At 52.2% G+C, this 136,827-nt stretch overlaps 2 protein-coding genes across 5 annotated transcripts in view; one reads left to right on the top strand and one right to left on the bottom strand.

Moving 5' to 3' along the window:
* The first annotated feature begins 26,477 nt into the window (after positions 1-26,477).
* Positions 26,478-105,381, top strand: SCML2 (Scm polycomb group protein like 2). 4 transcript variants are annotated; one of them, XM_054166032.1, is made up of 14 exons: positions 26,478-26,574; positions 42,259-42,366; positions 52,654-52,724; positions 61,186-61,420; positions 64,339-64,427; positions 68,108-68,351; positions 85,215-85,465; positions 87,267-87,402; positions 88,965-89,168; positions 91,515-91,697; positions 93,768-93,881; positions 99,621-99,902; positions 102,180-102,343; positions 105,100-105,381. In XM_054166032.1, the coding sequence occupies exons 2-14, from the start codon at positions 42,345-42,347 to the stop codon at positions 105,223-105,225; spliced, it is 2,121 nt and encodes a 706-aa protein (XP_054022007.1). In that variant the 5' UTR covers positions 26,478-26,574; positions 42,259-42,344; the 3' UTR covers positions 105,226-105,381. The 4 variants fall into 4 exon arrangements, with proteins under 4 accessions (XP_054022007.1, XP_054022009.1, XP_054022010.1 ...); XM_054166033.1 differs by lacking the exon at positions 26,478-26,574 and adding an exon at positions 27,390-27,485; XM_054166034.1 differs by lacking the exon at positions 93,768-93,881.
* A 13,929-nt stretch (positions 105,382-119,310) lies between these two features.
* The window catches only part of RAI2 (retinoic acid induced 2), a 59,188-nt gene continuing 41,671 nt past the window's right edge, over positions 119,311-136,827 (bottom strand). Inside the window, exon 2 of the mRNA XM_054166028.1 lies at positions 119,311-121,136. Coding sequence (XP_054022003.1) covers positions 119,357-121,027 — 1,671 coding nt within the window. The 5' untranslated portion in view covers positions 121,028-121,136 and the 3' untranslated portion in view covers positions 119,311-119,356. The remainder of the gene's footprint in view (positions 121,137-136,827) is intronic.

Below are 136,827 nucleotides of genomic sequence, written 5' to 3'. Positions count from 1 at the left end.
ACAGTGCTGGGTGTTCAGTACAGGGAATAAAAGCCAGCAAGTCACAGCTCTGTGGTGGTGGAATTGGCTCTAGCTGCCTTGACAGAGCCTTTTTACAAAGCCTTTCTTAAAACTTCCATTTTAAAATGTGCCATTTCCAAGTATTGCTCTTGAGTGGCAGGCTCTCATTTTGAAGATTGGGCTCATGCTCACACAGTTGTGGCTTTATTCCTCCCTGTGCACTCATTCCCATGCAAAGGCTACACACCAGTGTTTCCCTCCTCCATTTGGTGAGTGTTGCAAATGTTCCACACTGAATGCAGCTGGATCAGGCCAATCCCAGGCACAAATCCAGGCTGGGTGCAGAGTAGGTTGAGAGCAGCTCTGAAGAAAGAGCCTTGGGGGTGTTGGGTGCTGAGCAGCTCCCCAGGAGCCAGCAGTGCCCTCCTGCAGCCCGGCAGGCAGCTGTGTGCCAAGCTGCAGCCAGAGGAGTGTGGGCAGCAGGGCAGCAGAGGGGATTCTGCCCCTGGGCTCTGCTCTGCTCAGACCTCACCTCCAATCCTGCCTCCAGCTCTGGTGTCCCCAGCAGGAGAAGGACACAGAACTGCTGGAGGGAGGCCACAGAGATGCTGCAAGGGCTGGAGCAGCTCTGCTGTGAGCACAGGCTGAGGGAGCTGGGGCTGTGCAGCCTGCAGAAGAGAAGGCTCCAGGGGCACCTCAGAGCTGCCTTCCAATAGCTGAGTTGATCCTGCAGGAAGGCTGCAGAGAGACTTTGGCTGAGGGGGGCTGGAGCCAGGCCAAGGGGGAATGGGTTGGAGCTGAGGCAGAGCAGGGTCAGAGTGGAGCTGAGGAAGAAGTTGTTGAGTGTTAGGGTGGTGAGAGTGTGGCACAGGCTGCCCAGGGAGGCTGTGGCTGCCTCCTGCCTGGGGGTGTTGAAGGCCAGGCTGGATGAGGCCTTGGAGCAGCTGAGTGTAGCTGAGAGGCGTCCCTGGGCATGGTAGAGGGTTGGAGTAGATGAGCTCTGAGCTCCCTTCCAACCTGAGCCATTCTGTGACTCTGAAATGGGAAGTGGTTCACATTTTCTTGTACAGATGTCTGTGGGAATACATCAAGGATGAGAGTTCTGTGCACATCCCCACCCCAGAGCAGCAGCTGGACTGCCCAGCACTTGTAAGGCAAACAGAGCCCTTTCAGGAGGGGTGGAGTGCCAGTGCTGTGTCTGGAAGCCATAGTTATTCTGTCTTCCTTAACAAGACTTGTTTAGGCTATGAAAAGTGCCAGTGAGCTGGAGCTTACCTACTCTCTTGCCTCTTGCTTTAAAAATAGGCTTTCTGTGCTGCTTAGCCACCTGCTGTATTCTCCTCCTAGGCACTGCCACTGCCTTTTCTTCTGGCTTCCTAAACATATGTGGGTAGCTTGCTAGATACTCATTCTGCTTTTGCAGAGCCAAGACTCAGCCTAATTATAACCTGCAAGATCAGAATGTGACTGTTTTGACTTGCAGAAGTGAAGATGAATAATTAAGTTGTTGACATTCAGTTTGTTTAGATATGCTGAGCTCAGGCCACTTTTCACTGTGTTTGTGGTAACTGTGGTACCTGATGAGGACAACCTACCTGTGCAAGCCATCATTGGCTTTGTGTTTTCTTACCAAGCCAACTGACTTGCAGCAAAGGAAAGCCACTTCTGTTGTTCTTTTATGCTCCTGAAGTCAGGGTGTTTACATAACTTCTCCCTGACAAGAAGACAGCTCACAGGGTAAAGTTAAATCAGATTTCTTTCCAGAGTGCTGTAATTCAGGCATTTCAAAGCAGTATACATCTGCCTCACACTGAACTGTACCCTCATCAATGACCTGGGTGAGGGGAGTGAGTGGACCCTCTGCAAGTTTGTTGATGATACCAGACTGGTTGGGGTGGCTGACACCTGTCAGGCTGTGCAGCCATCCAACCAGATCTGCACAGGCTGAGAGCTGGATGAAGGGGAACTTCATGAAGGTCAATAAGGACAGGTGCAGGGTCCTGCATCTGGGCACCAGTACAGACTAGGGGTTGTCCTGCTGGAAAGAGCTCCATAGAAGAAAGGCCTTGGAGGGCTGGTGGACAGCAGGTTTTGCATGAGACAGCAATGTACTCTGGTGGGCAAGAGAGCCAAGGGCATCCTGGGGTGCATTAAGAAAAGTGTGGCCAGCAGGGCTAGGGAGAATGGCTCAGGTTGGAAGGGACCTCTGATCGACTCCAACCTCTCCTCAAACCCACCCACGCCTCTCAAGTATACTCAGCTGCTCAAGGCCTCATCCAACCTGGCCTTGAAGACCCCCAGGGAGGAGGCATCCACAGGCTCCCTGGGCAGCCTGTTCCAGAGTCTCACCATACAATGCTGTATGTCAGTACCATTTTCCGAGGTGAGCTGAGGACTGCAGCGCAGATGGCTCTAGATGCTTAGGAATTGCCTTCAGAGCTGAAGACACAGATTGCTGCAGCAGAAAGGCACCCTGCAATCATGCCACCTTGCCCCCTGGCTTGTTGAGGTGTCACAATTTAGCCTATTGTATTTTAAAATAAACTATGAGAATAAATCTATAGGCAGCTGGCTTAAAGTATACAACAATATGTTTAGTCTTGAGAAGGCTGAGAGGGGAGCTGATCAATGTCTATCAATAGCTGAGGGCTGGGGGTCAAGTGGAGGGGGCCAAGCTGTTTTGGGTGGTGCACATCAATAAGCCAAGGAACAATGGAGACAAACTTGAACAGAGAAGGTTTCAGTTCAACAGGAGGAGAAACTTCTTTGCAGTGAGGGTGGCAGAGCCCTGGAGCAGGCTGCCCAGAGAGGTTGTGGAGTCTCCTTCTCTGGAGACTTTGCAAACCCACCTGGATGCATTCCTGTGTGGACTACCCTGGGTGCTCCTGCTTTGGCAGGGGGGTTGGACTGGATGATCTCTGGAGGTCCCTCCCAACCTCTAACGTTCTGTGATACTATGATACTGTGTTATCATCACTGCTGTCATAGAAGCATTGAATCATTCAGGTTGGAAAAGACCCTTGAGACCACCAAGTCCAACCATTACCCTGACTCTACCAAGGTCACCACTAAACCACAGCCTCAAGCACCACATCTAAACCACCTTTAAACACACCCAGGGGTGCTGATTCCACCATCTCCCTGGGCAGCCTGTTCCAACCCCTCACCACTTTCTCACCAAAGAAGACAAATTCCTCTTAGACTGAGAGCTACAAAACATGGCACGGTGGGGAGTGGCCAGGGGCTTTGCAAAAGGCAATTGTGGAAAGGCTCTTGAAGGAAAAAAAAGACTATTCCACCATGAGCAACCAGATTTCTCACAACCTTTCTTAACTTCTGGGCAGTCAGAAGCTTCCTGGGGAAAGAAGGGAAAATAATGGCATTAGTACTTTGCTGTGTTTCAGTAAGGGAGAGCATTGGTGTGGATATGACACCAGCGTTGTCTAACAGTTTGTAACTGATTCAGTTACAATCTCAGTGATTCAGAGGACCACTGAGGCTGGAAAAGACCTTTAAGATCATTGAACCCAACCCTAACCCAACTACCAAGACCACTAAACCATATCCTGGAGCACCACAGCTACAGCTTCTCAAACACCTCCAGGCATGGGGACTCCACCACCTGCCTGGGCAGCCTGTTCCAACCCCTCACCACTCTCTCAGTCAAGAAGTTTTTCCTCATGTCCAACCTAACCCTCCCCTGGCACAGCTTCACCTCATTGCCTCTCATCCTGTTACTGGTTACTTAGGAGGCGAGAGCAGCCCCAGCCTCACTCCAACCTCCTTTCAGGGAGTTCTAGAGAGTGGTGAGGTCTTCCCTCAGCCTCCTCTTCTGCAGACTAAAAGATCTGGTGGGGCTGGGCTGCAAATGGAAAATGAAGGCAGTGTATACTGCTGCTGGTAAAGATGGGGAGAACAAAGAGGCTGTAACAAGAGGGAGACTTAGAACTTAGCATCTCCCTGGATGATGATGATGAATTATTAAGGTAGTGCATGGCAAGGGTAAGGAAACAGATGTTGCAGCAATCAGTGTGTGGCAGAAGGAAAATTGGGCTAAGTTTTTAATATGCAGATAAATGCAAAAAGCCTTCTACTAGAAGTGCTAGGGAAGGGGAAAAAAAAAGTCTTGTCAGGATGAGAGCATAATTTAGCCATGGGAAAGAAGATGGAGGTGGAAAGCGTAGTGAAGTGGAAGGCTGGAGATTATTTGTCATGGTGACTGCAAAGAAGGTGCAAGTGGAAATGTTGTTTTAAACCCAACTGTTTTGGGGTCATGTCCCTGCAGAACAAATCTGGGCCAGATTTGATGAGACTTTCCTCAGAATAAACAGGCAGAGCTGGAGGGAAGAGATGAATGTTCAAACAATAAGGCGATCCTCATCACAAACGCTGGAGGTGGGTCTTGAAGGACCTCCAAATGGCACAAAGTGGTAATGGATGGATGCACAGGGGGATAAGAACCACCACAAAGACAGGCAGGGAAACTTTAGGAGAAGGTTTCAGTGATGTGCTATTATTTTTTCAGCTTTGCTTCAGTTCAGAACCAAGCAGAGACACAGGTGAGAGCAGATGGTGTTGTGTCTAAAGGGAGAAGGCTGGTTGACAGAGGTTCTGGGATGAAAGTGGAGGAGAGAGATGCTTCCTGAGCCTGGAGTTGGGAAAGAGGAGCAGATCTGTCTGTAGCTGGTGAGAAAAGGGGACCAGAAAAAGGTGGGGTTGGTGGGAGCGTGAGGAAGGGAGGAGGAGTGAACAGTTTGCTCAGGATGGAAGAACTGAAGCAAACAGAGTTGGGAAAGAGAAGTTCTTCATACATGACATGGAAGAAGGAGAGGAGTTACAGAAAGGGAAGTGATGGAAAGCATATGTCTTCATGTGGATGGCACTGGTGAGATCCCAATGTGAAAAGTGGAGGAGATGCAGAAGCAGGATAAGAGGGAGGATGATTCAGGGTACTTGAGATGACAGATGTTCTCCAACTGGAAAGTGGAGAATTACTTAACTAGGAAACTGGAAGGACTGGAGGGGGATGAACCAAACTTGCTCTTAGGTGAAAAGTGAAACAGGTAGAGGATGAAGAACAATCTTTGAGGCAGAAGGAGAAAGGAAAGAAGAAATGTGGGGAAAGAGAAGGGACACAAATACTGCTAACTACCAATGGTCTGGGAATTGTGGAAAGACTGAGTGACCAAGCATGAGAGGGAAGAAGGCCTTAAGTATGCAGCTGAAAGAGGTATGATCATTGTTTAAAAGGGAGGAACACAGCTTCAGAGATCTGAGCATATGGCTGAAGACCATCAGTGCAAGACAGCAAGCTTTGGAACGGGGTGAGCTGAAGGAGGAATGCCAACTGAACACAGAAAGGAGAGGTGGGACTCTTGCAGCAAAGGCATTGGATGCGTCAGCAGAGACTTACATGGGGTACAGTGAAAATAAAGTAATGCCTGGAGTTGAAATCAAAAGACAAAGCTGAAGACAAACAGCTGCATGGAGAGCAGACAGCAAGAAAATGCTAGGGGGAAGTGAAGTTTCATGCTGCTCAAAATGGAGGAAGAGTTTAAGTGGTGTAGCCAGGGAGGTGCACAGCCAGGGAGAGGGCAGGAGTCCAGTGTGACTGCCATGAAATGAAGCTGGGTGGAGAAATTCATGGAAGAGAGAAAGCTCTGAAAGAGAAGGAAGAGAACCAGGAGGATCCAGGAGTCAGTGAGGCTGGAGGGAGTGACATAAGAAGAAGTCCTGGCTGACAGGGTTGTTTTACAGAGACAAAGAAAGTGGGAGGCAAGAAGGGTGTGGGTGTGAAATCTGAAGCTGTGAAAGGAGGCAGGTAGAAGCAGCAAGAAAGGAAGATGCAGCATAAAGCAAGAGAAGATTTTCAACCTTGGGTGGTCCTAAATTCTGGTTAGCCATGGCAGTAGCAAGTGGCTTTAGCACACAGTCTCTTAACAAACATTCTCTTCTCCTTATGGAGATCATCTTCAAATAGGTGCTCGGATGTGTGGGCTTTGCTCTGGGGAGAGCAGAGGGAAATGAACCTCTGATTCCTACTCTCTCCTGCTCCATGTGGTCATCAGGCTGGTAGAAAGGCTCCCAGGAATCACATTTCAGAAGGTAGCAGGTCATTGATTGAGCTGAGGAAAGGCTTGGTTGTTAACAGCATCATTCCTAAACAAATGGAGGTCTTCCTGTTTCATCACTTGGCAGCTCTGGCTGGCTGATGTCTGTACTGATGCTTCATGTCAACTTGAGCCTGCATGCATCCTGGCCAAGACCAGGTTTATTTCAGCAGTCTGCACAGCAGGGCTCCAGTGCATGATAATAGTGTTGGGTTGCATCTTAGGGACTTCCCTGTGTCTCCAAATTAGCAGCAGCCATGCAAACTGCTATCTGTGAGCTTTCCTTGCAAGTGATAGCTCCTTTTCCTGGCTGTGAGCAATGCTGCTTCTCCATGCTCCTGCCACCTGGAGTTTGGGGTTGTGCAGGGAGTGCTCCATAAAACCACACCCAGAGATCAAAAGGGAGCTTCCTCCCCACCCACTGGCTCAGTGAGTTACTTGTAATGTCCCCAGCACGCAGCCTTGGCTTCTGTGGAATCCAAAGTGTGTGTTTCTGCATGCACTGCAGAGCTTTGGGCTGGGATCCATCTGTGCACAGCTCACTCCTTGCAATAATGCAGCAAACTCAGCTGCCTTCAGAGAAGGGCCATGAGGGTGAGCAGAGGGCTGGAGCTGCTCTGCTGTGAGGACAGACTGAGAGAGTTGGGGTTGTGCAGTCTGGAGAGGAGAAGGCTCCCAGGAGACCTTCTGGTGGCCTTCCAGGATCTGAAAGGGGCTTCAAGAAAGCTGGAGAGGGACTTTGGAGGGGGTCAGGGAGTGATAGGACTGGGGGGGATGGAGCAGAACTAGAAGTGGAGAGATTGAGATTGGATGTGAGGAAGAAGTTGTTGCCCATGAGGGTGGTGAGAGCCTCCTGCCTGGAGGTGTTTGCAGCCAGGCTGGCTGTGGCTGTGAGCAACCTGCTGTTGTAGTGTGAGGTGTCCCTGGCCATGGCAGCGGGGTTGGAACTGGATGAGCCTTGAGGTCCCTTCCAACCCTGACAGTTCTATGATTCTTCAGGTGAAGGCTTCTGCACTCTCCCATGCCAGGGAAGGGTCTGTTAATCTCATCTCTTTCATGCTCACCAAGGTGCCTTCAGCCAGCATTAGTATTTCAGTCGCTGTGCCTATAAAAGATCCCAGAAGCACACAGCCTGTTTCCAGGGGAAGCCTTCTCCTGCCTCTTTCTGAGCAGGGATTTGGTTGTTAGGCTCGGGAGCCAGGGCAGGCTGCAGTTCTGCTCTGTTTTCTAGGAATGACTAAGAGAGGAGGAGTTTGTAGGCTCTGACTAAATTCTGAGGACTTTGTCAGCCACTGCATTTCCCTAACTGCACCTCAGCTTGCTGAAATGATGGTTTTTAATCTTGTGAAAGCCTCTTCAGTTCCTGATGCTGCTTCTCACACACATCCTGTTGTTTTCCCTTTTCAGCTCCAGCCCTTCCTTGTTTGACAGGCAGGCACTTCCAGGAATGTTTTTAAATGGAGGTTTTTTTCAACTCACTAAACATTTTTACCACCCCCACCCCCAATTCATTGTTGGCTACCATCTGATGATTTCTTATTTTAAGTCAAACCCCTTGACCCTGGTGAAAAACCCAAGAGTTGGTTTTAGTGCATAAACAGCCAAGCCACCACAAGAGCAAAATACAGAATAGAATAGAAAGGAATAGAATAGAATAGAAAGGAATAGAATAGAACAGAACAGGATAGGATAGGATAGGATAGGATAGGATAGGATAGGATAGGATAGGATAGGATAGGATAGGATAGGATAGGATAGAATTAACCAGGTTGGAAAAGACCTTCAAGATCATCAAGTCCAATCCATCACCCAACACCATCTAATCAACTAAACCATGGCACCAAGTGCCTAATCCAGGCTCTTCCTAAACACCTCCAGGGATGGTGACTCCACCACCTCCCTGGGCAACACATACCAATGGCCAATTTCTCTTGCTGGGAAGAACTTCTTCCTAACATTCAGCCTGAACCTCCCCTGGCACAGCTTGAGACTGTGTCCTCTTGTTCTGGTGCTGGTTGCCTGGGAGAAGAGACCAACCCCCACCTGGCTACAACCTCCCTACATAGCAATAAGGTCTCCTCTGAGCCTCCTCTTCTCAAGTCAGAAACTAATCTGGTAGGCATTTTGCCTTCAAGCTACAACAAGAAATGAAGAGAGAAGAGTTTAGATCTTGATCAGATGATGCCTGTAAAGGCCTGCACTGTGCAGCTTTGCTCACACCAACTGCAAACACAGTTCACAGCTGAGGCCATTTTCATCTGCCACTTCCAGGCAGTTGGAGGCATCATGGAAAAAATGCAGTTCCACAGTTTATGGATGCTCACATTCCAGGTACAAATCCAGGCTGGGTGCAGAGTGGGTTGAGAGCAGCTCTGAAGGAAGGAGACTTGGGGGTGTTGGGTGCATGAGCCAGCAGTGCCCTCATGCAGGCAGCTGTGTGCAGCCAGAGTAGTGTGGGCAGAGGGCAAGAGAAGGGATTCTGACCCTCTGCTTTGCTGAGACCTCACCGCCAATCCTGCCTCCAGTTCTGGTGTTCCCAGCAGGAGAAGGACACAGAGCTGTGGAGTTGGCCCAGAGGAGGCCACAAAGATGCTCCAAGGGCTGGAGCAGCTCTGCTGTGAGCACAGGCTGAGGGAGCTGGGGCTGTGCAGCCTGCAGAAGAGAAGGCTCCAGGGGCACCTCAGAGCTGCCTGCCAGGAGCTGAAGGCATCCTGCAGGAAGGCTGCACAGAGACTTTGGCTGAGGGGGGCTGGAGCCAGGCCAAGGGGGAATGGTTGGGAGCTGAGGCAGAGCAGGGGCAGAGTGGAGCTGAGGAAGAAGTTGTGGAGGGTGAGGCTGGTGAGAGTGTGGCACAGGCTGCCCAGGGAGGCTGTGGCTGCCTCCTGCCAGGGAGTGTTCAAGGCCAGGCTGGCTGAGGCCTTGAGTAGCTGAGTCTAATTGAGAGGTTGGAGTAGATGATCTCTGAGGTCCCTTCCAACCTGAGCCATTCTCTGAATTCATCTCCCATTTTCTTGGTATGCTTCAATGAATTCATTTTGTTTTCTAGGTGTGGGATTATGAATTTGATTGGAGGCTACATCAGAGAGCAGGTTCTGATTCGAGTCCTCAGAAGCAGGATGACTGAAGGGCATGAAGGCTGCTTTTGGTTTCAAATGATGGTTGTCCTGGATAAGCTTCTCTGATGTGCTTGCAGCTGCATCCAACCCTAACAACAGTGAATAGTTTCTCATGCTTGATTCCAGCCAAGAAACAAAAGCAAAAGAAAAAACAAATGGATGTAAGGATTGATGCTCAGTGCTGCTGAAAATCTGAAAGCAGAAGGTTTCTGTTCTGCATTGTGGACCACTCCCTGGTGAAACTAATGTCATCCTTTTCCCCAAAGCTGCCTGGGAACTGGTTAGGCTGTGCTGCAGTGACATCTACTGAAGGAAAGCAAAAAGAGCCTGAGGAAAGCAGCAGTGGCCTCTCTTGAATATGCAACCATCCAGGCTTGAAGGTACTTCTAAATCACAGAATCACAGAATCACCAAGGTTGGAAGAGACCTCAAAGATCATCAAGTCCAACCTGTCACCACAGACCTCATGACTAAACCATGGCACCAAGTGCCACGTCCAATCCCCTCTTGAACACCTCCAGGGATGGGGACTCCACCACCTCCCTGGGTAGCACATTCCCATGGCTAACAACTCTCTCTGGGAAGAATTTTCTCCTCACCTCCAGCCTAAACCTCCCCTGGCACAGCTTGAGACTGTGTCCTCTTGTTCTGGTGCTGGGTGCCTGGGAGAAGAGACCAACCCCCACCTGGCAACAACCTCCCTTCAGGGAGTTGGAGAGAGCAAGAAGGTCTCCCCTGAGCCTCCTCTTCTCCAGGCTAATCAACCCCAGCTCCCTCAGCCTCTCCTCACAGGGCTGTGCTCCAGACCCCTCCCCAGCCTTGTTGCCCTTCTCTGGACACCTTCAAGTGTCTCAATGTCCTTCTTAAACTGAGTGGCCCAGAACTGGACACAGGACTCAAGGTGTAGCCTAACCAGTGCTGAGTACAGGGGCAGAATGACCTTCCTGTTCCTGCTGGCCACACTATTCTTGATGCAGGCCAGGATGCCCTTGGCCTTCTTGGCCCCCTGGGCACACTGCTGGCTCGTGTTCAGCCAGCTGTCAATCTGCACCCTCAGGTTCTCACTTGCTGTTCTTCTCTGCCTGGAACCCAGCACCACAATGACTAAACAACCCCACACCTCACTGATGGATTCCTGTGCTTCTTTAGTATGCAGATATTTAGTTCCTGAAAGGCTGTGCTTTACTTTGTTCTCCATTTGAAAATGGAAGGGAAGGGATATTTTTTTTTCCTCACTGAAGGAAGGGAATTATTAGAATTCAGGGGGCTAGCAGGGGTCCACAGTGTTCAGACAGAGCTCTGTGCCTTAGTGGGTGGGAAGAGGTGGAAAGCACAATGACAGTTGTCACTTCTGCTGCTAAGGTGAACTGCTTGCATTTGTATTACTTCTAGGTAGAGGCTATCTGGGGGTGTCAGTTGATGATAAACTCAACATGAGCTGCTTGAAGCCCAGAAGGTCAACCATGTGCTGGGCTGCATCCAAAGCAGTGTGACCAGCAGGATGAGATTTGCATAGAATCATAGAACCATGGGATGGTCTGGGTGGGAAGGGACCTCCAAAGGTCATTTAGTCCAACCCCCTCTGTAGATTTTACCCCCTGCTCTGCTCTCCTGCAGCACTGCCTCCAGTTCTGGTGCCTGCTGGCATAAGAGGGACATGGAGCTGCTGGAGGAGGTCCAGAGGAGGTCACAAAGATCATCAGAGGGCTGGAGAGCCTCCCCTTGTGGGGACAGGCTGAGAGTTGTTCAGCCTGGAGAAGAGAAAGCTCCAGGGAGACCTCAGAGCAGCCTCCCAGTACCAGAAGGAGGCTACAAGAAATCTGGGAAGGGACTTTTGCCAAGAGCTGGGAGCAATAGGATGAGAGGGAATGGATTGAAGCTTGAGGAGGGCAGATTGAGACTGGAGAGGAGGAAGAAGTTCTTTCTAGTGAGGCTGGGGAGACACTGGAACAGGTTGCCCAGGGAGGCTGTGGATGTCCCCTCCCTGGAGGTGTTCAAGGCCAGGCTGGATGAGGCCTTGAGCAAGCTGGGCTGGTGGGAGGTGTCCCTGCCCATGGCTTGGTGGTTGGAACTGGATGATCTTTGGGGTGCCTTCCAACCTAGAGCAGTCTATGAGTCTATGATGATGTGTTATTTTATGCTCTCCTCTTACCAGCAAGCACTATTTTATCCTGGAAATCAACCTGAAGCCCTGTTTTGATTAACTGATGACTTGTGTTACATGCACCCACTTGTTTACTGGGGAAGGTTTGTGGTCTGTATCTGCTCCATCTGGATACTTCCTCTCTTTCTTCCAGGGGACTGGAATATGGGATCTAATCATCCTCCCACTGACAGCAGTGGTTGCAGCTCTGTGGTTGAGGAGGAAATTTGGATTCCTGCCTGCACTTCCACCCTTCTGAAGCTGATAGCATTTTGCCCCTTGAGTTGCAAGGCCCTCCTGGAAGGGATCTCTCCAAGCAGAAGAAATCCCACGACAAACTATCAACGAGCCAGGGAAGAAAAGGTATGATGGAGCTGCAGCATGTGGCTTGATTGAGATGACTCTTTGAAACAGACCTGCAAACACTGAAGGCAAGGCTTTATGCCTCTGCTTTCCCCCCCTACATCTCTTTCAAGTCTCCCAGCATGCAACACCTCCAGCCTATAATTAAACCAGCTTGCTGCTATTTGCATTTTCATGAAAGGAGCCTCTTCTAACACACCACTCTTAAACCTCCTATCTGATATTGAGTGAAATTTAATGTCAAGGCTCTCATCTGGGCAGATCATTTAACTCTTGCTGGCTCTTTAGCCTAAATCTCTCTGCTTCTGTCTGAGCGTGTGGGTCTCACTCCCCCTTCTCTCTCTGGGTTCCCTTTCCTCATTATTTTTCACCTCTAAGCCATTCCAAAAGCTATTGCAAAGCCAGATTGCAAAGCCAGAAGCCTGATTTATGGGGTTTGTTGTTTTTTTTGCTGTTATGCTTAACAACCCTGGCACAAGTTCCTACACATTACTCTAACAAATGTGTCTGGGGCTGAAAACCCAGGGAGGGAAAATTGGGCTTCAAGCTGCTTCTTAGGCAGAGAGTTCTGTGTGGCACTATCTGCACATGGGAGTAATATTTATGGATTGAGGTGAGCAGTGGAAGAACAGTGCTTGGCATGACAGCCTTGGAAGTGTTGAATTTCAGGGCATACATAAAATTCAAATCCTGGGCATGGGCTAAGTGCAAGGTGCTTGGTGCAGTACAGCTGAGCCAGGCATCCTATGGGAAAGTACTAGCTAGCAGCAAAGGCTGTCTAGCAAGTGGAATTTTCTGTTGGTTCTCTCATTCCCTTCCATATCTTTCCTTTTCCTGACAGAAGCAGATGGAATTTTATTTTCCTCACAATTGCTCTGAACTGAGACTAACAGCTCCTAAATTGGCAGTGAGCAGGCGTGAAGGTGTGGAAAGAAATAACAACATGCAGCCTCCCCCCGCCCCCCGCCTGGAGCAGCCTGAAGGGTGAGATGTGGAAATAGACCTTGGCATGGGAGTTAACCATTGCTGGCCTGGGGCTTGGGGATTGCAACCAATGGAATCACAGAAGCAGAGAAGCACTCAGGTTGGAAAAGACCTGGGGGGCCTAACGGGCAAGCAGCTGAAGAGGAGCCAGCAGTGTGCCCAGGGGGCCAAGAAAGCCAAAGGCATCCTGGCTGGGATCAGCAATGCTGTGTCCAGCAGGGGCAGGGAGGGGATTGTGCCCTGATAGCTCTGGGGAGGCCACACCTCGAGTGCTGTGTCCAGTTTTGGGCTCCTCAATGCAAGAGAGATGTGGAGGTGCTGGAGCCAGGGCAGAGGAGGGCAAGGAAGCTGTGAAGGGCCTGGAGAATAAATCTGATGGAGAGAGACTGAAGGAGCTGGGGATGGTCAGTGTGAAACAGAGGAGGCTGAGGGGAGAGAGACCTCATTGCTGTCTACAGCTACCTGAAACGAGGTTGTGGAGAGCTTGGTGCTGGTCCCTTCTCACATGTCATTAGTGAAGGAACAGGAAGGAATGGCCTCAAGCTGTGACTGGGTAGGGTTAGACTGGACAGTAGGAAGAATTTTTTCCCTGCATGAGTGGTCAGGCACTGGAATGTGCTGCCCAGGGAGGTGGTGGAGTCCCCAAGCCTGGCTGTGTTTCAAGGTGGTTGGGATGTGGTGCTTGGGGCTATGGTTTAGGGGAGAACCTTGCAGAGTAGGTTTCTGGGTTGGACTTGGTGATCCTGAGGGTCTGTTCCAGCCTGAATGTTTCTGTGATTCTGTGAGCCTTGAGATCATCAGGTCCAACCATTAACCCTGCTCTATTCCTAGCCCTCTCTAGAACTGATTATCAATGCCAAGTGATGAGGGTTGCTGCCTCTGCTCTGTCATATGTGGATCCCTTCCTCTTTGCACCCACACATGCATGATTCAGGCTATCTAACACTTAACTTAGCCTGCAATGTTAAGTAATAGCCTCAGAGGCTGTCAGTGACTCCTTCTCATCACTGAGCAAGCTGAAAGATGGAGGTTGCTGCTGCTGCCACACCTTGAGCTCCTGGGAAGATGACTGCAAAGCATGGAGCAAGAGCTGTGGAGTACACTAAAATTATTCAGCTCCATATTTTCTGCCAAGCAGACCCTGAAAAGTTCTGGGAGGAATGCCAGAGAGATGCTGGTGGATGAATACTTCTGAGCCATCTTGTCCTTGACTGCAGGAAAACAGAAGTGTTGTTTGATGAGGATATTTTTGATCAAGGTTACCCTCTCTTTGTTTTCCTTTTCTTCCTATGGAGTCATGTTCATTACTGGGTCATGAAGTCTCTTTTGATGGCACCCCTCTGATGGAAAGCAATGGGTTGGACTTGATATCAATAGAGGCTGGGGGGTGATGAAATTGAGAGCAGCCCTGCAGAAAAGGACTTGGGGGAGCTGGTTGATGAGAAGCCAACAGTCCACACTTACAGCCTAGAAGGCAAACAGCAGCCTGGGCTGCATTGAACTTGAGTCCTGTGTCCAGTGCTGGGCACCTCAATTTAAGAAGGACATTGAGACTCTTGAACATGTCCAGAGAAGGGCAACAAAGCTGGGGAGGGGTCTGGAGCACAGCCCTGTGAGGAGAGGCTGAGGGAGCTGGGGTTGCTTAGCCTGCAGAAGAGGAGGCTCAGGGGAGACCTTCTTGCTCTCTCCAACTCCCTGAAGGGAGGTTGTAGCCACGTGGGTGTTGGTCTCTTCTCCCAGGCACCCAGCACCAGAACAAGAGGACACAGTCTCAAGCTGTGCCAGGGGAGGTTTAGGCTGGAGGTGAGGACATAGAAACATTCTTCATAGAAAGAGAGATTGGCCATTGGAATGTGCTGCCCAGGGAGGTGGTGGAGTCACCATCCCTGGAGGTGTTTAGGAAGGGCCTGGCTGAGGCACTTGGTGCCATGGTTTAGTTGATCAGATGGTGCTGGGTGATAGGTTGGACTCGATGATCTCTCAGGTCTTTTCCAACCTGGTTAATTCTGTATGCTGTATAAAGGACTGCATTGAAAATCAGACACTGAATTAGATCCCAAAGATGTATGTATCCACAGGGAGGATAATTGGATCCAGCCCAAACCCATTTTCTCTCTCTTATAAAGCAGGACTGGGGTAATGTGGTCTCAAATAGCACAACCAGCCCCAGAACCAGAGGACACAGTTTCAAGCTGTGCCAGGGGAAGTTTAGGCTGAAGGTCAGGAGAAAGTTCTTCACAGAGAGAGTTGTTAGCCATTGGAATATGCTGCCCAGGGAGGTGGTGGAGTCACCATCCCTGGAGGTGTTCAAGAGGGGATTGGATGTGGCACTTGGTGCCATGGTTTAGTAGTCATGAGGTGTTGGGTGACAGGTTGGACTTGATGATCTTTGAGGTCTTTTCCAACCTTATTGATTCTATGCTTCTATGAAAGCAGGGAGGAAGGGGATTCTGCCCCTCTGCTCTGGTGGACCTCACCTGGAGTACTGCATCCAGCTCTAGGGCTCTCAACATAAGAGAGACAAGGACCTGCTGGACTGGGTTCAGAAGAGGGCTGCCAAGATGCTCAGAGGGCTGGAGAGCCTCTTCTATGAGGACAGGCTGAAAGAATTTGAGCTGTATTCAGTGTAGAGCTGCTAGTAACTGAGCTTGTAGATAGTGCTGTTTGTCACAGAAAACATGCAGCCACAGTGCCTCTGAGCTCCTCTCTGACAGCCACTACATGCTGCTGGATTGCAGCAAAAGCTGCATTTCAGTATCTGAAGGAGACCTACAGGAAGGCTGGGGAGGGACTGTGTAGAAGGGCTTGGAGTGATAGGACAAGGGGCAATGCTTTGAAACTGGAGCAGGGCAGAGTTAGGTTGGACATCAGGAGGAAGTTCTGCACAATGAGAGTGGTGAGACACTGGAACAGGCTGCCCAGGGATGTGGTTGAGGTCCTGTTCCTGGAGACATTCAGGATCATGCTGGATGTGTCCCTGGGCACCCTCATCCCATTGGAGGTGTCCCTGCTGACTGCAGGGGGTTGGACAAGATGACCTTTGAGGGTCCCTTCCAACCCAGTCATAGAATGGCTTAGGCTGGAAGAGACCTTAGAGATCATCTAATCCAACCTCCCCACCATGCCCAGGGACACCTCTCAACTAGAACAGGTTACTCAAGGCCTCATCCAACCTGGCCTTGAACATCTCCAGGGAGGACACATCCATAGCCTCCCTGGGCAACTTGTTCCAGTGTCTCACCAGCCTCATAGTGAAGAATGTCTTCCTAAAATCCAGTCTAAACCTCTTCTTCAGTTTAAATCCATTTCCTCTTATCCTATCAGTGGACACTCTTGTTAGAAGTCCCTCTGCAGCCTTCCTGCAGGATGCCTTCAGCTCCTGGCAGGCAGCTCTGAGGTGCCCCTGGAGCCTTCTCTTCTGCAGGCTGCACAGCCCCAGCTCCCTCAGCCTGTGCTCACAGCAGAGCTGCTCCAGCCCTTGGATCACCTTTGTAGCCTCCTCTGGGCTTGTTCTAACAGATCTATGTCCCTCTTGTCATGGGGACACCAGAACTGCATGCAGCAAAAAATACCCAGAAATAAAATGGTTGATATAAATTAAACTCTACTGTGGCACATCCATTTCAGATACAGCTACAGTTACAAACCCCTTCCTTGTAGAAATCTCTTTTTTTCAGGGGTGCACTTAGACTGAAGGTGAGGTCACCAGGACCTGTACCATGCTTGTCAGGGCTGAGATTCTGTGGGAGTTGTTCAGAGCAATGTGATTCAGAGTCAGTATTATTTGAGACCACATTACCCCAGTCCTGCTTTATAAGAGAGAGAAAATGGGTTTGGGCTGGATCCAATTATCCTCCCTGTGGATACACACATCTCAGGGATCTAATTCAGTGTCTGATTTTCAATGCAGTCCTTTATACAGCATACAGAATTAACCAGGTTGGAAAAGACCTGAGAGATCATCAAGTCCAACCTATCACCCAGCACCATCTAATCAACTAAACCATGGCACCCAGGGCCTCAGCCAGGCTCTTCCTAAACACCTCCAGGGATGGGGACTCCACCACCTCCCTGGGCAGCACATTCCTGGCCAATCTCTCTTCCTGGTAAGAATTTCTTCCTCACCTCCAGCGTAAACTTCCCCTGGCACAGCTTGAGACTGTGTCCTCTTGTTCTGGTGCTGGGTGCCTGGGAGAAGAGACCAACTCCCACCTGGCTACATCCTCCCTTCAGGGAGTTGGAGAGGGCAATGAGGTCTCCCCTGAGCCTCCTCTTCTCCAGGCTAAGCAACCCCAGCTCCCTCAGCCTCTCCTCCCAGGGCTGTGCATCTAGGAGTGCATGAATCTATGAATCCATGAATTTGCTCATTTACAAGAGCAGTCTGGTAGAAAGTACTTGAGTATTTGAGGTCTGTGTCCAGTTCTGGGCTCCTCAAGTTAAGAAGGACATTGAGACACTTGAATGTGTCCAGAGAAGGGCAACAAGGCTGGGGAGAGGCCTTGAGCACAGCCCTGTGAGGAGAGGCTGAGGGAGCTGGGGTTGTTTAGCCTGGAGAAGAGAAGGCTCAGGGGAGACCTTCTTGCTCTCTGCAACTCCCTGAAGGGAGGTTGTAGGCAGGTGGGGGTTGGTCTCTTCTCCCAGGCACCCAGCACCAGAACAAGAGGACACAGTCTCAAGCTGTGCCAGGGGAGGTTTAGGCTGGAGGTGAGGAGAAAGTTCTTCACAGAGAGGTTGGCCATTGGGATGTGCTGCCCAGGGAGGTGGTGGAGTCCCCATCCCTGGAGGTGTTCAAAAAGGGATTGGATGTGGCACTTGGAGCCATGGTTTAGCTGTCATGAGGTCTTGGGTGGCAGGTTGGACCTGATGATCTTTGAGGTCTTTTCCAACCTTATTGATTCTGTGATTCTATGAAAGATAATTTTTTTTTAGCCCAGCAAAGAGAGAAAAACCCCCAAAGTCTCCACCCCAGTGTGCCCAGGCAGGGGTCTGCCACTCACTGAGCAATCCATGTCTTGTCAGAGCGTTACCCAACCTTGTTCTCCACTTGTCACAGTGAAAAAAAGTCTTTGTCTTGTGCAAATGAAAAGACATTTGAGTATTTCTAAGTACAGCTTGGGGGGGGTGGAGGAGGGAAGTAGGGGGAAGACCTGTTTGCTTGAGACAAACAACTGTTTTGTAACAGAACTATGTGAGGTGGAAAGAATGTAAGAATCCAAGCAATGTGTCTCTGGTGTCCAAATAAAGGCCCTGCAACTGTCTTTGCTACAAGTGGAGGTAATGGTGTTGGAACAATGGGGTGCATTGAAAAATGAAATCCTGTAAAGTGATAAATGTCTAAGGTCAGCTGAACTCTTTGAAGGCAAACCATTTTTCTTCCCTTAGCCAGTGGCTAAGGTCAATCTGAGAGTGGAGACCTCCAGAAGTTAACTCCTTGCGTTCCACAGAGGTAGGGAAAGACCTTCAACAGGTATAGGATCACACCTACTGCTTGACTTAGGGGGAACCCCTTTAGTGCACTGCCTCTTGAGTGGAACAGACTATTCCTAGCACAAAAAAATGTCCAAACTGTGTCCAGGCATGCTCAGCTCCCTCTCAGACTGTTTCACACAGATGGCTGGCAAGAGTGATGAGACCAATGCATTTCTGACCAGCTCATGGCCAAGGGGCTAATACTTCACATTCCTTCCAAGAGGTTGGGGTCCTGTAAACAGGTAAGGAGCAAAACTCCTCTGCTATACACAAAGAAATGCCTCCTCAGTGGGTCCAAATCCCAGCTGGAGCTCCTGTCTGGAGGAGAGAATGCTGACCAGTAGGTAGTTAGAGTCTGGGGGTGCTTTGCTCACAGATACTGCCATGAGAGGCAGAGGTGGCTGGCAGGCTCCAACAGGCTGCACACACCAGGTAATGCTACCAGGGCTGGGTGCAGATTTAGCACTGCACAACCATTCTGCATCTTATTTCATGTCAGGTGGTGTACTCATGCCACACTTGCTCCATTTCTTAGTTTCCATTTCACCTCCCAGCCATTCCCAACTCCAATCTCTCCTAGCTCCCTCTAATTTTAAGTGTGATTTACACAGCTAAGCCACCAAATGTGCTATGCTGTGCATGCATACATCTGATATCTACATCCCTATATAGCACTGCTGCTGTTCCTCTTGTAAAAATTCTCCACCCATGCATGCAAGTCAGTAGCAGAGCTCAGAGATCCTTACTGCACATACAGAAACTCTGTGATGGGAATATCACCAAGCACAGAGATCCTTATTGCATCTGTAGAAACTCTGCTTGTGATGGGAACATCAACCTTTGGACCAATAACCAGATGCCAGCACAGAGGGCTTCATCTGGAAAGGTTTTTTCTCTCTTTCTGTGCTCATGTCCTTCTTTACTCTGAATCCATGATCATTTTTCCATTTTAGAATCATACAATCAGAGAACTGTCAGGGTTGGAAGGGACCTCAAGGAGCAGCCAGTGCCAACCCCCCCTGCCATGGCCAGGGACACCTCACACTGCAGCAGGTTGCTCACAGCCACAGCCAGCCTGGCTGCAAACACCTCCAGGCAGGAGGCTTCCACCACCTCCCTGGGCAACCTCTGCCAGGCTCTCACCACCCTCATGGGCAACAACTTCTTCCTCACAGCCAAGCTCAATCTCCCCACTTCTAGTTCTGCTCCATCACCCCCAGTCCTATCACTCCCTGACCCCCTCAAAGGTCCCTCCCCAGCTTTCTTGGAGCCCCCTTAAGATCCTGAAAGGCCACCAGAAGGTCTCCTGGGAGTCTTCTCCTCTCCAGACTGCACAACCTCAACTCTCTCAGTCTGTCCTCACAGCAGAGCAGCTCCAGCCCTCTGCTCACCCTCGTGGCCCTTCTCTGGACACCTTCCAGCACCTCCAGATCCTTCCTGGCACAGAGGCTCCAGAACTGGACACAGTGCTCCAGCTGTGGTCTCACCAGAGTGGAGCAGAAGGGGAGAATCACCTCCTTTGCCCTGCTGGCTATGCTTCTCTTGGAAAAGCACATTAGGTTTCTATCTCTGTAGGAACACCTCCATGCCCTCCAGCAGCAATGTTACACCCTGGGGTCTTCTGTGCCTGGCAGGGCTTCATCCCCAGAAAGCTGAGACAGGCTGTAGCCTGGCAGAGCCCCCTGCACACCACCAGCACCCACACTGAGCACCCTCCTGGGCAGAAGCAGCTATTGCTAACAGAGCCAAATAAACTAAACAGTAAATAAATGAATAAATAAATGCTTGGGAAGCTGAAGCAATTACCCAGCACCTCCTGCATCCTGTTTCACCCAAGCTCTTGTGTTCCCAAAGAGCAGTGTTGGAAGGACAGCAGCTGCCACTGGCGTTTGTGAGCTTGCAAGCAGGGGGACATTTGAGAGTCTAAAGCAGCAGCTGGTGGCAGGATTCTGGATGCCTGGATTCCTCCTCTGCTCAGTAACTCTCTTCCCTTTTCCATGAGGCATTTGAAGAGTGAATTTGGGTTGTTCCTGGAATGACCTGAGATTAGGAGTGTCAGTGGGGATTTGGATGGAAGTTCTCCTGGTAGGAGTGGCTATGAATAACTGCATTCAGGTCATCTTCCTACCTTTCCCCCCCTGCCTACAAGAATATGGTAATGAGAATGATGGAGTGGAGCACTGCCCTGTGAGGAGAGGCTGAGAGCCCTGGGGGTGGTTAGTCTGAAGAGGAGAAGGCTGAGAGGGGATCTGATCAATGTCTATCAATAGCTGAGGGCTGGGGGGCAGGAGGGAGGGGACAGGGACAGGCTCTGCTCAGCTGCACCCTGGGATAGGCCAAGGGGCAATGGCTACAAACTCCAGCACAGGAGGTTCCAGCTCAACAAGAGGAGGAACTTCTTCCCTGTGAGGCTCCCAGAGCCCTGGAGCAGGCTGCCCAGAGAGGTTGTGGAGTCTCCTTCTCTGGAGCCTTTCCAGCCCTGTCTGGATGTGTTGCTGTGTGACCTGTGCTGGATTCTATGGTCCTTGCTCTGGCAGGGGGGGGTTGGACTCAATGATCTCCTTGGGTCCCTTCCAACCCCTAACATCCTGTGAGCCTGCGAGCTGCAAGCAAACTGCTTCTGTCATCATCTGAAAACACCACACTGACAGATCTCTGCCTGTCTGGTAACACAGAATAGGATTAAGCACTCTGGCATCTCAGGTTTCACTGCATTGAGGTGTCAGCGAGCATTGTTTGCACAAAGAATGGCATCTGCCAGATTCTCCATGCCTGCAGTGGCCTTGCAGGATGTCCATGGTTGGTCACATCATGCCCAACAATTGATGGCCTGAAACTCGACTTGCCAGGCTGCTTTCACAGTGCTGCTAGCAGTTAATTCCTCTTCTGATCTTAGGGAACTCATTGAAAGTGAGAACAGTCTGGCTCAATGAAATTCAACAAGTGTCTTGCACCTGGGAAAGAACAATCCCATGGAGCAGGATAGGCTGGGGACTGACCTGCTGGAGAGCAGCACAGGGGAAAGGGACCTGGGGATCCTGGTGGATGGGAGGTTGACCATGAGCCAGCAATGTGCCCTTGGCATCCTGGGGTGGATTAGAAGGGCTGTGGTGAGTAGGTTGAGAAAGGTTCTCCTGCCCCTCTGCTCTGGTGAAGCTGCATCTGGAATCTTGTGTCCAGTTCTGGGCCCCTCAGCTCAAGAAGGACCTCAGGGAACTGCTTGAGAGAGTCTAGGACAGAGCCACAGAGATGATTAAGGGAGTGGAACATCTTCCTTATGAGGACAGACTGAAGGAGCTGAGGGCTATTTAGCCTGGAGAGGAGGAGCCTGAAGGGTGACCTCATTGCTGTTGATAAAGATGTGCAGGGTGAGTGCCCAGAGGCTGGAGCCAGGCTCTGCAGGGTGATGCCCAATGCCAGCACAAGGGGCAATGGTGGAAGTTGAGGCATAGGAAGTGCCATGGAAATATGAGGAAAAATTTTTTCACTGTGAGGGTTGCAGAGCCCTGGAGCAGGCTGCCCAGGGGGGTTGTGGAGTCTCCCTCCCTGGAGACATTTAAGACCTGTCTGGATGTGTTCCTGTGTGACCTGCCCTGGGTGCTCCTGCTCTGTCAGGGAAGGTATTGGACCAGATGATCTTTGGAGGTTCCTTCCAACCCCTAACATTCTGTGACTCTGATTCAAACACCCTGAAATGCCCAGCCTCAAGAAAAGGCCAAGTTTTGGTTTCATGTGTAGGCAGCACATTTGTTTAGCAGTCAGCCCCTCGCCCACCCATGGCATTCCCTAGCGCCTGCATTTCATCTGGGGCGTGGGGTACAGCAGAGTCAGGACTCACAGAGCCATAATTCAGAGGCCTGACTGATGGCAAATTCGGGATCCTGTTGCCAACAGGAGCTGCTCCTTTCCCTGGCTCTTCCAGGTCACAGCTGCCACCCTGCCCCGAAGGCAGCCCAGGCGGTGCCAGCTTCTGCTTCTGGCTCACTCCCCTCCCCGCTCAGCAGCTGGGCTCCCCCTCACTACCTCATGCACTCAGTGCCTTGGCTCCCTTCTGCCTCCCCCCAGCACCAGCAGGGCTGAGGGGCCAGGAGGAGCTGCCAGCAGGTGCCAGCAGGGCAAGGAGACAAAAGAAAACGTCAGGATATCAACCTGGCAAATGCCATGGCAGAAGTGCTTGGCTCAGTGGCATCACAGAAACAGTGCTGGACTTGGAAGCTGTGGGATCACCAGGTCCACGGGCTGTGTATGAGAGAAACTGAAGCCACACAGGTGTCTGTGTGACTGTGACAGTGCATAAAACACTGAGACACAACAGTGCATTGCCTTCAAGCAGTGCATTTGCTCAAGGCTATCCCACAGCTGGAAAAGCTGGATTGGTAAACACCCCAAGAGCTGTCAAGCCTTGCCAGATGGCCATCCCCAACATATGCCTGGGACTGTGCTGGCCAGTGACGCCCTGGGACAGCTGGATGAGCCCCAGCAGCATTAGCACCATCCACTGAATTCAAAAGCAGGGATTATGAGCATTCAATCTTGTTTGCTCTCTCTCTCAGGGCAGAGGGTGCTTCCATTTCCTTCTGTTTGACAGAGCATCCAAAGGAGAAATGTCACTAAGTCAAAGGAGATTTTGCTTTTCTTTGTCAAAATGTGAACCTGGAGCCAGAATGCTTCCTCTGTGGTAGAATCATAGAATCAGCACAGAATGGCCTGGGTTGGAAGGGACCTCCAAAGGTCATCCAGTCCAACCCCCTCTGCAGTCAGCAGGGACATCACGGTCAGGTGTTGGCAGAGGCTGCCCAGGGAGGTGGTGGAGTCACCAAGCCTGGCTGTGTTTCAAGGTGGTTTGGATGTGGTGCTTGGGGATATGGTTTAAAAGAGAACCTTGTGGAGTAGGGTTCATGGTTGGACTTGGTGATCCTGAGGGTCTGTTCCAACCTGAATGTTTCTGTGACACTCCACTAGATCAGGTTGCTCACAGCCTTGGCCAGCCTGAGCCTGAAAATCTCCAGACATGGGGCCTCAATCACCTCCCTGGGCAACCTGTTGGAATATTGCAGCAGCCTCCTGGTGCAGAACTTGATCCTCACATCTGATCTAACTCTGCTCTGCTCTAGTTTGAGGTCGCTGCCCCTCACCCTATCACCACATTTGTTACCCTCCTGTTGGATGATGCCTGCAACACCCCTTGAGGAGATTCATTCTTGCCTAAACATGCAGAGATAACAGAAGGGGGGAAATGATGCCACCTGCCATTCTCTGGTGTGGAGCACCTCAAGTGAATGACAACAATGAAGGATTTGAACTGTTGCAAAATGAGTAAGAATTTGAGTCAAGTGCATTGCTAAAATATTTGTCAGTGCCTAGGGCTGGGTGCCTCAGGGGGTGCACTGCAGCTTTTGCATTTGCCCCCTCCCCCCCAGTACAAATCACTGAGCTGGATGATTGTGACCCAGAGGTAGAAGTTTTGTTTCCTGATGCTGTTGCTTTCTTTCAAACCCCATGTTTACTTGCAGTCCCTAAAACGTTTGGGGCTTTCCTTCCCATTGTATTCATGTGTTTTAGTTGGAAAGCTTCCTACTGTACTCACACAAGTAGTTCTGCTTCTATGAAAAAAGTCTCCAGTAGAGGGGTAGATTTTCTGCCATTCCTAGACCTAGATAGAAAACAAAACAAAGCATCCTCAAAGGGTGGATATTTTAACTCTCAAAATCACAGAATGTTAGGGGTCAGAAGGCACCTCTAGAGCTCATAGATATGTGAAGCCTTGTCCTTCCTAAGATCCAGTCTGCACCTACTCTCCCTCAGCTTCAAACCATTCCCCCTTGTCCTACTGCTAGTCACCCTCATAAAAAGTCCCTCTGCAGCCTTCCTCTAGGACCCCTTCAGGTATTGGAAGGCAGCTCTAAGGTGCCCCCAGAGTCTCTTCTCCCCTTCCCTCCTTTCTCTTCCCCTCTTCTCCAGGCTGAACACCCCCAACTCCCTCAGCCTGCCCTCATAGCAGAAGTTCTTCACATAACCATATAGCATTTTTTGCCCCTTTCCCCCCCTGTTTCACATCATTACAGCATCACACAGTATTGCAGCTCTTTTCCTTGCAGGGACAGGGCCTCAGCCACGTCCCTGAGCAGCCTGTTCCAGTATTTCACCACTCTCACTGTGCAGAACTTCTTCCTTATGTCCAACCTAAATCTGCCCTGCTCCGGTTTCAAGCCATCGCCCCTTGTCCTATCACTCCAAGCCTTTCTACACAGTCCCTCCCCAGCCTTCCTGTAGGTCCCCTTCAGATACTAAAATGTAGCTCTGAGATCTCCCTGGAGCCTTCTCTTCTCCAGGCTGAACAACCCCAATTCTTTGAACCTGTGTTCACAGCAGAGCTAATCCTACATCTGTCCTGCTAAAACCTCCCAGCCTGCTATAATCTGCAGTTATGTAAACATCTTTTCTGAACCATCCCTGAGTTCATTTACATCCCTCTGACAAGGAGCTGCTCCTACTAGGCTCCCTAAATATCTTCATCTACATTGTTTCCCTTGTTTGCTTCAAGAAGAGCACAAGAAAGAATGTCAAAAACCTTCCTAAAGTGACATCCAACATTTCTCCTCCTCTGGTGCTTGTAGCAGAAGAGATTAGATTTGTTTGACAGCTTTTGTGTCTTGACAGAGCTGTGTTGGCTCTTGCTGGTTTTGAGTGCTTAAAAATAGTTTACTTGCTCCGATACCTTGTCTGGGCACTGAAACTGAAGAGACTGGGATGCAGCTTCCTATTGTTTCTGCTCCTTTCAACAGTGCTGTCTGTCCCTTTTCACTGGGATTTCAGCAGCCAGGCCTTTCATGTCCAGCTGATAAGAAAGCAGTAAATTTTGACTGAATAATTTCCCACTTTGTCCTTTGAGAGGCAAATCTGAAATCCATTCTGCTTTCCAAGTATCAATAATGGCTGATAGCCAATCTGAAATCCATTCTGTTTTCCAAGTGTCAATAATGGCTGATAGTAAAAAAAGAATAATATTTAAATATCAAAATTAGATGCAAAAATATTAAGACGCTTTGCTCTCAGCATTAGCTGTCAAAAACCTTCCAGTTCTGCTTAATACAGGAGCAATGATTTGCTTGATGCTTCAGAGTTATTGTGGCCTTCTAGTATCTGAAGGGGGCCTACAAGAAAGCTGGGGAGGGACCTTTTAGGGTAGTCCTACCACTACCTGATAGGACTGGGGGGGATGGAGCAAAACTAGAAGTGGGAAGATTCAGACTGGATGTTAGGACGAAGTTGTTGCCCATGAGGGTGGTGAGAGCCTGGCACAGGTTGCCCAGGAAGGTGGTGGAAACCTCATCCCTGGAGGTGTTTGCAGCCAGGCTGGCTGTGGCTATGAGCAACCTGCTGTAGTGTGAGGTGTCCCTGGCCATGGCAGGGGGTTGGAACTGGCTGCTCCTTGAGGTCCCTTCCAACCCTGACAATTTTGTGATTCTATGGATATACGCTGCGATCAGTCGTGGGGGTCCAGCGCTGCTGCAGGCAGTTGGCTGGGTCCTTACAGCGCTGCCTTCGCACGGCCGCCAGCCGCCGGGGGACCGCCGGCAGCGGCAGGTGTGGCTGCGGCGGCTGCCGTGACGCTTCCCAGGGGAGACCTTCAGTTCCTAGCGCATTTTCCAGGCAGCTCACACCGGCGCCCCCCACATCTACCGCCGGGTGATCCTTCTCCCGCATATGGCGGTCCCGCTTGCGGGGCGCAGGACAGCGTAGCGCCCGCCGACACCACTCCTTCCCGACTCTCGCTTCTTCCCACCGCAGCAAGGGGATGACGACCGACGCGGTGACTGCTCTCACTTCCACCGAAGCCCCCGCAGCCCCGGGCGTCCCTCTGCCCTGGGGTGGGCGAGGCAAAGGGCAGTGCAGCTGGACCCGGGCAGCCGCACCCGGGCGGGCTACGTCCCGCCCCGCCGCAAGATGGCTCCGGAGCAGCGGGGAGTCCCCGGCCAGCCTCTCTCCCCGCGAGGGGACGGCGCCAGGTTTGAATTCGCTACCTTCTCTGGGGAGGCAGCGGAAGCCAACGGGCCGCACTGTACTCGGACCCTATAGCGCCCGCTCGGGCGAGGCTGCCCCCCGCTGGCATGGCCGAGGTGCGGAGGATACCGACAGCCCCGGACCCGTGCAGCGTGGGCTACTCTGACGAGAAGCGCAGGACCTCGGGCCGCGCCTCCGCTTCTCCCCGCGGCGGGCGGAAGGGGTCGGCGGGGGGAGGCCGGCGCCCCCGGTGCCGCTGCCGGGCATGCGCGTTGCCCCCAGAACATGGCGGCGTCGTGAGGCGGGCGACGGCAGGAGTCGCTTGACAGGCGCGGGAGCCTCCGCAGGACGCTGAGAATCCGCTTCCCGCCCGCCCCTTTCTCCGGTGAGTGGCGGCGGTGCTTCCCACGGCGGAGGGAGAAGCGGGGAAGCAGAGGGAGGCGAGACGGGGGTTGCGCCCCCTCTCCGAGCTCCCACCGTGACCTCTGCCCACCGTGGCCTCTGCCCACCGTGGCCGGACCGGCCGCCACGGTGTAAGGAGAGCGGCAGCCGCCCTGTCCCCTCATCCTTGTCCTTTTCCTTCTTTTCTGGGGTGCCTCCGGATGCTTCCCCTCGCCAGCTCTGCCTCGCTGTAGGCTGCAGCGGCTCTGGACGGGGCTGCCCCGGGCTCCTTGGAGCTGCCCGCTTCTCTCCCCGGCGGGCTGCGCTCCCAGCGCGCTGCATCTCGCCAGAGCCCGCCAGCCACTGGGGCAGGGGGAGCAGCTGGGAGGGCGGCGCGACGAGAGCCGGTCCCCAGGCGGCTCCTGGCATCAACAAAGCTCTTCTCCGGGGAGGGGGCGGGGAGGAAGGGTCGCAGCGCCCAAGCAGCGGAACCTCCGGTGAGCAAGGGCGGCAGGAGAAGACCCCGAGCGGCCCAGAGCAGCCCTGCCGGAGGGCGCTGACCCCTGAGCCGCTGGCTTCCCGCCATGCCAGCGCCTCTGTAGCGGGACTGCACCCGGCAGAGGCCCCGCTCCCTGCCGGGGCCACAGCGGCGTTTGACAGGAGCGCGGAGAGGACACGCCTCCCCTGCCCGCCGCTGCCACCCGGCTGCCTCCCCGGTGGCGGCGGCGGCGGCTCCGCGCCCTGCCCGCCCTGCTGGCCGGGGCGGGGGGCAGTGCGCCAGCCGCTGCCCCGCTCCTCGCTGCCGCGCCGCCTGAGGAGCGCTGAGGCTGGCGAGGTGCTTGGTAGCGATGCTTAACTTGGCGAACCGGATACGCGTTAAAAATTAAAACGCTTTGGAGCGTGCCCTTGTGCTCGGTAAGGTGGAGGTAGGGGTCCTGCTGTGGAAGGCTGCGCGGTGGAGGGAGCGGCTGGCTGGGGGGCACTTGCCGGCTTGCGATGCGCAGCGGCACCGGTCCCGTTTTCTTTACAGCCAAACGGGGAATCGTTTTCTCCGCCTTTAGTGTCATGGTTCGAAGAAAGTAGTTAAACGTGGTATGAGAAGTTCCGTGCTTACAGTAGCACTCATCATCGCTGCCTTTAGCTGCTGGGACAAACTGCAAAAGCAGATTGTAATGCTGTAGTTATTAAATGAATACCCAAGTTGAATTTTTATGCTCGGTTTTAGCAATAGATGCTTCAAATGTGTTTGGTTTGGTTTTGTTGGTTTTATTTCTAAGTGGCTACTTAAGTGCAATTTGAAGTTGATAAGTTGATGGCTTTCCCTACAGCTGTTTTTCAATTTCTCGCTGATTAATTAGGCTACAGGAGATAGCCAAAAATAATCCTAAAGCCTGAAAGGTTTAATGAGGAGGTGAAATACTGGCCTCTTAGTTCGAACGCTGTAAACCTCACTTGTGACTCTAAGTCATAGAACCGTAGAATTGTTAGGGTTGGAAGGGACCTCAAGAATCGTCCAGTTCCAACTCCCCTGCCATGGGCAGGGACAAGTGATGTAGGCTTGGTGATTAAAGCTTTAAAAGCGTAGACTTTGTAGACTTGATGGTGGTGGCTTTTCAGAGGAACCTGTGTCCGACTTGCAAACAGCATTTCGGGTCTGGCCGGCTGTGAATTTGTTGCTATTCAGAGTAGCAGCCATAAACCTTTGGGGGTTTTAAAGCTTTCACGCTGCGCTCTCGGGAAGCGGCGGAGAAAAGCGGTCGGCGAGGCAGGGGCGCGGTAACAACCGCGGTGGGGCAGAGCAGCGGCAGGAAGGCATTCGCGGGGCTAGGGATATGTTTGAAGCTGTCACGTTAACATCAGGGCGTAAAGAAGGGGAGTGGATGGATGGCAGTGCGCCAGTTCTCCGCGGGCCACCGTGGAGCCCGCGGCAAGGCGCGCACCCCCTGCAAGCGGAGGGTTCGCTGGCGGCGCGTCCGCGGAAATCACTCCCGCAAGCAGGCTGCCTGCTTGGGGGGCAGGGGGAGCTGGGTTTCCTCCCTTAGGGGGTCGTAAAATGCGAGTCCCGTTTAAGGATGGTGCTACGTGAAGTGGTGTAAAGAAAAAGCACATCGGGACTTTATTTATGGGGGGAGGTTTCTCAGCAACGCGAGCGGGGGGGCAGCGGGAAAGCAAATGGTAAAACTGAAGCTGAGATGTGGATGCACTTGGGCGGCCTTTAAGTTTAACACAATCTCATCGTGAGTATCGTAGCGGAGTTTGCTGGCTTTGAGACTCAGCTGATGGGGTTGATGCCTTTAGTGTTCTATTTGGTGTCAATCTCTAGGAATACTTGTGCAGTAAGGTAGTAACATTTGTGTAGCGTCTTTGGGGTTACTCGGTGTTGTGTGTTTTTTAGGGTAGCTTTCGGGCTGAGCAAAAGCAAACGCTGACGTTTGATTATGGGTTGTAGCTGCAAGTCCAAACTGCATTCACACTGATCAGAAGTCACGTAGTAAGCAAACTGATCTAGTGTGAGGTGTCCCTGCCCATGGTGGTGGTGGGGGTTGGAACCAGACGATCCTTGAGGTCCCTTCCAACCCTGACAATTCTCTGATTCTAAACATAACTCCCTAATTTGTTCTCAAAATTCACTCATATGTGAAGTGTTGATCTTGATGAGCAAGGCTGGCAGTCCTCTAAAGGATGTTTCCTCAGACTTTGCAGTCCTGCTTTCAACGTGCAGAAGCCTTTTTTTTTTCGCCTTTGCTGTGTCCAAACTCTGGTAAGGGAGAGACGTTGTTTTCTGAAGTAGCTGTTTGTGTTCAGAAGAGGCACTGGAGAGTGTTTCCTTCACAAACCAAGCGCAACTTTGTTTGCTCTGGCATGAAATTCACAGTTACTGAGGAAGCATTAATTCCAATACCCATCTAGAAGTTGTGCATGTAAACCCGGTGACGTTTCTTTGCTTAAGGAGAACGTTTGCCTGGAGCAAATGCCTGGCTCCTTCTGCCCTCAGTGCTTGAGTGTCTTCCTCGGGATTTTGCCTCATTGTTTCTTACCATTCTGATGGGATGAGCCCTGTTCACTCCCTTTACTGTTGCAGTCGATCCATAATGGGAATGAATGGGGGGGGAAATGAAGTCCTGGGTAACTGTCACTTGATACTCAATAGCATCCTTAGCAGGAAATGACATTTGTCATCAAGTGCCCAGGAGCTGCGGCTGGCTTTCGTATTTGCTTGGCTGCAGCTACCTCAGATAAAGATGGGTGAAGCCCACAGTTTGAAAATGCCATTTGACAGTCTACTGTAATACTTCCTTAAATGTAAGCATAGAGCAAATTGCAGGCAGGGAACAAGACACAGCTTCAAGAAGCCTACACAAGGCAGGCTGTTAACAACTTCTTGACCTCCGCCTCTGTAGGGCTTTTAAACTTCTGTTTATTCCTGTTTGAAAGAAATAGCCTTAGGCACTCAGCCTTAGTGCTGATTGCTCTTTCCAGAGATTAAAATCTTCAACGTGAAGGACTTCCCCGTTTGTGTTCTCTGTAGTGCAAGACATGCAGCATAAATGGCACAAAACCTTGGGGTTTTTTTCTAGGCTGCGTGAAAGAAGAGCCAGAGAAATCCAACAGAAAGTGGCTGAGGCTTAATAGAACAGCAGAAGAGATGTGAAATGGAAAAGTATTAGTGCTGAGGTGTTCCAGGTGTTTTCATTTCAGTCCTGGTGGTTTTGCAAACACTTTTGTTTGCACTTTGACTCCAGGCAATTTGAAGTCCCAGAAGTAGTTGTTAGCATTTTGATACAATTGGGTGAATGATTCTTCTCCTTTTTTTCCTACTGTGGCTTGCATGTTGGTATGCAAAATCTTTTTTTACTAATAAAATAATTGGTTTTACTAATAATATTTGCCTGGACTCTTTGAAGACTTCTTTGAAGGTCCCAGTGTGTTATACTTGCAGTGATATCTGGATGCAACCCCAGCTCTCTCAGCCTCTCCTCATAGGGTTTGTGCTCAAGACCTCTCCCCAGCCTCGTTGCCCTTCTCTGCACATGTTCAAGTGTCTCAATGTCCTCCTTAAATTGTAGGGCCCAGAACTGGACACAGGACTCAAGGTGTGGCCTAACCAGTGCTGAGTATAGGGCAGAATGACTTCCCTGCTCCTGCTGGCCACACTGCTCCTGATGCAGGCCAGGATGCCCTTGGCCTTCCTGGCCACCTGGGCACACTGCTGGCTCATGTTCAGCCAGCTGTCAACCAGTCCCCCCAGGTCCCTTTCTGCCTGGCTGCTCAGCTGGTGAGAGGTCTGGAGCACAACCCTATGAGGAGAGGCTGAGGGAGCTGGGGGTGTTTAGCCTGGAGAAGAGGAGGCTCAGGAGAGACCTTATTGCTGTCTACAACTCCCTGAAGGGAGGTTGTAGCCAGGTGCGGGTTGGTCTCTTCTCCCAGACACCCAGCACCAGAACAAGAGGACACAGTCTCAAACTGCACCAGAGGAAGTTTAGGCTGGAGGTGAGGAGAAAGTTCTTCCCAGAAAGAGGAATTGGCCATTGGGATGTGCTGCATGGGGAGGTGGTGGAGTCACTGTCCCTGGAGGTGTTCAAGGAAGGCTTGGATGTGGCACTTGGAGGCATGGTTGAGTTGTCAGGAGGTGTTAGGTATTAGGTAATAGGGTGGACTTGATGATCTCCAAGGTCTTTTCCACCCAGGTTGATTCTATGATTCTATGCAGTGGTAGCAAGCTTGAATATTATATGCAGTCAAGTTTATTTTTGCTTTGTGGTGATGACTGATAATGGTGAAACATATGTGGTGTGTGTAAACAGCTTCACTGATGGAGAGGTGAATCATTTCTTTGAGCTAAAGGCTCGAAAAACTGCAGCAGTTACGTCCTTAAGTGAGTTGTAGCTTATTTCAAGTGTACATTTCTGTGTGAGTGCCATTTTTGTGCCTTCAGCACCTGCCAGCTGGGCTGACCTGCATGGGCAATGAGGGCTAAGGGTGTGTGCCCAGCTCTTGCCCACTCTAGCGGTGCTTGCCATGGATCAGCAATGCTGCCTCTTGCTCCTGGGAGTAGCAAGAGGTGATGTGGTGAGTGGCCAGCCCACAGGTGAGTGTCTGTCAGCTCCTCACATTGCCTACAACCTGTATTTTGTGTCTGTGATCTCCTCAAATCTTGTCTAGCTGTTGACTTTTGGGATGGGTGAAGGGGGCCTGCAGGGGTGGAGGAATGGCTTCAGGTACCTGAGCCAACACCTACCTAAGGTCTTCCCTTTTTGGCACAGCAGGTGCACAGACAAAGAGTGAACAATGCAAAAATGGTGGTGATGACTCTCAGACACATTTGTGTCTCTTTCCTTGGTCAAGGAAGACATAGGTGTGGGGGCAAGGAGGGAGTTGTGTCACAGCCATTCAGAAAGCAGCAGCTGTGTCCTTTTCTTTCTTATTTGGGCTTGCTTTGATGCCTGCTCTTGTAGGCAGTGGTTGTTAAGCACAGGTATATACTAGATACAGCATCTGCTGCCTCCTACCCTTAGCAACTGTCCCTGTCACAAAGAGTCAGAGCTTTAATTTCTGTGTCCTTGGAAGAGGACCAAAAATGGAGTATTTGCTTATCTTAGGTCCAAATGAACTGCAGCAGTGTGCACTACTTCTTCATGGTGGCAAGTTGCATGGCTCTCATTTCAGCAGGGGAGATACAAGACTGATTGATGGTTCTGGACTTCCACAAACATGCCTTCTGTATGGGTAGTAGTTGATCATTTTGGATCCAAATGATTGCAGTACTATGTGTGTGCTCTCTTCCTGCCTTTCTGAATCAGCTCAGAGCCTTGTATCAAAGTATTTCTGAAATACAAAACCCTTGAACAGAATTTTGGTGCTTAGAATCATAGAATGGTTTGGGTTGGAAGGGACCTCCAAAGGGCATCCAGTCCACCTCCCCTGCACTCAGCAGGGTCATCCTCCACCAGAGCAGGCTGCTCACAGCCTTCTCCAGCCTCACCTTGAACAGTTTCAGCCATGGAGCCTCAGCTCCCTCCCTGGGCAACCTGTTGCAGTGTAGCAGTAGCCTCCTGGGGCAGAACTTGTTCCTCACAGCCAATCTCCATCTGCTCTGCTCTCCTTTCAAACCCTTGCCCCTGCTGCTGTCCCTGCAGGCCTTTGGGCACAGTCCCTCTGCAGCCTTCTTGGACCCTTTGGGGACTGGAAGTCTGCTGTGAGGTCTGCCTGGAGCCTTCTCTTCTGCAGGCTGAACACCCCCAGCTCCCTCAGCCTGACTTTGTAGCAGAGCTGCTCCTATCCCCCTCATGGCTCTCCTCTGGACCTGCTCCATGAGGTCCATGTCCTTCCTGTACTGAGGACTCCAGACCTGTACACAGTACTCCAGATGGGGTCTCCACAAAGCAGAGGAAAGTGTCAGAATCACCTCTCTGTATCTGCTGGCAATGCTGCTTTAGATGCAGCCCAGGCTGTGCTTCTCTGCTTCTCCATTTGCATCAGCAGGGGGTTGGCTTTTCTGCTCAACGGGTAAGATACTGCCTAGATGCCTTGTGTCCAAACTCATCCTGAAGTACTTTTGCTGCTTTGGATTTGTTAGAGCAGTGCTGTGTGCAACTTCAGTATGAAGAGTCTTTTGGACTGTGGGGTTCTTTTTTCCTCCTAAGCTATAAATGAAATATTTTTCTGTGTAGCTCCCCAGCTGCAGGTTGTCATCTAAAGCCATTTCATGAACCTTAGACCTCCTGGTGATTTGATTCTAGGCTTTCAGCTTCACAAATCAGCTCCCATTCTGTTCAAGATACCAAGGGAGGGAATTCAGTCTGCATGAAAGGGATGAACTTCCTTGAGGGAAGTGTGAAATCTGTTGTCTTCTCAAGGGCTGGAGCTCCTCTGCTCTCAGATTAGATTAGAGAGGGCAGGACACTGGTAGGCAGTATTTTGCTTCATGCTAATGACTTCATCAGGAGTGAGCAGGGCACTCCTGGTGACTTGCTGAGGAGCTTTGACAAGCACAGAAAGGGCCACCAGGATGAGCAGAGGGCTGGAGCACCTCTCCTGTGAGGACAGGCTGAGGGAGCTGGGGCTGTTCAGCCTGGAGAAGAGGAGGCTCTCAGGAGACCTAATAGCAGCCTGCCAGTACATGAAGGTGGCTACAAGAAGGATGGGGAGAGGCTGTTTGCAAAGGCCTGCAGGGACAGGACCTGGGGCAATGGTTTGAAAGGAGAGCAGAGCAGATGGAGATTGGCTGTGAGGAACAAGTTCTGCTCTAGGAGGCTGCTGCCACACTGCCACAGGTTGCCCAGGGAGGGAGCTGAGGCTCCATGGCTGGAGCTGTTGAAGGTGAGGCTGGAGAAGGCTGTGAGCAAGCTGCTGTGGTGGAGGATGTCCCTGCTGGGTGCAGGGGGTTGGACTGGATAGGCTTTGGAGGTCCTTTCCAACTCAACCCATTCTGTGATTCCATGTTTGATGACACTTGTCATACCAAAACTGTGTGTGTGTACCCCTCACTGGAGACCTCTGAAGAGGCAGACTGATGTTCTGGGAAGGTCAGAAGATGGGAACCACTTTTAGAAAGGATATAAGCAGAGTTGTAAGTAGCTGGGAAACTTTGTATGTAATGCCTCATTTGTTTATTTTTCAGCTTGTAAGAAAATGATACCTAGGTCCTTGTCCTCAGTGGTGTGAGCAGTGGTTGAAAGAGGGGAAATAGAATAGAATAAACCAGGTTGGAAGAGACCTTGAAGATCATCATGTCCAACCTATCATCCAGCACCATCTGATCAACTAAACCATGGCACCAAGCACCCTATCAAGTCTCCTCCTGAACACCTCCAGGGATGGTGACTTCACCACCTCCCTGGGCAGCACATTCCAATGGCCAGTTCCTCTTTCTGGGGAGAGGTTTCTCCTCACCTCCAGCCTAAACCTTCCCTGGTGCAGCTTGAGACTGTGTCCTCTTGTTCTGGTGCTGGGTGCCTGGGAGAAGAGGCCAAGCCCTACCTGACTACAACCTCCCTTCAGGAAGTTGTTGAGATCAAGAAGGTCTCCCCTGAGCCTCCTCTTCTCCAGGCTAAGCAACCCCAGCTCCCTCAGCCTCTCCTCACAGGGCTGTGCTCCAGACCCCTCCCCAGCTTTGTTGCCCTTCTCTGGACACCTTCCAGCAGCTCAACATCTTTCCTAAACTGAGGAGCCCAGAACTGGACACAGGACTCAAGGTGTGGCCTAGCAGAATGACTTCCCTGCTCCTGCTGGCCACACTGTTCTTGATGCAGGCCAGGATGCCACTGGCTCTCCTCACTGCCTGGGCACACTGCTGCTTCATGTTCAGCCTACTCTCAACCAGTACCCCCAGGTTCCTTTCTGCCTGGCTGCTCTCAGCCACTCTGACCCCAGCCTGTAGCACTGCCTGGGGTTGTTGTGGCCAATGTGCAGCACCTGGCACTTGGATGTGTTCAATCTCCTGCCCTTGGCCTCTGCCCATCTGTCCAGCCTGTTGAGGTCCCTCTGCAGAGTGTCTCTACCCTCCAGGAGATCAACTCCTGCCCCCAGCTTGGTGTCATCTGCAAATTTACTGATGATGGACTCAATGCCCTCATCCAGAGAAGGCATCAGCTCCAGGAAGGTGATCTCCAGAAGCAGCAGAGTGGGTGCTGCTCTGCCTCTGTCCTGGGCTGGAGCCACGCACCCTTTTCTGAGGGAGAGGTGCAGGAGGTTGCTCCATTGCAGCCTGCTTCACCTCTTGTGGTTTATCTTTCATTATTGGAAAGTTGGCCTGGGAAGGGGGAGAGAGAAATGGATTTGCTGTGGATAGTATTGGGGAGGAAGAATAAACTGCAGCACAGGTTGGGAGGGGATCTGCTGGAGAGCAGCCCTGTGGAGAAGGACCTGGGAGTGCTGGTGGGCAGCAAGCTCTGCATGGGACAGCAATGTGCCCTGGGGCCAAGAAGGCCAGCGGGGTCCTGGGGTGTATTAAGAGTGTGTCCAGCTGATCTAGGGAGGTTCTCCTTCCCCTCTACTCTGCCCTGGTGAGACCTAATCTTGAGTATTGCGTTCAGTTTTGGGCTCCCCAGTTTAAGTAGGACAGGAATCCGCTGGAGAGAGTCCAAGGGAGGGCAACAAGGATGATTAGGGGACTGGAGACTGCCTGGTGAGAAGAGGCTGAGGGACCTGGGGCTTTTTACTCTGGAGAGGAGAAGACTTAGAGGGGATTTAATAAATGTTTATCTGAGAGCTGGGTGTCAGGAGGGAGGGGACAGGCTCTGCTCAATTGCACCCTGTGACAGGACAAGGGGCAATGGATGTAAGCTGCAGCACAGGAGCTTCCACCTCAACACAAGGAGGAACTTCTTTACTGTAAGGGTCACAGAGCACTGGAGCAGGCTGCCCAGAGAGGTTGTGGAGTCTCCTTCTCTGGAGACTTTCAAGACCTATCTGCATGCATTCCTCTGTGACCTGAGCTGGATTGTATGGTCCTGCTCTGGCAGGGGGGTTGGACTGGATGATCTCTTTGGGTCCCTTCCAACCCCTGACATCCTGTGATCCTGTGATTCCTGATGCTTTGGGTCTGTCTTCTTGGCTTTTGGAAGAGTGCAGCAAATACCACAGCTGTGTATTTGCAGATGTCCTTTGAGCACTTAAGAGCTGTTTTGGCTTTTCTGACCTGGCAGCACTTGGCTGGCTGCAGAAATGTCTAGCAGCGCTCAACGGTGCTTGTGAATGTTTGTCCAAAGAGGTGGACAAATATTTTTGGTGGCATCTGTGTGGAGGATGAATGCCTTCCCTTGTGTGAGGGGATAAAAGAAGGATTTTCTCTCTCAGCTAGAAAAATAAGAAACTGGGCAAACAGCACAGCCACCAATGTCAGCAGTGCAGGTTGAGCCCAGCGCAGGGATGGGGCTGTGCCTGGAGAGAGACTGCAAGCAGCTCCCTCGAGTTTTCTCCCTGCAGCAACATCCCCTGGGAGGGGGAGCTCTCAGGGAATTGCTTCAGGGTTTGTTCAGTTGTGGGTGGTTTGTTTTTGTGCCCTGATTAGACACGAGCAGGTAGGACCAGTGTAGTTGTACAGGCCAGGGTACAGGATGGAGTGTTGCAGCAGCAGAGGGGCAGTGAGGCAAGTTCTGGCTTGGTTAATGCCGAGTGGCAGGGAGTCCCAGCCAGCAGCCTGGTGTTCAGATTCTCAGGAGTTCACAGAATCACAGTAACATTCAGGTTGGAAAAGACCCTCAGGATCACCAAGTCCAACCGTGAGCCCTACTCTACTTGGTTCAGCCCTAAACCATATCCCCAAGCACCACATCCCAACCACCTTTAAACACATCCAGGGTTGGTGACTCAGCCACCTCCCTGGGCAGCACATTCCAATTCCTGGCCACTCATGGAGGAAAAAATGCTTCCTTATGTCCAGTCTAACCCTACCCAGTCACAGCTTGAGGCCATTCCCTCTTGTTCTGTCACTAATCACCTGTGAGAAGAGACTAGCACCAACCTCTCCACAACCTGCTTTCAGCTCCCCAGCTCCTTCAGTCTCTCTCCATCAGATTTATTCTCCAGGCCCTTCACAGCTTCCTTGCCCTGCTCTGCCCTGGCTCCAGCACTTCCACATCTCTCTTGTGCTGAGGTGCCCAAAAATGGACACAGCACTTGAGGTGTGGCCTCCCCAGAGCTGAGTCCCAGGGGACAATCCCCTCCCTGCTCCTGCTGGACACAACATTTCTGATGCCAGCCAGGATGCCTTTGGCTTTCTTGCCCCCCTGGGCACACTGCTGGCTCCTCTTCAGCTGCTTGTCCATTAGCACCCCCAGGTCCCTCTCTGCCAGCAGCTTTCCAGCCACACTGCCCCAAGCCTGTAGCCTTGCTTGGGGTTGTTGTGCCCCAAGTGCAGGCCCTGGCATTTGGCTTTGTTGAAGCTCATCTTGGTAACGTTGGCCATGGATCCAGTCTATCCAAATCCCTCTGTAGAGCCCCCCTGCCCTCATGAAGATCAAAACTGCCCCCCATCTTGGTGTCATTTGCAAACTGACTACTGGCACACTGTGTGTCTTCATCAAGGCCATCAATAAAGATGTTCAACAGAAGTGGTCCCAGTTGAAACAGATGCTTGAAGCACTGACAGGAGGATGGCAGCAGAAGTGTGTTGCTGCTGGCACTGAGTGCAAGTCAGGGGAGGCAAAGTGCATTGGTCTGGAACAAGCTAACTCCAGCTGAGGTGCTGGCAGCAAGCTGATCCTGTGCAGAAATGCCCCAAGTCTGTTCTCTGTGCCTTCCATGAAGAAAAGAAAGAAATTGTGCACTCTCTTTGATTTCATGATCAGACTAAAGGTGTTTGCCTTTCTCTGGCTGCTGTGTTGGCTGAATAAAACCCCCAGACCTCAGGGATATGTGGAGAGGGCTTTGTTAGATCCTATCTGAACTGAGCTTCCATAGCCCTTTTCAAGTCTGAAGGCAAAGTAGATGAGAGGGAGCCAAGGATCCCTAAGAGATTGTAAAACCCTTTCCCCACCATCTCTTTTCTGCTTGTCCTCCTCTCCCTTGTCCACACTTACGCTCTCTGCTGCTTTTAAAGCTGGTGATGCTGCTTGTTGCCTGCCAGAGGCAAGCACAGAAAAGCTCTGCAGGGATCTCTAGCATCTGGGCACCGCTTTCTTTTCTCCCTTACCTGCTGTATTTACACTGTGCTAAAAGTATGCTTTGGTGCCTCACAGAACAAACAGTTTGGGAGCTCTCTTCTGTGTCAAGGCAGGCTGAGCTGAAGGCAGAGGAGAGAGAGATTTGGGTGTAGAGAGAATTTCTTGCAAAGCTCTTAGGGCTCTCCAAGAATCTTTGGAGGGTTTTTTTTGTGTGCATCATTGAAGGAGTTTAGTTAGTGCTGAAGGAAGTTCGAGTTAGGCATTTGAATAAAGCCAGGCTGATGAATGGCGATGAATGTTTGCAGGAAGAGTCCTCCAGCCTTGAAGGGGGAAGTGGGAAAGAGCACAGAGGGTTTTGTGAGCTTAAGCTCACCAGAGTGCCTCACCAATTTGTCATGCTCTTGTGCCACTGTAAATATGTACTGAGAAACCACTAAAGCTGGCACTTTGAGGGTAGCAATGGAAGTGCTGCGAGCTCGGGCCTTTTATTTGTTTGAATGTCACATTAAGATCCCCTTTCATGTGGGGCAGGCTGGCATCTTCAGCAGACTGAGAGCTGTTAATGGCCAGCCCTCTTTGCTTTGCTGAACTGCTGACTTCACACATCCCCATTTCCTTTTTCAGGTTTTTACAACCTCACATCTTCTGACTTTGAAAGCAGGATGGAGAGGGAGGGAAAGGGGAGAGAAGCTATTTTTATTTTCTGCTGGTAGCCAGGGAGCAGCTCTGGAGTTCAGTTTTTAACCTTACTGTCAAGTCAGTAAAAATGTTGAAGCTCCATGCCAGGAATTGTTTGTGGTGTGTGTTGATGCTGTTTAATTCAGCTGCTTTTCCCTGTTTGTTTACAGGAATTCTGGGGACAGATCTTTGCTCTCAACCTAGCCAGTGTGGCTTTTTAAAACACACAGTGCCTAGCTCTGGACCTAATAATAATAATAATCCACTTAGTGTGTGGTTTTGAGAGTTTAGGGAGCTTTCTGTAGCCTTGAAATGCCTGACTGGCTGTAATTACAGCTGCTCACAGTGCAGAGCAGGTTGTAAACTCACCTGGAGAGAGGGCAGGACCCTGGCAGGCAGTATTTTGCTTCATGCTAATGAGCAGTGCACTCCTGGTGACTTGCTGAGGAGCTTTGACAAGCACAGAAAGGGCCAGCAGGATGAGCAGAGGGCTGGAGCTGCTCTGCTGTGAGGACAGACTGAGGGAGTTGGGGTTGTTCAGGCTGGAGAGGAGGCTTCCAGGAGACCTTCTTGTGGCCTTCCAGGGTCTGAAGGGGGCTCCAAGAAAGCTGGGGAGGGACTTTTGAGGGGGTCAGGGAGGGATAGGACTGGGGGGGATGGAGCAGAACTAGAAGTGGGGAGATTGAGCTTGGATGTGAGGAAGAAGTTGTTGCCCATGAGGGTGGTGAGAGCCTGGCAGAGGTTGCCCAGGGAGGTGGTGGAAGCCTCCTGCCTGGAGGTGTTTGCAGCCAGGCTGGCTGTGGCTGTGAGCAACCTGCTGCAGTGTGAGCTGTCCCTGGCCATGGCAGGGGGGTTAGGACTGGATGAGCCTTGAGGTCCCTTCCAACCCTGACAGTTTTGTGATTCTGTGATTCATAAAGGCTGAGGACCTGCCTCTCTTCCTTCAACAACTGCAGAAATGCTCAGACTTAACTAGTTGTAGTATTTTAACTAATATTTGCTCTTTTGAAAGCCCAGGCATTGGATGAAACCTCTCAGCTTTGTGTTTATCAGCTGGAAGAGAAAGGGGTTCAGCTAGCAGCTCATTAAAAGTTCTGCTGGATGAAAACGTGGAAGCTGAAGTTGCTTTCCTTGAAAGAATCTTGCCTTTTCTTCTTGTAATTGCTCTTTTGGTGGGTTGGGCTTTGCTGGGGTTGTGCTTTGGTTTCTTTTTAGTTTGGTTTGTTTTATTTGTTGGTGGTTTCTGTTTGAGTTTCTTTATTTGTTTGGCTTTTTTTTTTTTCTTTCTTTCTTGTTTGGGTGGAGTAATTTTTGTGTGTGTTTGGGTTTTGTTTTGTTACAAGAAAGTGAACTAAAAGGGAGTCCAACTTGGATCAAATCTCTGTTGGAGCGAGTCCAGAGGAGGCCACAAGGATGCTCCAAGGGCTGGAGCAGCTCTGCTGTGAGCACAGGCTGAGGGAGCTGGGGCTGTGCAGCCTGCAGGAGAGAAGGCTCCAGGGGCAGCTCAGAGCTGCCTGCCAGGAGCTGAAGGCATCCTGCAGGAAGGCTGCAGAGAGACTTTGGCTGAGGGGGGCTGGAGCCAGGCCAAGAGGGAATGGTTTGGAGCTGAGGCAGAGCAGGGGCAGAGTGGAGCTGAGGCAGAAGTTGTTGAGGGTGAGGCTGGTGAGAGTGTGGCACAGGCTGCCCAGGGAGGCTGTGGCTGCCTCCTTGCTGGGGGTGTTGAAGGCCAGGCTGGCTGAGGCCTTGAGCAGCTGAGTGTAGCTGAGAGGTGTCCCTGGGCATGGTGGGGAGCTTGGGGGAGCTGAGCTCTGAGCTCCCTTCCAACCTGAGCCATTCTGTGATAATTCTATGCTGTGTATTTTCATAAGTAGATGTGCTGTCAAGATAAACTTGCACTGGGAAGTCCTAAATGTACCCTAAATGGTTTTTTCAGGACATTTGGCTTGCTTGAATGCCTTGCTTACACTGAGAAGGATAATGGAGATGTGTAGGAGGCAAAACAGTGCTCCTGTATTCAGCCCTGGTGAGGCCACAACTTGAGCACTGGGTTCAGTTCTGGGTGCCACAGCACAGGAAAGACACTGAAGGGCTGGAGAATGTCCAGAGAAGAGCAACCAGGCTGGTTTGGAGGCATTATATGAGGAGCAGCTGAGGGAGCTGGGGGTGTTTAGTGTGCAGAAGAGAAGGCTGAGGGGAGAGCTTGTTGCTCTCTACAGCTACCTGGGCAGCCTGTCCCAGTATTTCACCACACTCATTGTGCAGAACTTCCTCCTGATGTCCAACCTAGCTCTGCCCTGCTCCAGTTTCAAACCATTGTCCTTGGTCCTGTCACTCCATGCCCTTCTAGCAGTCTCTCTCCAGCCTTCCTATAGGTCTCCTTCACATATTGAAATGCAGCTTTTGCTGCAATCCAGCAGCATGTAGTGGCTGTCAGACAGGAGCTCAGAGGCACATGTTTTCTGTGACAAACAGCACCATCTACAAGCTCAGTTACCAGCAGCAGCATTGAGGAGTAACTGAGTTGGAAGCAGCACCTCTTCACCACAGGGACACATTGTGCTCCTGCAGCTGGCCTTGCCCCTTTTCAACCAGCACCTTGGGAGAACTTTTCAGCTGCCTTCTATCTTTCAGACAGTGGCTGGGCATGCTATAAAATAGCCTCTGTGGTAGAACACAGGCTCATGAAAAGCTGGAATCCTTTTCATGTCCTGACAGACGCTCCTCTTGTGCTAAACTTGATGACTATCACCGCGGGGTTGGAATCTTTATTGCGGCACCAAGTGCAATCTGGTCCTTGGAACATAAAAAACCCCCCCCAAAAGGTAAAGAAAAAGTGATTTGTATAAACAGTTTATTCTTTCACAGTTTATTACTTGCAGCAGAAAAGCTTGGAATGTATTATTTTGTTTTATTAGGGTGTTTTATTTATTTGCATGCAGGAATCTATGAAATAAAGTAGCAGGGATTGCAAAGTGATTTGGTGGCTTAAAAGGGGAATTTCTGGTCTTACTCCTGCTCCCACTGATGCTAGCAATGCTGCTGTGGAGTCAAAACCCACCTGATTTTCATGGAAGGGACCTACTGGCTTAGGTTCTCTCTTCCAACCCAATGGCTTAGGTAGGAGGAGATCATCCTAAGGCATTTGACAGTCGTGAACTGTCTTAAAGCAATGAAGTAAAGGTTTGGGTTCTTTACCCTTGCTGCTTGGATGTATCTGTTGTTCACACGCTGTTTAGGTGCTTCTTCAACACAGAGCTTGTCAAACATTTGCCACTGGAACCAGCAAGACAATGATGCAGCAATGCCCAAAAAAACCCCAATCCTCCTTTCCAACAAAACCCAACCAAACTCAAAGCCTGACAACAGCCTCCCCCCCTAACTGTTGTTGTATTGCTACTCCACAGGAAACAGTCGTGCTGAAAGGAAGAATTAAGTGGGCTTTCAACTTCAGCCTTTGTATTGGGAGAGAGAAGATCACAGAAGTGTTACCATGGGGAGAACAGCGACTAAAGGTAAGGCCTGGTAGCTTTTATCTAAGAGGCAAGAAAATAGAGAACCTGCTGCATTTGCTTTTAGAAGGTAGTGGGATATACCTTGACTGTGCTGTTAGATTAAAGAAGACAGCTTGTGATATGCACTGAGTACAGGTAAGACCAAACTTCACATTGGGTTGGAGTGAGCAGGCTGAATTTGGCTTATCTTGGGAGTTCTACAAGTTCAGCCAAAGCAATTTTGTCCTGTGCCAGCCTTGAAGCCACTGCAGTGCTCTAAAATGGCAGTGTGTGTCCAGGTGTGATGTGAAATCGACTGGAACTGCATACGGCAGGACAATAACTGAAGTAGCATGAGGAGTCAGATTTCATCACTGCCAATGGCACTGGCAGCTGCCTTCCTGAAGAGAAAATGAACATTTCTTAAGGAAACACATCCACCAGAGCACAGCTGAGAAGTCACAGCTGAGAAGTTAACTGTTGAAATAAAGAGTGAGCCTTCAGAAGAAACAAGGATGGTTGGGTTGGTGAAGCAAAAAGAACGTGAAGAGGCAAAGGCCATCCCTCTGAAACCGGGTTGCCGCTTTTCAGAGCTTTCAGATGGGTAGCCCCCACCTCAAGAAAAGGCTGCTGGCACTTCTGTGCTTTCCTTGAGCCTTCCACCTTCAGCCTAAGCTGCTTTATGAGCTTGAGCACTCCCTTGGTAAATGATTGCCTTTTGCTGTAAGAGAGTTTCTGCAGTGGCAGAAGTCATCTGTTTAATTGTTCCACCAAGGGTTTATGAAGGAAGTCTGCTCCCTTCTCTTGTAGATTTTCTGCATTGCTGTTGTCTGAGTATACTAAAAGAGACACCCAGTTCTGGGCAGATAAGATAAGAATCCCCTTAGAGGAGCAAAAAAGGAGGGAAAGGAGACACTTCATGATCCCTCTGCCTTGATATCCTCAGAAAGGAGGGAAAGGAGACACTTCATGATCCCTCTGCCTTGATATCCTCAGAAAGGAGGGAAAGGAGACATTTCATGATCACTCTGCCTTAGTATCCTCAAAAAGGAGGGAAAGGAGACATTTCATGATCCTTCTGCCTTGATATCCTCAGAAAGGAGGGAAAGGAGACATTTCATGATCACTCTGCCTTGATATCCTCAGAAGGAAGGGAAAGGAGACATTTCATGATCCCTCTGCCTTGATATCCTCAGAAAGGAGGGAAAGGAGACATTTCATGATCACTCTGCCTTGATATCCTCAAAAGGAAGGGAAAGGAGACATTTCATGATCACTCTGCCTTGATATCCTCAGAAGGAAGGGAAAGGAGACATTTCATGATCACTCTGCCTTAGTATCCTCAAAAAGGAGGGAAAGGAGACATTTCATGATCACTCTGCCTTAGTATCCTCAAAAAGGAGGGAAAGGAGACATTTCATGATCACTCTGCCTTAGTATCCTCAAAAAGGAGGGAAAGGAGACATTTCATGATCACTCTGTCTTAGTATCCTCAAAAAGGAGGGAAAGGAGACATTTCATGATCACTCTGCCTTGATATCCTCAGAAAGGAGGGAAAGGAGACATTTCATGATCACTCTGCCTTAGTATCCTCAGAAAGGAGGGAAAGGAGACATTTCATGATCCTTCTGCCTTGATATCCTCAGAAAGGAGGGAAAGGAGACATTTCATGATCACTGCCTTGATATCCTCAAAAAGGAGGGAAAGGAGACATTTCATGATCACTCTGCCTTGATATCCTCAGAAAGGAGACATTTCATGATCACTCTGCCTTGATATCCTCAGAAAGGAGGGAAAGGAGACATTTCATGATCACTCTGCCTTGATATCCTCAAAAGGAAGGGAAAGGAGACATTTCATGATCCCTCTGCCTTGATATCCTCAACTATGCCCCCTGAGATTTGGTGAAGGGTAGCTAAAAGGTGCTCAAACCCCAGTGTGATAGGGAGTGAAGAAGGCCTTTCCCTGAGCAAGGCTAAGTCTTATGCTTGTCTTAGTAAGCTTTATCTGTTTGTGTCACCCAAAGGTTATTTCCCATCCATCAGGTGGAGACAAATGGTTTTCATAAGGGTGTCTACAAATAGGACAAGGAGGAATGGTTTGAAGCTGAGGGAGAGCAGGGTTAGACTTGGTCTTATCCCAAAGGCGTAATTCACTGTTGAGGAGCAGAGATTTAGACTGGAAATTAGGAAGAAGTTCTTTAGAGTGAGGGTGGTGAGACTCTGGAACAGGTTGCCCAGGGAGGCTGTGGCTGCCTCCTCCCTGGGGGTATTCAAGGCCAAGGCCAGGTTGGATGAGACCTTCAACAGCTTGCATCTAGTTGAGAGGTGTCCCTGCCCATGGAGCAGGTGATCTCTGAGGTCCCTTCCAGCCTAAGCCATTCTGTGGTTCTTTGACAGAAGTAGTCTCCTGCTATGTTTTGAACACCTGATGGAGCTGAAGACTTTAAGGTGGCTAAGAAATAGCTGCAGAGACCTCTAAAGCAGCGTGGCTGTGAAGTGCTTTTCCCTCCACACTGGGCAGCAAGCACATATCTTTAGCAGACCTTGGATTCTAAAGGTGCCTTTACTGATTAGCTTTGCTGTTGGTTTTTTGTTTGTTTGGTGTCACTCAGGATAGCTTTGTCCTTTTTCTTCCTTGTCTCCCATTTCTCTTGCATGATAGATGTGGTTGCTTTTGCCTGTCTTGTGCTGAGTAATCTTATCAGCAGAAGAATTCCGTGGTTGCAGATAGGGTGGCAGCAGTGGAAGCAGGTGGAATTTGGGAGCAGTAAACACAAAGCTCTATGTTAAATTTATTCTTCCTCTAACCTTGTCTTGCATCTGCAGCTATAGTTGAAGAAGTGCACTGCAGAAAAAGTTGGTGACCAGCAGAATTTGCTGCTTTTGTAATTTTAGTGTATGCTGTGTAATCTTGAGGGGGAAAAGTCAGTCATTCATGGCTTTGAAAAGAAGTGCTTGGTCTGTATGTCTCATAGGCTACATCTGTATATGTGGCACAAGTCCAGGCTGGGTGAGCAGTGGCTTGAGAGCAGCCTGGAGGAGAAGGCCTTCGGGATGTCAGGTGGTGCCAAACTCCCCAGGAGCCAGCAGTGGTCCCTGGCAGCCCAGCAGGCAGCTGTGTGCTGAGCTGCAGCCAGAGCAGGGAGAGCAGCAGCACAGGGAGGGGATTCTGCCCCTCTGCTCTGCTCTGCTCAGCCCCCACCTGCAGCACTGCCTCCAGCTCTGGGGCCCCCAGCACAAGAGGGACCTGGAGCTGCTGGAGAGGCTCCAGAGGAGGCCACCAAGGTGATCAGAGGGCTGCAGAACCTCCCCTGTGGGGACAGGCTGAGAGAGTTGGGGCTGTTGAGCCTGGAGAAGAGAAGGCTCCAGGGAGACCTCAGAGCAGCCTCCCAGTACCTGAAGGGAGATACAGGGAAGCCAAGAAGGGACTTTTGCTAAGGGCTGGGAGTGATAGGATGAGAGGGAATAGATTGAAGCTTGAGGAGGGCAGATTGAGACTGGAGGTGAGGAAGAAATTCTTTCTAGTGAGGCTGGGGAGACTGTGGCACAGGTTGCCCAGGGAGGCTGTGGCTGCCTCCTCCCTGGAGGTGTTGAAGCTCTCTGTGACTTTATGGCTCTGTGCCTCTGTGATCTAGGACTCTATGATCTATGTCTGTGTGACTTTATGGCTCTGTGTCTCTAAGTCTCTATGTCCCTATGGGCTTTCTGGCCTTATGGCTCTATGTCTCGGACTGTGTGAGAGGGTTGCTCTCTGTGGAGCTAATCCCATGGGCATTTTCTGCCCTTAGCTGTGTTCAGAGGACGTAACACAAAGCAGTGCAGAGCTTCATGCTGGACTTCTCCATCTGCTTTGAAAGAAGAAGAGCTCAGTGATTCCCTTTGCAGCACCAACCCCACCTTGGGGGTGCCCTGACCTCGGTGCAAGGCAGTGGATCTTTGGCGGGAAACGTTGGGTGCTGGGTGCACGCCGCCTGCGTGATGCCGGCCCTGCCTCTGCTGTGAGTGCTACACTTACTATGTGATGGGATCTTCTCCCTGACATTCAAAGACTGTTAAAAAAAGAGAAAGATGGACAGAAGCAGCAGGCAAACAGCCAGCACTTAACAAGTGCTAGGCACTGCAGCTGGCAGGGTGGTAGCTGAGGGACCCTGCAGGAAAGAGTGGGGGTCTGGATGGTGCTGGCTCCTGAGGCTGTTTGGGCTTGGTTTGTTCTTTTGCTGAATTCTACTGAATTGCATTTTATCTGTAATGCAGTTTTAATTTCATCATTTCTTTCTTTTATGTTCAATTTAATTATTATTTTTTTGAACTCATTATTTAAATTTAATGGAGTCTCATGAGAATCAAAGACAACTAAGAGATTTCCTCTGGCACCTTGGCAGTCCTGCAGCAGCCCGGGCTGCCTGGAGGACGGAGAGGCTCGGGAGTGGTGGTAGGCAGCAAGCTGAGCGTGGGGCAGCAGTGAGCTCTTGCGGTGAGAGCCCTGAAGTGCATATGGAATTCCACCCAGGCTGTAGGCAGCAGGCTGAGGAAAGGGATTTGCTGCTCTGGAGAACTGGTGAGACGCTGTCTGGGGTGCTGTGCTCAGTTAGGAGCTCCCCAGCAAGCTGGCTGCAGTCCAGCAAAAAAAGGGAAGGAGCTGGGATGTAGGAACCCAAACCATTCTGTGCTGCTGTGTAACCAGAGTCCCCAGGCTGAAAGCAGAGAAGCTGTTTCTTCAGCTGAAAGAAGAGAAAGGTCATGTCTTCAGCTACCTGACAGGTGGCTGGAGAGGGGACAGAGCCAGGCTTTTCTCTGAGGTGCAGTGGAAGGGTGAGAAGAAACAAAATGAAGGGAAAAAAAGCTCTTACCCCTGGGCATAAGTACAGGCTGGGTGAGGAGTGGCTGAGAGCAGCCTGGAGGAGAAGGCCTTGGGGGTGTCAGGTGGTGCCAAACTCCCCAGGAGCCAGCAGTGGTCCCTGGCAGCCCAGCAGGCAGCTGTGTGCTGAGCTGCAGCCAGAGCAGGGAGAGCAGCAGCACAGGGAGGGGATTCTGCCCCTCTGCTCTGCTCTGCTCAGCCCCCACCTGCAGCACTGCCTCCAGCTCTGGGGCCCTCAGCACAAGAGAGACCTGGAGCTGCTGGAGAGGGTCCAGAGGAGACCAGAAGGATGATCAGAGGCCTAGAGAACTTCTCCTGTGGGACAGGCTGAGAGAGTTGGGGCTGTTCAGCCTGGAGTAGAGAAGGCTCCAGAAAGACCTTAGAGTAGCCTTCCAGTACCTGAAGGGGACTACATGAGAGCTGGGAAGGGACTTTTGCCAAGGGCTGGGAGTGATAGGATGAGAGGGAATGGACTCAAGCTTGAGGAGGGCAGATTGAGACTGGAGATGAGGAAGAAGTTCTTTGGAGTGAGGCTGGGGAGACTCTGGCACAGGTTGCCCAGGGAGGCTGTGGCTGCCTCCTCCCTGGAGGTGCTCAAGGCCAGGCTGGATGAGGCCTTGAGCAACTTGGGCTGGTGGGAGGTGTCCCTGCCCATGGTAGGTAGGTGGAATTAGATGCTCTTTGGGGTCTCTTCCAACCTGAAGCATTCTGTGAATCTATGAACGTATGAAATCTTTTGGAAAGGAAACATGCAGGCAGATGCAGCTTTTTAATCCTTGTCTGCCTAATAGATCCTTTTCCCACACTAACTTAGCCTGACAATGCTATTTTTCTATGATTCTACTCATTCAAATAGGTTTTAAGATCTGGAACTGGATGATCTTTAAGGTCTCTTCCAACCTAAACCACTCTGTGATTTCCTGAACCAGTGCTGCAGGCCACTATGGACTGAACACATTTCCTCCACTTACAGATCAGTCAGGCTGCTGCCCCATGCTGCTTGCCTTGAAGCACTATGTTAGCATCTCTCTGCCATGCTGGTTGCAAGCTGTTTAATATCTCTTAGCAAAGTTCCTAGTTACCTTCTGGTATATTTGGATGGTTTGGTTTTATTTTCTTGTTTCCAGTCAGTGCTGATTTGTTCTTCAGTGTAAAACCATCCTTTGCAGTTTCCCCCTCTGCTGTTGGGCTCTAAAGTTGTGCTTTTGTTGCATAATGTTGTGGGCTTCTTTTTCTTCAGCTATTTGATTCAGCCTTCAGCTTTGAATAGGAAGAGAAATGCACAAGCTGATTTTCTGAAGGATTTCTCTTTTCTCTGGTGCATCTCTTCAGGGCCTTTAGAAGTAGAAACAGATCTAAAATAACTCCTCCTTTACCTGTGCCCCCTGAGAACACAGAGAGGCTTTTGGCCTTGAGAGGTTGTTTTCATCAGTGCAATGCATCTTGCATATTACAAGCATCCATTCCTCTCCTGTTTCTATGGCTGCACTAATTAAATGCTAATTAGCACCATCTCAGAGAGCTTGACTTTAATGCAGTGAATCTTACACAGGTGGAGAAGTTCTAATTTAAACTTCAGGTCATTTCTGCTTGATGGAGGAGGTTTTGATGGCTGGGATCAAAGAGCCTCTCTCACAGTGTGGTTTTCCTCCTGGCTTCATCTGCAGCTGGCTGCTTGTGTTGCCTTGTTTGTCTTTCTAGGAAATGGTCCTTGGAGAAAGTCCAACTCTTTGTTTCCCTCTGTTCTCTTGGGTCATAGAATAGCTTGGGTCAGAAGGGACCTCCAAAGGTCATCTAGGCCAAACCCCCTGCACTCAGCAGGGACATCCTCCACCAGAGCAGGTTGCTCACAGCCTTCTCCAGCCTCACCTTCAACAGCTCCAGCCATGGAGCCTCAGCTCCCTCCCTGGGCAACCTGTGGCAGTGTGGCAGCAGCCTCCTGGAGCAGAACTTGTTCCTCACAGCCAATCTCCATCTGCTCTGCTCTCCTTTCAAACCCTTGCCCCTGGTGCTGTCCCTGCAAGCCTTTGGGCACAGTCCCTCTGCAGCCTTCTTGTAGCCCCTTCAGGTCCTGGCAGGCTGCTGTGAGGTCTGCCTGGAGCCTTCTCTTCTGCAGGCTGAACACCCCCAGCTCCCTCAGCCTGGCTTTGTAGCAGAGGTTCTCCAACCCCCTGTTCATCATTATGGCCTCCTCTGGACCTGCTCCATGAGGTCCATGTCCTTCCTGTGTTGAGGTTTCCAGAGCTGGATGCAGCACTGCAGGTGAGGTCTCACAGGAGCAAAGTGGCAGAATCACTTCTCTCAGCCTGATGGCCACTGCTTTGGATGCAGCCCAGGCTGCCACTGGCTTTCTGGGCTTCCAGTGCACACTGCTGGTTCATCACATCCACCAGAATTCCCAAGTCCTTTTCCAGAGTGCTGCTTTCTATCACCTCATCCCCTGCAAACTTCCACTCCTGCTATAATAGTTGGGTTCATTTGTGCAGTGCTGGTCTATAGAGATATTTTGTTCAGAGGAGCTGGGTAGGTCTTTCTCCTGGTGAAAGGTGCTGGTTCTGAAGTATCTACCTTTGTATGGTCCTGAGGACAGTGAGGGTCTCAGTCATGATTACAGCTTTCACATCATGTTGGATCTGAGACAGCTGGGATGTGGCTAGCATTTGCTTTCTCATGGATTTCAAAGATTCATAGACTGATTCAGGTTGGAAGGGACCTTGAGGATCATCCAGTTCCAACCCCCCTGCCATGGGCAGGGACACCTCCCACCAGCCCAGCTTGCTCAAGGCCTCATCCAGCCTGGCCTTGAGCACCTCCAGGGAGGGGACATCCACAGCCTCCCTGGGCAACCTGTTCCAGTGTCTCACCACCCTCACTGGAAAGAATTTCTTCCTCCTCTCCAGTCTCAATCCCAAGCTTGAGGCCATGTTTCATGTTTTTATTGAAGTGGTTTAGCAAGGCAAACTCTGATTTTTTTAGATCAGAAGTCAACCTCAAGTGACTATGGCATCCTTAGACTCAAAGAAGATTTGTTGCAGGACAAAACCTCATCACAGCGGTTCATCATGTTTGATTTTTTGCAGCCTCCCTGGCCTGGCCATGGAAAAGAGGAATGGATCTGGAGGCTGCTTGCTGGAGAAAACCCTGAAGAGCCATTTCCAGGCCAGGCTTAAATTAGTGTGTCCTGCCTTCTGTGGTGGAACTCTCTAAATGTGCAAATCAAACTTTCTTTCCAGAAGAGGCAGACTTCTAAGAGGTTGTGTGGAAAGCTCTTTGTTCCCAGCCTGCCTGCCGACCACCGCGTTAACAGCTTTGGGGATTTTCTGGACTTGTTACGTAGCAAAACCAGCTCCATGGCCTCTGCAGTGCCAAGGACAAACCACTTCTACGCTTCTGAGTCTGCTGTGCCCAAAAACAGAGGCTCTGAGGAGGTCAAGGGGTTGATTCTCTTCTGCTTGGAGGCACCGTGTGTGTTTTCATCTCCATGCAGTGCCCATGCAGGCAGACCCTGGGGCTGAGCACCGCTGCTCTGAAGGCTGTGCTGTGGCAAGTGCTGGAAATACTTCCATTCTCTGCCTGTTTGCTTCTCCACTCCTGGAAATTGCAGAGAGGAGTTTACCAGTGGCCAGGTTTTTTTTTTGGGGGGAAGGATTAGTGATAGATTTGGTGCTACCTTTCCATCATCAGGATGGGTTTTGGTAGAGGCTGTGTGAGTGGCCACTGCTGAGCCTCTGGGTGGCATCACTGCAGCGTTCTGGGGTGGTTTTACTCTTCAGCAACATCAGAAAGATGCCAGCTGCCCAACCAAGGAAAATAAGCAAAAGAGCTGACTCAGTGAGTGCAGGAACAAAGATAGTAGCTGTGTTTTTTCTCTTGTGCTTTCTATTAATTGAAGTAATGCTTGCTTTTCTTGGATGGTAGTGCTTCATGCTCTTCCATTCCTGCAGAAGTGATGGCACTGACTCACTCAAATGCAGACTACACTCACCTATAAGCAATGCCAAGGCTAGCACTGGAAAAAAGACCTTGATCCTGTTGCTGAATGTTCCCAGAACCACAGAATGTGTCTGGCTGGAAGAGAGCTCCAAGCTCATTCAGTCCAGCCCTCAACCCAGCACTGCAGGGGTCAGCACCAAACCATTTCCCTAAGCACCAGCTCCACACACTGCTGCAACACCCCCAGGGATGGGGACTCCAGCACTGCCCTGGGCAGAGCACTCCAGTGGCTGAGAGCCCTTCTAGGGAAGAAATGTTTCCTGAGATCCAGCCTGAACCTTCCCTGGTGCAGCTTGGACCCATCTCCTCTGCTCCTGTCTCGTGGCACCCAGGAGCAGAGGCTGCCCCCTTCACTCCAACCTCCCTCAGGGAGCTGTAGAGAGCAATGAGGTCTCCTTCAGCCTCCTCTTCTCCAGCCTGAACACCCCCAGCTCCCTCAGCCCCTCCTCTAGCCCAGGGGCTGCAGGCCCTGCTCCAGCCTCGTTGCCCTTCTCTGGACAGTCTCCAGCCCCTCAATGTCCTTCCTTCAGTGAGGAGCCCAGAGCTGAACAGCACTCCAGGTGTGACCTCAGCAGTGCTGAGCACAGGGGGTGGTCACCTCCTGTTCCTGCTTCCCTCAGTGTTTCTGACCCAAGCCAGGATGCCCTTGGCCTTCCTGGCCACCTGGGCACTGCTGGCTCTTGTTCAGTAACTGCCAGCCAGCACCCCCAGATCCCTCTCCAAGTATCACCTTTCCAACCACACATCCCCAAGTCTGTAGCTTACTTACACTGCAGAGAAACTTCATCAGGCTTCAAAGAGAGAAGGCTGCAGCTGGAAGGCTGAGCTCTGTTGCTTTCAGTGGGCTCTGGATGTTCTATTCAGCAGCACCTAGATGTCTGTGTGTACAACATGTGCCACCTCAGTGCTCTTAGGAGACTCTCACACCTGCCCTGCCCTTAGGGGAGCTACAGAAAGAGATTTGGTGCAAGGAGGCCTGGGAGGTCCTTGTGCAGAGAATTGAATCTGGATAGATCCTGATTTGTCTCTTTGTACGTGGAGCACCACAGCAACAGCCAAACCAAATCACTGGGGGAAGGTTTGTATTGATTTCTGCCTTTTGCCTGATCACCCCTGGCAATTGATGCTATTTCTTAACACTCCTTCAAGGGTCGTGTGTTTTCCAAAGGTCTCCTCCCTGGGGGGTTGTTCAAGGCCAGGTTGGATGAGGCCTCCAGCAGCTGAGTCTAGCTGAGAGGCCACGGTGGGGAGGTTGGAGCAGATGAGCTATGAGGAGGTCCTTTCCAACCTGAGCCATCCCTATGACTGCCATGTTCTTGAAGTAAATGAAGCCCTCTACAAGACTGCTGGAGAGGACTTTGTGTCCCTTTCTTTTCCCCATCCCCCCTTTCATTGAAGTTCCCTTTAAAAACTGCCTGTGTGGTCTTTTTTTGTTTCTTATCTTGTGTCTTGCAGAACAGTTTAATTGGGATGATTATCTGAAAGAGACTGAATCAGTAGCTGCCCCTCTGCATTGTTTCAGACAGGTATGGCAGAAGCTCTTTTGCAAGTGTGTGTGTGTGTGTCTGTGGATGCATGTCCCAGGGTGATGATGCTAGAGGAACTGTGCTGTTTCAGACTGCTTGCAAGCTTTGCATTTGACTTCTTTTGATCTCTGGTTATCAGCAGCTTGCAGTTTTTGGCACATGTGAGCTGCTGGAAGTCTTTCATTCTGGGTTTGTGCCTCAAGCCAAGCGCTGAGGGTTTCATTACAACTGTAGTTTTGGACTCTGTTTTTCCTTTAAGGACAAGGACCTGCTGGAGAGAGTCCAAGGGAGGGCTACAAGGATGATTGAGGGACTGGAACACTGCCCTGTGAGGAGAGGCTGAGAGCCCTGGGGTGGTTAATCTGGAGAGGAGAAGACTGAGAGGGGATCTGATCAATGTCTATCAATAGCTGAGGGCTGGGGGTCAGGAAGGAAGGGACAGGCTCTGCTCAGTTGCAGCCTGGGATAGGCCAAGGGGCAATGGCTACAAACTCCAGCACAGGAGGTTCCAGCTCAACATGAGGAGGAACTTCTTCCCTGTGAGGCTCCCAGAGGCCTGGAGCAGGCTGCCCAGAGAGGTTGTGGAGTCTCCTTCTCTGGAGCCTTTCCAGCCCTGTCTGGATGTGTTCCTGTGTGGCCTGTGCTGGGTCCTCTGGTTGTGCTCTGGCAGGAGGGTTGGACTGGAATATCTTCAGAGGTCCCTTCCAACCCCTCCCATCCTGAGATCCATAAAGAAAGACTGGAGAAAGCCTGCTAGAGCAGGTGGTCCTTCAGGTTGATCCTGCACAGACATTATCATGCCAGCTTCTTCTCCCAGAGCGATGGTTGGACTGGATGATCTTCAGAGGTCCCTTCCCAACCCTTGACATCCTGTGAGCCTGTGTGATCCTTCTAAAAAACAAGAAGTCATGCAAGCAGGTAGTTTTATCAGAGTTCAGCAGTGTTTTCTGTTTGTAATTCAGCAGTCTCAGGGCTGTAGTGCCTTGAGTGAGAATTCAGGTTTGGCTGATCATCAGAGAAGCCTTTCTGCTGCTCCGTTCCTGAAAGGGTCATTGCAACTCGGCTGCAAGATCTGTGTGTGTGTAGTAGGATTAATTCATCACTTTTTTTCCCCCCTGGATCCCTCAAATATGGTTAATTTTGTCATTTTCCGGGCTTTTAACTAAGGAGTAAGAGATATTGAAGTTAAAAGGTAAAGAAATCAAGGGGTACCTTTGGGAATACAAAGGCAAGACTGGATGTATGATGAAGGGAGTTTAATGTACTGCTTCATATTTCACATTGTGCCCTACAAGTTGGATTTGCCTCACAGCTGATGGCTTGCTCTGTGCTTGCAGATGAGGTTTACATCCACCAAGGGGCAAAGGCTTGAAACTGGAGCAGGGGAGGTTTAGGTTGGACATCAGCAGGAAGTTCTGCATGCTGAGAGCAGTGAAATACTGGAACAGGCTGCCCAGGGATGTGGTTTGAGGTCCTTGGAGACATTCAAAATCAGACTTGGTGTGTCCCTGGGTGTCCTCCCTTTAGAATAGAACCAGGTTGGAAGAGACCTTTGAGATCATCGTGTCCAACCTATCACCCAGCACCACCTAATCAACTAAACCATGGCACCAAGTGCCTCATCCAGTCTCCTCCTAAACACCTCTAGGGATGGTGACTCCAACACCTCCCTGGGCAGCACATCCCAATGGCCAATCTCTGTTTCTGTGAAGAACTTCCTCCTAACATCCAGCCTGAACCTCCCCTGGCACAGCTTGAGACTGTATCCTCTTGTTCTGGTGCTGGTTGCCTGGAAGAAGAGACCAACCCCCACCTGGCTACAACCTCCCTTCAGGGAGTTGGAGAGCGCAGTAAGGTCTTCCCTGAGCCTCCTCTTCTCCAGGCTAAGCAACCCCAGCTCCCTCAGTCTCTTGGAGGTGTCCCTGCTGGCTGCAGGGAGGTTGGACAAGATGATCTTTGTGAGGGTTCCTTCCAAGCCCTTGTAATCCATGAATCTTGTGTGGGCTTTCAGAACTCACACCTCTAGCCTTCTGGAGACTGAGTTGACTTCTGCTGGCATCTTTCTCTCTATAGAGGGAGCTGGGGCCAGTATTTTCCTGAGTTGAAGAGTACCTCAGCTATTCAAATAGGGTGAGTTTTGGTCTGCAGGTGTGTTAGGAAGGGTGATGCTGAAGGAACTGAGTAGTTCAGAATGACAGAACTGTAACAGGTGTGGCAAGCAGTGGATTTGGCACTTTCAGAAAGGTGTCCTCTAGGGGTTCTTGGTAGCTGGATGGTACTGTGAATGATGTTGGCCTCCAGTGGGGACCAAAGGACAAGAAACACAGTCTGGGGGCAGGAGGAAGACCTGTTACTCAGTGGATCTGAAAGTTGCAGGCATGGAGAATAGGGAGAGAGAAATTCAGGTGGCAGCATCTCCTTGTCCTAAACCTTGAATGTAAGCTTGCTTTTTGCAGCTGAGGACAGGGGACAGACCCCCTCACAGGCAGCTTTCAATGAGAGCTGGCTCAGAACAGCAGTGTGCAGAGCTGTGTGAGGTGAGATTCCAAAATGAATACCTTGCCTTTGTACTTTAAACTCTGCTTGGGTAGAGCCAACAGTGTATGGGGTGAATCTGAGGTTAATGTCATGCTCACAGACCATAGACCAGCATGGCCACTGTGTACCCTCCTGAGAGATGGAGCTACTGCAGGAAGCTCTTTAGAAGCCTTTCAGTGTGTGCCTGTCTTGCCTCTTCCCTGTTAATGTTCAAGAGGTTCAAGCTGAGCAGACAGCTAACACCTCAAAGATGCTGAAGTGCTGTGCACTGGCTGAAACAGAAACATCTGAGTGGTCTGTGCCCAGCTCTGCAGCCCTCAGCACAGGAAGAACATGGACCTGATGGGCTGTGAAGATGGTTGCAGGGGTTGGAGCACCTCTGCTCTGAGGACAGGCTGAGGGAGCTAGGGGTGTGCAGCCTGCAGAAGAGAAGGCTCCAGGCAGACCTCAGAGCAGCCTGCCAGGACCTGAAAAGGCTCCAAGAAGGCTGCAGAGGGACTGTGCCCAAAGGCCTGCAGGGACAGCCCCAGGGGCAAGGGTTTGAAAGGAGAGCAGAGCAGATGCAGATTGGCTGTGAGGAACAAGTTCTGCCCCAGGAGGCTACTGCCACAGGTTGCCCAGGGAGGTGGTTGAGACCTCATCCCTGGTGATGTTCAAGGTGAAGCTGGAGAAGGCTTTGAGCTACTTGCTCAAAGTATGTCCCTGCTGAGTGCAGGGGGTTGGACTGGATGCCCTTTGGAGGTCCCTTCCAGCCCAACCCATTCCATGACTCTCTCACCTGCCTTGCTCCCTGTCTGTGTGGGTTGGAGAGCAGAGCCTTCACTGCTCTGCATGGCCAATGTCAAAGTAATTTACAGCTGCAGGCTTCCAGTTTTACTGAGAGTTGACCTTTCAGCAGAAAGTGATCTGCAGTGTCAATTAATGCAGAGCTGCAGAATGTTTGCAGGTTTTAGACACTGAAGTGCTTGAGCTTCATGTAGATTGGGTTGGAGGTGAATTGGATGTACAGTTATGGGCACTGGAGAGGCCACACCTTCAATCCTGGGGTCAGTTCTGGGCCACTCACTCCAAGAAGGATGTTGAGGGGCTGGAGCAAGTCCAGAGAAGAGCAAGGAAGCAGGTGAAGGGTCTGGGGAGCAGGGCTGCTGAGGAGCAGCTGAGGGAACTGGGGGTGTTCAGCCTGGAGAAGAGGAGGCTGAGGGGAGACCTCATTGCTCTACAAGTCCGGTGCACAGCCCTGTGAGGAGAGGCTGAGGGAGCTGGGGTTGCTTAGCCTGCAGAAGAGGAGGCTCAGGGGAGACCTCATTGCTGTCTACAACTCCCTGAAGGGAGGTTGTAGCCAGGTGGGGGTTGGTCTCTTCTCCCAGGCACCCAGCACCAGAACAAGAGGACAGAGTCTCAAGCTGTGCCAGGGGAGGTTTAGGCTGGAGGTGAGGAGAAAGTTCTTCCCTGATAGAGTTGTTCACCACTGGAATGTGCTGCCCAGGGAGGGGGTGGAGTCCCCATCCCTGGAGGTGTTCAAGAGGGGATTAGATGTGGCACTTGGTGCCATGGTTTAGTCATGAGGTCTGTGGTGACAGGTTGGACTTGATGATCTTTGAGGTCTCTTCCAACCTTGGTGATACTGTGAGACTGTGTAAGTCCCTGAAAGGAGATTGGAGCCAGGTTGGGGGTCAATCTCTTCTCCCCAGTGACAAGTGATAGGATGAGGGGAACTGGCCCCAGGTTGCCTTAGGGGAGCTTTAGGTTGGGCATGAGGAATAATTTCTTCCCCTTGAGGGTTGTCAAGGCTTGGCCCAGGCTGCCCAGGACAGTGGTGAAGTCTCCATCCCTGTAGGGGTTTCCAAGCTGTGCTACACCACAGCCCTTGGCACCACATCTTCAAGCCACTACAAAAGCCATCAAGATGTGTGGTACCAAGGGTCGTAGTTTATCAGCAGGTTTGGTAGAGAGTGGTTGAACTCAATGATCTTGAAGGTCCTTACCAACTGAAGGAGTTCTGTTGACTATGAAACACACTGCTGGGGCCAGCCAGAAAACAAAGAGCAGGGGGAGGCATACTCTGTGGAGTCCCCCCAGGCCACAAATGCTGGCTGGGTAATTGTGCAAAGTCGCAGATTTTGCTCCCCAGGTCATGTTTCATTACTCCAATAAATGAAAAGCCTCTGCCATAAATGAAGATACCAGCACAGACAGCTGAGGGGAAATGGATTCAAGGCTTTATATCTTCATTTGGGAGGTGGTTTATCTGCTGCTCTAACTTGGTTTTAATTACTGCTGGGAGTTTCAATGCATGCCACGTCCCTTGCCCTCTGGAGCTGTGTTTTGGTGGGGGTTCTTGTGTCTAAGGAGCTGGAAATCTGCAAGTTTGAAGTTAAAAAAAAAAAAAGGCTCAGTCCCTTGTGCTTGGAGCAGAGCTTTAAAGCAAGGCTGTTAATGTGCAAGGTTGGGTAGGTTGCTGCAAGGAATGGGCTGGCATGGAGGAGTTTCTTAGGTAGGGTGACTTGAGTTGTAGGCTTTTAAACAAGTTCACCCTTTTAACAACCAACCAAACTCCCCAGATTCTCAATTTCAGCTGCCTTTCATGGTTCTGGAGTCACAGGATCACAGAATGTCAGGGGGTGGAAGGGAGCTCCAGAGAGCAGCCAGGCCAAGCCTCCTGCCAGAGCAGGAGCCCCCAGGGCAGCTCCCACAGCAGCACATCCAGCTGGCTTTGCAATGCCTCCACACAAGGAGACTCCACAACCTCTCTCCTTCAGGGCTCCATCAACCTTACCACACAGAAGTGTCTCCTCTTGTTGAGGTGGCACCTCCTGTGCCCCAGCTTGTCCCTGGTGCTCCTTGTCCTGGCACTGGGCACCACCAAATAGAGCCCGGCACCTGCCTCCTGACCCCCAGCCCTCAGCTATTGATAGACATTGATCAGATCCCCTCTCAGCCTTTTCCTCTCCAGACTGAACAGCCCCAGGGCTCTCAGGCTCTTTTCACAGGAGAGATGTTCAAGCTTGACAAGCAACACCCTGAAATTGAATTGCCCTTTAAATTTCTTGTGCTCAGGCTCCCCTTTCAGGCAGCCTGCTGCCTAACTCAGTGTTCACTGAGTGTTGCTTCCCAATTTGTTTTTGGGGCTCAGGCTCCTCCAGGAATCCTGCTATTGGTTTGGGGTATATGGTAAAGATTGCACCAGCATACCATAGGAAGGGGAGACATAGATTCATAGAGTGGTTTATGCTGGAAGGGACCTTGAAGGTCATTCATTTCCAACCCTCCTGCCATGGGCAGGGACACCTCCCACCAGCCCAGCTTGCTCAAGGCCTCATCCAGCCTGATCTTGAACACCTCCAGGGAGGAGGCAGCCACAGCCTCCCTGGGCAACCTGTTCAGTGTCTCACTACCCTCAGTGGAAAGAATTTCTTCCTCATCTCCAGTCTCAATCTGCCCTCCTCAAGCTTCACTCCATTCCCTCTCATCCTATTGCTCCCAGCCCTTGGCAAAAGTCCCTTTTTCACCTTCTTGTATCTCCCTTCAGGTACTGGCAGGCTGCTCTAAGGTGTTCTTGGAGCCTTCCTTTCTCCAGGCTGAACAGCCCCAATTCTCTCAGCCTGTCCCCACAGGGGAGATTCTCCATCCCTCTGATGATCTTTGTGCCTTCCTCTGGACCTGCTCCAGCAGCTCCAGGTCCCTCTTCTGCTGGGGCCCCAGGACTGGGCACTGCTCATCTTTAGCTTGCCTTCCCTCTGCTAATTGGCATTTCCTGCTGTGTCTACCAATGCCTTCAGTTCTCCATGCAGAAGCACAAGCTGCCACTTTGGTCTCATCACAGAGGTTTTCTGTGGCTCTGGGACTGCCTACTGTCATTCTGTGAAATGCTCTTCATATTAACTCCTTTTCCTGTCTTCTTCCTGTGAGTTACAAGTGTTTCTTCCTCTTGCCTTTTTCTCCTTCTTTTCTTCATCAAGTCTGTGAAATGGTAGCTTTTGGGAGGTTATCAGAGAACCACAGAGTCAGCCAGGTTGGAAGAGACCTCCAAGCCCATCAAGTCCAACCAATCACCCAACCCTATCTAATCAACCAGACCATGGCACTGAGTGCCTCATCCAGGCTTTTGTCAAACACCTCCAGTGATGTCAACCCCACCATCTCCCTGAGAAATTGATTATCCAGCTGCCTTTTCTGACTTAGAGTCATGGAATGTTTTGGGTTGGAGGAGACCTCCAAAGGTCATCCAGTCCAACCCCCTGCACTCAGCAGGGACATCCTCCACCACAGCAGGTTGCTCACAGCCTTCTCCAGCCTCACCTTCAACAGCTCCAGCCATGGAGCCTCAGCTCCCTCCCTGGGCAACCTGTGGCAGTGTGGCAGCAGCCTCCTGGGGCAGAACTTGTTCCTCACAGCCAATCTCCATCTGCTCTGCTCTCCTTTCAAACCATTGCCCCGGTCCTGTCCCTGCAGGCCTTTGCAAACAGCCTCTCCCCATCCTTCTTGTAGCCACCTTCATGTACTGGCAGGCTGCTGTGAGGTCTGCCTGGAGCCTTCTCTTCTCCAGGCTGAACAGCCCCAACTCGCTCAGCCTGTCCCTACAGGGGAGGTTCTCCAGCCCTCTAATCATCTTGGTGGCCTCCTCTGGACCTGTTCCAGCAGCTCTATGTCCCTCTTCTGCTGGGGGCCCCAGAGCTGGACACAGTGTTCTAGGTGAGGTCTCATGAGAGCAGGGGAAAGTGGCAGAATCACCTCTTGTTCTGTGAGAGTTGTTTGCCATTGGAATGTGCTGCCCAGGGAGGTGGTGGAGTCATCATCCCTGGAGGTGTTCAAGAGGGGATTGGCTGTGGCACTTGGTGCCATGGTCTAGTCATGAGGTCTGTGTTGACAGGTTGGACTTGATGATCTTTGAGGTCTCTTCCAACCTTGGTGATACTGTGATCCTTCAAGGTGGGGCAAGAAAGTGCATTTGTGTCTTGTCTTCCCTCTTCTGCAGGGTGAGAAGAGCTCTAGTCAAAGTGGACTCAGGCAGCATGCCTGTGGTTCAGCTCCCTCAGCCTGTCCTGGTAGGGCTTGGAAGTTCAGCAGCTTCTCTTTGGCCGTTTCTGTGACATGCTGGGATGGCTGAAGGCTGTGGGCTGAAGCGGGCTGGGCAGTGTGGCAGTGCTGACAGCCCCATGAGAGAGTCCTTCCCTTGCTTGGATGGCTGAAGGCTGTGGGCTGAAGCAGGCTGGGCAGTGTGGCAGTGCTGACAGCCCCACGAGAGAGTCCTTTCCTTTGCCTTCCCTTGCTTGGATGGCTGAAGGCTGTGGGCTGAAGCAGGCTGGGCAGTGTGGCAGTGCTGACAGCCACACAAGAGAGTCCTTTCCTTTGCCTTCCCTTGCTTGGATGGCTGAAGGCTGTGGGCTGAAGCAGGCTGGGCAGTGTGGCACTGCTGACAGCCACACAAGAGAGTCCTTTCCTTTGCCTTCCCTTGCTTGGATGGCTGAAGGCTGTGGGCTGAAGCAGGCTGGGCAGTGTGGCACTGCTGACAGCCACACAAGAGAGTCCTTTCCTTTGCCTTCCCTTGCTTGGATGGCTGAAAGCTGTGGGCTGAAGCAGGCTGGGCAGTGTGGCAGTGCTGACAGCCACACAAGAGAGTCCTTTCCTTTGCCTTCCCTTGCTTGGATGGCTGAAGGCTGTGGGCTGAAGCAGGCTGGGCAGTGTGGCAGTGCTGACAGCCACACAAGAGAGTCCTTTCCTTTGCCTTCCCTTGCTTGGATGGCTGAAGGCTGTGGGCTGAAGCAGGCTGGGCAGTGTGGCACTGCTGACAGCCCCACGAGAGAGTCCTTTCCTTTGCCTTCCCTTGCTTGGATGGCTGAAGGGTGTGGGCTGAAGCAGGCTGGGCAGTGTGGCACTGCTGACAGCCACAAGAGAGAGTCCTTTCCTTTGCCTTCCCTTGCAGTCCAGAGTTCCCCCTAGCAACGATTTCAAGGTGGGCATGAAGCTGGAGGCTCGAGACCCTCGCAACGTCACCTCGGTCTGCATCGCCACGGTCATTGGCACCTCGGGGGCCAGGCTCAGGCTGAGGCTGGATGGCAGTGACAACAAAAATGATTTCTGGAGGCTGGTGGATTCCTCAGACATACAGCCCATCGGGACCTGTGAAAAGAAAGGGGGCATGCTCCAGCCTCCCCTGGGTAAGCAGCAGAGCTTCTGCGTGGGGGTTCCTTGGGGGGGGTGCCCAGGTCGCTTTGTTGGCCAAAGAATGTTTTACACAGGTGATTCGTTCACTGTTGAGGAGCAGAGAGGGAGTTGGGGCTGTCCAGAGTATGCCACAAAGCTGAGCAGAGGGATGGAGAACCTCCCCTGTGGGGACAGGCTGAGAGAATTTGAGCTGTTCAGCCTAGAGAAGAGAAGGCTCCCAGAACGCCTCAGAGCAGCCTTCCAGTACCTGAAAGGGACTGCAAGAAGGCTGGGAAGGGACTTTTGCCAAGGGCTGGCAGTGGTAGGATGAGAGGGAATGGAGTGAAGCTTGAGGAGGGCAGATTGAGACTGGAGAGGAGGAAGAAATTCTTTAGAGTGAGGCTGGGGAGACTCTGGCACAGGTTGCCCAGGGAGGCTGTGGCTGCCTCCTCCCTGGAGGTGTTCAAGGCCAGGCTGGATGAGGCCTTGAGCAAGCTGGGCTGGTGGGAGGTGTCCCTGCCCATGGCAGGGGGGTTGGAACTGGCTGATCTTTAAGGTTCCCAGAATTCCAGTGCCGTTATTTTGTCCCTCCTGCCTTATATTTTTCTAGAGCTAGGCTGAATTCCAGCAATCAAACATTCTGGCACACCTAGGTACGTTTCTGAGAAAGCCTTTTTGGCACTGGTACAGCATCCTGTTCCTGGGCAGAGCTGGGAGCTAATTGGGTGTGTAATTACCTCCTGTTAAGACATTTAAGCAACTGGTTTTCCCTTTTCTTTTCTTTTTTTTTCCTCTCCTGAGTAGTAGGGAGCCTTCTGAATGTTAATGTTCTGCTTCTGTCCTAATAACCAGCTGAGACAGTCCCTCCTACCTGATTTTTACCTAGGTGGAATTATGCATGTGGCATAAGGGGTTTGAGAAAGTGATTAATACAGCAAAGGGTTCTTGTTCCAGCCTCAGTTTCTCATAGTTCATAGGCTCTCAGGATCTCAGGGGCTGGAAGGGACCTCTGGAGAGCTTCCAGTCCAACCCTTCTGCCAGAGCAGGACCAAGGGAGGGGTCTGGAGCACAGCCCTGGGAGGAGAGGCTGAGGGAGCTGGGGTTGCTTAGCCTGGAGAAGAGGAGGCTCAGGGGAGACCTTCTTGCTCTCTCCAACTCCCTGAAGGGAGGTTGTAGCCAGGTGGGGGTTGGTCTCTTTTCCCAGGCACCCAGCACCAGAACAAGAGGACACAGTCTCAAGCTGTGCCAGGGGAAGTTTAGGCTGGAGGTGAGGATAAAGTTCTTCCCAGAAAGAGGAACTGGCCATAGGAATGTGCTGCCCAGAGAGGTGGTGGAGTCACCATCCCTGGAGATGTTCAAAAAGAGCCTGGCTGAGGCACTTGGTGCCATGGGTTAGTTGATTAGGTTGTGCTGGGTGGTAGGTTGGACTGGATGATGTCTGAGATCTTTTCCAACCTGCTTAATTCTGTATTCTGTTACCTTACTCAGTACTTTGAAACATTCTCTTGGAAAGCACAGAAAGCAGCAAGTTGTGGTTTTGCTCTTGGTTGTTTTTTGTTGTTGTTGTTTCATTTTGGTTTCTTTTTCAATAGAAAATATTTCATTCTGAGGGAAGATTAATCTGGAATGAGACTGTTGGCAGCCAAACCCTTCTTCTGTGTGAATGGGGTAGTTCATCTAAAAATCTGATGATCATTTGTGCTTTTTACTCTCATTTGTGCTTTTCACTCACTTATTAATGAAGGATGTTGACCTTCCAGTACCCGAAGGGGCTGCAAGAAGGCTGCAGAGGGACTGTGCCCAAAGGCCTGCAGGGACAGCAGCAGGGGCAAGGGTTTGAAAGGAGAGCAGAGCAGATTGAGATTGGCTTTGAGGAACAAATTCTGCACCAGGAGGCTGCTGCCACACTGCCACAGGTTGCCCAGGGAGGTGGTTGAGGCTCCATGGCTGGAGCTGTTGAAGGTGAGGCTGGAGAAGGCTGTGAGCAACCTGCTCTGGTGGAGGATGTCCCTGCTGAGTGCAGGGGGTTGGACTGGGTGACCTTTGGAGCTCCCTTGCAACTCCACCCACTCTATGATTCTATGATCATCCAGTTTATGTCTTCTAATATGTTCCCTGCTTTTATTAATATATTTTTAAGGCTGTTTATTTATTTTCATAGAATCATAGAGTCATTGAGGCTGGAAAAAGACTTCAAGATCATTGAATCCAACCCTAACCCAAGTACCATGACCACTAAACCATTTCCTGAAGCACCACAGCTACAGCTTCTTGAACATCTCCAGTGATGATGACTTCACCACCTCCCTGGGCAGCCTGTTCTGTGCTCTCATTGTGCAGAACTTCTTCCTTATGTCCAACCTAAATCTGCCCTGCTCCATTTTCAAATCATTGTCCCTTGTCCTACCACTCCTGTACAGTCCCTCCCCAGCCTTCCTGTAGGTCTCCTTTAGATACTGAAATGTAGCTTTAAGGTCCCTCTGGAGCCTTCTCTTCTCCAGTCTGAACAGCCCCAATTCTTTCAGTCTGTAGTCACAGGGGAGATTCTCCACCTTTACTATCATCTTTGTGGCCCTCCTCTGGACCTGCTCCAGCAGCTCCATGCCTCTCTCTTGTGTTAGGGGCCTCAGAGCTGGACACAGCACTGCAGGTGAGCTCTCACCAGAGCAGAGTGGCAGAATCACCTGTCTTGACCTGCTGGCTGTGCTGCTTCTGATGCAGCCCAGGCTGCCATTGGCCTACTGGGTTGCAAGTGCTCACTGCTGGCTCATGTCCAGCTTCTCATCCACCAGCTCTCCCAGGTCCTTTTCTTCAGGGCTGCTCTCAATCTCATCATCCCCCCCCAGCCTGAACTGATATCTAGGGTTGCCCTGATGTAGCTGCAGGACCTTGCATTTTGCCACGTTGAACCTGATGTTTGTTTGTTGCTCAGGGTTCCAGATGAATGCCTCTTCTTGGCCAATGTTTCTGTTAAGAACTCTGAATGGAGCAGAAATGGCACCTACAGCATTCTTCAAGAAGGTAAGAAGAAAGGGACTGCTGGTGACCAATTCTCAGCTGGTGCCTGGGTACGTTGCTTAATGAGGAGGCCAAGATTTTACCCTGCATGTCTGCAGCAGCAGGAAGCAAGGCTGGTACTTAAAATGACTTTGAGCAAGCTGCAGAGACAGGCAGGGAGAGATCTGCTGCTGGCAAGCTGCAGAGACAGGCAGGGAGAGATCTGCTGCTGGCAAGCTGCAGAGACAGGCAGGGAGTGATCTGCTGCTGGCAAGCTGCAGAGACAGGCAGGGAGTGATCTGCTGCTGGCAAGCTGCAGAGACAGGCAGGGAGAGATCTGCTGCTGGCAAGCTGCAAAGACAGGCAGGGAGAGATCTGCTGCTGGCAAGCTGCAGAGACAGGCAGGGAGTGATCTGCTGGCAAGCTGCAGAGACAGGCAGGGAGTGATCTGCTGCTGGCAAGCTGCAGAGACAGGCAGGGAGTGATCTGCTGCTGGCAAGCTGCAGAGACAGGCAGGGAGTGATCTGCTGCTGGCAAGCTGCAGAGACAGGCAGGGAGTGATCTGCTGCTGGCAAGCTGCAGAGACAGGCAGGGAGTGATCTGCTGCTGGCAAGCTGCAGAGACAGGCAGGGAGTGATCTGCTGCTGGCAAGCTGCAGAGACAGGCAGGGAGAGATCTGCTGCTGGCAAGCTGCAGAGACAGGCAGGGAGAGATCTGCTGCTGGCAAGCTGCAGAGACAGGCAGGGAGTGATCTGCTTGTAGTCCATTCAGATAAACTAGAAACAGAATTGAGACTTCCATGACTGCTGTGTTATTGATATAAATGTAGTGAGAAAGTATTGAAAGCAGCAGAGAAGCTGCTGAGTGTTTTGAACATGGTTCTTGAGGGAGTTCCTGTGAAACATGGGAAATGAGATAAAGGCAGCAGTGAGAGTGAAATGACTTCTTGCTTCACTTCTCTTGTCAAGGGGGTAAAGCCCTGCTGGCTGCACACTGAGTGGCTTCATTTCTGATACTGAGAATAGTGGAGTCATAGAATGGTTTGTGTTGGAAGGGAGCTCCAAAGCTCATCCAGCCCAAGCCCCTGCACTCAGCAGGGACATCCTCCACCAGAGCAGGTTGCTCACAGCCTTCTCCAGCCTCACCTTCAACAGCTCCAGCCATGGAGCCTCAGCTCCCTCCCTGGGCAACCTGTGGCAGTGTGGCAGCAGCCTCCTGGGGCAGAACTTGTTCCTCACAGCCAATCTCAATCTGCTCTGCTCTCCTTTCAAACCCTTGCCCCTGGTGCTGTCCCTGCAGGCCTTTGGGCACAGTCCCTCTGCAGCCTTCTTGTAGCCCTGGCAGGTCCTGGCAGGCTGCTCTGAGGTCTGTCTTGAGCCTTCTCTTCTCCAGGCTGCACACCCCCAGCTCCCTCAGCCTGTCCTTGTAGGACACTTACAGGCTTGTCAGCAAATCAGACAGTTAGGTCCAGCCCTACAATCACATTGCTTGCCTGCTAACTTTATTGTATCTTTTTTTCTCTAAGATTCTATAAATTGTGAGTTATGATGAGTCACATTTCCCTGTGCCAGACTCCCAGCATGGCTGAGATGATGCAGTGAGCTTCATAGAACTGTAGAATGGTTTGGGTGGGAAGGAACCTCCCAAGCTCATCCACCCCAACCCCCCTGCAGTCAGCAGGGACATCCTCCACTAGAATCATAGAATCAATCAGGTTGGAAAAGACCACAGAGATCAAGTCCAACCTGTTACCTGATACCTAACACCTCCTGACAACTAAACCATGGCTCCAAGTGCCACATCCAGTCCCCTCTTGAACACCTCCAGGGATGGTGATTCCACCACCTCCTTGGGCAGCACATTCCAATGGCCAATTCCTCTTTCTGGGAAGAACTATCTCCTCACCTTCAGCCTAAACTTCCCCTGGCACAGCTTGAGACTGTGCCCTCTTGTTCTGGTGCCAGTTGCCTGGGAGAAGAGACCAACCCCCACCTGGCTACAACCTCCCTTCAGGTAGTTGTAGAGAGCAATAAGGTCTCTCCTGGTCCTTCTCTTCTGCAGGCTAAGCAACCCCAGCTCCCTCAGCCTCTCCTCACAGGGCTGTGCTCCAGACCTCTCCCCAGCCTCATTGCTCTTCTCTAGATCAGGTTGCCCAGAGCCCTGTCAAGCCTCACCTTGAATATCTCCAGGGATGAGGTTTCAACCACCTCTGTGGGCAACCTGTTGCAGTCTTGCAGCACCCTGATGGTGCAGAACCTCCAGAGGCTGAGGTGGTAATTTGGCCTCCACTTGGTCTGAGCTTCTTCTCTGTGGCTACCCTGCTGCTGGTTGCATTGCCTTGATTTTTGGTTTTACTTTTGTCCCCCTGGACTTGGTCTCAACCCAATTAGAGTTAACAGAAGCCTCTAAATAATGTCCACTGCTAATGAATTTTTCATGGATTAATTGGGGGGGGATGTGTGTGTGTGAAGCTTTTACCAGACAGTTATCAGTCCCCAGAAATATCTGTTGCCTGCAAGCCTGCCCTTCCTTTGTTAGCAGGTAATCATTTCATTTTAGTGCCTCCTGCTGTCTTGCTGCCCAGACACTAATGGATGGGGTGCAGCCACTGCCTGATGTAACTACTCCTAGCTGGGTCTTACAGTCAGTGGAGAGTTCTGCTAATTAGCACAGCTCTGTTGGTGGGAAGAGGGTTTTTGTGGTGCAGAACTTTTATATTACAGAAGAGAAAAGCACATTTGAAAGAGGAGGAAGTTTCCTTCACTCTCTACTACAACTTTTTTGAGGGGGGTGAGTAGGAGCAGTAAGGATCTGGACAGGCTGAGAGCTGGCTGCAGGCAAACCTCATGGAGTTCAGTAAGGACAAGTGCAGGGTCCTGCATCTGGGCAGGAATAAAAGCAGGCACCAGGACGGGTTAGGAGCTGTGCTGCTGGAAAGCAGCTCCATGGAGAAAGACTTTGGAGTGCTGGTGGGCAGCAAGTTCTGCATGGGACAGCAATGTGCCCTGGGGGCCAAGAGAGCCAATGGGATGTATCAAAAAAAGTGTGGCCAGCAGGGCTAGGGAGCTGCTTCTCCCCCTCTGCTCTGCCCTGCTGAGACCACTCCTGCAATGCTGTGTCCAGTTTGGGGCTCCCCAGGTCAAGAGAGACAGAGACCTGCTGGAGAGAGTCCAAGGGAGAGCCAGGAGTTTGCTTAGGGGACTTGAGTGTCTCCCCTGTGAAGAGAGACTGAGAGGCCTGGGGCTGTTTAGTGTGGAGAAGAGAAGGCTGAGAGGGGATCTGATCAATGCCTATCAATAGCTGAGGGCTGGGGGTCAAGTGGAGGGGGCCAAGCTCTTTTGGGTGGTGCCCAGCAATAAGCCAAGGAACAATGGAGACAAACTTGAACAGAGAAGGTTTCAGCTCAACATGAGGAGAAACTTCTTTGCAGTGAGGGTGGCAGAGGCCTGGAGCAGGCTGCCCAGGGAGGTTGTGGAGTCTCCTTTTCTGGGGACATTCCAACCCCATCTGGATGCATTCCTGTGCAGACTACCCTGGGTGCTCCTGCTCTGGCAGGGGGGTTGGACTGGATGACCTCTGGAGGTCCCTTCCTTCCAGTCTCTCATGTCCTGTGATGCTGTGATGTTGAGGACAAACAGAGTTTTTTCTTTGTGTGTTTTAAGAGGTGATAGCAAAGCAACATTCTGCCCCTCTGCCTTTCCTAGGAACCCCCAAAACCTGTGCCAAACTGCTTTAAGGTTGGAATGAAGCTGGAAGCTATAGACAGAAAGAACCCCTACATGATTTGCCCAGCAACCATTGGAGATGTGAAAGGAGATGAAGTTTTTGTGACCTTTGATGGCTGGAGAGGAGCATTTGACTACTGGTGCAGATGTGACTCTCGAGATATTTTCCCTGTTGGATGGTGTAGCTTGACAGGAGATGCATTACAGCCACCAGGGAACAATGGTAAGATGACTAATAATATTGCTTCATTATTTTCCACCCCCCACCCACCCCCACCCCTCCTCCCCTCAATTACAGCAGGATTTTAAAACCCCAGCTGGCTGCATGCAGATAAGGGGCTGGAGATTTGATTTGTGAGGAGCTGAGGAGGATGAAATGCTGCTCAGGGTTCTCTCTGCAGTTTAAAGCTAACAGAATAGTGTCTGGCCAGCAGTTTGTGCCTGCTCACAGGAGCTCTGGGGGTGTGTTTTGTTTAATGCTATTAGGAAGGCTTTTGATCATGCCTAATTTCTGTGTGTTTGGGGGTGTTTGTGAAGAGGCTTCAAGTGCAGCCAGATCTGCTGTTTGTGTTACAGATGGTGAAATGCTGCTGTTTAAGGACAGGGAGATACTGGTGGTAGCAGCACTTTTGTCTTAAGCTAACTACTGAGAAAGCAAAGGAGTCTTTGCTTCTGTGATGCTCAAGCTATGTGTTTTAGTGTTTCTTCCTTCATACAACATTCTGCCTTGAAGCTGCCTGTTCTGAAGGCTTCATCATCCTTTAAAGGATGGTTGTAGATAGGGGCTAGAGAGTCCCTTTAACTGGGAGCCACTGTGCTTTATAATGTACAGCTTGCTAGCAGAGAAGTGAAATGGAATGAAGAGGGATAGCCCTGAATGTAATCCCTCTGCTGCTCTGGGGATTCTCTCTTTCTGTGGAGTAAGACTTCTCTGTCAAACTGCTTGAGCTCTTGGGTCCTCACTGCCTTCACATTTGACAGGAATCATGGAAACATGGACTGGTTTGGGTTGGAAGGGAGCTCCAAAGGGCATCCAGTCCAACCCCCCTGCACTCAGCGGGGATATCCTCCACTAGAGCAGGTTGCTCACAGCCTTCTTCAGCTTCACCTTGAGTGGCTGATGGAGGAGGTTTTTGATGGCTGGGATCAAAGAGCCTCTCTCACAGTGTGGTTTTCCTCCTGGCTTCATCTGCAGCTGGCTGCTTGTGTTGCCTTGTTTGTCTTTCTAGGAAATGGTCCTTGGAGAAAATCCAACTCTTTGTTTCCCTCTGTTCTCTTGGGTCATAGAATAGCTTGGGTCAGAAGGGACCTCCAAAGGTCATCTAGGTCAACCTCCCTGCACTCAGCAGGGACATCCTGCACTAGAGCAGGCTTCTCAGACCCGTCTCAAGTCTCACCTCGAACATCTCCAGGCATGGAGCCTCAGCTCCCTCCCTGGGCAACCTGTTGCAGTGTTCCACCACCTCATTGATTTGTTCTTAACATTCAGACTAAGACCACTGTAACAGATTGCCCAGGGAGGGAGCTGAGCCCCCATGGCTGGAGCTGTTGAAGGTGAGGCTGGAGAAGGCTTTGAGCAACCTGCTCTGGTGGAGGATGTCCCTGCTGAGTGGTGGGCAAGAAGCTGGATGTGAGCTGTCAACCTGGGCACTTGCAGCTCAGAAGGCCAAAGCAGCATGGCCAGAGATGGAGAGAGAGGATCCTGCCCCTCTGCTCTGGGGAGACCTCACCTGCAGGGCTGGGTCCAGACTCAGAGTCCTCAACACAGGAAGGACATGGACGTGATGGAGCAGGTCCAGAGGAGAGCCAGGTCCAGAAGGCTGGAGCAGCTCTGCTGTGAGCACAGACTGAGGGAGCTGGGGGTGTGCAGCCTGCAGAAGAGAAGGCTCCAGGCAGACCTCACAGCAGCCTGCCAGGAGCTGAAGGGGCTACAAGAAGGCTGCAGAGGGACTGTGCCCAAAGGCCTGCAGGGACAGCACCAGGGGCAAAGGTTTGAAAGGAGAGCAGAGCAGATGGAGATTGGCTGTGAGGAACAAGTTCTGCCCCAGGAGGCTGCTGCCACACTGCCACAGTGCTTTTGGCCCCCTCCCTGGAAAGTATTGAAGGTCAGGCTTGATGGTGCTCTGAGCAACCTGATCTAGGTGGGGATGTCCCTGCTGAGTGCAGGGGGCTTGGACTGGATGAGCTTAGGAGGTCCCTTCCAACCCAAACCATTCCATGATTCCTTGGATCCTGTCAAATGTGAAGGCAGTGAGGACCCAAGAGCTCAAGCAGTTTGACAGAGAAGTCTTACTCCACAGAAAGAGAGAATCCCCAGAGCAGCAGAGGGATTACATTCAGAGCATTCTGTGATTTCATTTCAACCATTTCCTGACTTAGCTATTTAGGATGCCCAGCAAGAATGCAGGACCTGTGTCATGGGAGGCTTTCAAGAGCTGTCTAAACACAGGCTGCTTAGATAGGGGTGAATGTACTCAGCCTGAATTACTTGGTACATTTACTCTTTAGAGCCATATCTTCTGGAACTCACATTGGGTTCAGACAGATAAGCTCAGGAACTGAGACACAGTTTAGAGAAGATAAAATGGAGAAGGTAGGCAAAAAGTTGGCTTGGACCAATGTTTCTAGCATTTGGGCTTTAATCTCCATGTTGTTGTTTTGTCTTTGGGTCCTTATCAGAAAATGTGACTTGAGTGGACCTGGCTGGATGCCAGGGTATGTGTGCAGTGGAATTACAGTAGCAGAAGCTGTGCCTAGCCCATACTGTGGTTTGCTTCCTTAGAAATCTCTCTGCTGACAGTAATTTGTGTGCTGTGGGATTGGACAGAGGTGCTTGGTGCTGCCCAGGCCTGCTGGCCCAGGCTTCATATTTCAAGGATGTAGTAGTTTGGCGTTTGCTGTGTCTCTTGGTCACTGAAGTGCTTTCAGAGGTAACTTGGCACTCAGGGATCATTGCTCTGGGAGAAGAAGCTGGCATGATAATGTGTGTGCTGGATCAACCTGAAGGACCATCTGCTCTAGCAGGCTTTCTCCAGAATTGCCTTATGGATCACAGGATGTGAGGGGTTGGAAGGGACCTCTGAAGATCAAGTCCAACCTTCCTGCCAGAGCAGGACACAGGTCACACAGGAACAGACAGGGCTGGAAAGGCTCCAGAGAAGGAGACTCCACAACCTCTCTGGGCAGCCTGCTCCAGGGCTCTGGGAGCCTCACAGGCAAGAAGTTCCTCCTCCTGTTGAGCTGGAACCTCCTGTGCTGCAGTTTGTAGCCATTGCCCCTTGGCCTGTCCCAGGGTGCAGCTGAGCAGAGCCTGTCCCTGTCCCCTCCCTCCTGACCCCCAGCCCTCAGCTATTGATAGCCATTGGTCAGATCCCCTCTCAGCCTTCTCCTCTCCAGACTAACCACCCCCAGGGCTCTCAGCCTCTCCTCCCCAGGCAGTCTCCAGTCCCTTCAGCATCCTTGCAGCCCTCCCTTGGACTCTCTCCAGCAGATCCCTGTCCCTCCTGACCTGGGGAGCCCAGAGCTGGATGCAATATTCCAGGGGAGGTCTCAGCAAGGCAGAACAGAGAGGGAGGAGAACCTCCCTGGCTCTGCTGGCCACACTCCTCCTAATGCCTCCCAGGACCCCATTGGCCTTCTTGGGCCCCAGGGCACATTGCTGTGCCATGCAGAACTTGCTGCCCACCAGCACTCCCAGGTCCTTCTGCACAGGGCTGCTCTCCAGCAGATCCCCTCCTGATTTTGATCATCTCCTGGGCCCACCTAACTGAAAGCTTTTTTAATATGCTGTAAAAAAAGGCTTTAAAGTTTGATGTCTTTTGGCTGTTTTGCTGTTGGCTCTCTTTCTAGGCCAAACCTTGTGCTTGCTGTTTAACTTTCACAGGCTGTAATTTTGATTTGCCTCAGTTGGACAACAGAAGAAAGCTGTTGCTGTGCCTAAGAATATTCTTGTGTTGCACTGTAGCTACTTGTGGCTGAGGCTGATGTCTTAAAGTAGACAGCAGCTGACTGGAGATTGTCAGAGCTGCTGCTTCTCTGCATATTCATTTTACTGTTCAGTCAGCAGCAGTTACTTAGGCAGCTCACTTTATATTTTATTGCTAATAGAAGTAAAACCTGGCCCATAAAAACCAGAAAGCAAAAGGAACAACTGGGGACAAGGAGAAGTAGTGCCACCTGCAAAGGCTGCTCTCAGAATAGAATAGAATAGAATCCACCAGGTTGGAAAAGACCTCAGAGATCATCAAGTCCAACCTAATACCTAGTACCCAACACCTCCTGACAACTAAACCATGGCTCCAAGTGCCACATCCAAGCCTTCCTTGAACACCTCCAGGGATGGGGACTCCACCAGTAGCATCTACCATCCAGATGTGAGCAGCATCTGGAGAGGGATCAGTTCCTGTATATCCCTGATCCCCACAGGCTTGGAATCATCACAGGATCACAGAACTGTTTTGGTTGGAAAAGGCCTTTAAGATCCTTGAGAGTCCAGCCATTCTCTAACTCTGCCAAGTCTGGTGCTAAACCATGTCCCTCAGCACCACATCTGTGCTGCTTCTGAACACCTCCAGGGATAGGGAATGGACTTCAGCCACCTCTTTGGGGAATTGTTTCAGTGTTTGAGAATGCCTTTAGTGAAGAAGTTTCCTCTAATACCCAATCTAAGCCTCCCCTGGTGCAACTCAAGGCCATTTTCTCTCACAGAATCACAAAATCTGTCTGGTTGGAAGAGAGCTCCAAGCTCACCCAGTCCAGCCCTCAACCCAGCACTGCAGGGTCAGCATCAAACCATGTTCCTAAGTACCAACTACACACACTGCTTGGACACCCCCAGGGATGGTGCCTCCAGCACTGCCCTGGACAGACCATTCCAATGGTTGAGAGCCCTTCCAGGGAAGAAATATTTCCTAACATCCAGCCTGAACCTCCCCTGGTGCAGCTTGGAACCATTTCCTCTGCTCCTGTCCCTTGCCACCCAGGAGCAGAGGCTGCCCCCTCCTCTCTCTAACCTCCCTTCAGGGAGCTGTAGAGAGCAATGACATCTCTCTCAGCCTCCTCCAGCCTGAGATATCTCTGGTGGATAAAGGAGATGCAAGGACTCATGAAGAGTGAACTTCTCTTTGTACTGCTCAGGAGAGAACTTGGGTGGCCAAAGGGACTTGATGTAGCAACCTGAATAAAAAGTGACACCCTGTGGCTTTTATCCTCAGTCCTCTTCCTCTTTTCCTCTGCCTGTGCCCTTCCACACTGTGTTCCCTCATTGCTTCTCTCCCCATTCAGTGCATTTACTGTCAGGGAGAGCAATCATCTCTCATTACACTAATCAGCCCCTGCTGCTGCAGGTCTCCTGCAAAAGCTGTCTGCAGCAATAAGAGCAGTCCAGGCTCAAGCAGAGACTCCAAAGTCTCTTTATTTGTCTGGTTTAGGAGTTATGTTGGTTTAGTTGAATTTTCAGATGTGTTCTTACAGACTATATCTGGTTGGAAGAGACCTCAGAGATCACCCAGTCCAGCCTTGACCCAGCAGTGAAGGGTCAACACTGGACCATGTCCACCAGCTTCTTCTGGAGCTAAAGCAGTTCTTCACCCCCACCTGCAGGAGGGAAGGACCCCTCAAGGAGAAGTGTACAACCCCAGCCAGAGACACTCTCCACCTGCAAATGCACTTTGAAAACACAGCCAGGCTCACACCTAGGACAGGCCCCTGTGTCTGCATCACAGCAAACACAGCTCCTACACTTCTCTTCAGCCAGACCTGTGGGGGTGTCAGTGTCTGTGTCCAATGCACTGGCTTTAAATTCATCTGTAGTTCAGATGGAAACTCCTTTGGAGCAGGTACCTGCTGTTCATGAGGTCTGCCTTTGGTCACACTGCTTTTCACAGAATCCATCCAGAATGGCTATCCAGAGGGACCTTGACAGGCTGGAGAGGTGAGCCCATGACAGCCTCTGGAGGTTCAACAAGAGCAAGTGCAAGGTCCTGCAGCTGGGTCAGGGCAATCCCAAGCACTGATACAGGCTGAGCAGGGACTGGCTGGAGAGGAGCCCTGAAGAAAAGGCCTTGGGGGTGCTGGGGGAGGAGAAGCTCCACAGGAGCCAGCAGGGAGCCCAGAGAGCCAAGCAGAATCTGGGCTGCAGCAAGAGAAGTGTGGCCAGCAGGGCCAGGGAGGGGATTCTGCCCCTCTGCTCCACTCTGCTGAGACCACAGCTGGAGCTCTGGGGCCAGCTCTGGAGCCTCTGTGCCAGGAAGGCTCTGAAGGTGCTGGAAGGTGTCCAGAGAAGGGCCATGAGGAGGAGCAGAGGGCTGGAGCTGCTCTGCTGTGAGGACAGACTGAGGGAGTTGGGGTTGTGCAGGCTGGAGAGGAGAAGGTTCCCAGGAGACCTTCTTGTGGCCTTCCAGGATCTGAAGGGGGCTCCAAGAAAGCTGGGGAGGGACTTTTGAGGGGGTCAGGGAGGGATAGGACTGGGGGAGATGGAGCAAAACTAGCAGTGGGGAGATTGAGATTGGATGTGAGGGAGAAGTTGTTGCCCAGGAGGGTGGTGAGAGGCTGGCAGAGGTTGCCCAGGGAGGTGGTGGAAGCCGCCTGCCTGGAGGTGTTTGCAGCCAGGCTGGCTGTGGCTGTGAGCAACCTGCTGCAGTGTGAGGTGTCCCTGGCCATGGCAGGGGGGTTGGCACTGGCTGAGCCTTGAGGTCCCTTCCAGCCCTGACCATTCTGTGATTCTATGAGAATCACAGCATCATCCAGGCCAGAAAGGACCTCCAAGGTCACAGAATCCCCTCAGAATGAAGCAGTGATGCATCTCAAAAGGTACAGACATTAGTAGACTCCTATCTTGCAGTCCTTGCTCATGCAGAAAACTCTGCCAAGATCAGGAGGAAATTCTACAGGCAGAAACATTTTAGAATCAAAGAAGCTGGCAATATGCTGAACAAAAGCCACTATGGTTTTCCAGACTCTGCTTACCAGGGTAGTGATACAACCAAGCCTTTATACATGTTTGTGGTTTTTCTTCTGCTCTGATTGCCTGAACTGCATTTTCTGGTCAAATTTAGTGCCTCAGGTTGTTAACCCACAGTTGCACATGTGGTGTTTCAGGACATGGCTCCAGCAATGTGACTCACAAAAGACTCACAGCTATCATAGAGTGGCTTGAGTTGGAAGGGACCCTGGAGATCATCTCCTCCAACCTCCCTGCCATGGGCAGGGACAGCTCTCCACTAGACTCAGCTGCTCAAGGCCTCATCCAGCCTGTCCTTGAGCACCCCCAGGGAGGAATCATCCACAACCTCTCTGGGCAGCCTGTTCCAGAGTCTCACCACCCTTGTACTGGACCTTCCTAAGATTCAGTCCCTGCTTCCTTTGTGCAGTTTTTGTTTTGCCAGGCTGGCTGCTGGAGATGCACTTTTCTGTTGTGGGTGATGGCATTGTGTCAAGCTTCCTGTGCTGTATTTTCAGCTTGGTTGTACACAAAACTGCCACATTAACATAAAATTAAGGGCTGCTCTCTGCATTTGCTGATGAAACAAAGGAAATGTTGGAAATTTAGGCAGAGCTCTGGTGGGATCTGCAAAGAGATTCTGTGTCCATGAGAGTAGCCCAAAAGAAATCAGATAGAGTCATGGAATTGTCAGGGCTGGAAGGGACCTCAAGGATCATCCAGTTCCAACCCCCCTGCCTTGGCTAGGGACACCTCACACTAGCTCAGGTTGCTCAGATAAACATCAGAATTCTTAAGTTTCATTACAGAAGAGCCCTCAAGTGCTGCTCTGCTACAATTCCCTGCTGTTGGAGGTTTCATTTTGCTCTCAGTGCAGCCAGCTTCTGCTCATGAGCAGGTCACAGGAGTTAAATCAGGTGAAATCATAGAATCCTAGAATGCTTGGGCTGGAAGGGAGCTCCCAAGGGCATCCAGTCCAAGCCCCCTGCACTCAGCAGGGACATCCTCCACCAGAGCAGGTTGCTCACAGCCTTCTCCAGCCTCACCTTCAACAGCTCCAGCCATGGAGCCTCAGCTCCCTCCCTGGGCAACCTGTGGCAGTGTGGCAGCAGCCTTCTGGGGCAGAACTTGTTCCTCACAGCCAATCTCCATCTGCTCTGCTCTCCTTTCAAACCCTTGCCCCTGCTGCTGTCCCTGCAGGCCTTTGGGCACAGTCCCTCTGCAGCCTTCTTGTAGACCCGTTCAGGTCCTGGCAGGCTGCTGTGAGGTCTGCCTGGAGCCTTCTCTTCTGCAGGCTGAACACCCCCAGCTCCCTCAGCCTGTGCTCGTATTAGAGGTTCTCTAGCCCTTGGATCATCTTCATGATTCTCCTCTGGTCCTGCTCCATCAGGTCCATGTCCTTCCTGTGCAGAGGGCTCCAGAGCTGGTCTCACCAGTTAGTATCTCACAGCTACCTTTGAAGCAGAAGTGATGGCAGCAGTGCTGGGCAGAGCTGGTGGTGCAGTACAGATCCTGGAGCTTTTGTGTGGCTCTCTTGTTGAATGGAGACATAAGGACATAAATTTTTATAATCCTTGGCAGTAAGCTGTTGTGAAAAATTGCTAATCTTTTCCACCTCCATTGCCAGTTGTCAAAACTGTCATGGTAATATCTTGCTGTATTCCAAAAGGTTAATTTTCTAGTTGAAATCCCAGGCTGGAGCTCAGGAGGTGTATTGCCATTAGATCTGCTGTGGAATGCTCCCATGGATTTAGGGGAGATTGTTCAACCTCTTTGCCTCATGGTTTTCTTTTTTATCTGGGGGTGGGACAGGTTTTGCTGTTCTCAGAAGAAAACTCAGCTTGCATTTCAGGAGGGGCACAGGAGAAATAGCACAGGACAAACAGAATCATTTCTGTCTGGAAAGACATCCTGAAGCCTCCAGTCTGGTTGCTCAGATGCTGCTGCCCTACCCATCGTGGTGCTGTCTAGCACACATCTGCCCCCATCACCAGATCCAGGGCCTGAAAAGCAAAGGAAAAGAGAAAAGAACAAACACCAAAATGGACCAGCCCAGGAAAGCAGATGGGAGGAGCTGAGGAACAGCAAGGAGAGGAGCAAGTCCTCTTCTGGCTCAGCCTTGGCTGCTGCCTCTCCTGCAAGCTGTCCGTGTGTTCCTTCCTCTGTGCCTTGCTGTCCACTTGGGCTTCAAGGGTGGGTGTCTGGGGCCATCAGTGGGCCAGAACAATCCTCACTGCCAGTACAGACTGGGGGATGAGGTGTTGAAAGCAGCCCTATGGAAAAGGACTTGGAGGTGCTGCTGGATGAGAAGCTGGACAGGAGCAGGCAGTGTGAGCTTGCAGCACAGAAGGCCAATGGCAGCCTGGGCTGCATCCAAAGCAGCATTGCCAGCAGATCCACAGAGGTGATTCTGCCACTCTGCTCTGCTCTGCTCTGGGGAGACCTCACTTGGAGTACTGTGTGCAGGTCTGGAGCCCTCAACACAGGAGGGACATGGACCTGATGGAGAGGGTCCAGAGGAGGGCCATGAAAATGATCAGGGGATTGGAGCAGCTCTGCTACGAGGCTAGGCTGTGGGAGCTGGGGGTGTTCAGCCTGGAGGAGAGAAGGCTCCAGGGTGTGACTTCAGAGCTAGCTTCCAGTACCTGAAGGGGGCTACAAGAAGGATGGAGAGAGACTGTTTGCAAAGGCCTGCAGGCACAGCATGAGAGGCAAGGCTAGTTGCGAGGTGTCCCAGAGGGGTTGGATTAGCTGCTCTCTGAGGTCCCTTCCAACCTGAGCCATTCCAGATTGTAAATACCGTTTAAAACCCTGAACTGCTGTTTGTGCTGTGCCAAGCAGCGCCTTCAGGTTGCAGTGCTGTGTTCAGGGAGTGTAGGGCAACCCCTGCCTTGCTTCCTGTCAGTTCACTTCAGCTTTTATAGGTCTTGCCCTGTGATTGCTGCTCTCTGACACTAACCTGAACGGTGGGTTGCTAATGTTTGAGTATCACTGAACTTCTTCCCCCCCACCTCTTGCTTCCCATAAAAACATGGAGCAAAACTGTCACTGTGGATTATTTTGAGGGAATTTTACTGAGTAGAATTGCATGAGAGAATTCAGGCTCTTGAGCTGTCATCTGTCCCATCCCCTACCCAAGTGCAGAGGTTTTCAGTGGCTTCCAATTTCACAGTTGCCTTAAATATCCGACTTGCCCTGGCAGGAGATCTTGGGGATAACCTTCTGGGGTGCAATTTTGCAGTCCTGGCATGTGCCTGGGCAGTTTTTCTGCCTCTGCAAGCAGAATTTGTCCCTCATCTCTCAAGTCTAATCTTTCATGGCCTTCTCATGCAAATGAGCTCAGCTGACTGCAGTGGGATCTGCTTGCTGGGAATGAGGACTCAGCATCTTTAGGCCGTGAGTTCCAAGGTACTGGCTTTGGGGTTTCTCTTACACGTGTTGGATACAGAGTTTGTAGGGATTCTCACAGAATGGCTGGAGGGGGGAAGGGGGCAAAAAGAAAAAGGAAGGGGGAAAAAAAGGATGTTTTCAATGAGAAGTAAGTGGAAGTCTGAAAGCTGTTTGTGTGTTGGGCTGTTTAGTTTGAGGAAGAGGAAGCTGAGGGGAGACCTCATTGCTGTCTGCAGTTACCTGCAAGGAGGTTGTGGAGAGGCTGCTGCTGGTCTCTTCTCACAGGTGATTAGTGCCAGAACAAGAGGGAATGGCCTCAAGCTGTGACTGGGGAGGGTTAGACTGGACAGTAGGAAACCTTTTTCCCAGCAAGAGTGGTCAGGCACTGGAATGTGCTGCCCAGGGAGGTGGTGGAGTCCCCAAGCCTGGCTGTGTTTCAGGGTGGTTTGGATGTGGTGCTTGGGGCTCTGGTTTAGGGGTGACCCTTGCAGAGCAGGGTGAATGGTTGGGCTTGGTGATCCTGAGGGGCTTTGCCAACCTGATTCTGTGCTCACCCCCAGCCCTCACTGGCATGACTATAACTAATGCTCTGTGAGCTTTGAAAAGCAGCACTTCAGTTGCTAACCTGGCTGTGGTGAAGGCCGTTTGCTCACCACGATCCTTGCCATTCAGCTGCTGCTGCAGCTTTGGGGGGTGAGAGCCTGGGGAAGGTGGTGCCACGCAGTGCATCCCACTCCTCAAACAGTGCCTGTGTGTAGAAGAGCAACAGCTCCAAGCAGCTTGATTTTGTTTGTGCAAATGAGAAGCTCTTTGTGATGCAAAGCAGCATCCTGAAAAGGCAAATGTGCCGTTTTGGGGGGGTTTTCTTGGGGTTTTCTTGGGGTGTTTTTTGGTTGTAAACCTCCCCAGCTAAATGCTGCAGTACTTGCCAGCAGAGCTCGGCTTTTTCCCCCTCCCTCTTCTCTTCATCCTTCTCTTTTAGCAAGTTCTCAGGAGGCTGTGAGAAGCTCTCAGTTTTTGGAGCATGTGGCCTGGTGGGGATGACTCTGTCTGCAGATGCAGTGGGGTTGGCAGCTCTTTTTTTTCCCCCCTTCTTTCTTTCCCCCTTGTTTTTTGTTTTCCTTTTGCCTGGCTTTTCATTTCCCTCCGGATCCTCTGACCCAGCGTAACCTTTGGTCTCCCTCTGAAGGCTGGGGTGAAGGAAGCATGAGCAGGTGACTGATGATCACTGTCAATACAGCCTGCAGACAATATGGGGAATTACTTTAGCAGTCTTCCCACTCCCTCCTGCTCCCCCCTCCCCATTCCCTCTCTTTAAATCAACAAATGCAAATAGCAGCCTCCTCATTTGCTGCTATCTCCCAGAGGCTGCCCGGGCAGAGTGGGCTTTTGTTGCAGGCCTGCCTATTGAAAACAGCTGCTTGAGCCCTAGGCTGAAGGGGACAAACAATACCAAATGAGACCTGACAACCCCTTTCCCCCCTTAATGGTTAAGGCTGCTAATATTTGGTCCTCTGGCGTGCACAGGTAGGAAGATGCTGAGCTGAAGGGGACTGGATGATGTGTGTGGTTCAAGAGGGCAGCCTGAAGTGGTTGGAGCTGTTTGGGGTTGATGCTCTTTTGTCTGCTGAATGTCCTTCTGGAGGGGAGCAGGGGATAGCCCAAGTGTCCTGAAATTCATACCTGTGCTCCTGAGAACCTGTTGGCATTGCATTTAGTTGTGAGTTTGACCTTAGCTGTGCTGGAGCCAGGGCAGAGGAGGGCAAGGAAGCTGGGAAGGGCCTGGAGAATAGATCTGATGAGCTGAAGGAGCTGGGGATGGTTAGTGTGAAACAGAGGTGGCTGAGGGGAGACCTCACTGCTGTCTACAACTACCTGAAGGACCTTGTGGAGAGGTTGGTGCTGGTCTCTTCTCACAGGTCATTAGTGATAGAACAAGAGGGAATGGCCTCAAGCTGTGACTGGGTAGGGTTAGATTGGACAGTAGGAAACATCTTTCCCAGCAAGAGTGGTCAGGGACTGGAATGTGCTGCCCAGGGAGGTGGTGGAGTCACCAACCATGGATGTGTTATGAGGTGGTTTGGATGTGGTGCTTGAGGATGTGGTTTAGGGGTGACCCTTGCAGAGTAGGGTGAATGGTTGGGCTTGGTGATCCTGAGGGTCTGCTCCAAGCTGAATGTTTCTGTGATTTTTGTGATTCTGCTGTGTGAGGATGGAAATGCATTTGGTAGGTTTCAGCGTGGGCAAGAGGCACAAAGAATTGGTCAAGCCAGCATTTGTTTATCAGGCAGTGGTAGTGTAGTTAAACACAGAGTTGTGTGGCACCAGATCACTACAAACAGCTGCATTTTAGAAGGGTAATGGTATCCTGGCCTGGATCAGCAATAGTGTGGCCAGCAGGAGCAGGGAAGTCATCCTGCCCTGTGCTCAGCACTGGTTAGGCCACACCTTGGGTCCTGTGTCCAGTTCTGGGCCCCTCAGGTTAGGAAAGATGTTGAGCTGCTGGAAGGTGTCCAGAGAAGGGCAACAAAGCTGGGGAGGGGTCTGGAGCACAGCCCTGTGAGGAGAGGCTGAGGGAGCTGGGGTTGCTTAGCCTGGAGAAGAGGAGGCTCAGGGGAGACCTTCTTGCTCTCTGCAACTCCCTGAAGGGAGGTTGGAGCCAGGTGGGGGTTGGTCTCTTTTCCCAGGCAAGCACTGACAGAAGGAGAGCACACAGTCTCAAGCTGCACCAGGGGGAGGTTTGGGCTGGATATGAGGAAGAAATTCTTCCCAGCAAGAGAGATTGGCCATGGGAATGTGCTGCCCAGGGAGGTGGTGGAGTCACCATCACTGGAGGTGTTTAAAAAAGAGACTGGATGGCCATGGTTTAGTTGATCAGATGGTGTTGGGTGATAGGTTGGACTTGATGATCTCTGAGGTCTTTTCCAACCTGGGTAATTCTGTATTCTGTACTACAGGACACAAGGTGCAGTGGCAGCATCCAGTTGATACTGCTTTGCTTTCCAGGCAGGCAAAGTTTAGCCTCAGAATAGTGCAGTGCCAGCCCTGGGTTAAAATCCTGTTCATCTTACTTGTAAGATGTCATTGCATAAGAGAAGAACTTTTGGCATGCATAATAAAAGGGCAAGTGATTACCTCACAGCCAGGAAGGTCCTTTTCAGATACCTAGGGATAGGATGTCTCTATTTGATGTGTGAGGATGGCAAGCAGCCCTGATGAAGAGATTTCTTCTGACATTGGATTAGCAACCAAATCAGACAAACAGCAAGGGATGGAAATGCTCCTACAGCCTTCCAGCTGTCTCAGCAGTGCTTCTCTTTTGTAAGAAGCCTGTTTGCAGGCTGCATTTCATCTTGCTGTTGACATTTCTACTGCAAATGCTTAGAAACAGTTAAGTCCTGAAGAAAAATTCAGAGTTAAAGTAGCAGTGGGAAAGCTAAGTGCTGGGGTGTTAAGGTGAGTGGCATTTGTAGAGCTGGGCATGAAAATTGTTACACAATCTTTAAGTATGTTCTTCTCTCAAGATCTGGTTTGGTCAGAGGGCTGGAGCACCTCTGCTGTGAGGACAGGCTGAGGGAGCTGGGGGTGTTCAGCCTGGAGAGGAGAAGGCTCCAGGGGGACCTCAGAGCAGCCTGCCAGGACCTGAAGGAGCTCCAAGAAGGCTGCAGAGGGACTGTGCCCAAAGGCCTGCAGGGACGGCACCAGGGCCAAGGGTTTGAAAGGAGAGCAGAGCAGATTGCGACTGGATGTGAGGTACAAGTTCTGCCCCAGGAGGCTGCTGCAACACTGCCACAGGTTGCCCAGGGAGGGAGCTGAGGCTCCATGGCTGGAGCTGTTGAAGGTGAGGCTGGAGAAGGCTGTGAGCAAGCTGCTCTGGTGGAGGATGTCCCTGCTGGGGGCAGGGGGTTGGACTGGATGAGCTTTGGAGGTCTCTTCCAAAACAATGATTCCATGTGTCTGGGAGTTTTACTTTTGTGTTTTATTTGCTTACCAATATTCCAAATTCATAAAAGATACAGGAAACTAACTGTTAGCAGCCTGCTGTGCTCCCCTGGTCTGCTAGAGTGGTTTGGCTCAGGCACTGATGGCCAACACCAGGATGGATGCAATCCAGAGGGACCTGGAGAGGATGGAGAAGTGGGCTGAGGGTCTGTGAACAAAGACTCTTGAGTTGTTGAAAGTAGCCCAGAATAAATCAGTTAAGTGTTGGCATTCTCAAGCTTCATTACAGAAGAAGCCCAAAGGCTGCCCTGCTACAATTCCCTGCTGTTGGAGGTTTCATTTTGCTCTCAGTGCAGCCAGCTTCTGCTCATGAGCAGGTCACAGGAGTTAAATCATGAACATAGAATCACAGAATGGTTTGGGCTGGAAGGGAGCTCCAAAGGGCATCCAGCCCAACCCCCTGCACCCAGCAGGGACATCCTCCACCAGAGCAGGCTGCTCACAGCCTTCTCCAGCCTCACCTTCAACAGCTCCAGCCATGGAGCCTCAGCTCCCTCCCTGGGCAACCTGTGGCAGTGTGGCAGCAGCCTCCTGGGGCAGAACTTGTTCCTCACAGCCAATCTGCATCTGCTCTGCTCTCCTTTCAAACCCTTGCCCCTGCTGCTGTCCCTGCAGGCCTTTGGGCACAGTCCCTCTGCAGCCTTCTTGTAGACCCCTTCAGGTCCTGGCAGGCTGCTCTGAGGTCCCACTGGAGTTCTCTCTTCTGCAGGCTGAGCAACCCCATCTCCCTCAGCCTGTCCTCATACCAGAGGTTCTCCAGCCCTTGGATCACTTTTGTGTCCCTCCTCTGGACCTGCTCCATCAGGTCCATGTCCTTCCTGTGTTGAGGACTCCAGATCTGGACTCTTGAGTGCTCTAGACTTGGACTCAGCACTCCATGTGAGGTCTTACAGAGGAGGGTGAACGGCAGAATCGCCTCTCTCAGCCTCCTGGCCACATTGCTTTTGCTGCAGCCATGATACTTTGCCTGTTATCAGTGGATCACAGGATGATGTTAGTGGTTGGAAGGGACCTCTGGAGATCATTGAGTCTGTCAGTTTCTGCTCTTTAGCTGGATGAATTTTCTTCACCACTCAGAACTGGGTTTGTAGCTCCCTAGGAGCAGTTAGCATCTCTTGTAACTGGGCAGACTGCTCTGGGAGGAGAACTGATTTATTCTGGGCTGTAGAACTTGTGAAGGAGTTTTGGGGGTGGTCTTGATGAACAGCACTTCATCAAGATCTTACTGTAATTGACTGATGGGAAGCATCTGTGAGGGCAGTGCATTAATTCTTCTTCATGTTTATTGGAATGCTTTTCTCTGAGGAAAGGCCTTCTGAAAGGGTATAAAGGTGTGGAGAGGAGAAGGGATGTGGAGAGGGGAAGGAATATGAAGGTATAAAGATCTCTTTTTGCTTTTAATGAAGTAGTTTCCTGACATCCACTGCAGTTCAAAACATCCAAATCTGTTTATTTTACAATGTAAATTGTCCACTGCATTTTAATTCTATTTTTGGGTTGTTTGGGGTTTTTTTTTTGAAGCCTTTGTTAGAAAGTTTGCTTTCCAGCATTCATTTGGAGGTGGTTTGGTTTTTTTACCTCTCTTTTCCTCTCCCCCCCCCTCCACTTCTTTTTATTTGCTTTGGTGTTGGGCTGGGTTTTGTTGGGCTGGGTGTTTCTGGGTTGGGCTGGGAGGGTTTTTTATTTGGGTTGGGTTTGTTTGGGGTTTTGTTTGGGTTGGGGTTTTTTTGTTTTGTTTGGGTATTTTGTGTTTGGCTTGGGTTAGTGTGGTGGGGTGGGCTTGGCTTAGTGTGGGGGTGGTGGGGTGGGCTTGGCTTAGGGTGGGGGTGGTGGGGTTGGCTTGGCTTAGGGTGGTGGGGTGGGCTTGGCTTAGTGTGGGGGTGGTGGGGTTGGCTTGGCTTAGGGTGGTGGGGTGGGCTTGGCTTAGGGTGGGGGTGGTGGGGTTGGCTTGGCTTAGGGTGGTGGGGTGGGCTTGGCTTAGGGTGGGGGTGGTGGGGTTGGCTTAGGGTGGGGGTGGTGGGGTTGGCTTGGCTTAGGGTGGTGGGGTGGGCTTGGCTTGGCTTAGGGTGGTGGGGTTGGCTTGGTTTAGGGTGGTGGGGTGGGCTTGGCTTAGTGTGGGGGTGGTGGGGTTGGCTTGGTTTAGGGTGGTGGGGTGGGCTTGGCTTAGGGTGGGGGTGGTGGGGTTGGCTTGGTTTAGGGTGGTGGGGTGGGCTTGGCTTAGTGTGGGGGTGGTGGGGTTGGCTTAGGGTGGGGGTGGTGGGGTTGGCTTGGCTTAGGGTGGTGGGGTGGGCTTGGCTTAGGGTGGGGGTGGTGGGGTTGGCTTAGGGTGGGGGTGGTGGGGTTGGCTTGGCTTAGGGTGGTGGGGTGGGCTTGGCTTGGCTTAGGGTGGTGGGGTTGGCTTGGCTTAGGGTGGTGGGGTGGGCTTGGCTTAGTGTGGGGGTGGTGGGGTTGGCTTGGTTTAGGGTGGTGGGGTGGGCTTGGCTTAGTGTGGGGGTGGTGGGGTTGGCTTGGCTTAGGGTGGTGGGGTGGGCTTGGCTTAGTGTGGGGGTGGTGGGGTTGGCTTGGCTTAGGGTGGTGGGGTGGGCTTGGCTTAGGGTGGGGGTGGTGGGGGTGGCTTGACTTAGGGTTGGGTTGGGGCTGGGTTGGGTTGGGTGTGGGGTGGGTTTGGGGCTGGGTTGGGTTTGTTTGGTTTGGGTTTGTTTGGTTGTTGTGTTTTTCCAGTTTTTTACCCTGTTTGTTGTGGTTTTTCCTCAGTTCCCATCCCAAAGAGCAGTGCCAAAATCCAGTCCTCCCCTTCCAAAGCGAGCAGACGTTCAATGCAGTCTCCGCAGAAAGCTGCTCCAGCGCCGGCGCCACGGGGCAGGAAGGCAGGCAAGGGCAAACCCCTTGGCCAGTCTGCAGCTCCCAAGAAGGGCAGGTCTCCCAAAACTACCCCCCTGACAAAAAGCAGCTCTCACACTGAAAATCTCAAAACAAGGAAAAAAAGTTTAAAACCTGGAAAAAAGGTGAGTTCCCCTCTGCTGCTTCACCTGCTATTGCCCCATTTTCTAGTGAGATAACTCCTCTCCTTCTCCTGGTTCGTGGTGTTGTTTAGAAACAAAGGATTAGGAATTGTCAGGGCTTCCTTGCAGAATCTAGGCATGGTTAGATTGCACAGAATCACTGCATGTGAGGGGTTGGAAGGGACCTCCAGAGAGCATCACAGTATCACCAAGGTTGGAAGAGACCTCAAAGCTCATTGAGTCCAACCTGGCACCACAGACCTCGTGACCAAACCATGGCACCAAGTGCCACGTCCAGTCCCCTCTTGAACACCTCCAGGGATGGGGACTCCACCACCTCCCTGGGCAGCACATTCCAATGGCTAATTACTCTTTCTGGGAAGAACTTTTTCCTCACCTCCAGCCTAAACCTCCCCTGGCACAGCTTGAGACTGTGTCCTCTTGTTCTGGTGCTGGGTGCCTGGCAGAAGAGACCAACCCCCTCCTGGCTACAACCTCCCTTCAGGGAGTTGCAGAGAGCAAGAAGGTCTCCCCTGAGCCTCCTCTTCTGCAGGCTAAGCAACCCCAGCTCCCTCAGCCTCTCCTCACAGGGCTGTGCTCCAGACCTCTCTCAGCTGTAAGGAGCACAGAAATGTTCTTTGGAGTGCCCTAGATTTCATCCCCTTACCCCTCCAAAAAAAGTTAATTTCTTCTTTATGGGTGTTGTGAAGAAGCTCAGCACTGCTGCTCTGAGGCAGGTGAATATTTTGGTGGCTTTCTTCATTGCTTTCAATATAATGCTTAGAAAATGTGCTGCTTCTAAACCTGCCAAGAAGGAGTACTGCTAAATAGCAGTAAATAGCAGCAAAAGAAGGGTGGCCAGCAGGTTGAGAGAGGGGATCCGGCCCCTCTGCTCTGCTCTGCTGAGACCTCACCTGGAGTACTGCATCTAGCTCTGGAGACCTCAAAACAGGAAAGCCATGGAGCTGATGGAGAGGGTCCAGAGGAGGCCACGAAGATGATCAGGGGGCTGGAGATTCTCTGCCATGTGGACAGGCTGAGGGAGCTGGGGCTGTGCAGCCTGCAGAAGAGAAGGCTCCAGGGGCAGCTCAGAGCTGCCTGCCAGGAGCTGAAGGCATCCTGCAGGAAGGCTGCAGAGAGACTTTGGCTGAGGGGGGCTGGAGCCAGGCCAAGGGGGAATGGTTTGGAGCTGAGGCAGAGCAGGGGCAGAGTGAAGCTGAGGAAGAAGTTGTTGAGTGTGAGGGTGGTGAGAGTGTGGCACAGGCTGCCCAGGGAGGCTGTGGCTGCCTCCTGCCTGGGGGTGCTGAAGGCCAGGCTGGCTGAGGCCTTGAGCAGCTGAGTGGAGCTGAGAGGTGTCCCTGGGCATGGTGGGGAGCTTGGGGGAGATGAGCTCTGAGCTCCCTTCCAGCCTGAGCCATTCCATTAGCTAACTCTGTGTAACCCAGGTGATGGGAAAGGTATGGAAAGGAACATCATCCAAAATGCTTCTTCAGTGCTCTCCAAGATGTATTAGGGTCATAAATTAGTATACAAAGCTCATTCTTTTCACCCTCTTTAGACAGAGATGGCTTCCTTTTTAAGGCATTGGTCTTTCACTGCCTTATTTGAGTAGCTGTAGATACAAACTAGCAGTTCCTGGTCTTCCTTTCCTGGACTTCATCTTTTCTGTGTGAAGTATGTTTGCAACAAGGAGCTGCAGGCATTCAGTAAGATGATAACTGAGAGCAGAAAGTTTTGCCTGTTAGAAAATGCTAACCAATTGTGCCTTTGTTTGTTTGTTGTTCTGTTTTCCTCTCTTAACCAGAAAAAAATCTTGCCAGAGCAACAGACTCCTGCATCTCCTGCTCCTCATTCTTCTCCTGAGGGGGACAGTGGCACTACACAGATAGTTAAAGATGGAGTGAGTTTGCCTGGGGCAACTGCAGCAGTTATATCCACAGGTAAAAGACAAAGAACAAAACTGAATTGCATGGAAATGGCTTCAAAGCAAACTAGCAGTGTGAGGTACTTCATGCCCTGCTTTATACCTTCCATCTCCTTCTCTCTGTAGTGATTATTCAGTTAGAACTTTTCTTCTTCTCCTGTTTTTACCTGGTTCTGTCTATTTTGAAGCCTGTTCTCCTCCCAAGCTTCAAGCAAGCTGCTTGTATCACTTGATGGGAAATGTGCTCCAAACTTAGTGCTATAAATCATCATCCAGCTGCCTTATTTTGTTAAAGCTCCCTGTAGGTGTGACAGCTTTACCTTGCAGAGACAGTATTTTAATGTCTGCATTATAGCTGGGGCTTCTGACAGGTCAGGCACCAAGCTCTCTGGTCCATTTCACATGCTGGAGGGAAGGGATGACATCCAGAGGGACTTGAGCAGGCTCCAGAGGTGAGCCCAAACCAACCTCATGAAGTTCAGCAAGCACAAGGGCAAGGTTCCTGCAGCTGGGTCAAGGCAATCCCAAGCACAGAGCCAGGCTGGGTGAGCAGTGGCTGAGAGCAGCCTGGAGGAGAAGGCCTTTGGGGTGTCAGGTGGTGCCAAACTCCCCAGGAGCCAGCAGTGGTCCCTGGCAGCCCAGCAGGCAGCTGTGTGCTGAGCTGCAGCCAGAGCAGGGAGAGCAGCAGCACAGGGAGGGGATTCTGCCCCTCTGCTCTGCTCTGCTCTGCCCCCACCTGCAGCACTGCCTCCAGTTCTGGGGCCCCCAGCACAAGAGGGACTTGGAGCTGCTGGAGAAGGTCCAGAGGAGGCCATAAAGATGATCAGAGGGCTGCAGAACCTCCCCTGTGGGGACAGGCTGAGAGAGTCGGGACTGTTTAGCCTGGAGAAGGCTCTAGTGACACCTTGGAGCTGCCTTCCAGTATCTGAAGGGGGTAGAAGGAAGCCAGGAAGGGACTTTTGCCAAGGGCTGGGAGTAATAGGATGAAAGGAATGGATTGAAGCTTGAGGAGGGCAGATTGAGGCTGGAGAGTAGAAAAAACTTTGGAGTGAGGCTGGTGAGACTCTGGCACAGGTTGCCCAGGGAGGCTGTGGATGCCTGATGTTGAGTATCTGCAGGTATGAGGCCTCAACTTACCTCCCTGGGCAACCTGTGGCAGTGTGGCAGCAGCCTCCTGGGGCAGAACTTGTTCCTCACAGCCAATCTCCATCTGCTCTGCTCTCCTCTCAAACCCTTGCCCCTGCTGCTGTCCCTGCAGGCCTTTGGGCACAGTCCCTCTGCAGCCTTCTTGTAGCCCCTTCAGGTCCTGGCAGGCTGCTGTGAGGTCTGCCTGGAGCCTTCTCTTCTGCAGGCTGCACAGCCCCAGCTCCCTCAGCCTGTCCTCGTAGCAGAGGTGTTCCAAACCCCTGATTATTTTCATGGCCTCCTCTGGACCTGCTCCATCAGGTCCAGGGCTGCAGAGCTAGCCACAGTCAAAGTTAAACCTAAACAGATAGTTTGCTGTCCTACCACTGGGGACCTGGTTTAGTTCCTCCTCAGTCAACAGGGCTTTAGTTTATTTGTTTGCATGTTTTTCAGTGTGTGTTTATGTCAACAAGCATGGAAATTCTGGGCCACACCTGGAGAAGAAGAAAGTTCAGCAGCTTCCTGATCACTTTGGCCCAGGTCCTGTCAATGTGGTGCTTCAGCAGGCTGTGCAGGCCTGTGTGGATTGTGCCTATCAGTCCAAAACAGTCTTTGGGTTTCTGAAGTCTGGCCATCACGGAGGGGAAATGATAACTGGTATGTGGGGATGCTTGCTTTCTTCTGGGTCTTCACATGGGCAATGGATTTGAGTTAGGACAGAAGAACTGAAGTGTCTGCAATGAGGTTTTGTGATCATTTAAGCACAGATGTGAGTTTCTTTGGGAAGAGAGCGTTGGTGGTGTGTAGTCAGTCTCTCTGGGGAGAGGAATGTGTTGAACACTTCACAGGATCACAGATCACAGGATGCTAGGGGTTGGAAGGGACCCAAAGAGATCATCCAGTCCAACCCCCCTGCCAGAGCAGGACCATACAATCTAACTCAGGTCAGAGAGGAACACATCCAGACAGGGCTGGAAAGGCTCCAGAGAAGGAGACTCCACAACCTCTCTGGGCAGCCTGCTCCAGGGCTCTGGGAGCCTCACAGGGAAGAAGTTCCTCCTGATGTTGAGCTGGAACCTCCTGTGCTGGAGTTTATCTCCATTACCCCTTGGCTTATCCCAAGGTGCAGCTGAGCAGAGCCTGTCCCTGTCCCCTCCCTCCTGACCCCCAGCCCTCAGATATTTATAAACATTTACTAAATCCCCTCTCAGTCTTCTCTTTTCCAGCCTAAAAAGCCTCAGGTCCCTCAGCCTCTCCTCACCAGGCAGTGCTACAGTCCCCTAGTCATCCTCATAGCCCTCTGCTGGACTCTCTCTGGCAGTTCCCTGTCCCTCCTGACCTGGGGAGCCCAAAACTGAATGCAATACTCAAGATGAGGTCTTAGCAGGGCAGAGTAGAGGGGGAGGAGAACCACCCTGGATCTGCTGGACACACTCTTCTTAATATACCCCAGGAACCCACTGGCCTTCTTGGCCCCCAGGGCACATTGCTGTCCCATGGGTAACTTGTTATCCCCCAGCACTCCCAGGTCCCTCTCCACAGGGCTGCTCTCCAGAATTCAGCACCAGCAGTGTTAAGTGGCATCTGCACAGTACAGTTGGATTCCTGTACTCAACAGAGCCTCTGCAACCTCATTCAGCAGCTGCAGCCAAGTACTTGTGGAGTAAACTTAGTACAGGGGAAGTATCATCTTTAGTGATTCAAGAGTGCACCAGCAGCAGGTTTGCAGCCAGCACCAAGTGTTGATCTGCTCAAGGGTAGGAAGAAGGCTCTGCAGAGAGATCTGGGCTGGTTAAATCCATGGGCTGAGCTCAGTGCAGTGAAGGTTTAACAAGGCCAAGGGCTGGGTCCTGCACTTTGGTCACAACAACCCCAAGCAGCTACAGGTTTGGGGCAGAGTGGTTGGAAAGCAGTCTAGGGGAAAAGCATCTGGGGGTGCTGGTGGACAGCAGCTGAACAGGAACCAGCAGTGTGCACAGGTGGCCAAGAAGGCCAACAGCATCCTGGCCTGGATCAAACCAGTGTGGGCAGCAGGAGCAGGGCAGTGCTGGTGCCTCTGGACTCAGCCCTGGTCGGGCCACAGCTTGAGCACTGGCTCAATTCTAGGTGCCACAGCATAGAAAGATGTTGAGGGGCTGGAGAGTGTCCAGAGAAGAGCAACCAGGCTGGGGAGGGGTTTGGAGGGCATCATATGAGGACAGGCTGAGGGAGCAGGGGGTGTTTAGTGTGGAGAAGAGAAGGCTGAGGGCAGAGCTTATTGCTCTCTGTAGCTCCCTGAAAGGAGGCTGGAGTGAGGCTGGGGTTGGTCTCTTCTCCCAAGTAACCAGCAACAGGATGAGAGGCAATTGGGTGAAGCTGTGCCAGGGGAGGGTTAGGCTGGATGTGAAGAAAAACTTTAGTGCCAGCTGGAGCAGAGGAGGGACCATGGAAACAGAAGGGCATAACGTAAGTTTGTTTTGATCCCTTTTACCTGAGGAAGAGAAGCTTGCCAGGTGACCATAACACAGTACTCCAGGTGAGGTCTCACCAGAGCAGAGTGTCAGAATCACCCCTCTGGATCTGCTGGCAACACTGCTTTGGATGCAGCCCAGGCTGTGATTTGCCTTCTGTGCTGCAAGCTCACACTGCCTGCTCCTGTCCAGCTCCTCATCCACCAGCACCCCCAAGTCCTTTTCCTCAGGGCTGCTTTCCAACACCTCATCCCCCAGTCTGTATTGATAGCAAGGATACTCCATGTGGGTTGGAGTAGGAGGCACCCAAATGGAGGTCTGCCACCCATCCTCCCATGACTTTTTGGGTGGAAACAACAAGCAAATGAGGTCCCCAGTGGAAGGGGGGGTAGGTGGAGCGGGTTAGGAGGCACTCTGCAAGAAGAACCAAGCTGAGCCATCAGGTTTTTAACTTTATATATTAACCTACTAACCTGCTTAAGTTAAAGATGGTGGTTTGCTGTGCTTCATGGTGCCTGGGTGGTATTTGACATCCTCCTCCTCTTGTTCCCAGCTGCCTTTGATGGGGAGAAGCACTCCATCAACCTCCCTGCTGTGAACAGCGCCTCGTTTGTCCTGCGCTTCTTGGAGAAGCTCTGCCACAGCCTGCAGTGTGATAACCTCTTCAGCAGCCAACCTTTCAGCCCTTACATGGGCTGTGCACACAGTCCCACTGACTATGACAGGAGCAAACCAGGTACTGGTACACAGCTCTTCTTTGTAGATGTAATCTGCCTGTGAGCTGAGCTGCCTGAGGTGAATCCTCTTCAGAGGATCCTAGAATGGCTCAGGTTGGAAGGGAGCTCAGAGCTCATCTCCTCCAGCCTCCCTACCATGCCCAGGGACACCTCTCAGCTACACTCAGCTGCTCTAAGGCCTCATCCAGCCTGGCCTTTAACACCCCCAGGGAGGCTGTGGATGTCTATCCATAGCCTCCCTGGGCAGCCTGTGCCACACTCTCACCAGCCTCACACTGAAGAACTTCTTCCTCAGCTCCACTCTGACCCTGCTCTGCCTCAGCTCCAAACCATTCCCCCTGGGCCTGGCTCCAGACCCCCTCAGCCAAAGTCTCTCTGCAGCCTTCCTGCAGGATGCCTTCAGCTCCTGGCAGGCAGCTCTGAGGTGCCCCTGGAGCCTTCTCTTCTGCAGGCTGCACAGCCCCAGCTCCCTCAGCCTGTGCTCACAGCAGAGCTGCTCCAGCCCTTGGAGCATCTTTGTGGCCTCCTCTGGCCTCCCTCCAGCAGCTCTGTGTCCTTCTCCTGCTGGGGACACCAGATCTGGAGGCAGGATTGGAGGTGAGGTCTGAGCAGAGCAGAGCCAAGGGGCAGAATCCCCTCTCTTGCCCTCTGCCCACACTCCTCTGGCTGCAGCCCAGCACACAGCTGCCTGCTGGGTTTCATGAGGGCACTGCCAGCTCATGGTGAGCTTCCCATCAGTCTTTCCACCCAAGTCTCTTTCTTCAGTTCCTCCTGGAGTGGTTCCAGAGCAGCAGTGCTCTGACAGGATGGGGCTAGCTCATGCCACATGTGCAGAAATCATTTTGTTGAGAAGACTCCTTGGAGTCAAGCCAGGAAACATATGTCTTGTACAACTGTGATCCTGCTCGAATGACAAGCTCAGAACTACACCATTCAGTTGTTACATTGATGTTGGGACCATAAAATAAACCTATAAAATAAGCATGCTGCCTCATGGAAAGGAGCTGGCCTTGCAAGGGAGCTCAGTCAAGCCCTTCCCAGACCAGTAAAAGGTCCTTTCCTCCCTCTTTATTCACCTCAGTCAGTAGGGGGGGTAGGGAGGGCTCCAAAAATTGGACATTTCAGTCTCCAGAAGGAAAGGTTTGGCTTGCTGCTTGTGATGTATTTTCTGTGAGACCAACATCTTTGTGGGACACAGAATGCAGGGTGAGAGGAAAGCATAACCATCACAAGATATCCCATCAGGTTGCTTGGAGAGCTTGGTATTACAGTTCCCAGGGTTAGCAGGGGCCCTAGCTGAGAACACTTTGATGTCTGGTCCATGTGGTGGTGTTAGGTCATACCTGGACTGGGTGATCTCAGAGATCCATTCCAGCCTCAATGATTCTGTGACTCTGTCAGAGCAGGTTGGTGAGGTTCATATTGGCTGTGGAACTTAGAATCACAGAATTGTCAGGGCTGGAAGGGACCTCAAGGAGCAGCCAGTCCCAACCCCCCTGCCATGGCCAGGGACACCTCACACTGCAGCAGGTTGCTCACAGCCACAGCCAGCCTGGCTGCAAACACCTCCAGGCAGGAGGCTTCCACCACCTCCCTGGGCAACCTCTGCCAGGCTCTCACCACCCTCCTGGGCAACAACTTCTTCCTCACATCCAATCTCAATCTCCCCACTTCTAGTTCTGCTCCATCCCCCCCCAGTCCTATCCCTCCCTGACCCCCTCCAAAGTCCCTCCCCAGCTTTCTTGTAGGCTGCTTCCTCACAGCTGTCTGATGATGGCTGAGCCTTCTCTTCCAGGAGCTCTTTTAGGAAATCAAAGAGTCTGAGGAATGATCTTTATAAGCTGTCAGTGAAAGCCATTAGGTTTAACTCCTTGTAGAGAAGGAGCCAAGGTGGAGGTCATTTAGGTGCTGACAGCATGAGCTAAGCTGTGCTTCAGCTTTGAAAGCCTGCCTCAAAATGGCTGAGAACCTGGTGAATGGCCGATGGGTGGCTTTGCTTTTGTCCCTGGACTTTTCCCCCAGCAGCAGCTTTCTGCTAGAGTAATAGGTGGTGGCTTTCCTCTTGACAGCAAAAGAAGAAAGCCCTGAGAACAGGAGGGCCAAACGCTGCTCTCGGGACTCTCCGCCGTATCCTGCTCCTCTTTCCCCTAAGCTTCCCCGAAACGATGCTCATCCATCTGAAGGTAATTACATTGATGTCAGGCTTCTATCTGAGGGTTATTTATGGTTTCAGTGCTTCCAATCAAAAAAAAGGAATAAAGGACCAAGTTCATGGTATGTGTCTGGCTTGTCTCTAGCCTTTGACAGGTCAGGGTGGAAGTGGTGTTAATTATTGATCCCTGGCGCAGGCTTTGCGCTTAGGGAAGATCTACTGCAAGTTCCAGCAGTCCTCCTCCTGAAACCTGCTAGCCTGCATTTGTGAAAGACCTCAGGCACATAAGTGATGGATGAAGGCTCTTGCCTCATATCTGGCTATTTAGCAGAAAACCAATTGCCTTGAAATGGAAGAGGAGATAAGTTGGAAGCAACTCTTAAAGACTCTGGGCTGAGGCCGTGGAGTAAGGGTGTAGCTCAATGAGACAGTTCAGCTGAGTTTCAGGCTAGCTGCCACTTAAAGTTGTGCTGCTCCTGTTTTCCTTGCCCCTGCAGTAGGTCACAGGGTTGGAAGGGACCTCTGGAGAGATTCCAGTCCAACAACCCTGCCAGAGCAGGACCATAGAATCCAGGACAGGTTGCACAGGAACACATCCAGACAGGGCTGGAAAGGCTCCAGAGAAGGAGACTCCACAACCTCTCTGGGCAGCCTGCTCCAGGGCTCTGGGAGCCTCACAGGGAAGAAGTTCCTCCTGATGTTGAGCTGGAACCTCCTGTGCTGGAGTTTATCTCCATTACCCCTTGGCTTATCCCAAGGTGCAGCTGAGCAGAGCCTGTCCCTGTCCCCTCCCTCCTGACCCCCAGCCCTCAGATATTTATAAACATTTACTAAATCCCCTCTCAGTCTTCTCTTTTCCAGCCTAAAAAGCCTCAGGTCCCTCAGCCTCTCCTCACCAGGCAGTGCTACAGTCCCCTAGTCATCCTCATAGCCCTCTGCTGGACTCTCTCTGGCAGTTCCCTGTCCCTCCTGACCTGGGGAGCCCAAAACTGAATGCAATACTCAAGATGAGGTCTTAGCAGGGCAGAGTAGAGGGGGAGGAGAACCTCCCTGGCTCTGCTGGCCACACTCCTCCTAATGCCCCCCAGGACCCCATTGGCCTTCTTGGCCCCCAGGGCACATTGCTGTGCCATGCAGAACTTGCTGCACTCCCAGGTGCTTCTCCTTGGGGCTGCTCTCCAGCAGATCCCCTCCCAGCCTGTCCTGCTGCAGTTTGTTCTTCCTTCCCAGCTGCAGGACTCTGCACTTATCCCTGTTGGACCTCTTTAGGTTATTCTTTGTCCAGCTGGGTGGTGGAGCTGAACTAGTGAGCAAAAGCACAGAAGACATTTTGGTGAAGAGCAGTTTGCAGTTTATTTCTCTGGCTTTGATTCACCAAAGACTTGGATGAGTGCAGGGAAGGGTTGAGTCAAATGCAGCTGTGGGAGCAGCAAAGCCTCCCTGTGCCAGCTCCCTTGCAGGCTGATTTAGCTACTAATGAGCAGCAGTAACAGCACATGGCTACCTTCAATCTGCCTCAGATGGGAAGTAAAGCATCTCAGGACTTGGGGGTGCTGGTGGAGGAGAGGCTCTACATGAGCCAGCAGTGAGCACTTGCAGCCCAGAGCAGAGCCCACAAGCAGAGCCTGGGCTGCAGCAAGAGAAGTGTGGCCAGCAGGGCCAGGGAGGGCATTCTGCCCCTCTGCTCTACTCTGCTGAGACCACAGCTGGAGCTCTGGGGCCAGGTCTGGAGCCTCTGTGCCAGGAAGGATCTGGAGGTGCTGGAAGGTGTCCAGAGAAGGGCCATGAGGGTGAGCAGAGGGCTGGAGCTGCTCTGCTGTGAGGACAGACTGAGGGAGTTGGGGTTGTGCAGGCTGGAGAGGAGAAGGCTCCCAGGAGACCTTCTTGTGGCCTTCCAGGATCTGCAGGGGGCTTCAAGAAAGCTGGGGAGAAACTTTTGAAGGGGTCAGGGAGTGATAGGACTGGGGGGGATGGAGTACAACTAGAAGTGGGGAGATTGAGCTTGGATGTGAGGAAGAAGTTGTTGCCCATGAGGGTGGTGAGAGCCTGGCAGGGGTTGCCCAGGGAGGTGGTGGAAGCCTCCTGCCTGGAGGTGTTTGCAGCCAGGCTGGCTGTGGCTGTGAGCAACCTGCTGTAGTGTGAGGTGTCCCTGGCCATGGCAGGGGGCTTGGAACTGGCTGCTCCTTGAGGTCCCTTCCAGCCCTGACCATTCTGTGATTCAGTGAGAGAAACCTAGCAAAATCTGAGGTTGTTTTACTCTGCATTTGCTACTTGTTAAGCCGTGGGAACCAGCTCGTTGGTGTTGACTCATCCAATCTGCTGCATACTTGCTCTGGCTGCAAGACATTTGCACAGCATTTCCAAATGTGGTGGGGATTGGAAATGTGGTGGGGATTAGTTATCCTTTTATATTATTGGGTGGCTCAGATGATCTTTTGAGGTCCCTTCCAAGCCCTGTGATTCTCTGATCCCAGGGTCGTTATTTTGCCTGTTAACATCAGTGAGAGCAGCAGGATCCTTTCTTCTGTGCAGATTAACAGCTCCTAGGGCTACAACCAACCCAGCAAAGGACATCAAATTTAAATGTTCCACCTCATTTCAGATGGTACATCTTATTCTTTTATACATACAGAGCATGTTCACTTCTCTGTGTGTAAGAAGAGCAGCAGGAAATGCAGCTCTGCATTGATTATTGATTTCTGTCTCCTCTCAAAAGAAGTGCTGCCTTCATTTCCCAGAGATATTGGACACCAAAGTCAGATCTCTCAGAGAGGTAACTTAATCAGGGTAGAGCACTTAATTATGCTCAAATTATGGTGTTCCAGTTGGAGGGAAAGAAATGTTTGAGGAGATCTGCAGTCTCTTGTGAGAGCGCAGCCCAGCAGGCAGCTGTGTGCTGAGCTGCAGCCAGAGCAGGGAGAGCAGCAGCACAGGGAGGGGATTCTGCCCCTCTGCTCTGCTCTGCTCAGCCCCCACCTGCAGCACTGCCTCCAGTTCTGGGGCCCCCAGCACAAGAGGCACCTGGAGCTGCTGGAGAGGGTCCAAAGGAAGCCACAAAGGTGATCAGAAGGCTGCAGAACCTCCCCTGTGTGGACAGGCTGAGAGAGTTGGGGCTGTTGAGCCTGGAGAAAGCTCTGGGGAGACCTTCGAGCAGCCTTCCAGTACCTGAAGCCCCAACTCTCTCAGGCTGTCTCCATAGCAGAGGAGCTCCAGCCCTCTGATCATCCTTCTTCCAGCTTTTCCCTCAGGCTGGGTGCTGGCCTGGTGCACACAGAATACCTCTGCTTGCTAGAGAATGCAGTGGGGTTCTCACTGAAGTGGGGATTTTATCCCCCTCACATAGCATGTGTCAGTCAGACCTGAATTTGGTTGTCTGAGAGTGGAAGTTGCAGCCCTCAGGGGAGCCTGGCTCCTGTGGCACAGGGAAAGGGAACTGCTGAGCAATGCTCAGCTGGCATGGAAAGGCTCTTGGCAGGCTCTAGAGATTTGAGCAGCCTTGAGTTGTGTTCTGCACAGTAGAAATGAACTGAGAGGTGGGAAGAGCTGGAAAGTGGAATGCTGCTGTATACTCTCTTCCTCACACCTGATTTTTTTGCCCCTTTGCTCTTTTTTCATTTTTGTTTCCTTTTTTTCTCTCTCTTTTTTTTTCTTTCCTCCTCTTTTTCTTTTCTCTTTTGTATTTTGCTCAATTTTTTCTTCCTTTCCATGTCCTCTCCCTCCTCTCCCTCCTCTCCCTCCTCTCCCTCCTCTCCCTCCTCTCCCTCCTCTCCCTCCTCTCCCTCCTCTCCCTCCTCTCCCTCCTCTCCCTCCTCTCCCTCCTCTCCCTCCTCTCCCTCCTCTCCCTCCTCTCCCTCCTCTCCCTCCCTCCTTCCATTTTCCCCCCAGCTCACACTCACAGCCTTCTCTGGCTTTGCCTGCACCCTGAGCAGCCTTTAATGATGAATTTATGAGCATCTAGAGATAACTGTCCCCTTCTTTCACTGGCATCTAGCTAAAACTGTCCCCTCCTTTTGTTCCTGACATTAGTGACTCCCTCTGCTGTTAAGAACACATGAAACAGCAGCCAGCCAGCATGAGAGTCCCTTCCCTGTGGTCAGCATTCAGCAGATACAAGGGAGGTGATTTCTGGAAGACTGTCTCAAGCTTGTAGTGTAAATATTTTGCTACCAAAAATTTGCTTTCAAAGCCCAACAAGAGCCCAGAGATGACTTGAGGAGAAGGGACAGCATTTAGCAGCAGCAGTGGCCTGGCAGCAAGCCTGTTAACAAGTTTCCAATCTCTCAGTATCTTGAAGAGAAGGTAGCAAGAGCCACGAGGATGAGCAGAGGGCTGGAGCTGCTCTGCTGTGAGGACAGGCTGAGAGAGTTGGGGTTGTGCAGTCTGGAGAGGAGAAGGCTCCCAGGAGACCTTCTGGTGGCCTTCCAGGATCTGAAGGGGGCTGCAAGAAAGCTGGGGAGGGACTTTTGAGGGGGTCAGGGAGTGATAGGACTGGGGGGATGGAGCAAAGCTAGAAATTAGTAGATTGGATGTTAGGAAGAAGTTGTTGCCCATGAGGTGAGAGGCTGGCAGAGGTTGCCCAGGGAGGTGCTGGGTGCCTCCTGCCTGGAGGTGTTTGCAGCCAGGCTGGCTGTGGCTGTGAGCAACCTGCTGTAGTGTGAGGTGTCCCTGGCCATGGCAGGGGGGTTGGAACTGGCTGATCCTTGAGGTCCCTTCCAACCCTAACAACTCCATGGTTCTGTGTTGCTTTCTTTGTTATTCCTGAGATGCTGCTGCTGCTGAGGGGCTGCAGCCATGTGTAGGCTCCATGCTGTAAGAGCAGCCTGGGGTGCAGCACAGACTTTTGAGGGTGTCAGGGAGTGATAGGACTGGGGGAGGGATGGATCCAAGCTAGAGGAGGGGAGGTTTAGATTAGACATTAGGAAGAAGTTGTTGCCCATGAGGGTGGTGAGAGCCTGGCAGAGGTTGCCCAGGGAGGTGGTGGGGAAGCCTCCTGCCTGGAGGTGTTTGCAGCCAGGCTGGCAGTGGCTGTGCAGCGGTGGGATGCTTTAGCCCGCACGTGCTGGCGATAAAGCACAGCTAAACTCAGCCGGAGGAGCGACTGGGAAGCTGTATTTCACAAGCAATCATGAAATGCCATGAATATGGACAGAATATGCAGTATTTACAATATTATACAAGAATTTACGGGACAGAACACAAACACCAGTCCTCCCGAGGAGAACTCCCCCTCGGGTTCCCCCCAGACCTCTCTTCCCCTCCTTCCCTTTCCCCTAGTAGTTAAGCAGGTGAAAAAGGAGAAAGAGAGAGAAGAGGATATTAAGGGAAATTTGTTAGCTCAAAGCAGTTGTTAAGAAAGTTAGTTTCTCTTACTTTACCAGTTGTAGTCAGTTGCATGCTCTATGGCCAAGAAGCCAAGAGTCAGACAGACTGAAGCTGGAGTGAGTGAGAGAAAGAATGTTAGTGATATTTGCTATGGTACATCTCACATCTGACCAATGAAACTCGTTTAGAATTAACCTTTGTTTTCCTTTTTACACCCAAACATTCAGCTAGAGAGTTCTGCAGCTATCCTTTTCTTAAAGGCACAGCCTAACCTGTCACAGGCTGTGAGCAACCTGCTGTAGCGGGAGGTGTCCCTGGCCGTGGCAGGGGGCTTAGAACAGGATGATCCTTGAGGTCCCTTCCAACCCTGGCACTGCTGTGATTCTGAACAGCAAAGGTGTAGTTCCTGTCCCTGGGAACATCTCCCTGCTTGGTTTTTTTCCTGCAGCAGAAACATTGCCTGGGGAAGAGCACAGCACTTCCAAAGGACACCGATTTCCTGAGGACTCTCTGGACTCTGCACTCAGCTCTGCCAACCCTTCCAGCCCGACCCGCCGCAGCGCCGTGGAATTCCGCGCTGCAGGGAGCACAGCAGCCTACAGGAACTCCCTGCACTCAGGGACTGCTACCTCAAGCTCAGCCCCGCTCCTGCGCAGGCTCTCCTTGAGCTCTGCTGGCAGCAGTGGCTACTACGAAGTCAGCAGGAGTCGAATACAGAGGAGGATTGAAGGTATGCTGTGGCACTGCCACCTTCCCAACTACCTGACTGCTTTTGTTATCTCACACAACCCAACAGCTGTGAAAAAAGGAGCTCTTTGCTGTAGGAAAGCTTGTAGAGGGAGTGGGTTGTTGTGCTTGCTGACACAAGGCCTAGGGCAAGCTTCTACACCTGGGTCAGGGAAATCCCAAACACAAATCTAGGCTGGGCAAGGAGAGGCTGGAGAGCAGCCTGGAGGGGAGGGCCTTGAGGGTATCAGGTGGTGACGAACTCCCCAGGAGCCAGCAGTGGTCCCTGGCAGCCCAGCAGGCAGCTGTGTGCTGAGCTGCAGCCAGAGCAGGGAGAGCAGCAGCACAGGGAGGCGATTCTGCCCCTCTGCTCTGCTCAGCCCCCACCTGCAGCACTGCCTCCAGTTCTGGGGCCCCCAGCACAAGAGGGACCTGGAGTTACTGGAGAGGCCACCAAGATGATCAGAGGGCTGCAGAACCTCCCCTGTGGGGACAGGCTGAGAGAGTTGGGGCTGTTGAGCCTGGAGAATTCTCCAGGAAGACCTCAGAGCAGCCTCCCAGTACCTGAAGGGGGCTGCAAGAAAACTGGGAAGGGACTTTTGCCAAGGGCTGGGAGTGATAGGATGAGAGGGAATGGATTGAAGCTTGAGGAGGGCAGATTTGGACCAGAGATGAGGAAGAAATTCTTTGCAGTGAGGCTGGTGAGACTCTGGCACAGGCTGCCCAGGGAGGCTGTGGCTGCCTCCTGCCTGGGGGTGTTGAAGGCCAGGCTGGATGAGACCTTGATCAACTGGGGCTAGTGGGAGGTGTCTCTGCTCGTGGCAGGGGGTTGGAACTGGATGATCTTTAAGGTTCCTTCCAACCCAAACCATTCCATGAATGCAGTCTTTGAATCTGTAGCTGCAAGTGCAGAACTGAAGCAGGGAGGGCAGGGAATCTTGCGTGCTGCATGTTCCTCTCCCTGCTGTTCTGGAGCCTGCAGCAGGCCAGACTGGGGGGTGTGTTTTGCTGCAGCTCACTTCCTGATTGTGTTATCATCTATTACTCTGCTGCTGGAATATGTGGGATAGAGTTTCCTCCTGTCCCTCCTCTGTCTGCACAGCAGCTTAATTTGCCTTTACCACATCCCCAGTTAATGGCACCTTGGGACCCAGAGGCCGGGTAGGAGTGGAGCTGCTCCCTCCAGGCATGCCACAGTGCTGATGTTTATGCTGCTGTGTAAACATTTACAGTTGTGTGAGGTATTTAAAGGCAAATGGCAGAGTTCAGTGTTTCTTGGAGGGGAAAAAAACTGAAAGTAACTAATCCTAGCTCCATGTTCTTTAACATCTTTATTGATGATCTGGATGAGGGCATTGAGTCCATCATCAGTAAATTTGTAGATGACACCAAGCTGGGGGCAGGAGTTGATCTGGAGGGTAGAGAGGCTTTGCAGAGGGACCTCAACAGGCTGGGCAGATGGGCAGAGGCCAAGGGCAGGAGATTGAACACATCCAAGTGCCAGGTTCTGCACATTGGCCACAGCAACCCCAGGCAGTGCTACAGGCTGGGGTCAGAGTGGCTGAGAGCAGCCAGGCAGAGAGGGACCTGGGGGTACTGGTTGAGAGTAGGCTGAACATGAGCCAGCAGTGTGCCCAGGTGGCCAAGAAGGCCAATGGCATCCTGGCATGCAACAAGAATAGTGTGGCCAGCAGGAGCAGGGAAGTCATTGTGCCCTGTGCTCAGCACTGCTTAGGCCACACCTTGAGTCCTGTGTCCAGTTCTGGGCCCCTCAGTTTAGGAAGGTTGTTGACTTGCTGGAACATGTCCAGGTTACTGCTCTCTACAACTGTCTTGAAGGGAGGTTGTAGCCAGGTGGGGGTTGGTCTCTTCTTCCAGGCAAATAGCACCAGAACAAGAGGACACAGTCTCAAGCTACACCAGGGGAGGATTAGGCTGGAGGTTAGGAAGAAGTTCTACACAGAGAGAGTGCCCATTGGAATGTGCTGCCCAGGGTGGTGGTGGAGTCACCATCACTGGAGGTGTTCAGGAGGAGACTTGATAGGGTGCTTGGTTGCATGATTTAGTTGCTTAGGTGGTGTTGGATGATAGGTTGGACTCGATGATCTTGAAGGTCTCTTCCAACCTGGGTTATTCTATTCTATTATTCCATTAACATATTGCATTGAATGCCTCATGAAATCCCTCCTGTCAGCATTCAGTGGTGATGTAAAATGCAGTGTGCTGTCCCTGCCTAGTGATGCTTCTTCCTTCCACCATATGTTTTTTTCCCTGCTGCAAGCTGCTAGTTCCACGACTGGGCCAGATCTGACTTCACTGAAGAGGGAACCTTCCAGGATGCTGACTAAGGATCCTTCCACCTGGTCCATCGAGGAGGTGATGCGTTTTGTGAAAGAAGCTGACCCCCAGGCCCTGGCTCCACATGCAGAACTCTTCAGGAGACATGTATGATGCATAATCCATTCTCTGCTGGTAGATTGTGGCTTGTCTTCATCCAAATACAGCTTCTGTGTCTGTCACTCGGGAGCTGAAGGTAGAACAGACTCTGCTCCTGTGTCAGAGGGAGACTGAGAATTGGGTTTCCTCCTGAAAGTCTTCCTGCAGTTTATATTCTCTCTGTTCCTGTCTTAGAATCATAGAATGCTTGGGCTGGAAGGGACCTCCAAAGGGCATCCAGTCCAACACCCCCTGCACACAGCAGGGACCTCCTCCACTAGAGCAGGTTGCCCAGGGCCTCGTTGAGCCTCACCTTGAATATCTCCAGGGATGGAGCCTCAACCACCTCCCTGGGCAGCCTGTTGCAGTGTGGCAGCAGCCTCCTGGGGCAGAACAGCCAATCTCCATCTGCTCTGCTCTCCTTTCAAACCCTTGCCCCTGGTGCTGTCCCTGCAGGCCTTTGGGCACAGTCCCTCTGCAGCCTTCTTGTAGACCCCTTCAGCTCCTGGCAGGCAGCTCTGAGTTCCCCCTGGAGCCTTCTCTTCTGCAGGCTGAACACCCCCATCTCCCTCAGCCTGTCCTCATAGCAGAGGTGCTTCAACCCCCTGATCATCTTTGTGACTCTCCTCTGGACCCCCTCCATCAGGTCCCTGTCCTTCCTATATCAGTCATGTTATACTGAGGCAACCACCCACTGCTTGCCACCTTACCTGGAATCATGCACTACTGGAAGCATCCAACTTCTGATGGTCATCATCCCTGGTGTCTCCATCATCCCTGGTACCTCTGGAGGAGGTGGAGTTCTTTTGTAGAGTGTGGGGCATGTGGCCTACATAGATGACCTGTCTCTCATGCAGTCTGGTTTGGAGATTGATTATCCCAAAGAGGAGGTGCTGCTGTGCCTCATTAGCTTTACACTTGACCATTAAAGACTAAAAATCAATTGGAATGTTGAATTAATCTGCTTGGAAAACACTCTTGTAATTTCCTAAGGTCTAACTCTGGAGACATAAAGCCTGGCCAGTTGGGCTTGGTCTCCCCTCTTCTTCCTTAGAATTGTCAGGGTTGGAAGGAACCTCAAGGATCATCCAGTTCCAACCCCCCCCAGGGCCTGGGGATGATCCTTGAGGTCCCTTCCAACCCTGATGATTCTGTGATTCATTTGGCCTTGATCTCGCTCCTGGCAATCTTGTCTTACTCTCTTACTTACCTCTCTTACTTTGCAGATGTATGTGGTCTGGAGCCCCTTCCTCTGTGTGACTGTGTGCTGTGGTCAAGGTTCAGTGCAGGGCCTCAGTGCTTGGATCATTTCATCTCTAACTGCACCAACCTTCCTTTGCAGCTTCCTTTTCTCCCCCCCTTGTCCCATTAACTTCATTTTTCTCCTGCTAGTAGCTAATTTTGTGGCCTGTTTGGTCAATTTCTTTTTACTCTCTCTCTCTCTATATATATATATTTTTAGCACCTTCAATATTTTAATCCTGCCTTCAGGATACTAAACTAAACTTTAAACCTAAACTGCACTCATTTTCACTGGCCCTCAGGGATCAAATACAGAAATGTACAGAGTTGTAGGGATGACACATGTAAATATACAGAGTTAGAGGGATCAAATACAGGAATAGAGAGAGTTGTAGGGATCAAATGTGGAAATATACAGAGGGAGGGAGATCAAAGGTGGAAAGATTCAGAGGTAGAGGGATCAAAGGTGGAAGGATACAGAGGTAGAGGGATCAAAGGTGGAAGGATACAGAGGTGGGGGCAACAAAGGTGGAAGGATACAGAGGTGGGGGCAACAAAGGTGGAAGGATACAGAGGTGGGGGCATCAAAGGTGGAAGGATACAGAGGTGGGGGCATCAAAGGTGGAAGGATACAGAGGTGGGGGCAACAAAGGTGGAAGGATACAGAGGTGGGGGCGTCAAAGGTGGAAGGATACAGAGGTGGGGGCATCAAAGGTGGAAGGCTACAGAGGTGGGGGCATCAAAGGTGGAAGGATACAGAGGTGGGGGCATCAAAGGTGGAAGGATACAGAGGTGGGGGCATCAAAGGTGGAAGGATACAGAGGTGGGGGCATCAAAGGTGGACGGATACAGAGGTGGGGGCATCAAAGGTGGACGGATACAGAGGTGGGGGCAACAAAGGTGGAAGGATACAGAGGTGGGGGCATCAAAGGTGGAAGGATACAGAGGTGGGGGCATCAAAGGTGGAAGGATACAGAGGTGGGGGCATCAAAGGTGGAAGGATACAGAGGTGGGGGCATCAAAGGTGGACAGATACAGAGGTGGGGACGTCAAAGGTGGAAGGATACTGCTTTATATGGTGAGACACTGGAACAGGTTGCCCTGGGAGGTCATGGATGCCCTGTCCTTGGAGGAGATAGGATGGGAGGGAATGGATTGAAGCTTGAGGAGGGCAGACTGAGACTGGAGATGAGGAAGAAATTCTTTCCAGTGAGGGTGGTGAGACCCTGGAACAGGTTGTCCAAGGAGGCTCTGGATTCCTCCTCCCTAGGGAGTGTTCAAGGCAAGGTTGGATGAGGCTTTGAGTAGCCTGGGCTGGTTGGAAGGTGTCTCTCCCCATGGCAGGGGGGTTGGCACTAGGTGATCCTTGGGTTTCCTTCCAACCTAAACCATTCTGTGAAGCTATCTGTAACATAATTGGGTTTACCCCAATATAAAGAACTAGAATTGATTTTCCAGGTCTGCCCTGCAGCTTGTTAAAGCAGTTGTGTGTTGTTGTTTTGTTTGTTCTCTTCCTCCTGCAGGAGATTGATGGGAAGGCACTGCTCTTGCTGAGGAGTGACATGATCATGAAATACATGGGACTGAAGCTGGGGCCTGCCCTCAAGCTGTGCTACCACATTGAAAGACTGAAACAAGGAAAGTACTGACCAAGGGGGGAGACCACAAACAGGTGTGTGGGTACCACACTACTTAAGCTCTCAGGTTCACAGCCATTGCCTTTGTCTGAAAGTATTTTGCTGATCTAAATCATCTTTATTTTTTTGAAAGTGCTCTCAACATGTAAAAAGATAAAGATTTGGTTTTTGAGGGGGGGAGGGGGGAAGGGAAAGAAATCTGTGTTAGATTCTGCTGGTTTGCAAACATTCTCAGCCAGGTGTGCACTGAAGGGCAGTTCATCACCCTGGGGCTGGAGGAACCACCTGGAGGTTGGGTACCAAAGCTCTCTGAATCCTGAGAAGTGTGCTGCTGGTACAGGCTTCAGGCAAGGTGCTCCTGTTCAGAACCAAAACAGCTGAATCCCAAAGGAAAAACAAAGACTCCAACAAACCAGCATCAGGTGTTAATAATGAATTGGGTTTTCTGGGGGGTGGGTGGGGGTGGAGTGTGGCTGGAAACTGTTCTGATTGTAAGCAAACTGGAAAATAGATGATCTCAGCTCTGTAGTGAAGCCTGGGTCTGGTCTTCTCACAGGGGCATCCTCTGGGATGTTACTCTAGATTTTTTTCTTCCTAGGTTTCCAGAAAGGGGAATAGCCATATGGAATAGGGGTGGGAGGGAGGGGGGGGGGGCTGGAGGGAAGGGTTATGGAGGAGAGGGCTGAATACAAATATAATCTCTTACAAAGTGTGGTTCTCAGGCCCTTGGTGAGTTGTGGGGGCAGATGTCCACTCTATTGGCAGTTTATGCAAGCAATAAATGTTTCAGGCTGTGCTGCCATTCAGTGAGACCTGGACAGGCTGCAGAGTTGGGCAGGGAGAAAATGAGTGAAATCCAACAATGCCAAGGGTAGAGTCTAGCATCTGGAAAGAGCAACCCCATGGAGTAGGGTGGGTTGGGGACTGAGCTGTTGGAGAGCAGCACATTGGAAAAGGACCTGGGGTCTTGGTGGACAGAAGGATGCCCCTGAGCCAGCAAGGTGCCCTGGTGGCCAAGAAGGCCAAGGGCATCCTGGGCTGCATTAGAAGGGCTGTGGTGAGTGGTAAAGCGAGGTTCTTCTTCACCTCTGTCCTGCTGAGGCCACATCTGGAATAGTGTCCAGTTTTGGGCCCCTCAGCTCAAGAAGGACCTCAAGGAAATGCTTGAGAGAGTCCATCCCAGAGCCCCCAGGCTGCTGCAGGCAGTGGGAGATCTCCCTGTGAGGCCAGGCTGAGGCAGCTGGGGCTTGGAGCTTGGAGCAGAGGAGCCTGAGGGCTGCCCTCAGTGCTGGGGCTGAAGATGTGCAGGGCAGTGTGGGGAGGAGGCAGCCAGGCTCTGCTGAGGGCTGTGCAAGGCCAGCCCAAGGGGCACTGGGTGGCAGCTGGAGCAGAGGAGGTGGCAGGGGAAGAGGAGGGAAAGCTTTTTGGCTGGGAGGGTGGCAGAGGGCTGGAGCAGGCTGGCCAGAGAGGCTGTGGAGTCTCCTTGTGTGGAGGCATTGCAAAGCCAGCTGGATGTGTTGCTGTGGGAGCTGCCCTGGGTGCTGCTGCTCTGGCAGGGGGCTTGGCCTGGCTGCTCTCTGGAGCTTCCTTCCAGCCCCTGACACTCTGTGATCCTGTGGTTCCTGTTTCATGGAAGGACACACTGGCTGTACAAACAGCCATGATTTCTGGGCCAAACTGATTAAACTGGAACAACACAGGCACATTTTAAACATTCCTTTGTTTCTGGCTGAGTTTGGCAGGGCTCTGAGCCCTCCTCCTCTTTCTGTCTCCATGTGGACGTGCAGGGGAAATCCACATACCAGCTAGAGACAAACCCACAGACCCTGCCCTTGGGGTGTTCAGTGGTTTTGATGTGGACTTTGCACTGTGCCAGAGAGAGAGCTACACAATCCCTGGGTGTTTTGTTGTTAACCAGGTCAGTGTAGTTTAGTGTACTGCTTCCAGATTCATTGGCACCTGCTGGATTGGTTGACCATCCATGGAGAGTCAGAAGGTGATAAGCAATCAAAGGGTGGATTTCTTGCTGCAGCTGAGATCCCTGTACCTATGCAGTACTCTTGGTTATTCATCCCTTAACCCTGAGCCTCAGAACCTTTGGTTCTGATGGGGTTTGGGGGCTTACATTGTCAGAAAGAAAGTGCTACTGTGGAACCAGTAAGTTGTTTGGTGCTTTTTAAAGGGGGGGTGGGAGGGTGGGGTGTAAAATTGTTGCTCTTTGTGTCAGCTGCAAGCCTGAGTAGTGATAGTGAAGCAGTTTATTGTCACTGCCAAGTGTGATGTGCATCAGGGACAAGCATCTCTACTTTGTGTGTAGGAAACTGGATGTACTGCAACAGCCAGGTGGTAAAAAGGGAAGGTGGTGCTAAGGGAAGGTGGAGCCCTAAAATAGTTGATTGTATTTCTTAACAGCCTTTTGATATGAAAACATAACAGTCCAAATGTATTTCCCCCCCACACACAAATTCCTTTCCCAGTAGTCTGCTGCTCCTCAGGTGCCAGCACTGAGATGCTGCTGCAGAATCATTCTGTGTGGCTGCCAAGTGGCTGCGATGCCTTTTGAATTCAGCAAGTCACTGGGACCTGGAGGGTTGCTTTTGTTGTGGCACCATCAGGCCTTGGATGCTCAGAGTCCACCTCCTGTTAGTTTGCTTGGCACATCTTTTGTGGTGCATCTTGTGCTTGGGTGAATGCCACAAGGGTGCTCTGGCTGGTAGGAAAAGTGGAGGAGCTGAAGGTTTTATCTCTTTGTGTGTGGAAAATCCTGGATGGATTGCTGGGGCAAACAGTTAGCTGCATGAGGAGGAAAGCATCATGCCCCACGTGCTCAGTGTCTTCTCTGTACCTTACTTCCACATTCTGTTATGCTGGATTGCTGGGGCAAACAGTTAGCTGCATAAGCAAGGATACATCATGCCCCACATGCTCAGTGTCTTCTCTGTACCTTACTTCTTCCACATTTTATTATGCTGGATTGCTGGGGCAAACAGTTAGCTGCATAAGCAAGGAAACATCATGCCCCACATGCTCAGTGTCCTCTCTGTACCTTACTTCCACATTTTATTATGCTGGATTGCTGGGGCAAACAGTTAGCTGCATAAGCATGGAAACATCATGCCCCACATGCTCAGTGTCTTCTCTGTACCTTACTTCCACATTTTCTGTTATGCTGGATTGTTGGGGCAAACAGCTGCATAGGCAAGGAAACATCATGCCCCATGTGCTCAGTGCCTTCTCTGTACCTTACTTCCACATTCTATTATGCTGGGTTGCTGGGGCAAACAGTTAGCTGCATGAGGAGGGATACATCATGCCCCATGTACTCAGTGTCTTCTCTGTACCTTACTTCCACATTCTATTATGCTGGATTGTTGGGGCAAACAGCTGCATAGGCAAGGAAACATCATGCCCCATGTGCTCAGTGCCTTCTCTGTACCTTACTTCCACATTCTATTATGCTGGGTTGCTGGGGCAAACAGTTAGCTGCATGAGGAGGAAAGCATCATGCCCCACATGCTCAGTGTCCTCTCTGTACCTTACTTCCACATTCTGTTATGCTGGATTGCTGGGGCAAACAGCTGCATAAGGAGGGAAACATCCTGCCCCACATGCTCAGTGTCTTCTCTGTACCTTACTTCCACATTTTCTTATGCTTGAAGTGGAAGCAGTTGACTGGGAAGGTTTTCATTTTTCACCTTAACCATTGGCAGAGCTGAAAACAGAGGGGCTTAAATTCCCGTCCTTTTGTTGCTGTTGTCCATGGCACACTGTGATGGGCATCAGTAGATCTGTTGCAGGCTTTCTGTGCAGCCACTGTGATGTCTGGCAGCACCAGGATTTCACTGGGTGCTACAGCCTGAGGTCCAAGGGTTGCCAGTGTTGTAGCAGGGAGATGGGGGGGGTTATGCTTTATTTCCTTATGGGATGTTCTCATCTGTCAGCAGCAAATAAAAGAGTTGCTTCATGGCTGTGGCTGTCCCTTTTTGGTGGTGTGTACCCGTGTGAGTGTCGTTTGTGGAGGCAAGGGGAGCTCTCACCTGGCATGTGGCAGCTTTTGACAGCTTGCAGAAGCTGGGGTGGCTGTCACAGAGTGAAATGAACGTTGGAATGAGCTTTGGATTCCAACATCAGATGTGTGAACCCGGTCCGAAAGATAGGAGCATCTCCTGTCTGCTGAGTTGGAACAGGATTGAAGGGGGTCCAGCCGTAGGACTAAGGGGAATGGTTTGATACAGAGCTGCTGGAGTGAGTCCAGAGGAGGTAACAAAATGATCCAAGGGCTGGAGCAACTCTGCTATGAAGATAGGCTGAGGGAGCTGGGGGTGTTCAGCCTGGAGAAGAGAAGGCTCCAGGGGGACCTGGATGTGCTGCTGCTCTCCCCCATCACCTGCTGTGCCAGGACAGCAGCATCAGGGCCACACTGCCCTGTGTGTTCTGCGTGCTGGGGTTTGATGCATGGTCTCCCCCTGCTCTCCTCAGCTGCCTTCAGCTCCAGAGCTGCCTGTCAGTAGCTGAAGAGATCCTGCAGGAAGGCTGCAGAGAGACTTTTCCTGAGGGTATCTGGAGCCAGGCCGAGGGGGAATGGTTTGAAGCTGAGGGAGAGTAGGCTCAGACTGGATCTGAGGAACAAGTTGTTCAGTGTGAGGGTGGTGAGAGTCTGGCACAGGCTACCCAGGGAGGCTGTGGCTGCCTCCTGCCTGGGGGTGTTGAAGGCTGGATGAGGCCTTTGAGCAGCTGAGTGTAGCTGAGAGGTGTCTCTGGGCATGGGGGGGAGCTTGGAGGAGATGAGCTCTGAGGTCCCTTCCAGCCTGAGCCATGCCATGACTGCCCCAGAGTGCTCTGAACTGCAGACTTCAGCGTTTAGAGCCTGCGGTAGAGTCGAAGGAAAATGCTGCAAATAGGAGGGGGGAAGAAAAGTGAAAGGTGAGAGGCAAAGGGAACTGCAGCAAGGAAGGTGGTAAGGCAGTGGCTGTGGTGGTGGCAGGCTGGCTGCTCGGGGGGAGGGCAGGAGCTGAGCCGGGGCAGAGCAGGAGGAGGGCTGGGGGGCCCTGCAGCATGTTTCTATAAACTTGAGCAGGAAAATAAAACAAGCCAAGGAACGAAACCATCTGGCAGCAGGATATTGTGCAATGTTGGTTTATGCTGTTTGCATTGTCTGGGAGCCTTCAGCAGGGCTCTTCTGCTAACGGCTCCCCTGCTGCTGGCAGATCGCTGTCCTGAGGTGCCTCTGCCAGCCAGGGGGACGCAGACTTGCTCTGAAGCGCTGCCTCTGCTGCTCAGGGGCAGCTTTCTGTGCCGGCCACTTGCCCCTGAAGGCTTTTTGCATGCAAGAGGATGGTGGAACCTTCGAGGGGCAGACCTTTGCCAGGATGTGTGAGGAGCTGAAAACGTCCTGCTGGCTTCAGGGTGGGGGCTGGGCAGGAAATGGGCAGGAGTGGTTAAAAAGGAAAAGTTGGCACTGAGGGGCTGGGGTGGGCACAGAGAAGTGCAGCTAAGCTGGTGTAGAGCCCAGAGAATGAGCCTGATGAAGAGCAGCTGAGGGAACTGGGGATGCTTAGTGTGAGGAGGAGGTGGCTGAGGGGAGACCTTATTGCCCTCTACAACTAGAGAGGTTGGTGCTGGGCTCTTCTCACAGGGAATTAGTGAGAGAACAAGAGGGAACAGCCTCAGGTTGCACCAGGGGAGATTTAAGCTGGACATTAGGAAAGGTATTTTGCCCTGCAAGAGTGGTCAAGGACTGGCAGAGGCTGCCCAGGAAGGTGGTGGAGTCACCATCCCTGGAGGTGTTGAAAGGTGGTTCAGATGTGGTGTTTGGGGATATGGTTTAGTGGTGACCTTGGTAGAGCAGGGTTGATGGTTGGACTTGGTGATCCTGAGGGTCTTTCCCAACCTGCATGACTGCATGAGTCTGTGATCAGGAGCATGTTGGTGTGTCACCATTAGAGGAGCATGGGTGGTGGGAGAGCCTGGGCCGTGCCTGCCCAGGTGTATGCTGTGCAGAAATGGATGCCTGGGCTGCTCCCCTTCCCCTTCCTGCCAGGCTGGCTGTGCTGCTGCTCTCCCCCATCACCTGCTCTGCCAGGACAGCAGCATCAGGGCCACACTGCCCTGTGTGCTCTGCATATTGGGGTTTGATGCATGGTCTCCCCCTGCTCTCACTCCTCAGCTGCCTTCAGCTCCAGAAAGCTTTCCCCTCCCAGCACTCTCTGCTCACCTTTCTTTCCACCTTCCCTGGAGCCTTGTCCTTGAGGCCAGCATCTTCCTGTCCTCTATCTGATGGCCAAAGGCCACAGCTTTGGTTCTCCTTTTCATTCTCTGGCTGGCTCCTGGCTTCCACTGCCAACTTTCATCTTCCCCTTCTCCTCATACTCACAATTGTCTGCATCTTGCCTAAATGCTTCTCTGTTCCCAGCCTCAAACCTGCACAGCCCAGGTGAGCTCTCTTGCTGAGAATCTGCTCCTTCTTCTCTGGGATTCATTCATGTGCCAAAGCCTTAGCTGTGCTCCCCTGGAGCCCAGGGCCATGCCATGGGCAGCAGAGGGGGAAGGCTGTCCCCTGGAGCCCAGGGCCATGCCTTGGGCAGCAGAGGGGGAAGGCTGTCCCCTGGAGCCCAGGGCCATGCCTTGGGCAGCAGAGGGGGAGGCTGTCCCCTGGAGCCCAGGGCCATGCCTTGGGCAGCAGAGGGGGAGGCTGTCCCCTGGAGCCCAGGGCCATGCCTTGGGCAGCAGAGGGGGAAGGCTGTCCCCTGGAGGAAAGCTCTGGGCTGGTGCATCTGAGCTCTCCTACCCCTGAGGCTACCATGTACCTGTGGTCTGCAGCCCTGCTCCTCTTTGGATTCAGTGTCTGCCTTTCTGCAAAGCCCCTGCAGGCCTGATGTGGGGAAAGAGTGCAGAGGGGAAGGGTAATCCACTTATACAGCTCTCCCCCACCTCCCCTAATCAAAGCCCACTCCCAAAGTGCAAGTCAAAGCTTGGAGTCAACAAGGGGTGCCCCTGAGGGTCTGCAGAAGCTCTTCTCTCTCTCTGCTCCTCTGCCTTGCATGTCCCCATCAGTATAAAATATCTTCCTCCCACCATTATGGCTTAATGCCTTTCCCTTCAGCTTCACAGGAGGGTATTAATGTCTCCATTAACAGCCAGCAGCAAGGGAAGCTCCATCTATCAGGGCTGCTGCTCTGCCTTTTTCCTCACACACAAGTTGCAGGAGCAGTTCAGATGTAGCCCTGTAGAAAATTAATGGCCCAAGGTACAAAATCTCTAATTGCTGCTAGAGGCAAGGAGGAGGAGAGGGTGGAAGTGCTCAGTCTTGGTGTAATTAAGTGCCTTGCTCTGTGGCTGCTTCTCCCCCATGCCAAGGGGATGTAGGGACATGCAAGGGAGGGTGGGAGGCAAACAGCTTCTGCTTAGTGTCAGTTGCCCTACAGGATTAAGCCACAGGAGAGGTGCCAGGATGTGGCACCTCCTTGCATGGCACAGCCAGGGTGGCTGGGTTGACATGAAAGGGTAGCAGGGTTTGCAGATGACACCAAGCTGGAGCAGGAGTCAATCTGTTAGAGGGCAGGAGAGCTCTGCAGAGGGACCTTGCCAGGCTGGACAGATGGGCAGAGGCCAAGGGCAGGAGATTGAACACATCCAAGTGCCAGGTTCTACACATTGGCCACAGCAACCCCAGGCAGTGCTGCAGGGTGGGGGCAGAGGGGCTGAGAGCAGCCAGGCAGAGAGGGACCTGGGGGGACTGGTTGAGAGTAGGCTGGATGAGCCAGCAGTGTGCCCAGGGGGCCAAGAAGGCCAAGGGCTTCCTGGCCTGCATCAGGAAGTGTGGCCAGCAGGAGCAGGGAAGTCCTTGTGCCCTGTGCTCAGCACTGCTGAGGCCCCCCCTTGAGTCCTGTGTCCAGTTCTGGGCCCCTCAGGTTAGGAAAGATGTTGAGCTGCTGGAAGGAGTCCAGAGAAGGGCAACAAAGCTGGGGAGGGGTCTGGAGCACAGCCCTGTGAGGAGAGGCTGAGGGAGCTGGGGTTGCTTAGCCTGCAGAAGAGGAGGCTCAGGGGAGACCTTCTTGCTCTCTGCAACTCCCTGAAGGGAGGTTGGAGCCAGGTGGGGGTTGGTCTCTTCTCCCAGGCACCCAGCCCCAGAACAAGAGGACACAGTCTCAAGCTGTGAAGGGAGAAGTTTAGGCTGGATCTGAGCAAGTTGTTCTTTCCAGCAAGAGAGATTGGCCATTGGGACTTTTGAGGGTGTCAGGGAGTGATAGGACTGGGGGGCATGGAGCACAACTAGAAATGGGGAGATTGAGCTTGGATGTGAGGAAGAAGTTGTTGCCCAGGAGGGTGGTGAGAGCCTGGTAGAGGTTGCCCAGGGAGGTGGTGGAAGCCTCCTGCCTGGAGGTGTTTGCAGCCAGGCTGGCTGTGGCTGTGAGCAACCTGCTGTAGTGTGAGGTGTCCCTGGGGTTCCTGGGCTTGGAACTGGATGATCCTTGAGATCCCTTCCAACTCTTGACAATTCTGTGATTCTAGTGGGGTGTCTTCAGCCTTGTGGGGAACATCCATGGTGATCAGCAGTACTGTGCAGCTTGGTCCTTCTGTAGGCAGCCCCACAAAGCCAGGGGAGGACCAGCTGTGGGCAAGGCAAAGGGGGATGCCAGGATATTTGGTGCCTGCTCTGGTTTTCTTCAACATTGTTTCAGAGAGAGGAGGTTGCAGTTAATCTTCTGGTGGCCTGGGGGGAAGAGGGATCTGCATGGCTGCTGCTCTGCTCTAGCTTTGCAACTGGTACCAGTTAGCTTGAAAGTGAATGAGTTACCCCTAGGCACTGGGGGTTTGGAAAGTGCTGGTATGGCTTTGTAGTGGCATTGAGCTGATTGAACCTCATCTATGCTTGGGCTTTCTGTGGCCTAAATTCGGTTCCACCAGCCCAGAGCAGGCTGGGAGGTGGCCTGGGTGCTGAAGTTAACCTGGGAGCACCAAAGCTGAGGCAGGAGAGGAGGAGCAAACCTCCTCAAGCTGCAGCCAGCATCACTGCCAGGCACTGCCCTGCCTGTTTGTGGGTGCTGGCAGGAGAGGTCTGCAGAGGCTGGGTGCCCTCCCCACCGCTGCTGAGGCTGCTGTGGGGGAAGATGCTTGCACAAAGGGTGGCAGGAAGAGCACCCAGCAGTGTGAGAAGCACAAGTTGTGGTTTTCTTAAATTAAACCCCCCCCCTCCCCAAAACTAAACCAAAAACCTAATCCCAGAAACTTCTTTTGAAGGTTTCTGTCAGCCACAAAATGAAAATGACAGCAGCTAAGGGGGTGACCTCCTCCTTCTTAAATCATCTGGGGTAGCCCTGGGGGAAAGGACATTTTTCAGCAGGCTGTTTGGCTTTTGTTGGGGTTGTTTTTTTGACAGTCTGGAAGGGGCTCAGCTGAAGCAGAGTGGGGCAGTGCTCCCAAGGGATGCTGAAAGCCTGAGCCTCTGCAGTGCACCCAGCAGAGGCTGCCACATTTCAGCAGCACTGCTTCTTGGAAGGAGCAAAAACCAAAGCAGCAGAGAGGATTTTCAGCTGAAGAAGGAACTCTTGTCAGAAGCAGAGGCAGACAACTAAAGCTGAATGAAGCCATCACCACTTCACACTCCTCTGAGCAGTGTCAGTGCTGCCAGCTGAGGGGAGAGGAAAGAAGGCTTTAAAAGCAAGGCTCTGACTGCATCTGGTGCTGTGCTTCTGTGCAAGGCCCCTGTCTGCTACCTAAGCCCAAGAAATGCCTTTGTTGACCACCTCCTGCAGCTGCATTTGCTGGAGACCAAACTGGTGTCTGTTGACACCAAAAGTTTCAAGAGATGTTGGCATGGTAGCAGTGCCTGAGGATGGGATGACACTGCTAGCCCTACAGCTGCCTCTCTGCAAAGCTGCTCATTTAGAATGGCTTGGGCTGGAAGGGAGCTCCAAAGCTCATCCAGTCCAACCCCCTGCACCCAGCAGGGACATCCTCCACCACAGCAGGTTGCTCACAGCCTTCTCCAGCCTCACCTTCAACAGCTCCAGCCATGGAGCCTCAGCTCCCTCCCTGGGCAACCTGTGGCAGTGTGGCAGCAGCCTCCTGGGGCAGAACTTGTTCCTCACAGCCAAGCTGCATCTGCTCTGCTCTCCTTTCAAACCCTTGCCCCTGCTGCTGTCCCTGCAGGCCTTTGGGCACAGTCCTTCTGCAGCCTTCTTGGAGCCCCTTCAGGTCCTGGCAGGCTGCTCTGAGGTCTGCCTGGAACCTTCTCTTCTGCAGGCTGAACACCCCCAGCTCCCTCAGCCTGTCCTTGTAGCAGAGGTGCTCCATGCTTTGATCATCTTCATGGCCACCTCTGGACCTCCTCCATCAGGTCCATGTTCTTCCTGTGTTGAATGCTCCAGAGCTGGACACAGCACCCCAGATGAGGTCTTAACCAAAGCAAAGTGGCAGAATCATCTCTCTCAACCTGCTGGCCATGAGCAACTGCAGAAACTTCCCAAAGCTGTCCAAGAGGAGACTTGGAAGTGGCTTAGCTGCAGCTAGGTAAAGGAAGGTAGAGTTAGCATGCAAGGGGCACCCAGCTGATGGGTTTACAATGGCTGTGTTTATTCAGACAGCAGTGGGGTGGTGATGGGAACAGTAGCTCTGGAACAGTAGCCCTGGAGTAGATGGAACAGTAGCTCTGGAACAGTAGCTCTGGAGTAGAAGGAACAGTAGCCCTGGAACAGTAGCTCTGGAGTAGAAGGAACAGTAGCTCTGGAACAGTAGCCCTGGAGTAGATGGAACAGTAGCTCTGGAACAGTAGCCCTGGAGTAGAAGGAACAGTAGCTCTGGAACAGTAGCTCTGGAGTAGAAGGAACAGTAGCCCTGGAACAGTAGCTCTGGAGTAGAAGGAACAGTAGCCCTGGAACAGTAGCTCTGGAGTAGAAGGAACAGTAGCCCTGGAACAGTAGCTTTGGAGTAGATGGAACAGTAGCTCTGGAACAGTAGCTTTGGAGTAGATGGAACAGTAGCTGTGGAACAGTAGCTTTGGAGTAGATGGAACAGTAGCTGTGGAACAGTAGCTCTGGAGTAGAAGGAACAGTAGCCCTGGAACAGTAGCTTTGGAGTAGATGGAACAGTAGCCCTGGAGTAGAAGGAACAGTAGCTCTGGAACAGTAGCTCTGGAACAGTAGCTTTGGAGTAGATGGAACAGTAGCTCTGGAACAGTAGCTCTGGAGTAGAAGGAACAGTAGCCCTGGAACAGTAGCTTTGGAGTAGATGGAACAGTAGCTCTGGAACAGTAGCTTTGGAGTAGATGGAACAGTAGCTGTGGAACAGTAGCTTTGGAGTAGATGGAACAGTAGCTGTGGAACAGTAGCTCTGGAGTAGAAGGAACAGTAGCCCTGGAACAGTAGCTTTGGAGTAGATGGAACAGTAGCCCTGGAGTAGAAGGAACAGTAGCTCTGGAACAGTAGCTCTGGAACAGTAGCTTTGGAGTAGATGGAACAGTAGCTCTGGAACAGTAGCTCTGGAGTAGATGGAACAGTAGCCCTGGAACAGTAGCTTTGGAGTAGATGGAACAGTAGCTCTGGAACAGTAGCCCTGGAGTAGAAGGAACAGTAGCTCTGGAACAGTAGCTCTGGAACAGTAGCTTTGGAGTAGATGGAACAGTAGCTCTGGAACAGTAGCCCTGGAGTAGATGGAACAGTAGCACTGGAGCAGGCTCCCAGAGAGGTTGTGGAGTCTCCTTCTCTGGACACATCCAAACCCCACCTGAATGCATTCCTATGTGGACTACCCTGGGTGCTCCTGCTCTGGCAGGGGTTGGACTGGATGATCTCTGGAGGTCCCTTCCAACCTCCCATGTACTGTGATGCTGTGATCTCGAAGGTGTCTTCCAGCCTAAGCTGTTCTGTGCTGCTATGATTTGCAGGCTTCTCTCCTTTCAGTGCCTGATACCATTACCGAATATTCGAAGCCAGCTCCCTCTGGGCTCTCTCAGGGTGCAGCTGGCCTCAGGTGTGCAGCAGGCTGCGCCGCTCGCTCCTTCTCACTCCTGCAGTGGGCACCTCCTTAGCAGCTCCGGCGTCCTGCTGTGGGAGCTCTTTGATCTTCCTCAGCCTCCTGCTGTTTGCACTTCGAGCCCATCCCTCCCGCCTCAGCCGCGGTGCTTTCCAAGCTGACTTTTTGCCAGTTTCAGAACTGACCTCCCCGCCCCGGCACCCACCCCCCAAAAAGAAGCTGCGATTAGCACATACAAACATTTATTTCGGAAACTTCCATTCTGACCAGTATGAAGGAATTACATCATCAAAGCACTTGACGGCAGTGAAAATAGCTCTTACCCTTCTGGCTCATCCCTTTGCTTCCCGTTAAAGCTGCAAAATGTGCAATCTGCTTGAAAAATAGCTTTGCTTTTCTTTTTCCCTCTTTTTAATTCATTTTCCCACGAAATAAAAAAAAAAACCAAACCCCAAACCCAAACAAAATACACACACACACAAAAGGGTCAGAATTGGGTAAGAAAAGAAACAAAAATAACAGGGAAGGGGGGAAAGATAAAAGCAAATAAGGTCCAAATTTGGTGATAAAAAAATAACCAGGAGGGGGAAAAAAAACCAAACCCAAATAATGTCCAAATTTGGTAATAAAAAATAACCAGAAGGGGAAAAAACCCAAACCAAACAAGGTCAAAATTTGGTAATAGAAATAGCAAGGAGGGGGAAAAAAAAACCCCAAATGAGGTCAAAATTTGGTAACAAAAAATAACCAGGAGGGGAAAAAAACAAAACCAAACAAGGTCAAAATTTGGTAATAAAAATAGCAAGGAGGGGAAAAAAAAAACCCCAAATGAGGTCAAAATTTGGTAACAAAAAATAACCAGGAGGGGAAAAAACCAAAACCAAACAAGGTCATAATTTGGTAATAAAAATAACAAGGAGGGGGGAAAAAAACCCAAATGAGGTCAAAATTTGGTAACAATACCAAGGAGGGGGAAAAAAGATAAACCAAACAAGGTCAAAATTTGGTAAGAAAAAAAATAGCCAGGAGGGGAAACAACCAAACCCAAACCAAACCAGGTCAAAATTTGGTAACAAAAAATACCAAGGAGGGGGGGAAAAAACAAACCAAACCCAAACAAGGTCAAAATTTGGTAACAAAAAATACCAAGGAGGAGGAAAAACCCAAACCAAACAAGGTCAGAATTTGGTAACAAAAAATACCAAGGAGGAGGAAAAACCCAAACCAAACAAGGTCAGAATTTGGTAACAAAAAAATACCAAGGAGGGGGAAAAAAAACCACACCAAAACCAAACAAGGTCAAAATTTGGTAACAAAAAAAATACCAAGGAGGAGGGAAAAAACCCAACCAAAACCAAACAAGGTCAAAATTTGGTAACAAAAAAAATACCAAGGAGGAGGAAAAAAACCCAACCAAAACCAAACAGGGTCAAAATTTGGTAACAAAAAAATACCAAGGAGGGAGGGAAAAAAAACCACACCAAAACCAAACAAGGTCAAAATTTGGTAACAAAAAAATACCAAGGAGGAGGAAAAACCCAAACCCAAACCAAACAAGGTCAGAATTTGGTAACAAAAAATACCAAGGAGGAGGAAAAACCCAAACTCAAACCAACAAGGTGAGAATTTGGTAACAAAAAAATACCAAGGAGGGGGAAAAAAAAAACACACCAAAACCAAACAAGGTCAAAATTTGGTAACAAAAAATACCAAGGAGAAGGAAAAAAACCCAACCAAAACCAAAGAAGGTCAAAATTTGGTAACAAAAAAATACCAAGGAGAGGGGAAAAAAAACCACACCAAAACCAAACAAGGTCAAAATTTGGTAACAAAAAATACCAAGGAGGGGGAAAAAACCTACACAAGACCGAACAAGGTCAAAATTTGATACCAAACCAACCACCACCAAGGGGAAAACCCAAACCAAACCAACCAGCCAACCCCGGCCTCTCCCTCCCATCCTTTTCTCCCCAGTTGTTTTTTTTCCCCTCCCCCCGCCTCTCCCCTTCCCAAAAAATAACTTACAAAGATAAGTTTAAAAGTTTTTAACTGAGTTTCAAACCCAAGTGCATCTTTTTATTATTTATTATTGTTTGTGGAATTGTTTTTCTCTCTCTCTCTCTCTCTTTTTCTTTCTCATAATAATCTTAAAATTCTAAAAAGCCATAATTTACTTCCTTGGAAAAAAGGCCGCGAGCCGCTGCTTCTTGATCGGCAGGATGTGGATCTCCGGGGAGTTCATTTTCTTTAGCTTAACGCTCCTGTTTTTGACCGGTTTCCTGAGGGCCTCGGCGCCGTCCCGGGGCTCCGGAGGGCTCTTCACGTCGTAGCACTGCAGCACCGAGTCCTGGGGCAGGTCCCTTTTGAAAGAAAAGTTTTTGGTGGACACCCCCGAGAGGCCCTTGATCTTGCCGCAGAAGATGGTGGGCACGGCGTCCTTGACGGAGACGATGACTTTGGCGGTCTGCGAGGTGCTGACGATCTCGATGTTGTTGCCGGCCTTGGGCTCGCAGCTCGCCCTGCCCGCCTGCTCCATCAGCCACTTCTGCGGCTGCCGCAGCAGCTCCGCCTGGCCCCCGCCCGGACCCCTGCCCTCCGCCGCTTTGCCCGCAGCCTCCTGCGGCTTGCAGGGGACGAAGGGAGCGGCCGGGACCGAGAGCTTGTCCGGCGCGGGGTGCGCCCCGGCCTCGGCGGCGGCGCTGGGGCCGCTGCCGGCCGCCTCCCCGTGGGGTCCCCCCGGCTTGCGGCAGGAGGTGAGGGACAGGTCCAGGGCTCCGTCGTCGGGCGGCGGCAGGGCGGGTTCGGGGACACGGGGCGCGGGCGGCCCCTTCATGGAGAGGTCCAGCGCTTCGTTCTCGCCGCCCATCTTGATGACGGTGTGGCGGCTCAGCTGCGGCAGCTCCCGGGGCTGCGGCAGCTCCAGGGGCTTCGTCTCTTCTTTCTCCGGGGGGGTCTGGGTCCCCTTGCAGGGGTGGGGGGTGAAGAGCGGCGGCTTGGGAGGGTCGGGAGCCGCCTTCGTCTCTGTGCCGTGAGGCACGGGGATGGGGACGGGGATGGGGATGGGGACGGGGACGGGCAGGGGCACGATGACCGGGTAGGGCACCAGCAGCGTGGCGGGGGGCACCAGAGGGGAGAGGGGCGAGCCGAAGGCCTGCGGCGGGAGGCCGGCGTAGTCGGGGGGAGGCTGGCAAGGGGCGGCAGAGCCCAGGCTGCCCTGCGAGGGAAAGAGGTCCTGAAGGACGGCGGCGAAGCCCGGCGTTTGAAAGACGGGGGGCAGGACCGGCTCCTGCGCTTGGCCGGAGGGCTTGGGGTCCAGGAGCTGGGGCTGCCCGACGGGGGTGGCGGCCCCCGGGAAGAGGCCGGCGTGCAGGGGGCTGGCGGGGCAGGCAGCCCCCGGGGGCAGCCCCAGGGGCGAGTTGAGGTGCTGGAAGACGTGCTGCTCCAGGAGGACGGGCAGCGGGACGGGGCCCTGGGTGGTCATCACGTAGGGGGTGGAGGCGCCGGCGGCTGGCATCTGCGGGGGGGCGGCGCTGCCGGCCACCTGCAGGTGGATGGGCAGCACCACCGGGCTGTCCCCCAGGCAAATGGGCTGCAGCACCGTGGCGGCCACCTTCAGGGCCACCCCGCTCTGCGACTCGGCCGGCGGCGTCAGGATGGAGGGCGCGGGCACCGTCACCAGCGGCGACAGAGCCTTCTTCATCAGGTCGGCGGAGTTGATGTTCCAGGCTTCGGCCGTTATCAGCTGCGCCACTCCGTTCTCCAGCTTGTTGTTGGCCATGGCCGAGGGCGGGCTGGTGACGTCCATGGGGAGGTTGGGGGTGTCCTTGTAGAGCTCCTCCATCTCGCAGGGCTTCCGGGGCTCGGCCAGGGCTGCCGCCTCTCACATCGCCGTCAGCGGGACCCGCGGCGGCTCCGGGCTGCCAGCGGCGTCGGCACCCACATTATTTGGCCTGCAAGCCAGAAAAATGCTTTGGGTTTGTTGTTTTTTTGTTTTAGGCACCACATCAATCTCCTCCTTACAATAATATTTGCCGTTGCCCTTTAAAGATGTTCCCCCTCCCCCCAACCCCAGCAGCACCCCAAAAGCTGTTAACTTGCAGGCATCAGCCCTGAGGCTCTGTGATAGTGTGCAAGAGAGAGGCAGAGCTGCACACACACAGCTGTGAGTGCTGGACGAAGAGTTTGGAGGGACTTCTATTTAGCAGTAAACACAGATAATTTAAAAGGCCTCAAAGACTCTCTGCAGCCATAAAAAAAGTCCCCAACACCCAAACCCTCCCTTAAACCCTTCAGCAGTACACAGGCTGAGAGGAGGACTTCAGGCCATCCATTTCACGTTTTTAAACAAAGCTTCATCTACCCACAGCGTGCAGCAGAGCCTGAGCGACTGTGTCGCTGGTTTCACTCAACAACAACAGCAAAAGGCCCTAAACAAACACTGCTAAAAATATCACAGCTAAGAAATGCTGCTCTGCCGTGTGGGCAAATGGGTCCTGGTCCCTCTGCAGTGCTCGGCCCATTTCTCACCCCGGTGGGACTGACTGGGAGGCGAGCACCCTCTGGAACTGGCTGCGTGCAGGCAACAGCAGAGCAGCCCCCAAATCCCTGCCCACACAGGCAGTGATGGGAAGCAGCCACTGGAGTCATTAAAGACCTGAAGGATAGCAACAGTTAAATAAATATCAAAGCCACTTCCAATGGACTTGGACAGCACAGCCCTTGAGAGCCACCAAGCAAGAGGCAATTGAAAAGGGGCAGAGATGGTTTCAGTGAGGGACCATGCTGAAATCTGCAGCCTGCTTCCTAAAATACAAAGACTCACATCCTGCCCCAGCTGAAACAGAGAAGGGCAGCAAATGACTGGTGCTGTGCCAACGCCTTTATCTCCAAGGATAAAGACATCTCTGCTGCCAGCAGACTTGGGCTGGGGGCTGCCCGCTCTGCCTGGCACCGCCTGTGCCGCTCTCCGAGCGTGCTGTGCATCCTGCCATGGCAATCATCACCATGGAAACCCCTCCAGTGGCAACTCTGTTACCATGGGAAAGCACCAGCACACCCCAAATCCATGGCTTTTTTCACCTGCACGCAGTTCATGCCTCTTCCCCTGCAAGCAAAACCTGTTGCAGTGCTCCTGCCCAGCTGGCCTGGCCAGTAGGGAGGGACTCAGCTCCCCACATCTGACCTGTTGGAGAGCAGCACAGGGGAAAGGGATCTGGGAGTACTGGTGGACAGAAGGATGCCCCTGAGCCAGCAATGTGCTCTTGTGGCAGAGAAGGCCAAGGGCATCCTGGGGTATGTGATGGAGAGGGCCAGAAGAGGGCCACGAAGATGATTGGGGTCCTGGAACACATCTCTGCTACGAGGCCAGGCTGAGGGAGATGGGGGTGTTCAGCCTGGGGAAGAGAAGGCTCCAGGCAGACCTCACAGCAGACTTCAGTCCCCAAAGGGGCTCCAAGAAGGCTGCAGAGGGACTGTGCCCAAAGGCCTGCAGGGACAGCACCAGGAGCAAGGGTTTGAAAGGAGAGCAGAGCAGATGGAGATTGGCTGTGAGGAACAAGTTCTGCCCCAGGAGGCTGCTGCCACACTGCCACAGGTTGCCCAGGGAGGGAGCTGAGGCTCCATGGCTGGAGCTGTTGAAGGTGAGGCTGGAGAAGGCTGTGAGCAACCTGCTCTGGTGGAGGATGTCCCTGCTGGGTGCAGGGGGCTGGACTGGATGAGCTTTGGAGCTCCCTTCCAACCCAACCATTCTATGCAGGGACAGTGTGGGGGTGTCAGGAAGAGCAGCACCACTGCAGAACTGGAATGGTTGAGGAGCCCCAGCCTGGGGACCTGTCCGTGCCTGGGAGCACACCAAAAGCTCTGCTGGCTTTGGCACTCACCACAAACTATTTGCTCACACAGAACACAACAGTTTGTGGGCCTGACAGAGCTGCAAAGGGGGCAGAGGAAAAGGGAAGGGAAAGAAAAAACCCTCACCACAAACAAAGGCTAAAAAATGGGCAAGGCAAGGAAGCAGAAAATCTCCCAAGGGTCTCCTGAGACCTGTAAATCCCTGGATTTGGCAGCAAGATGCTACAGCAAGCACAAGGCTGCAGCCATGCCAGCAGTTAAGAGTGGAGGCTGGAGCAGGGGGGGTGGGGGGGAGCAAAATGCTAATCATTTATCAGCAGCATTGGAGTTCTTAAAAAGGACTCTGATTTTTTTTCTTGTTAAAGTAAACAGATGAGTCATTGCCTTTCCTCTCCTGCTGCTGCCTTCAGGAGAAGCATTCTGGAGTTGTTGGGGTTTCATTTTCACTCATCTTGTGAAATGTTGGTGCAGAAAAACCTTCACAAGGGTCAGGGCCGAAGGGTTTGTGTTTGTGTTTGGTTTGTTTCCTTTTCCCAGCCTCAGCTGAAGACAGATGACAGGCAGGCAGAGCATGGCCAAGCATCAAAAAAGAGAGAGGAGCAAAAGATCATAGAGTCAAGAGAATTGTCAGGGCTGGAAGGGACCTCAAAGAGCAGCCAGTCCCAACCCCCCCTGCCATGGCCAGGGACACCTCACACTGCAGCAGGTTGCTCACAGCCACAGCCAGCCTGGCTGCAAACACCTCCAAGCATCAAAAAGAGAGGACCAAAAAATCATAGAGTCATAGAATTGTGAGGGTTGGAAGGGACCTCAAGAACCAGTCCCAACCCTCCTGCCATGGCCAGGGACACCTCACACTGCAGCAGGTTGCTCGCAGCCACAGCCAGCCTGGCTGCAAACACCTCCAGGGATGAGGCCTGAACCAAAATCAGATCCCTGAGGCAGAAAGTGAGAAGGATTTGTATTCAACAACAACAGCAACAACAAACCCCTAAAATTAAGCCAGCCTTTAAAAAAAAGAAAGCCAATCAAACAAACAAACATAAAAGAAATGAAGAGTAATTGTTTCTAAAAATAAAAGACAATGAGGAGCCTGCTCAGCAGAGTCAGGCTGGGGGGAATAAAAAACATAGGCATTGTTTCTGGTAAGGGATTAGAAAAAGTCCTCCTTTTTTTACTGCTTTTCTAGAATTCCTCCTTCCTTCTTTTCAAAATGGCCATTTATAGACCCAGAGAATTGTCAGGGCTGGAAGGGACCTCAAGGCTCAGCCAGTCCCAACCCCCCTGCCATGGCCAGGGACACCTCACACTGCAGCAGGTTGCTCACAGCCACAGCCAGCCTGGCTGCAAACACCTCCAGGCAGGAGGCTTCCACCACCTCCCTGGGCAACCTCTGCCAGGCTCTCACCACCCTCCTGGGCAACAACTTCTTCCTCACATCCAAGCTCAATCTCCCCACTTCTAGTTTTGCTCCATCCCCCCAGTCCTATCACTCCCTGACCCCCTCAAAAGTCCCTCCCCAGCTTTCTTGGAGCCCCCTTCAGATCCTGGAAGGCCACCAGAAGGTCTCCTGGGAGCCTTCTCCTCTCCAGACTGCACAACCCCAGCTCTCTCAGTCTGTCCTCACAGCAGAGCAGCTCCAGCCCTCTGCTCCTCCTCGTGGCCCTTCTCTGGACACCTTCCAGCACCTCCAGACCCTTCCTGGCACAGAGGCTCCAGACCTGGCCCCAGAGCTCCAGCTGTGGTCTCAGCAGAGTGGAGCAGAGGGGCAGAATGCCCTCCCTGGCCCTGCTGGCCACAGTTCTCTTGCTGCAGCCCATGCTCTGCTTGGCTCTCTGGGCTGCAAGTGCTCCCTGCTGGCTCCTGTGGAGCTTCTCCTCCCCCAGCACCCCCAAGGCCTTTTCTTCAGGGCTGCTCTCAAGCCTCGTGGTCTCTGCACCACAACCCAGCACGTTTGCTCCTCCAGCTGATGCAGCACAGTGAAAGGTCTGCCACTGGCTCTTTCCTGGTGATGTTTCTGTCTTGCTCTAGAAGCTTTCTGAGCTCCTGGTGTTCTCCTTGAGAATGAATGGTCGGGGGGGGGGGGGGGAGGAGGGGGAAGATGGGGCAGGAAATGAGCCCTTGGCAAACCCATGTAACGCTGAGAAATAGAAGAACTGAGAGGAGAATGATGCTGCCATGAGAGAGCTGAGGGATTAGCATCCTGGCTGGACCCTGAGACAGGACCCATCGACAAAGATGAAAGTAGAAAACAACCAAATCCCATTTTAAAGGGGAAAAAGGCCTGGAGGCAGAGGAAGAGCCTGGATGGGGGAAGGAAGAGCTCAGCTATCACCACCAGACACCTTGAAGAAGTGCCTGTGGGCTCGGTTGGGTTTGTTTGGTTTTAAAGCATAGGCAAATGTTGTTTTCCACACTGAATCTGATGGCTTCTGGGATCTATGCTTGAACTCACAGCTCTGCACTGCCTCCAGGAGGGTCTCACCATCAGAGGGCAAGCAGGGCCAGAGGAGGGACATGAAGATGAGCAGAGGGCTGCAGAACCTCCCCTGTGGGGACAGGCTGAGAGGGTTGGGGCTGTTCAGCCTGGAGAAGAGAAGGATTCTTCTCCTCTGCCTTGTTCTGCTCTGCTCAGACCCCACCTGCAGCACTGCCTCCAGTTCTGGGGACCCCAGCAGAAGAGGGACCTGGAGCTGCTGGAGCAGAGTCTCAATATCTTTCCTAACCTGAGGGGCCCAGAACTGGACACAGGACTCAAGGTGTGGCCTAACCAGTGCTGAGCACAGGGCACAAGGACTTCCCTGCTCCTGCTGGCCACACTCTTCCTGCTGCAGGCCAGGATGCCATTGGCCTTGGCCCCCTGGGCACACTGCTGGCTCATGGTCAGCTGCTGTCAATCAGTACCCCCAGGTCCCTCTCTGCCTGGCTGCTCTCAGCCACTCTGACCCCAGCCTGTAGCACTGCATGGGGTTGTTGTGGCCAAAGTGCAGCACCTGGCACTTGGGCTTGTTGAATGCCATCCTGTTGGCCTCTGCCCATCTGTCCAGCCTTGCAAGGCCCTTCTACCCTCTAACAGATCAACACCTGCTCCCAACTTGGTGTCATCTGCAAACTTACTGATGATGCACTCAATCCCCTCATCCAGATCACCAATAAAGATATTGAACAGGCTGGGGCCCAGCACTGATCCCTGGGGGACACCACTAGTTAAGACAGAGGATCCCTAAGAGATTTCCAGCCCTGCACTGGGGCTGGAACCAGATAGTCTTCAAGGTCCCTTCCAACATTCCAACCTACACCAGTCCATGAACCTGTGACTCTTTAAGAAGTCAAGAAAGGAGAGGTGCAGCCCTTGACCCAAGTTTCTGGGTTTGGAGGGAGGTTTTTTTTTGCCCCTTACCATTCCCATGTGGAAGTGCAGCATTCCATACCTCAGCCCACCTGCTTCTTCAGCATGTGACCACTACAGAACCCAACATGTATATAGAGAGAGACACTTAAAACTATTTCCCTCTGCTGCCCACAGCCTGCAGCTTAGTGGAAGCTGGCTGCCAGGTAGAGAGCAGCCCCAGCTCAGCTGCCTCCTGTGCCCTGCATAGCAGTTCTCAGTTTCACCCAGGAGGCAAACCCACAGCTGCTAAGCTTGCATGGCACTAAACACCTAATTAGCAAGGTCAGTAAGCAGACAGAGGGGAAAGGATCCAAGTCCCCAAGCCTCCAAAGAGGAAACATTTGAAGATCTGAGACCGAGAGACAGCCTGAAGTTGTCCAAATAAGTGTTGAGTGGTTTCTGGAGCCCTGCTTTTACATCAAATACACAGCACAAAGTCACAGGCACTGAGGAGACAGCTGAAACTAAGCTCATTTTTCAGTGCTGATAGGAACAGGGCTAGCTACACTCTCATGGAGTGGGTTGGGTTGGAAGGGAGCTCCAAAGCTCATCCAGTCCAACCCCCTGCCCCCAGCAGGGACATCCTCCACCAGAGCAGCTTGCTCACAGCCTTCTCCAGCCTCACCTTCAACAGCTCCAGCCATGGAGCCTCAGCTCCCTCCCTGGGCAACCTGTGGCAGTGTGGCAGCAGCCTCCTGGGGCAGAACTTGTTCCTCACAGCCAATCTCCATCTGCTCTGCTCTCCTTTCAAACCCTTGCCCCTGCTGCTGTCCCTGCAGGCCTTTGGGCACAGTCCCTCTGCAGCCTTCTTGTAGCCCCTTCAGGTCCTGGCAGGCTGCTCTGAGGTCTGCCTGGAACCTTCTCTTCTGCAGGCTGAACACCCCCAGCTCCCTCAGCTTGGCCTCACAGCAGAGCAGCTCCAGACCCTCCTAGGAGGACCCCAAACCATCACATACTAGAGACTGATTTTTGTTAAAGGAGAAATCCAGTGGCCAGCAGGTTGAGAGAGGTTATTCTGCCACCAAAGTGAGACCTTACCTGGAGCTGTGCATCCAGCTCTGGAACCCTCAGCTCAGGAAGGACATGGACCTGGTGGAGCAGGTCCAGAGGAGGGACACAAAGATGCTCCAAGGGCTGGAGCAGCTCTGCTGTGAGCACAGGCTGAGGGAGCTGGGGCTGTGCAGCCTGCAGGAGAGAAGGCTCCAGGGGCAGCTCAGAGCTGCCTGCCAGGAGCTGAAGGCATCCTGCAGGAAGGCTGCAGAGAGACTTTGGCTGAGGGGGGCTGGAGCCAGGCCAAGGGGGAATGGTTTGGAGCTGAGGCAGAGCAGGGGCAGAGTGGAGCTGAGGAAGAAGTTGTTGAGTGTGAGGGTGGTGAGAGCCTGGCACAGGCTGCCCAGGGAGGCTGTGGCTGCCTCCTTGCTGGGGGTGTTGAAGGCCAGGCTGGCTGAGGCCTTGAGCAGCTGAGTCTCGCTGAGAGGTGTCCCTGGGCATGGTGGGGAGCTTGGGGGAGCTGAGCTCTGAGCTCCCTTCCAGCCTAAACCATTTTATGATTCTAGGAAAATCAATTAATTTCCTTTCCCCTACTTCTCTGTTTAATATTTAATTTGCTGTTTGTTTTAATTGCAAGGAGGCCTGAAGCAGTGACAGGAGCCCTATTGTCTAGAGCAGGGTGCTGATAAGAGCCAAGTTCAGGGCACTCTGCAGGGCTGTGGCTAACTGGGCAGGAAATGCTCTGTTAGCTCCACAGAAAGGCCATGCAAAGGCTGCTGATAACTGCAAGCTTATTTATTTAATCTGCTCTTGCTGGCTCTGCAGCAGGCTCTTCCCAGGGCTCTTGCAAGCCTTGCTCTGGGACTGCAGCACTGTGCAGCTATCCCTGAGCCCTGCAGCTCTTCCCTGCTGCAGCCTGCACCTGGTCACCCACCCAGAATTCACATCATCCCCTGCACACTATGGGAGGGGACTGAGATGTTCCCTTTGGGGGATGCCCTGCTCAGTATCTCCTGGAAGAGGAAAGTTTCCCTGCCTTTAGAAAACTTGGCTGGATGTGACAGAGTCAGGGATGGATTTGGATGTCTGTGTTTTGCCAGAGCTCCCTGCTTGCTGTCACTGCCACAAGCAACCTCTGAGCTCTGCTCTACAGAAGCCTATTACCAAGGGCTGTGCTGGGAGCATCCCTGCTGGGGACTCATAGAGTCATAGAATGATTTAGGTTGGAAGGGACCTTAAAGATCATCCAGCTCCAACCCCCCTGCCATGGGCAGGGACACCTCCCACCAGCCCAGCTGGCTCAAGGCCTCATCCAGCCTGGTGCTGAACACCTCCAGGGAGGAGGCAGCCACAGCCTCCCTGGGCAACCTGTGCCAGAGTCTCACCACCCTCACTCTAAAGAACTTCTTCCTCATCTCCAGTCCCAGTCTGCCCTCCTCAAGCTCCAATCCATTCCCTCTCATCCTATCACTCCCAGCCCTTGTCAAAAGTCCCTCCCCAGGTTTCTTGTAGCCCCTTCAGGCACTGGGAGGCTGCTCTGAACTCTCCCTAGAGACTTCTCTTCTCCAGGCTGAACAGCCCCAACTCTCAACCTGTCCTCACAGGGGAGGTTCTGCATCCCTCTCATCATCTTGGTGGCCTCCTCTGGAGCCTCTCCAGCAGCTCCAGGCCCCTCTTCTGCTGGGGGCCCCAGAACTGGAGGCAGTGCTGCAGGTGGGGTCTGAGCAGAGCAGAGGGGCAGAGAATTCCCTCCCTGCCCTGCTGGGCAGAAGGCTGGAGAACCTCCCCTGTGGGGACAGACTGTGAGAACAAGGGCTGAAGCACGGACTGAAGCTTGAGGAGGGCAGACTGAGACTGGAGAGGAGGAAGAAATTCTTCCCAGTGAGGCTGGGGAGACTCTGGCACAGGTTGCCCAGGGAGGCTGTGGCTGCCTCCTGCCTGGGGGTGTTCAAGGCCAGGCTGGATGAGGCCTTGAGCAGTCTGGGCTGGTGGGAGGTGTCCCTGCCCATGGCAGGGGGTTGGATCTGGCTGATCTTTGGGGTCCCTCCTACCCTAAACCATTCGGTGAATCTATGAACTCCCGAAGACGCCGGAGGACAAACAAGGCTCTGACACAGCTCCTGTAACAGGTCCTCTTTCATCTCCCATCCCTGCATGATGGATCCTTCTGGGAAGCAAACCTATTTGTGTCAAGGCTCTCATCCAGGCTGTGAAGCCCTGAGGGAAGAAGAGGGAAAGGCAATCAGGATGGCAGCACAAACTGGGCTGTTATAGATGGGAGAGAGGCAGCGTGCAGACAGCTGCAGCACACAGCACCAAGCTGCTCAGGCTCAGCAGCCTCACTGCCGGCTCTTGCTCTGCTCTTTTAAATGGCCCAGTGGGCTGCCCACTGCCCAGGCTGAAAAGAGCTGCCTCACAGCCTGAGATCTGCTGACTGTACTGTTGGCAACATTCTGTGGTTAGCCATCCTTGCCAGGCAGGAGAGAACTTACAGAACCATAGGATGGTTTGGGATGGAAGGGAGCTCCAAAGGGCAGCCAGTCCAACTCTCTGCACTCAGCAGGGACATCCTCCACCAGAGCAGCTTGCTCTGCTCTCCTTTCAAACCCTTGCCCCTGGTGCTATCCTTGCAGGCCTTTGGGCACAGTCCCTCTGCAGCTTTCTTGCAGCCCCTTCAGGTCCTGGCAGGCTGCTCTGAGGTCTTCCTGGAGCCTTCTCTTCTCCAGGTTGAACACCCCCAGCTCCCTCACAGCAGAGGTTCTCCATCCCCTGATCATCATTGTGGCCTCCTCTGACCTGCTCCATCAGGTCCATGTCTTTCCTGTGCTGAGGGCTCCAGAGCTGGCCCCAGCCCTGCAGCTGAGGTCTCCCCAGAGCAGAGCAGAGGGGCAGGATCCTCTCTCTCCAGCTCTGGCCATGCTGCTTTGGATGCAGCCCAGGCTGCCCTTGGCCTTCTGTGCTGCCAGAGCCCATTGCTGGCTCATGCTCAGGCTTCTCCTATACCCAGAGCACATCCCAGTTCCTGGGGTCTCTAAACTGGGGGTCTCTAAGCTGTCCCACTTGGAGGAAAGATTAAACCCTCTCAAAAAGTGATTTGGTTTTTTTCCCTCCTTGTCCTGGTAGAGAAATGCCCAAGGAGCAGCAGTGTGCAGCCTGCAGCTGGCTGAACCCTCAGGCCAGGGTGGAGGCAGTGCAGAGATTTCTGATGCATGAGACCTGACATGGGAAGGACAACTCTAACTTTGCCAGCCACAATTACTGCTGAGTCTCATCTCACCTGGATTGTCTCACCTCCCTCCATGAGAAGGCTGCCAGGAGACCTTCTGGTGGCCTTCCAGGATCTGAAGGGGGCTCCAAGAAAGCTGGGGAGGGACTTTTGAGGGGGTCAGGGAGGGATAGGACTGGGGGGGATGGAGCACAACTAGAAGTGGGGAGATTGAGCTTGGATGTGAGGAAGAAGTTGTTGCCCAGGAGGGTGGTGAGAGCCTGGCAGAGGTTGCCCAGGGAGGTGGTGGAAGCCTCCTGCCTGGAGGTGTTTGCAGCCAGGCTGGCTGTGGCTGTGAGCAACCTGCTGCAGTGTGAGGTGCCCCTGGCCATGGCAGGGGGGTTGGAACTGGCTGCTCCTTGAGGTCCCTTCCAGCCCTGACAATTCTATGATTCTTTCAGTGGACAAATGGTAGGTCAAAAGTCAAGCCCTAGAAGTGCAGGACACACTGCATGCAGCACCATGGGCTGCCAGCAGCCAAATCCCTCCAGGGGCCCATTTGCTCAGGAGAGGATGGCAAACAGAGGAGATCTGCTGGTGTGGGGCTGCTGGTGTGAGGCTGCTGGTGTGGAGCTGCTGGTTGTGAGGCTTCTGGTGTGAGGCTGCTGGTGTGGAGCTGCTGGTGTGAGGCTGCTGGTGTGGGGCTGCTGGTGGGGAGCTGCTGGTGTGAGGCTGCTGGTGTGGAGCTGCTGGTGTGAGGCTGCTGGTGTGGGGCTGCTGGTGTGGAGCTGCTGGTGTGAGGCTGCTGGTGTGGAGCTGCTGGTGATCAAGTCCAACCTCACCCACCAGGCTTGCTTCTCATCCAGTAGGTTACCTCCCCACAGGGAATCACAGAATCAGAATCATTCAGGTTGGCAAAGCCCCTCAGGATCACCAAGCCCAACCATTCACCCTGCTCTGCAAGATTCACCCCTAAACCAGAGCCCCAAGCTCCACATCCAAACCACCTTGAAACACAGCCAGGCCTGGGGACTCCACCACCTCCCTGGGCAGCCTCTGCCAGTGCCTGACCACTCTTGCTGGGAAAAAGGTTCCCTACTGTCCAGTCTAACCCTGCAAACTTCCAGCAGGGCTGAGAGCCTGAGAAAAGGCTGTTCTGCACTGGCACCAAGGGGAAGTGTCCTTACTCTGAGCATCTCTCTTGCATCACAGCTCCTGGGGCCTCACTCTACCTTGACCTCCACAGCTCTCACACACATGGGTGCCACCCCTGTGTTGACTTTTGGAGAGAGGCTGGAGGAAGAATGCAGCCTCATGCTAGCATTAAAAGCCTTCTTAGGCTCCAAGAGGAGAGTGCAGGATTTTCCTATGGGAAAAAAGTATTTTCAACCTCTTTTTTCCCCCCCTTCTCCTCTTCCCCCCCAACTTCCCTGTCATTAAAGATCCCATTTAAGTGATTATTTGGTATCATTTTCAATCAAAACATTCTATTTGCCAGCAGAGCAAAGAAAAATGATCTGTTTGGAGAGCACAGGGCTAAACAAAACAGAACCAGAGAGCAGTTGCTGCACAGGGAATTTCCAAGCCCCTGCGTTTTGCTCCCCCAGCAATCGATGGAGCGCCGAGTACCCAGAGGCACAGCATGCCAATTAAAAGGGAGCTGCCAGCCCTGCTGCCCCCCCCAAAAAACCTGAAACAAAAAGCACTCTGTGTCAGCCTGATGACAGATTTGCTCCTTCCCCAGTCAAGTGCTTTATTAAACAGCCCTCGAAGCTCTTACAAAGGCTCCCTCCAAGTCGGATGGGCAGCGAAAGGACTTCAAAGCCCTCATTAGCTGCCCGGCAGAGGTTTTGTTCTCTGCTCAGAGACACTCAACTCCCTGTTTTGGCCTGGCCCTCTCCACTGATCCCAAGCTCAGATACTGTTTTTATTTCCCTGCCTTCATCTGGTCTTCTCCAGCAGCCAGGTGAAGATTGGTATCGGTGCGGCCAAGGCCACCGGCCGCTGCCTGCCTCTTCTCGCTTACACCACCCTGTGCCTTGACCCCCTCGTGGAGCAGTCACCAAGTCTCAGCCCAGGGGGTGGGGAGGGGAAGTGAAAAATCAGTTTTCCAACTGCTACAGCACTTTTGGAGGTGAAACATCTGACTTTGTCCCATCACAGCCACGTGGTTCTGGAGTTCTTTGGCTGCCTTCTGACCACAAATCAATCAGAGGATCACAGCATGGTCTGGGCCAGGAGGGACCTCCAAAGCTCATCCAGTCCAAGCCCCCTGCAGTCAGCAGGGACATCCCCAACTAGATCAGGTTGCCCAGGGTCTCACTGGGCCTCACTTTGAATATCTCCAGGGAAGAGGCCTCAACTGCCTCCCTGGGCAACCTGTTCCAGTGTTCCACCACCCTCCCGGTGAAGAACTTGTTCATAACATCCAATCTGAGTCTGCTCTTCTCCAGCTTAAAGTCATTGCCCCTGGTCCTGTCCCTGCAAGCCTTTGCAAACAGTCTCTCTGCATCCTTCTTGTAGTACCCTTCAGGTACTGGAAGGCTTCTCTTAGGCCTCCCTGGTCTAATGCCACTGATCAAGCAGTCACCTAAAGCCAGCTGGCCCAGATCATGGCCAGGCAGACACCTAGGAGCAGCCTTCCAGTAGCTGAAGGGGCTCCAAGAAGGCTGCAGAGGGACTGTGCCCAAACGCCTGCAGGGACAGCAGCAGGGGCAAGGGTTTGAAAGGAGAGCAGAGCAGATGGAGATTGGCTGTGAGGAACAAGGAGGCTGCTGCAACACTGCCTGTGCCTGCCCAAGTCCCCTCATCCCCACATGCCAGCCCTTGAGCTCCTTGTCCTCAGGCTTCCTCTCCATCAGTGTGGGCACATTGGGTTTGGCCAGAGGAGCAGGGCTGGGGACACACAGCTCTGACTCCTGCAGCTTCTGCAGCTGCAAGCAGCCTGATGGCAACCAGAAGGACATCCACTGGAGCTTGGGAGATGTGGAAAACGAAGGGGGAAGTAGTGTTTTAATTCCACACTGCTTCCAGGGAATCCAAGCTGCCTATAGGGCTGTGCAAGCCATGAGAAAGCAGCCCAGACTCAGCTTGCCTCGGGCAAATCCATATGCTGGGAGACAGAACTCAGCTGCACAACGGTGCCCTTCCCTGCAGGGAGGAACAGCAAGAGCAGCCAGGCAGTACCAAACACTCAGCCACTCCTGGGTGAGGTGTTAGGGAAAACAGCTCTGCTCATTTCAGAGCCTGCTGCTGCTGGCAAGGGAGGCAGAGGAGTGCACCCAGCCCCTGCCTCCTGCTAAAGCTCTCCTCCACCCCTCTGCCAGCCAGGCAGACAGCAGCAGGGTTCTGCCACTGGCCCTGAGCAAAGCTGCAGCCAGACAGGAGGGCTGCTGCACCTTTTATAGAACCATGGAACTATAGAACCATAGAACCATGGAACTATAGAACCATGGAACCATAGAACCATAGAACCATGGAACCATAGAGCCATGGAACCATGGAACCATAGAACCATGGAACCATGGAACCATGGAACCACAGAATCACAGAATCATAGAATTAGGGTTTGGAAGGGTCCTCAAGGATCATGCAGTTCCAACCCCCCCTGCCATGGCCAGGGACACCTCACACTACAGCAGGTTGCTCACAGCCACATCCAGCCTGGCTGCAAACACCTCCAGGGATGAGGCTGCCACCACCTCCCTGGGCAACCTCTGCCAGTCTCTCACCACCCTCATAGGCAACAACTTCTTCCTCACATCCAGTCTGAATCTCCCCACTTCTATTTGAGGCTCTTCAAAGATGTCCAAAGTCACCCAGCACAATGCATGCCTGGCACACCCTGCCCTGTCCTTGCAGCCACCAAGGACAATTCAGTCTTTACTCTGAGCAAAGCTTTCATCAGGACCCAACCAGAGCAGTGGCCAAGGGGTGGGGAAAGGAGCAGCCTCGGGGTGCAGGGAGTGCTCTCCACCCCCCACGGTGGTGACACCAAAGCCACTGAGCCAAGAGAAGCAGCAGCAGCAGCAGCAGAGTGCTGTTTGGCTTTAGCTGTCTAAACAGGCACTGAGGGATTAGGGCCCTCTGCATCCTCAGCACTAATTAAAGGCTGTGTTTATTATCCCAGCTTTTCCCTGCGTAAACACAGCCCACGCCAGCATCTCACAAACCCTCCCAAAACCAAAAGGAGAGGGAAAAAGCCACACTGGAGCACGTCATAGGGGAGCAAGGGACACAGAATCACAGAATTAACCAGCTTGGAAAGGACCTTGGAGACCATCAAGTCCAACCTATCACCCAGCACCATCTCATCAACTAAACCATGGCACCAAGTGCCTCAGCCAGGCTCTTCCTGAACACCTCCAGGGATGGGGACTCCACCACCTCCCTGGGCAGCACATCCCAGTGGCTAATTACTCTTTCTGGGATGAATTTTTTTCTCACATCCAGTCTGAACCTCCCCTGGCACAGCTTGAGACTGTGAGGTTGGAAGAGACCCCAAGGATCATCGAGTCCAACCTGTCTCCACAGACCTCACGACTAGACCATGGCACCAAGTGCCACATCCAATCCCCTCTTGAACCCTTCCAGGGATGGGGACTCCACCACCTCCCTGGGCAGCACATTCCAATGGCTGTCATTGCTTGTCTGGGAGAAGAGCCCAACCCCCACCTGACTCCAACCTCCCTTCAGGGAGTTGCAGAGAGCAAGAAGGTCTCCCCTGAGCCTCCTCTTCTGCAGGCTAAGCAACCCCAGCTCCCTCAGCCTCTCCTCACAGGGCTGTGCTCCAGACCCCTCCCCAGCTTTGTTGCCCTTCTCTGGACACCTTCCAGCAGCTCAACATCTTTCCTAACCTGAGTAGCCCAGAACTGGACACAGGACTCAAAGTGTGGCCTCACCAGTGCCAAGCCCAGGGCACAATGACTTCCCTGCTCCTGCTGGCCACGCTGTTCCTGATGCCCTTGGCCTTCTTGGCCCCCTGGGCACACATGCTGGCTCATGTTCAGCCTACTGTTGATCCTGCAGCCTGCTCTGCCAGCACCCAGCTGTGCCCCCAAGCCAGCAGCTCACAGCTGCTTGGTGTGGAGGGGAATCCTGAGCTCCCTCCACAAGAGCAATATGCCCTTGGGGCCAAGAAGGCCAGTATCATCCTGAGGGGGATCAGAAGGGCTGTGGTCAGGAGGTCAGAGAGGTTCTGCTGCCCCTCTGCTCTGCCCTGGGGAGGCCACATCTGGAATCTTGTGTCCAGTTCTGGGCCCCTCAGTTCAGGAAGGACCTCAGGGAACTGCTTGAGAAAGTCCAGCACAGAGAGAGCCTGAAGGAGCCCAGGGAGACACTACTGGTGCCTGGGTGCCAGCCAGGTTCAGCTCCATTCCCCACCACTCTTTGCCCCCAGCCATCAGCCAGCTTTTTACCCAGTGCAGAGGGCAGTGAGCCAAGCCCTGTGCCAGGAGTTTCTGCCGGAGAATGCTGGGGGAGGCATCACCAAAGGCTTTACTGCAGTCCAGGCAGACAATGGCCACAGCCCTTCCCTCACCCCCCAGGCAGCTCACCTGGTTGTAGAAAGAGATCAGACCAGCCAGGCAGGACCTGCCTTTCATAAACCCCTGTGACTGGACCTGGTTGTCTTGTGTGTGCCACTTGGGTGCCTCCTCAGGGCTTGGCACCAAGTGGGTTTGGCTGGGACTAAAGCCCAGCCTGTACACTAAAAAGCCACTGGAAGCTGCAAACTCAGGCACCAAGGAGAATAGAAATTCAATCTTCTGGTTGCCTCTAGGCTGCTTAATGACAGAATCTTCAGCACACATCCATCCCCTCTGTCCCCACAGGCCTTGCTGTGCTGCAAAGGGCACACCCACAAGGAGAAAAGGGATTTTTGTTCATAGGCATCTCTCCAGCTTCTAAGCTTCTGACTCCAAACTAAGTCACACTTGGGTTTGGGTTTGGTTGGTTGGGTTGTTGTTTTTTTCTCCACACAGATTTGGATTGTGCAATCTAAAGGCAGATTGAAAGGGTTGGGGTTGTGCAGGCTGGAGAGGAGAAGGCTCCCAGGAGACCTTCTTGTGGCCTTCCAGGATCTGAAGGGGGCTCCAAGAAAGCTGGGGAGGGACTTTTGAGGGTTTTGGTTTTTTTCCCTCCTTGTCCTGGTAGAGAAATGCCCAAGGAGCAGCAGTGTGCAGCCTGCAGCTGGCTGAACCCTCAG

The sequence above is a fragment of the Dryobates pubescens genome, chromosome 12 (genome assembly GCF_014839835.1).
Source record: "Dryobates pubescens isolate bDryPub1 chromosome 12, bDryPub1.pri, whole genome shotgun sequence".
Lineage (NCBI taxonomy): Eukaryota > Metazoa > Chordata > Aves > Piciformes > Picidae > Dryobates > Dryobates pubescens.
The sequence above is the reverse complement of the archived record's forward strand: the minus strand, read 5'-3'. Positions and strand labels throughout refer to the sequence as shown.

Excerpts from the sequence above, each read along its gene's own strand:
- SCML2 (XM_054166032.1), top strand. The coding sequence starts at position 42,345 with ATGGGGAGAACAGCGACTAAAG. Across the intron at positions 61,421-64,338 it reads CATGCTCCAGCCTCCCCTGG|GGTTCCAGATGAATGCCTCT; the intron begins GTAAGCAGCAGA and ends TTTGTTGCTCAG. Across the intron at positions 91,698-93,767 it reads CTATGACAGGAGCAAACCAG|CAAAAGAAGAAAGCCCTGAG; the intron begins GTACTGGTACAC and ends TCCTCTTGACAG.